The following is a 141,687-nucleotide window of genomic DNA, read 5'->3' on the forward strand; positions in this document are numbered from 1 at the left end:
GTGATTTACAAAAGGGGTCAGCTCCCTGCCAGTAAGAGTTCAAATCTAATTCTTCTTTCTAATTCTTACTGTTATAAAAACTGCTTGAAATAAATAAACCCCTCACAGAACATTGCTGTAGGTACAAATAAACACAGTTACATATACTGTATAATTAAATTATCTAAATAAGTCTAATATTGGTGGCTTTGTCATTGTGGCCTTGCCAACAGCAACAATGAGTTCATAGACGGGGGAGTGTCTGGACACTAGGGCAAGAGAGTGAAGAGGGATGTGTAAATGTCTGTTTATGTGAAGGTTGTTATTTAGGAATCAGCTTCATTAACCAGATAAACATGGAGTAGAGTAAGACAGACTTATGATAAAAACCAAATGCCAGTTCAAATTTTACACAGATTTTACAGCAAAAAAAGCCTCTAGTCGTATTGAAGTCAAAGTTATCAAAAACCAATTCATCACTGTAATGGAGGTTTAAACAATCACCTCAGAACATAACAACAGGTTGAACCTTAGCCCTGCTCTGTATGTTATCCCTGTGTTTTCATAAGGTGTACATTATTCCAACAGTCTTTTGTAAGTGTACATATGTGTCCCTGTTGCCTCATGCATGCTGAGATAGCCTGAAGCATTAGCCTAAATGGGTATAGAAATGTTCTGATGGGCATTATAGCAACCTTCGATAAAGTAAATGTTTACTTTATCACAACATTGTGTGATTTTGTCTGACAGTTTCTGCACCAACTCTCATCACCCTCACCATCATCACCTACGTGCCTCATCATCATCATCATCATCATCATCATCATCATCATCATCATCATCATCATCATCATCATCACTATTATGATGGCCTTCAACAGCACTGAGTCCTGGCTTTTAATCAATACTTCATTTCCCATCCTGCCTGTAATAGGCAGTCCAAGTAACAGAAGTGGGATTGAAGCATATCTTCAAAGACTGGCTCATTTAGACGAGGGGCTCTACAATGACTTTTACGGTCTTTGGATTGCACTGATGGTCATAAACTCTCTCATATTCTTGGTAGGCACTTTTTCAGAAGCCCTGATGGTATAAGTTAATATTGTTATATGAGTTTCAAAACTCTTATAGTCTGTACAAACTGTCCAATTCTCCTCTCGTCCCCCACAGGTGGGCATGGTGCTCAACACAGTTGCACTTTATGTTTTCTGTTTCCGCACCAAGCAAAAGACCACCTCGGTGATCTATACTATCAACTTGGCGGTGACAGACCTCTTGGTGAATCTCTCTCTGCCGACTCGCATCTTGCTCTATTACAGTGGAGGAGCTTGTCTCACCTGCTCCTACCTGCACATCTTCAGCTACTTTGTCAACATGTACTGCAGCATCTTGTTTCTGACCTGCATATGTGTCGACCGATACCTCGCCATCGTGCAGGTAGGTCTAGCCTTTAGTTTGGTAACAGAATTGGTATGGAATGGAAAAACTTGACACATGCTCATCCTGACTTTAAAACCAGAAGAAGCTTAAATCTACAAATTTTCTTTTGTCCTTGCAGGTTGAAGCTTCCCGTCGTTGGAGGAACTCCAGTGTGGCCAAATGTGTGTGTGTCTCTGTCTGGCTGTGTGCCATCGTGGTCACCTACTCCTTCCTTTCTACTGCTTTCCAGCACCCAGGCTGCTGCCTCTCAAAGCTCCTCTTTCTTACCATCACCGAGTTCTTTCTACCCCTCATCATCATTATGGTCTTCACTTTGCGGATTATGTGGGCACTCGCCGACCGCCGCCTGATGCAGCAGAGCAGGTTTAACCAATGTTATGTTACCAACATACATAGACACAAGTAAGGAAGAATATTCTGACACCTTCAGACCGCCTTTAACAGAACTTTTTTTTTTTTTTTTTTTTTTTTTTTACGTATCTAAGCTTTGGATACAAGACCACACCATACCATAGATATAACAATGAAAGGACCGAGATAAAATGACTCACATTTGCAGCATTGAAAGCAATGGAGGCTTACAGGTGATGGTTTTACCTGTATTTCCTCAGGGAGAGGAGAAGGAGGGCTGTCCAGCTCCTGACCACGGTGCTGATCATCTTCACTGTCTGCTTCACACCCTTCCACATCAGACAGGTGAGTGAGATACAGGTGTGACACATTGTTTTAAAACATCATCATGTTAGAATAGGGTTATGTTTTTTTATCATTATGTTTTTGTAGCCTTTAAACCGTCAAGGGTCACAAGAATAAGAAAGAATATACTTCTGTTACACCAAATTATTATTTTTTTCTCTCCCAAAAATCCTTCAAATTAAACAATCCAAGAGAGCATTCTTTGGTTGAGCTGCTCACAACTCATGTCCATAATCTGTGACAACTAGACAATGTTTTGTTTTAAAGTGCTCATATTATGCTTTTTGGCTTTTTCCCTATCCTTTATTGTGCTATATATATTTTTATGTGCATGTTATAGGTTTACAAAGTGAAAAAGCTCACAAAGTCCTCCCCAAAGGGAGTTACCATCTCCAACAGAAAACACTGTTCACAAACTGCTCCAAACAGCTCTATTGTAGTCCAGCCTTTACTTGCATGACAAACGTGCGTCACTTTGTAACACACGTTATAATGCTGGCCTAGCTGCTAGCGTGGCACGCCCTCATACTCTGCTTCTGACTGGCTGGTAGTCCTTACCTAGCTACTGCACTTGTGCAACTCCCAACAAAGATTGAACAGAGGCAAGATGCCTCACTCTGTATCTAAAACAGAGAGCTCAACACACAGGGGGAAAAGAGGAGCTGCAGCCATGTGCAGTACGACAAAAATATGGTGTTTTTTGAAAATTAAACCATGTAAACTTATTCTGGTACAACCTCTAAATACAATTATGAACCTGCAAATGAGCATAATATGAGCACTTTAAGGTTGGGAACTACTGTGTTATCAAGATGAGTAAATGATAATGCAATATTGGTTGCTCCTTTTTTATAAATTTTTGGTTAAATGTAACATGATTGTGTGTGATCTCATAGCTGTGTTGTGTTGCAGGTGGTGGTGTACTTCCACCCTGACATGCCTCATCATGTGATAGCCTACCACTTGACTGTCACTCTCAGCAGTTTGAATAGTTGTATGGATCCTGTCGTCTACTGCTTTGTTACAAATAATTTCCAGGTAAGACTGGAGAATTTTCCCTCCCCACTTTCCTTCATCCCATTCATCCCAACATTCCTCCTCTCTGCCACCTGTCCATCTATCCATCCATCCTTCTATCCAGCCATCATTTGTTCATCCATCACTCATGTATTTGCTTTTTACTCATTGATTCACTGAATAATTTACTGCCCTTTTCATTCCTCAGGCCACCATGAGAAATATTTTTCGCCGTGCAGAGCCTGAGCAGACAAGCGGCGACATCATCAGCATGCAGCACAGCTCCAAGGCCTCAGGGCGGACAGTGAACGCCATCACTGGTAATATGATTATGATGACCAAGATCCCCACTTCACTGCAGAGAGACAATCTGGGGAAGAACCACTCAATGTAAATCCCCTTTCCCATGGGGTAAAGAGAAACTTTGAGTTACTGAGATGTTACATCGCCTGGGGAAAGGTGTCTGATATTTCTGGACTCTGTAACATGCTTATCAGTGATAACAGCATCAGTGTATGATGGCACTGCTCAGGATGAACAGCCAATGCTGTCATTAATAATAATAATAATAATAATAATAATAATAATAAGGACCAACCAATTTAGCTGATTTAGCAAACTAAAAACTTGTATTAACTACTTGAAATAATTCCAACATTGACAAGAGACAAAGTCTGCAACTAAACATTATCATCACACAAGAAACCATCCCACAGCTTTGGACCTGTGACTTTTCAACTGTGAGACAATCTCCCTCTCTGCTAGACCATGTTGCAGCCAAATTCAAACAATACAAGAGAACACAAAGCTGACTTAACATGTATTATTACTTGAATCATACAACTGACAAAATACCACAAAACACATTTGACGTATTCTACATCGTCCACATTTTAATCTTATATGTTGTGTCCAATTGCACTGCCCTAAGTCAAATTATTTTTGAAAACTGAAAAAGTTTCCATTTTTGGTAACAGAGATAGTCTAGATGGGACTGCAAAAGGAACAATGATAGCTGTGACATCTGTTATGCAGAAATCTGAGAACTGGCCAGGAAATAAGTGCTGGTATTACAAAAGAAGATATTGATGACCACCCCGATACCTGCCTGGGACCATTACACTCTTTTCTTTAAAGTGTGGAACATATATTGTCAAACAGACTTGGACTAACTCCTTACTGTTCTGTCTGGTTAAGTATGAACAGGAGGGGATTTAACCAATAGGAACACAATGTAAAACAGACCACACCTGTATCTGATTACATGGAAGGATAGTGATATGTTTTTTGCCCATTACATGGTGACCACTTCAGAAGATCCACTGCAAGAAAATATTTGGGAATGAGAACCACTTTTGTGCAGCAGAGGGCAACATTGCAGTACCTTTCAAAGATCATTACAGTATGAGACCAAAGAAAATGTTATCACTTTAATGGAAACTGCTTGGATGACTGAAAGCAGACACAATGTGAATGTTTGGGCTGTAGGCTAAATAATATTGTTTTTTATTATTGTTTGATATTATGTACTGTTAAGTAAACACTTTGATCAACAATCATCAGAACCTCTCTATGCAGGAACAAATGACATATTACGTAAATTGAAGAAATTGTAGGGGGAATAAAGGTGTGTTCAAGTGAGTCAAATATTTGGCTTTGCCTTATGTGTTGCTGGTGCTTTGGAGTTATTTACTTGTCTCATGTTTATGGGAAATGTAGGCTACAGTATCTCACATTTTAGTTAGGCCACCTCTGTCTGGTGCTACAAATAGTTCTGCCTGGTTAGTCAAAGTTAGACCAGTCTCATAAGTCTTGATTTTATATGATGGAGGAATGAGGTTTTGAAAAGAAAATACAGTTAAATGTTCCATTATTGCAATTTGAAATATAACATGTCTTTTGAAATTATGAATACATTATTATATTGTATACATTATTATAATTGTTATTATTAGTTTTATTTGATCACTATTTGTTATTATTAATTGATGAGTAGGCTAATAATAACTGTAAGTAAACCATTTCCCGTTGTAGCTCGATGACGTCATTTGCGTTCCGTTAGACCACGCCTCGCTTTGTTACTGTGGAAACCTTGGAAACCAATGAGATTGATGAGAGTATTAAATCCTGAACCAGATGGGCACTCAGTTAGCCAGATTGCTAACCCAAACCATGAGTTTGCCTGTCACGTTATCGAAAATTGACATAACGCGAAACTGATTTCACTTTACCTTAGCGGAGTAAAACTTCAGGTATGTTACATCTTTTTGTCTTTAATATACCGTTAACGTTAACTGTTTTTCTCTGTCTTAAGTTAAATTGCTAACGTTAGCTGCCTAACTAATTTATTAGCCAATCTAGCTCGCTAGGTAACATTAACGTTAGCCACAACTAGATAGTCAAACATCAGTGAATGTAAAGTTAACATTAATGTGTCCAGTCAGGTGTTTATCTATCGCCATGTGCATTATCCTCACACGCTAAAATTGCCTCGTTATTACTAACGTAACGTAAGTAGACTGTAGGGCAGGTTGGTAGGTAGCTCAGGTAACGTAGCGATAGGTTAAGTCAGAGTTACCGACCGTTAGCAGAGCTGCCCCCGTGCAAAATGTCCCCTTACTGGTTCAACAAGCCCCTCAAACACACACCTGTCATACTTGTGAAAAACACGCATTTTCAACTCTAACGTTACTTATGTGGAGTTAAAAACTCGTGTAGACTAGCTAGTCACTACACACAGGAACAAGTTACTCTCTGTGAAATCATCACGACAGAAACATTCACAGAAGCGTTTTAACGCTCAGTTGATTTTGTTTAAAAATGTACTTTTATTTAGAATACCTAAAACAGACTAAAAGTCATTTAGGAAATACGACAGAGGCGTGGGGTGTTGTAATAAGGGTTTATTACTTAATGTGGCTTTTGTTCATGCCTCTGATGTCTTTTATAGCCTGCTAGTTTTGTGGTTTAAAGGTTATGGTTACACCTGATGCCACTTTGAATGAAAACCTTTATAGTAATCTCAGATAGTTAAGGTGTGGCAAAATTGCTTCATCTTTTGTTCCTTTATTCTGTTATATGATGCCTATTCCATTTATAAACTTTTTACACAACGTCAGTTGTGTATCACAGTTATATGTTGAGTTTAAATGTATTGCCAGTGTACTTCATTGGGACAGGGCAGCATTTTTCTTAGAAGATGATTTCCTATCATTGGACCCAAACTGCACTGAAAATGTTTTACACATGGGAGCCGTCTAGCATTTGGCCTTGACCAATATGCTTTGTTAGTCTTATCTGTAGAGTACAAACACAAATATAGAAAATAAGTTAAGACAGGGAATGATAACACCAAGGCAATGCTACCACTTGGATTGCATTATATTTTATAGCTTTAGCTTACTGTCTTACTGATGTCTGCTTTTCTGCAGGTTGCTGTGTCACTCAGTCTGTCGTTGCCACGCTTCCATATGCTTTAAACCCCGACTTGCCTGGAAGTGCGCACACACACACACACACACACACACACACACACACACACACACACACACACACACACACACACACACACACACACACACACACACACACACACACACACACACACAGAGAAAGACATTTGTTTGCAGAGCCACACTCTAATCTTACACAATCCAAATACTCCCTGCACACAACCAACCAACACACACTGACCAGCCACAGCTAACGCATTCACAAACCTATTCTAACCCTACTCACAGTTGACCACAAACACAGCTACTGGAGCCGACAACACACATATTGGCACCCCCTTTCTTTCTTTCACCTCTTCTGCTCCTCCCCTCTGCATACCTCTGGAGCTACACAGAACTTATCTGCTTTTCCTGAATTTGGAACACCATCGCTCCCATAACCCTATCTCTCCCATTAATCTCCTGAGCCGTGAAACTGCAACTGGTGACATATCAGCATGATGGCCAGAGGATAAAATGCATGGAATATATTTTTACCACATCAGTTTTTTGGACACATTAATCTCATTATGATGATTCCTGCCTCCTCCCCAATTATTTGCAATTATTTTGCTTTGAACCTGGAAGGTGCTGCAGCAGAGTTTCTCTCTGATTAACCTTTTGGATATCTTTGGCTTATCCTAAACAGTGAGTGATCATTATGAAAACCATGGACATTATGTTCTATTAGCATATAATAACACAGTACAGTGTTGCTTACATATAGGAAATAGTAGCAATAAGTGTTATACATTGGTATATACCAACCATTCAGAAAAATAAAACCCCATTACCAGACAGTAATGGGAAGAGAAGCAGAGGAGAGAGAGGCTTCTGGCCATTCCGAAAGGAGGAAACCCAAGGAAGAAGCAGAAGAGAGTGAGAAGGAGATGGAGGAAGAGGGCAGAAGTATGCAGATCCCTATGTTTCGCTGGGTAATGCACGGGGCAGTGATGTTTGGACGTGAGTTCTGCTACGCAATGGAAACAGCCCTGGTGACGCCAGTGCTGCTGCAGATAGGTAAGGAGACACAATACGTTCACATAGAAACAGACACGCTCTTGCTCTCTATCGCTTAAACACATGTTCTCATGATAATAATAATAAATTTAATTTATATAGCACTTTTCATAGACTCAAAGTCGCTTTACAGGGGAGGTAGAGTACAAAAACTAAACAAAACAAGATTCAGGCACAGATGGAAAGGGAGGGGGGCGTGGGGCTATGGATAAGCAGAGGTGAAGAGATGTCTTGAGGTGGGACTGGAAGATGGTGAGGGACTCAGAGGTGTGGATCTCTTGGGGGAGGGAGTTCCAGAGCCTGGGAGCTGCCCTGGAGAATGCTCTGTCCCTAAAACTGCGCAGGTTGGATTTTTGGATGTGAGGCTCAAGGGAGAGGGTAGAATCAAAGATAACGCCAAGGTTGCGGGCCTGGGGAGATGGGGAGACAATGGTGCCGTTGATGGTGAGAGTGTGGATTTGGAGCCTATGAGGAGGAATTCTGTTTTATCGCTGTTGAGTTTGAGAAAGCTGTGTTGCATCCAGGTTTTAATAGTTGACAGACAGAAGTTGATGTGGGAGAAGGGAGGATTGTGGGGGGATTTGGTGCTGAGGTAGATCTGGGTGTCATCAGCATAGCCGTGGAAGTCCAGGTTGAAGTGCCTGTATCTGACCAAGAAGGAGGATGTAGATGATGAAGAGGAGGGGGCCGAGGACGGAGCCTTGGGGAACACCTTGAGTAACTGTGGCTGTGGTAGAGGTGTGGTTATGGAGAGAGATGAAGTGGGATCTGTTGGATAGGTAGGAGTGGAGCCAGTTGAATGCAGTACCTTCGATACCGAGGTCTTTGAGTCTGGTGAGCAGGATGTTATGGCTCACGGTATCAAAGGCTGCACTCAGGTCGAGGAGAATGAGGATGTTGAGGGAACCGGTGTCAGCAGAGGTAAGGAGGTCGTTGAGGACTTTGAGGAGAGCGGTTTCAGTGCTGTGGAGGGGGCGAAAACCACATTGGAGGGGTTCAAATTGGTTATTGGCATGAAGATGGGTTTGTAGTTGTGCGGTGACTATACGTTCCAGGGTTTTAGACCGAAAGGGGAGGTTGGATATTGGGCGGTAGTTGTTGAGGGAGGAGGGATCCAGACCAGGTTTTTTAAGGATTGGGGTGACAGCGGCAGTTTTGAAGGCAGAGGGAACAGTTCCAAGGGACAGTGAGGAGTTGAAGAGGTTAGTGAGGTAGGGGCATAGGACGGGAGGCAGGACTTCAGGAGTGGAAGTGATGTCACTGTGTCATAGATATCTACACATGAAAAGTCAGCAATCCTGGCACCACTGGAATTAGCATTTTCTAAGTGTTAGCCTACCAGTCCATTTTGTGCACCTTGTTGTGATAGGAATGGGACACAGCCATTAGCAGAACAACTTGTACATAACATATGGGTAAGTGCCACAAGCACACTTTCCAGTCTAAATACACATTCTTCTATTTATTCAGTTTTTAGACCCTTCCCACATGAGGTACACAGTGGTAGTGTAATAGTACTGTACCGTATGATGTTTCAAAGCTGGTGTTTACGCTAGATGTAATGTGTAACACGTTCTGTTTACCCTATCAGGTATTTTAGTGATACATGTGTGTGGCAGTGTTCCCCTGGTTAATGTCAGAAAATGGGCAGACCCACACTGACTCTTTGCCCAAAATTAGCTATCAGCAGTTTTTATTTGTTAATTTCAAGGAGATACCCATCAGTCTGAATTCCAGCTGTAACATCAAGGTAACTGCTGCAACACATTAGACTGTTGTTTCATTAGCCCCACTGGATCTATTGATTTCCCTTGGCTGCACCACTGTGTCATGTAACCTGTCTGCCCAGCAGTAGTTAACTGGGGGCTATCCAGTTAGATGTCAGATTTGCCATCATAGCAGAAATGGAACAAAAGCATTTTCCCCTGGCTAGGTATGGCAAGAATGTCTAACACAGCACATTTTATAGTCTCTCTGTTTTTCTCCCTATTCACAATATTGTGAAAAGATTGTTTTAAAAAACTTTAAAGCAAACCATATTCAGGTTTTTGAAAGCATTTTTTAAGGCATCCAGTTTTGCTTGGTTACTATACCAGTAATCTCTGAAGAATGCTTAGTGAGTGAAATGTATTCCAATCTGAACAACCTCAAATGTGACTGAGCTGTCAGCCACTGCAAAGTACTGTAGCTTTACAACATTGAACTCAAGCAGGTCGGCTGTGCCTTCTTGCAACACAAACCTAGATACTGTGATGAGTGTGTCATAGTAAAGGTAGGCTTAATGGGTGCCCTGTGGAGTTTTCCTTTAAACAAATATAAGTTATGTTGACACAGTGTTACTCACCAAAATACATTGTTTTTTACCTTGACTTCTAACAAATGTATTGCATGCATTTCCGTCCTCAATAAACATTTGCAGAGCTGATTTTTATTTATTTTTTTAAACCTGTGAGTCCCGTTGTTAGCATCAGTGTTGTTTTCCATCCAGCCGTCTTCTCCCCTGCCTTTGCTGGGGCATTGCTGCATGTATTGGCTTATTAGTGCCACCTGTCGATTAGTACAATAGTTGGAAACCATTGGCAGGAATGTGTATCACCCACCTGCACATGTGCTTCCTTGTGCATCCTCATGGATGTGTGTGGATAAAACAAGCATAACTGAGAGCCACTCATTAAAATAATTGCTTCATAGTGCTACTAGAAAAAGTCAAAAAAGGAAGCTTTTTAAGAGCACTATACAGCTATGCTTGTATAAACAATGGAACATAGGAAAACAAAGAAAAAAAAAAGAAGCTTTTCTGCCCAGACTTCACTGTTTTAGTTATTATGGCAAGTCCCGGCATGACAAATATATGAATAGGTTGGCTTATTGATGAGTTTTGTACCAAGATGGCAGGACAAAACAGAGCCCAGTGACTGAGTAATTCATTGCAAAGAACTTTTAAGCTGACTCTCTCCGTCAGTAGTTAGTCAGTGTTAAATACATGGTTTATAATAAAAACACAAGTAAATCAAAGGAAATCCAATGAAAACATTTGGCAGATCTTATCAGAGCTTATTTAACCACGTGGTCAAATGTAATAAGAGAGAGGCACATGTGATGCAAAGCATTATTTCATATCAAGTCTTTCCTAAAATTAGAATTAAAAAATCTGGTTTCACCTCGTCCAACAATAGTATACGTTGACTGGGTTCTGGTTCTTAGTCTTGAATCTACCATCTTGTTTGTGTGTGTTTTCTAGGTCTTCCTGAGCAATATAACAGTTTAACCTGGTTCCTCAGTCCTATCCTGGGTCTCCTCTTCACACCTGTGATTGGCTCAGCCAGTGACCGATGTACTCTGCGATGGGGCCGGAGAAGACCATTCATTCTGGCCCTGTGTGTAGGTGTGTTGCTGGGGGTGGCGCTATTCTTAAATGGCTCATTAATAGGTGAGTAGAAAGTTTCAAAGGAGATCACCAATTACAAATTATAATAACTACTGTTTAACAACAGGAATGGTATGGAGAAATTAAGGTCTCTTGTGGTTTTTTATTTAGTTTCTTTTTGTTCTATATACAGATTCATGTTTGTAATCTTACTTTCACTTTCCTACAAAAATGAGCACTGACTCGATGTTACTGTCTGTACAATAATCTTTGGCTCAATAAAAAAACATTCTGATTAAAAAAAATGACTGAATCAAGAATAACACGACATTTATATGTTGTGTTATTTTGTTAGGCCTTTCTGTTGGTGATAGTCCTAGCAGCCAGCCAATTGGCATCGTCCTCACTATAGTTGGTGTGGTGGTGCTGGATTTCTGTGCCGATGCCTCTGAGGGACCAATCAGAGCTTACCTTCTTGATGTTGCTGACACTGACGAGCAAGATATGGCCCTAAATATTCATGCTTTCTCGGCTGGTAAGACAACATGCATGTATGGACAGACACATAACACACACACACACACACACACTGTCCACATACACCTGTTTAAATATCAGCTATTTAATAACACACATAAGTAGTACAGATATACATCGTCATATACATTGTCGTTCATAAACAAATTAATTCTAACACTTTTCTCAGAATGTGAGTTTTAAAAATGATTCACACACAGTGTAGTTTCAGAAGCTCCTTGTACTTGTCCTTGTTTCTTAGACTTAGCACAATAATTGACTTGTTTCTGTGTATATACCTGTCGCTTCAGGGCTTGGCGGAGCAGTGGGCTACATGCTGGGTGGTCTAGACTGGACTGGCACAGCTCTGGGCCGAGCATTTAAATCACAGGAACAGGTCCTCTTCATGTTTGCAGGCATCATCTTCATTATCTCTGTCACACTGCACATGCTCAGTATCCCTGAGCAACCTTTAGCTCCTTCCAATCAGCTTAAAGTCACAGGAAGTGGGGAGTCTACCAGCCAGTTGTCTTTCAGGGCCGTTGGTCACACTCCATCTTTACTTGATGTGATTGCAGAGGAGGATGCTTCAGCGCGAGCTCCGTCCCGAGAGGGCAACAGATCAGATCCTGAGGAAGGAGAAATGGACTTCCTTGCTGTGGAGCGAGTGCGGAGTAAAAGCGATTCAGTCTTAGCCATGCCAGATGCCACAATTGAGTTGGATTCTGACCTCGACCCAGATGCACAATTTTTCCAGCCAGAGGTGCATGATTTTAAGCCATCAGACCACAGTATTGGGTCTTCGTCTACTTCCGGTGGACCACCCGCCCTTACTGATGGGATGGTGGTCTTAGAGCCTACAAATCCAGCTTGGCCTGAGCTTAGGGGTCCAACAAACTTCCCTCCTTCTCTCCTTCAGATCAGTTCTGGCTTGGAGGACTCACATCTGAAAATACAGGTGAAATCAGCTGCTACGGTGGCAGATATTATTTGTCTTGGCTTGCAATTACATTGCCAGAACAGTGTTAATGTCACGGGTAACTTGTGATTAATAGAATGTGATCATTTTCCATTTTTTCATTAGGCAATATATGGAACTTTTTAGAGACTGAAAACTTCTGTACTGGGTTTAAGATATTTTGTCCCATGTCATGTCTGTGCTTCTCTCCTGTCCCAGCAGGTCAAGGCTGTCAATGGTGACAGTGCTGGCTTGTCCACTTCTGACCACTCTAATGAAATGAAAGGCCATGCCTCCACTAGGCCATGGAGCCGGCCCTCCAACACTTTAGCTTCATCACGACCACACCCACACACCTTCTACAGACAGGTACCATTGTATTTACCAGTTTTTGAATTACTTTCTGTAATAGTAATTTTGCAAATGTGAAAAAGCTGATGTTGGTCTTTTTCTCTTTAGCCCTCCTTCACTTTCTCCTACTATGGACGAGTGGGATCACAGCGCTATCGACTGAGAAGGACCGCACCATCAAGCCCTCGGCCAATTACCACCTCCCAAAGTTTGAATGACCTGAGTAAACTCCAGCGGTGTGCGGACAGGCGGGAGTTGCAGCTGTCAGCTAGCAGTTTGTCATCTGAGGGCTCCAGCAGTGAGGGAGGACCAGACAAGGGTACAACTGTTCGACTGCTCTGGTTATCTATGTTGAAGGTGAAGTAAATTGCAAATGTCTTTAATATTGATGTATTTTTTTTTTAATTCTATTTTATTATTGCACTGCATCACATTTACAACAATTTAAGGACTGCTGTTGCAGATTTTTTTTGGTGGAATTCCTTATTCCTCATGTCAGGTCTTGATTCCTTGTTTCATTTCTGTCTTCTGTAGATGCCTAGGCAGCTGTGGAGATTGTGTGTGTGTCACCTCCTCACATGGTTCTCCATCATAGCTGAAGCTGTGTTTTACACCGATTTTATGGGGCAAGTCATCTACCACGGAGACCCCACGGTACACGCACACACACACACACATACAGTGAGGAAAATAAGTATTTGAACACCCTGCTATTTTGCAAGTTCTCCCACTTGGAAATCATGGAGGGGTCTGAAATTGTCATCGTAGGTGCATGTCCACTTTGAGAGACATAATCTAAAAAAAAAATCCAGAAATCACAATATATGATTTTTTTAACTATTTATTTGTATAATACAGCTGCAAATAAGTATACACACACGCACTTATTGTTTAAAGACAGTTGTGCTAACTGACTGCATTTTGTGGCCTGCTGTCATTATAGATGTAATTTACTTTAATTTGTTAACAATTTTAGGATACCTATTGTCAGCTGGCGGGGACTACAGCTGGAAATTAGCCATAGAGGCTAAAGCTGCTCCTTTTACTGTACAGTTAATTAAGGGGGATTGTCCACGACATTATTAACTAATAAACTAAAGTAAACTACCATGGAGACCACACAGTAGAGGGACACCGACTAATAAACCCAGCATGCTACACAAAGTCATGTATGCTAAATATTTACATGTTTACAAGTCTACGATTACATTGCCAAAATTATTACACTTTTTTCAGGCACCAGCCAATTCCACAGAGCTACTAAACTATCACAGAGGAGTACAGATGGGCTGCTGGGGACTGGTGGTCTATGCTGCTACTGCTGCTGTCTGCTCTGGTAAAACACAAACACTGTTTCCATTTTAATGCCTCCGCGCCAGCCGGAGACACATATGTCTGTCTGCCCAGGTCAACTTCACTGCAAAATCATTATGTTCTACAACAGGGGTTCTCAACCTTTTGCAAGCTGGGCCCCCCCAAAGCTGGTTCATTGCAGTTGGGCCCCCCTCCAATTTCTTGGCAAAATGTCTGATAAACATAGCCTCAAATCCTCGATTTGTGCACGATTGCGGTATTTGGTTTTGAGTGCGTCATTTTTGAGAATCCTGCCTCACACAAATACGCCGACGTGAAAGGGAGGAGAATCTTCAAGGCAACGGCACAGAGTTGAGGGTATTCCGGCATCAATGCTGCCCAGAATGACGAAAGAGGGCAGGAGGTCAGTGGCATAACTAGCCAACACCGGTCCCCTATGCAGGATTATCAAGGCGGCCCCCCCTACTACAGCACGTGATGACGGCGCAGTGTCCACGAGTAGGCTACCATGAATAGGACAGGAGAGGATCATAGAGACACAGCATATAAGAGATGAGATGACTGACAAAATCAGGAGTAGCCTACGCACACCACAACAACAAAAAACACTGGGCAGTCCCTCCAGGATTTCGTGGCCTTTTTTTTGAGATTGTTGCTGCCCAAAATGCCTGATTTCACGGGAGCTTTTGTTGCGATAAAAGTTGTGGTGTCTTTTGTATGTTGCAATGAAGTTGCAGAAGACAGTGAAAGTTGCAAAAAAAGTTGCAATTTTTTTTAATAGTTCTTTAAAAATAGAAAGGAAACTTGTTTAGGGGAGAATAATAATTATTACTATTAATTAATTACTCTGGGCTGAGATGTCCTAGGGAACCTTACCAAAAAGGCTCAGGATGCTGCAAATCTTGGTATAATATGAAAACGGCTGGTGGATTTAAGACAAAAAATGTCACTGTCAGTGGATTGTTGATCTTTACATTGTTAGTTAATTTCCTAAAATGGCCTGGGACTTTAACTTATCCTTGCACTTAAAATAACGAGTGTAGCTGTCCTCAATTTAGGTCATTGTGTCGTCTCATCTGCGTTTTTTTCTGCATCCCGTGTGTGTGTGTGTGTGTGTGTGTGTGTGTGTGTGTGTGTGTGTGTGTGTGTGTGTGTGTGTGTGTGTGTGTGTGTGTGTGTGTGTGTGTGTGTGTGTGTGTGTGTGTGTGTGTGTGTGTGTGTGTGTGTGTGTGTGTGTGTGTGTGTGTGTGTGTGTGTGTGTGTCGCGGGGGAAATGGAGCAGCAGCCCCGCCCGCTGCAGAGAGCAGACAGTATTGAAACAGCGTACATTGATGTTTAAAATGTATACAGGTTGGCAGTAGCCTACAGTCTGAAATGCGTTTTGACGGTCTTTCGCTGTACGTTTTGTTGGTAAATGTGAGATGTTCGAGTCACACACACGATCGTCTTGATAACAGAAACAAGGAAATTAATTTGACCCGTTCTCATTCCCGCTTGGTCAGTGGCTGTTTTCTCATTGCTGACAGGTGCTCAGACGCTGATTGAAATAGAGAGGAGAAGTCGTGTGACGTGCATCAGTGATAAAGTGATGAAGGCTGGGGAACATGTCGCAGTTCCCTCGACTGATGCGGCCATGCCAGAGGTCAAGTTTTTGTGTGAAGGCGTCCACTCTGTCTGCAAGGAGCAAAATCTGAGTTTATATGAGGAGTGGTGTGTGTCTCCTCTCTGCTCCGACTGCAGGCTGGGACTGGTGCGCGAGGCTACTGAGAGACTGACCGCCTGGGAGGGGCTCACGGCAGCACCCGCTGCTCGTTGAGCACAGTAGCTGCAGAGTGATACGTGCTTTCAAGACTCCAAACATCACAAAAGTCTCCAATAACACCAGTAAAAGTCGCTAGATTAGTTTTTGACAAAAAAGTCGCCAGGAGGATGATTTGTTTGTGTGTTATAATAGTCCAACCACTTGCATTTCATCATGGGGGAAATTATTTTTCGGAATTCTTTTATTATTATTTTTTTCTCCCATCCTGTAGCCTACTCGCCCCCACTGCCAAATACACTTCATACCTTTTATTAAATTCATTCTTCGTCTTCTCCCTGTCTTCACTACATGTATTATATGAGTCTGGACAGACATGGATGTAAACTGCAACTTGACTGGTTGGCAGAGGCATACAACCGCAAGGCAGTAATTGTAGTTAGATTTTAATTTAAATCTCTGTATATAATGCTGTATTTACATACAAAAGAAGTGGTCATTGATACAATTTACATTTTTTTCCCTCAATTTTCTAACCTGCTTCACTATGCTGTCTTCAATAATTGATATTTCTCTGCCTCCCTCTTTCCATCTCTCCACTCAGCAATCCTTCAAAAGTACCTCGATAATTTTGATCTGAGCATTAAGATTGTCTACATTGTTGGAACTCTGGGATTCTCAATAGGTCAGTTGCTACAACAGAGTAAACAGCTGACAATAATAGAGTAAAGCACAGTGGATTTGGGAGCAGTTGCATATTGTCTTAATGGGTATGAAGAATAAATGGAAATATAATGTATTTAAACAGCTTTCATCTCTCTAACCTTAGGAACTGCTGTTATGGCAATCTTCCCTAATGTTTATGTTGCCATGGTGATGATCAGTAGCATGGGCATCATCTCCTTGAGTATCTCCTACTGTCCCTATGCATTACTCGGGCAGTACCATGAAATCAAAGAGGTATGTACACAAACAGACAATACACGTATCCATGCACACTGTCCATACCTGGCGACACAAATACCGCATTGGGGGGGCTTAGTCAATGTCCTCATTTAGGATTCTAGTGGCCTGAGGATAGAAGCTCCTCCTCAGCCTCTCTGTGTATCCGACCTCAACAGAGAGAGCTTTTTGCCTGTTGGATTTGGATCTTTAATCAGTCCTTCCAGAAAAATGCAATGTTTTTGATTGTTGCGGGCAAAAATCCTTGATTATGCGGCACATTTTCTTAAAAAATGCGATAGAATATGCAGGATATTTATACAGTTTTATGCGATGAAATTGCGGGAACTTGCAAAAACTGCGGTTTGATGAAAAAGAGAATTAAAAAGTGATTCCCCCAACACCCTGCTTTTTGATGATGTTCACGTCGCGTAATTACGTCACTTCATAATGTTCCCATGGCAACAGGGGAAATGGCTGCTCTTGTGTGAAGTAAATGCAACATTTTTCAACTTTCTGCTAAGATATATGTGACTTTTTTGCAACACAAATGCGGGGATTATGAAATCCTGCAAGCCCCGCATATTTTGCGTGGAAATCTGCAATTTAGGGTGGGCCTGTAATCTGTCATAGTCTTTAGACCTTGCCACATACTCTTGGGGTTGCCCTCCTAGAATTGTAGTTCCACTTTCTTCCCGTAGACCCATTTTGTGTCCTTTACTGCTCTTTTCACATTGTAAGCTGCTGCTTTATAATTCTCTGTTTCCAAACTGCATTCCTAATTTGTAGGCGGCAGTGCGTGTGTTTATGGCATCGCAGATGGTTTTGCTAATTCATGGTTTCTGGTTGTGGAAGCATTTAATTGTAGTTTTGGGTACAGTTGCTTCTGTTGTGTTATAAATTAAATCTCCCACAGTTTCAGTGAATCCATTGATGTAATCAGTGACATAACATGCTTAATATGCGATTCTCCTTTACTGTTCCTCTCCTCAGTACATTCACCACAGTCCAGCAAACACTAGAAGAGGTTTTGGTATTGACTGCGCTATCTTATCCTGCCAGGTGAGCATTGATACTTTTTTCTCTATCAGCTCTAGACTTTTAAGCTTTTGCTATTGATAAAGCAACACCCAAACAGATCACAGTGATTCTTTTTTTTCTTTTTTTTTAACTGATCCAGATAGCATGGTTTAGGCTGAGAGCTAAATTAACTAATGTATTTATTCCAAATTTGTGTCATTTTCAGTTGCCTTCTACTTCTAGGGTTGTTGGTACAAATCTTTATTACAGTGTATACTATTGTGTTGATGTATTCTTTTTTTTCCATTTCCAGGTCTATATCAGCCAGATTCTGGTTGCATCGGCCCTCGGAGCAGTGGTAGACGCAGTTGGCAGTGTGCGTGTCATTCCTGCAGTGGCCTCTGGGGGCGCCTTCCTTGGCTTCCTTACTGCCTGTTTCCTGGTTATTTATCCTGATATGGAGCCCACCAGCTTAGAGAAGGGCTTGGTGGGTTTACCTGGAGATTCAGACCCAAATGGAGGAAGGACCAGTGACCACAGATGAAGATAGTCTAAAGAGGACAGATAATGACTCTGTTGCCTAAGCATTAATTGTTTAGGCTTCTTCTCACTAAGCACAGGCCACAGCTTGTTTCTGAAGAAGGAAAGAGGAAAAACATGGCAGAACAGTTGACTCCCATCTACAGATATCTGGGTGGGATGGATTTGGATGGATAATATATTTTTGGAGTAGAAGACTGATAAGAAGAAACAATCTCAAGTGTTGGGCTGCTATGTTTGTCTTATTGCTACCTCAACCCTAAAAACAAATGGATGGCTAGATGAATGGAAGTAAGCCATTAAAACACAAAGAGACACATAGCAGTAACTTGGCGAGACTGTTGAAGCTAACTGTTGAAGCTTAGACTACTGAAACAAATTTAAGCCTTTATTGCGAAAAACATAAATGGAAAGCACACAGAGCACTTTCTGTCTCACTCCTGAACAGTATTGTCACACTGATGCTGCGTAAAGTGTGATATTTTAATTCACAGAAGCTGCTCTATATACTGCTTAATGGACAATCATAGTGTTGAAAAAGTATGTACCTCTGCATTACATGTAGACTGAATATGTTAATACTTGTTCCTGTCTGTTAATGGAATACCTTGATATTATATTGTTATTTTATAAATGCCAGAACGTTTCCAAACTACAGGTAAAGCCTTCAACGTTTGTTGCAGGCATAACAATTCCTACACTTTTTTTTTTATTCACATTTATGATTTTGGTTACATAACAAGCTAGTGTGCAGTTAGAAGTGCCCTTTTATGATGATTTGATGACTCTTGCCTGTGCTGAAGATGACAAAAATTCTGAAAGAAAGAAACACTTTAAGAAATTAAATCAGCAGCTGTGACAATGTATTTTTGGCACTATGGTTAAGTCTGCGGATAGATTTGTTATCCACATTCCTTTATTCAAATTACAAACCAATTGCAGTGCGAAGTGTTTCTCAATGAAGAAATGAAGATTTTGTGTTGCAACTACTGTAAATATACACTGTGTATCATCTCTCAAATTTGACCTCAAGTAGTGTTGGGCTTCAGTGTGATTTGTATTAGAGGATGGCATTTGTTTTGTTTTCTATTGAAAAAAAGTGTTTTGAAATATACATTCCAAATACAGGTGACATAGTTGAATAGAAATGCTCTGACGTTAAAGGGGATCGCTAGCCTGGATGCCAGCCAAACTTAGCCCCGCCCACAAAATTCGAGGTCACATTCTGACTAGAATCTGAGTAGGACCACGTCAGGCTAGGGGATTGCAGTTTTTGTTTGTACTTTGTATTAGAAGCAAAATTACACTAGCCCACATTAGTTTAGTGTGCCATGCTCATCATTTGACAGCTGTGAAGGACAAATAAGATAAATACCTCCCATACTCCCAGGCTTCAGTTTACATCAGAATAACAAACATGAGAGGTAGCAGAGAGTCTGTGGAGGAGTATTGTGAACATTGAGCAGTATTGTAGGAATTTATTCTAAAATGTGACCGATGACCGGTTTGGCCCTAAAAGGCCAGACTTAATCTGACTCCAATTCTATGGTCACTGAATAGTGTTCGTTTACTGGTAGATCAGAGAAATAGACTCAAGATTCAAAATAAGACTCCAGATTTGTCCAGTTAAAGTTAATAACAAGCTTTAGTGAATGATATTGCAAAATATAATAAATTTGTGCACAAGGATCAGATTACTTCAAGACAAAATAGTCTATCGCTAAAACCTAGCAAACAGAGTTTCCCCCAGCATGTGATGCCGGCTAACCCAGAACCCTCACTCTTTATCCATTCTCTCTGCTTCATCTGTGGTGCTGTTATCAGTTGGACGGCTAACGATATGTAACACATTGTATGAAAACATGACCCTGAGTTCTCTCATTCTCAGCTCAACAGAGACAAGTCGCTATTGTTGGGTCCGAACACTTGTATGTTTTTAATCTCCTACAAACTAAGGAGTTTCCTGAGAGCCAGGTCATTTTCATACTCTGTGCCACAAATCACACTCTTGCAAAACACTGACCATTGTTGCCTCATTCCCCCCCCTGATCAGAGAAGACCTTTTTTTCTCAGTCAATAATCTCATAACCCTGGGAAAAAAGGCAACAAGGTCAGCATCATGAAACCTACAAACCTGTTACTCTTACTCTCCCAAATATATTCTAACAATATGCAAGACAATGTTTAACATACTCCCTTCCACACTTTAACATATTGGCAGTGTCACAAACTGAGTGCAGTATACAAAGTTTAATAAGCTATACAGACCTATGCCAGTCCTAATTGAACAGCATAGTATGTCCTTTTTTCAGTAGAACTCCATCATTCTTGAATATTAGACTTGGTGTAAATGCCCAGAGCAGCCTTAAGTTTCACTAATAAGAGCTTTATTTCTTTAATTGTGGAGGTTTACATGATCTGAAACTGTTTCAGAAACCTGTAATGCTGCATATTGAATAGTAGAGAGGACCGCTTCTATGCAAGGCCGACAGCTGATCTTTGCAAATTTGCAACCATGACCAAGTGAACCTTAAAGAAAAGCACAGGGGCTTCTCAGTTCACTTTCCTCCTTAAAGGATTGTTCAAGCCAGAGTGAAAACAGCACAAGCGTGAAAGGTCTCTATCATTGTTGCGACCTTGAGGATTTACTTTGCTTATGGGAAATACAAACAATTTGTTTTTATGGACCTTGTATCCTGGCAGCTTTGCCATTGCTTTGCCTGTCATGTCAGAAAAGTGTCTTCTATGGTGTGATTGCTTTCACTGAGGACTTAAGGCCTCAAGATTTACACAGCCTGATTCACAAGCACTGGAAAAGGGATCAATCTGTGGATTTTGGCATGATATATTGAAGGGAAAGTGTTGAGAGAACTAATGCAAAATGATAGAAATAAGCACTAATATCCCTGTAAATAATGCAGAGATTCTGCTTGTGTGTGACATGGGCTGTGTGCCATTGTGTTCGTTGGGAATTGTACTAGGTCTGTTTTTTAAAAAGCACCTGTTGACAAGAGGTTAGGGTATATAATATTGTTAGTTTTTTTTAGCTATATATTTTGCTAGTATTATGTTTTCCAAGCAATATGAGGTACTTATTCTTTGTTAATCAAAATAGAACAGTCATGGGATCTGTAGACACGTTAAAACGTTATTTTTCACTTTTCTATCAGAGGACCAGTAAACAGGCAGGTTAACCAAATCCTCTTGTTTTATATAAAGCTTTGATTTCTTTTACATTAACTTATTTTTAGTTCAATGAGTAATTTCACTTTAGCTGGTATAAATGTTTCAGAGATGTTTCCATCTTACAAAGAAGCTTTTCTTGGGGAATAACTAAATTTTTAGTGCCAAACTACTGCAGAAGAAGTGAGGCCTGTTCCAAGAAACAAGAGTTTCTTGGAACAGGCCCCTTGCTGATTGAAATTGTTTTGATTTTATACAAATGTTAAGAATTTAAGAATTATATATTTTATGTTTTGGTTTGAAAGTCAATCACTGGCGTGATTTTGGTTCTTTTTTGCTGCTGCTGGCAGACTTGTACAATGTAAACAAGGTATTTTTGTACCAGTTATTTGAAAAAATGCAATGATTACACCTTCACTTGTGTCTGTGTTTTTATGACAATTCCTCACACATGCTACTGTATTTCAACATGAATACTATGATATGACTATGATAAAGAATGTACATGTTATTTACACACGTTATTTTATTTTGTAGTCTGTCAGTATCTAGTACTCACACAGGTGTCTCCTTAAGGTGAAAACCAAATCAGATCTTTAAGACTCAGTTTGGTTTTATCAGGCGACATCATTTTAAAGTGACTGTCAGTTAATAAGTTCCACATAGCCTAGGCTCCAATATTCTTTGTTAGAGATATTAGCACTCAAGCACTGTATGAGTGTTTAAATGTGAGGCTAACAGCTGCTAAACGCCTATTTTATTCAAATTGAAATAATTTGACTTAACGTGTTAGCCACTAAAGTTTTCAATGCAGACTTTCCAAATTATGCAAGACACTGCAGACCCTAATTCTGATATTAAAAAATGTTTACTTAACAACCAATATCTTGGAGGCTACTGGGTCTTTTATTATTCTATGCTTTGCATGATACCGCATTGTGCTCATTGACATATGATTGTGCTTCCTCAAATCATCAATGCGCATGATAGCTACGTCCACCCAGAGAAACAGGAAGTAGAGTGACAGTAAACATTGGAAAGCGATGAGCTCGTGGCATTTATTCCAACAGGAGTCTGCTTCGCAGTTGGCGTGACTCTAGATTCGGACTGCTGCCATGAATGTGAAGGGGGATGAATAAGAGCCGCGCGGTAGCCTGTGATGAGGTTAGTGACCTGAAAGAGAAGTCTAACTTTTAACAACAGCTTTAAAGACTTTACTTTAAAGTTATATCGTTGACAAGTCACGAGATAGACTGGAAGCATCCTCTCACCTGTACAGCTTGTGACTAAGTATCACGTGTCGCAGCTGCAATAAAACCGTATCAGCTACATTTCGAACTTTAATTTGTGAAACTTTGCTAAATTCTACATTATTTGCAAAACTGTAATGTGCCTCCAAAATGATGTCTTGTAACATGGTGCAGTTACTTTGGATCATTCAGTGATGTTAGCTTGACATATTCGAGTCTAAAGGATTCATTTAGTTTAAAGCTGGATTATATAAACAATGATTTTCTTGTTTATTGACACTGGCCTGTTTTTAACTATATATGCCATACCGTATAACAACTGAAACAGTCACGATCAGTATTTCCTTTACACGTGAGATTCAGATTAGCTTTATTTTCAGCCACATGTAGAAAGTGAAAGAAAGTCATGTGGCTTTGCTCAAAATGTACATGACTAAAAGTGAAAAGTACCCTGTTTGTTACAATATTCTGAATTTGCCTGTGAGCAGACCAAAGGAGTGGCATGTGAAGTTGGAGACATCAGATAGTTGCAATTGCTCTGTCTGCACTACTTTTTTTTTATTTCCATCTAACTGATCCTGAAGGTAAAATATTTTTCAGATCATGTTTCTGTCTGTCAGCTTATGCCACAAATGACCGTTGCCCTTCTTGTCTACTTATTATTTGTGTAAATGCTTGTGTTAGTTTTCCCCACTCCAAACATTTTTTTCCTGTGTTTTTAAGGGCACATTTGTTACAGGCTAAGCAGAATTTCAATGTGTGTTGTTATGGTTTGATGTGGAATGTGCCCTGTTCGTCAAGGATCATATGATTGTATTGATGATTATGATCATGTCACATCCTTGGACCAATAATGGAGAGACAGCAGCAGGTCATGTGGCATGTTCATTTTAATGGGTTATGAGTTCAGTTATGCTGGACATTCCTGCTGATTAGTTATCCTTTAATTTCAAACCAGTGAACTGTGCTACATTGTTGGTGCAATGGTCAAATTTAACCGTAAAATAATTATAAAAACATAATAAATATTTAAGCATACTGTATTTTTCCTATGGAGCCAAAAAAGTGCATTTAAAAAAAAACAAAAGTCTTACGATATTTTTGTGACCTTGCAACAAGTCTGCCTCTGTCAAATGTGCAAGACTATTTAAAGGTGGAATTGATATTAACATTTCATCCATGCTGCTCATTGTGTGTGTGTGTGTGTGTGTGTGTGTGTGTGTGTGTGTGTGTGTGTGTGTGTGTGTGTGTGTGTGTGTGTGTGTGTGTGTGTGTGTGTGTGTGTGTGTGTGTGTGTGTGTGTGTGTGTGTTCCATTGCACACATGAGCCTAATTTTTCCAAGAAGCATGGGAAATGTGATTTACAATAATTTGCTCCTCACTGTAGTGAAGAAAAAAGCAGTATACCATAGACGGAAAAAACTCAGCAAAAATGGGATGTGGAATAATGTGTCTATGCTTCATCACATTATGTGGATGTGTAGTGAAAAATACTAATTAAATGACGAATGACATCCTGTTTCATGTATTTCCTTCACATAGTTTGAATCAGCTTAACTAATTCAGTTGTTTTCCTTTTCTTGTCATATGGATTCCCAGGAACTTCGTGTTGTCACAAACTAGAGATGATAAGCTGATAATCTGCCGGCAACAGTATGTTGTTCCAGAGACCGATTTACACAGCAGTAATCAATATCACAGTGTATTAGATGAAGGAATGTAGACATTGTATGGTAGTAAAAATCATGAAGTACATTCAAAATCCACAAATTACACTGCTCATTTTAGGATTTGGTTTACAAGTTTATCATTAGTTGCCCTCACATCATAGAAAAGATACTGCATTTTGGACAGCATTTATGGGAAAGTAATGCCATTCTTAGTGGTATTAAGCCATGTAGGTGGTTTTGATTTGATTTGTTCAGGTTTTGAGATGTGAAACTTTTGATTCAGGTGCAGATACGGTATATGTGTAAATTGATCCATGTAGTAACTTTTGTTTTTGTTGAGTTTTTCAATACATTCTCTTCACATTTTGAAAATGTATTAATTGCTATTTTTAATCATTTCTTTTCTGTATTAAGGCTTTAGTGCGTAACTTTTTTATATTAATGAACATCCGTTAAATTCAAACCATTGCCGAATGAGTTGCTACAAAGCTAATTAAGACTATCAGCTCCACACAACTCCCTCTGTATTTCTCAGTATGGCTATGTTCAGAAGATTGTGTTGTCCGACGTCTTTCGCGAGCAGAAAATCGAGTGAAGATAATTACCTCTTCTGAAGAGCCCATCATGTTTTTTTTTTTATCTCTCTATGTTCTCCTTGGCTACTAGAAGCTGTGTGGGGGAGGGGTCGGGATGTTGGTTGATCACGGAATGCTCGTATCATGTGGACCCGCCGACAGTTTTGTTGTCATTACTTAGAATTCCTCATGGGGCGACAGAAACTACGCACAATACCTTTAAATGATCTAATGACATGATGAAAACCCCAAGCTGACAAAGCACCGTTTACCTGTATGCATTTAGTCCACCATAATAAACGTCAGTCAAATTGTGATGATTTTTTTTTTTATCTTTACAAGTGCTGTAACTACACAATATAGCTTTAAACAAAGTGAAGACTGGAGACTGTCAGTCCTAGAGAGAAGTGTATATCCTGAATTATACAGTGTTGTGCAACTCCTGTAAGTAACAGTGTGGAAAATATGATAATTGCACCATGTAATTTCTGGTTCAAATAAATTCATAAAACCAAATTAAACTGTAAAAAATGTCTGACTGGGCCTTCAGAAGTTGTTGATGAGAACAGCAGTGGTGATAATGAGCTGGAACGAGCACTCGTGTCATGTGATTTTATTAAGCTGATGTTATGCAGAAAGATGAAGATGAGAAAACTGTAACAACAGTCTGCCTTATTAACACACAAGCCATTTCCATTATCTCTATCTCTTCATGTAGACCTTTCTTTGACTCCTCTCTGACTGACTTCTCTGTCTCTTTTCTGTTACTTTCAGCGGTCTGAGTTAGCACCTTGGCCCCTTTTCTACTGGTCCCACTGGGTCCTGGGCTGGTGTCAGTATGACGGACCATCTGCCTCCTGCTCTGCTGGAAGCCTGTGTGGTAGTAGGAGCATCTAGCGACAAACTTAGGGAGGTCTACCAGGTATTTGCCCCGACACACAGATACGACTGATGTATTTCAGAATGGGTAGTGGTATTGTCATCATAACTTGTGTTGTGCAGCCCCGTACCATTTTGTTGTTTTTATATTATGAGATTAATTTTAGTTTTGCTAGAATTTTCATGATTTCTGAGTATTGTGAATACTGGTAAACCCCATGTTTTATTACCTTTTTCTTAATATATTATGATATATAAACGATCATTTTGGCCATCCTGGTGGCCTAGTGGTTACGTTCCCGGTTGGATTCCGACCAGGAACCTCTGTATCGTGACTGTCAGTATAATAAAAAACAAAATTTGCCCCCAAAAATTGTTTAAAGAAAAATCTAAATATTTTCTGAAGATTCCCATTTACCAAGGGAGAGTGACCAGTGGTCCAAACAACAAAAATAATGCCTTAATAATAATAATAATAATAATGATATAATTCCCTGATGCTAATAATTCAAAAAAGCCATGTCACCCTTTTCAAGTGTTTCAAGATTATGTAATCAGTTATCAGTAATCAGTAATAAGTTTTCCTAGTCTCTTCTATTAAATGAGCCACATGACTGTATGTAGAATACTGTATGTAGAATATGTGTAATGTAGATTAATATAACCTGTATCAAAGCTAATTATAATAAAAAATAGAGGTCCCCCCCCAATCCTTCCCTGCTTATCTCCCACTCAGGCCATTAACAATAATGGAATTCCAGAGCAGCTTCCGTTGGAGCCGGAGGTACTGCATGTCCTGGCCCCTCCCTTCGTTAACAGACCACACACTGAGAGTGAAGCAGTGAGGTCACATGGAAAGAAGCGGCGCACCTTTCTCAGAAAGAAAAGGGAACAACTAGCTCCCAGCCAAGGTCTGTACCTGCTTGGTCTGGTACTTCTATCCACACATGCCACAAAACAGGATTTTGTATTTTTTTTCTTCTTATAAATACAACACATTAATTTGTCCATGGCCTAACTCTACCCATGTTATCATTGGTTATTTGTGTAATTTTGTTTGATATCATTTTAGCAGGCGGAAGAGAAGGTAGTGAAGATGTCAGTGTTACTAAAGACATCGACCTCATGGCTTTACCTCAACTCTGCTTCCCGGGTATTTGATATTCCCTGGCATGCACAGATTTGGTTAAAAAATTGAGATAATTAATTTTTTACATGCATGTTGTTCAGCCATACAGTAGTGCAAAACTGACATATTGTAATTGTAGTGTAGCATGCCTACAGTATGTGTTAAGATGTTTTTATATATATATATATTTTTTCTTGTTTCCAGATGGGCTCCAAGTAACCAATGAACAGAAAGATGAACAATTCCACTTCCTGGTTTTCACTGATGTCTTTGGCAACAAGACTCATGGAGTAGTAATGCAATGTTACCGACCAATACTGGTACACAGTACTCAAATAATACTTCACGCACAACAATTAAACTAAAGCCCAACTATGTTTTACTGCTACAATCAGATATCTAACCTAATGCAGATAAAAACCTATTTAAGATACAATTGTTGGCAACTTAACCAATTAGCATGTGTCAATAAATAGCATGCCCACATTGAAAGATTACAAAACAACATAACTAAAAGCAATTCACCGTTCACTGTGTTTTTACAGGAAGGGACGTCTTTCTTCCAAAATGGACCTGGGTCCTTTAAGTTTTCTAAACTTTTCTCTGCCTACAGTTTCTGTGTCATATCCAAGTATCCATACTTCACTGCACTCAAAGACTGTCTGTCATGGTGAGAAGCAGTGTGCTAAACTTAAACTGCTTAACTAAATTGGTTTAGCTTTACTATAAAAAAACAACACAAACACAATCTCTGTCTCTTTCTGTTTGTTCTACTTTGTTTTTTGTTAGTCTGTTAATCCAGCTAAGAACATGTTGTTTGTCTGACATGGAGGAGATAGTGAAGGAGTTTGCAGCCAAACTGGCACTGGTGCCTGTTCCCCCTCCTGGACAACTACATTTGGTATGTGTGTGTGTATGTGTGTTCACACTCTGTGGTTACTGTGGTCCTTAAAATGTTTACACTCATAGTATCATGAGCCAGGAATTATCAGGTTCATGTTGCGTGCGTGCGCATATATTCATTTTTAGTGTATCCTTTGACCGTGATACAGCCAGATAGAAGAACACAAACTGTAACGACGTGTATGTTTTGCAGATGTTTACCTTGCGTCCTCTGACCATTGTATTACCATCCAGAGAAGACAAAGACCACCCAGCTATAGATTTAGACCTCCATCTCCCTTTCTTCTGCTTCAGGCCACAGCAACTACTACAGGTACCACACACACCTGTTGTGTAGCTGTTGGTGAAACAAGAGAAGGCTCACATTAACTCGGTCTCTGATTGTCTGTCCCCTCCTCTGTAGGTGCTATCTTGTCTCCTGCAGGAGCAGCGGGTGGTGTTATTCTCTGCTGATTGGGCCAGACTCACGCTGGTGGCAGAGAGCTTCTTGCTTTTTCTGCAGGTCAGTTGAACATCTTTGTCTGCATATCTGCAAAGGGCACAGTAGTGTTAAATGTAATTAAAATAACTATGATATCATTAATACTTTGCTCAAATCAAATTAAGTTTTTAAATAAGACTCAAACATTGGTCTTAGAAGCATAGTGCTACGTGGCTTGTGGTTGTTGAAGTGAAGAGTAGGGCAGGACTGCAGTTGGAAACCTTAGGGATAATAGGGACTATCTGTTGATATTCAGGAAAAAGCCCCTTTTGCGTTAACGTTTATCTTTGGATGGTGAAACTGAATGCACATTGTAAAAGAAGTTACAGCACAATACAGAAAATACTGTATTATAATAATGGAGTTTGAAGCCATTACATTCAGTTTGAAATAGTACCTTACTATTGAACATGACAAACTCACATTTATGCAATTTAAGACCAATCTTATGTAGAAAATGTGACTTAATATATCTAATATCTAATACAAGGTGTTCAATCCTTCATCAAGCGATCCGTTATTTAAATTGTTGATCCATTAATTTGTCCATCCACGCCTCCCTGATCTTTTTTCCAGCCTCTGTCGTGGCAGCAGCCATATGTTCCTGTCCTGGCCAGAGGCATGCTGGACTTTCTCATGGCTCCTACTGCCTTCCTCATGGGCTGCCATCTTAGTCATTTTGAAGAGGTTGCGGCTGTGAGTACACGATCCTCCAAATCAGTTAAAACCTCCAATGGGAGTGGAAAATGAAGGGAATAATGGGAATGCTGTGTGGTGATTGTACATTAAACATACAGTGCCAAAATATAAATCTCTGTTTCAGAAATAATGATGAAAAGAGTGAGTGAAAGGACAGAGTTAAGCCTTCTGCTTTAGACTTGGTTGGATTATTAGAGGAATAGGGCTGCCATTGTCTCTGGCCTCAAAGCAGCTTATTCATCTAAATAATGTTAAACTTTAAGAAGGTTATCTACAGCAGGTTTTAGACAGTTTAAGCAAGTTTTGGTCACAGTTCTAAGTGAGTACTTCAATAATAGCATCACGTTTGACTCTTATTTCTTTTTGGTCATGTTCACAAATGTTGACTACATTTTCCTAGATCACATAACTAATGTTTTTGTTAAAATATTGTCATGTATTTGTTTACAAAAGAAGCTGCTCAGTTAATACACAAATAAATAAAATGAGGAAGGGATTGATTTCATTCTTGATCTTCCTCTGTCCAGGAAACCGATGATCTGATCCTAATCAACATTGATAACGGAAGAGTCTCCACTTCTTATTCTGAGACTCTTGACCTACCAGAGTTTCCACCAGCTGCTGCAGACTGCTTCACACAGAGGTGCTCACTGTCAAGAATGATACAACTACTGTAAATTTATAATAGTACTATACAGAAATACAAACAAATAAAAAGTGCCATATGGATTTGGACTTGGACAGTAGATGTGTGACTTTATTGATCCTTTTCTTAAACTTGACAAGAGATATGAATGAGTTTCTATTAGTATCTACAGTATGAGTGTGTTTCTGCAGGTGTCAGTCCCTGCAGATACATTTTGACCTGCATCAGTGCCACCATGCGAGCTGCGCTGACATCAGTGAGCAGCGGGCACAGAGAAGAGCGTGGCAACACAACCTCAACCACAACATCCAGAGGATCACACTGGAACTGATTGTCAACATATTCAGGTTCTGTGTGTGTGTGTTCTTTGTGTATTGAGATCTAATGGGATGGTTCTCCTGAAAATATATATTTTGTTAATGCATACATGTATGTATATAATAGGGATGTCAACAGTCATCTGAACTATGAACATCGAGTGTTTAACAGTGAAGAGTTCTTGAAAACCAGAGAGCCAGCTGAACAGCTGTTTTACAAAAAGGTAAAAACTAACTTGGTAAAGCAGGTAATATTTTTCTGTTATTTTAACTTAGGACTTAGGACCAGGTGCTCATATTCAAATGAACATGGCTGTGTTGCAGGTGTTGGAGACACACATCTTCCATTCCTTCCTCAAGGATCGTCTCAACAGGAAAATGGACAACTTTGCTCGAATGGAACTCAGCACTCGTTCTGAGATGCAGAAGTAAGTTATTAAACCCATCAACTCTCAAACGAACTGATAATATAAAGTTCACCAACACTTCTCTAAACATTATAATCTTCTTGAGGGTAGGATTTATTGCAGGGCTGTTGTATTTGACTGCATTAGTTTAAGCTTAGGGGTCAGTCAGACAGTTAATGTTTATGCCAAACAACTGACAGCATTTTGGAGTGGTGAGGTACCAAATAAAAAATAAAAGTACCCCTATAATGCATTGTTTCTGTCATGTGTCGTCTAGGATGAAGGCCATGGTTAAGGTCCCACGCAGACCCACCGTGCAGGAGATTCAAGCCCGGAGTAAGAGCTCTATTACAGAGAGCAAGCTGAGTAAGAGACTGGGGATGAGCCTCCCTAACCTCAGAGACGACCAAACTATCAGTTTCCAAAGAAACACACAGCTGACCAGGATCATCTTGTCTGACCCCGGTGAGACTGCAACAGAGGCACAAACTGTCAGGATATACTGTCGACAAAGTAGCTGGAAAAGATTAAATGTTTCTTTGTTTCTCTCCCCTTCTTGCCTTTCGCCCCCTCCTCCCAACATGTTCTCCGTGCGCTCCCTACCTCTTTGTCTCCTAGTGCTGAGAACTCCTCCTAAGCCGCCAAACGTGTTTAAGCTCCCAGAGTTTCCAGCCTCTCTGTCCTTCAACTCTGTCCAAAATTATTACAGTGAGCTGATCCAGCAGCTTGGCAAAGCCATCTTCTCGGTCCAAAATGAGAACTCCACTCTGCTGGCCAGGTATTCTGCTTTTATTATTCATTAGGCTCCTCTCCTCTCATTCCTGTCATTTTAATTTGTACAATCAAGTGTTTAAGAACGTTACACTGTTGGTCTGTCAGCATTTCTTGTTTATTATGTTCACTCTCAGTTGTTAATCTTCTTTATTCCACTAAAAAAACGTTGTTACTCCCAAGACTTGAGGCTTGATTACAATAATTTCCCCCCTGCAGATTCTACTACTTGCGTGGTTTCATCAACACATTGTGTTGGCGGCGACTGGACGCTCTAGGTGATTTCCAGAACCTCTACAAGACGGACACCGCCATCTTCCCCACACAGCTGGTCACATGGCTCGTGGACACACTGCACCGAGACGAGAGGCAGCAAGCTGACAAACGACCTGAACTCAGGAGACTAATGCTCAAGGCCAGTCAGTTTACGCAACCATTATTCCCATCTTGTAGACGTGGTGGTTTGAGGGAGAAACTCCAGTCTGCCTTTGTTGGTGAAAAAGTAGTGATGATACATGTGATCTTGTCTTTGTTCTCCTTTTATTAGGTGAAGACAGAGAATGAGAAGCTGTTGGTGCAGCCTGATGACCACGTTAAAAAGTTTGCGCTTCCCCGAAAGCATCTGCTTCAGGAAGAGTTTGTGCGTTGCGTTCAGGAGTGCGGGATTGTTCAGGATGTAGCAACCATACACCGATTATTTGACGCTCTTACTGATGGTAAGTGAGGACAGGCAGGCTTGTGTGTGGTTTAGAGATCTCTTTTGACATTTAATATTTTTATGAATTGTATAGAACCTTGCAATATCAAACCTCAGACTTACAAATGCCGTATTTTGCAACCAGCAGTGTGAGTCAAGGCGCATTGCTAAAAATTGTGTACCATCACTGGTGCTGATTCAAGATCCAAATTGACGGGGAAAGATTAGTAAATCTTGAAGGCATTTTTTGGAATCCTCTGATTAGATGTGCTCTGAGCCGACGTGTTGGACACACACGTGATTATACAGTAATTATTTTCTCCGCCAACATTAAATCATTTTTAATTGATTACATCACTTGTTGTGATTGTTGAATCAAGCCAGTTAGATGATCTGTTGCACTTCTTTAATGCTCTGTAAGGCTGTACAGCATGTTTTTGTTGATTTCTTTAGATGAATAATAAACCTCCTTTACAATATGCATATAAGTACACTGATTTGCTTTGGTGTTGCAACAAAACAATTATCATCTTTCTAATGCGTAGGTATAATTTATTGTTTTCAGTCAGCCACATCATGAGATATTAGATAAGGCAGTCTTTGAAGCCATGTGAATTCAGACGGTCATTTAGTAACACATGAACGATAATATGCACTATTCAGAGCTAACTGAGGTTGAATGTGGAAATAACTTCTGATCTGATTGAATCTGATTGTGCGAGTGGGAAGGTTTTCAGCTGTATTTGCATGTTTTTTTCCCCCCACTCAATGTGTCACCGTGTCTTTGTCTTGTATATGTTTGCATGTCTGCTTGCACCTGATTGTCTGTCTATGTCTATGTCTCTGTCTCTGTCTCTCTCTCTGTCTCTGTCCCTGTCCCAGGCCAGCTGAAGCAGGTGGACCCTGAACTCTTCAAAGTCTTCTACACCTTCTGGAAGGAGACGGAAGCCGAGGCACAAGACGTCAACTTGCCCCCTGAGGTCATCGACCATCTTGACAATAGTGAATGTGTCTACAAATTGTCATCTTGTGTCAAGACCTCCCATGGGGTTGGTAAAATTGCCATGACACAGAAACGTCTGTTCTTGCTCACTGTGGGACGACAGAGCTTCCTGGAAATCACAAAGTTCAGAGACATACAGGTCAAGTGTGTATTAATCCCCTTTCTCTGAAGTAATGTTAGCTGTACTGTTGTTTCAATAAATGACTCCCCCATATTTGTGCAGAACGTGAAGATTGCCTCAGCTCCCTTTCTACTTGTGCGTATTCCTTCCCTTCGTATCGAGACCTCTGGTAGGCTTGAGGTGTTTGAGGCCAATCTGAAGACCGAGACGGAACTCTGGAACCTTGTGGTGAAAGAAATGTGGGCCGGGCGCAAGATGGCCGACCAGCATAAGGTACAACAAACGCTGACGGCATACCACTGGAACAATAAACTCTCCATTTTCAAACACTTCACTATCTAGCAAGACAACACTGTTTTGGCCCAATGTGCACATTTACAGGTCAAAGTGTGACCTCACCATTACTTTTCCATATGACCTAATATGACCACTACAGCAGTGATTTAGTTACTTTTTTTGACTACACAAGTCACTTTTCAATGTGTTTGTTAAATATTTCTTTAACATGGTTTATTTATTGTGTCTTTAGGACCCTCAGTACATGACTCAGGCTCTGACCAACGTCCTGTTAATGGATGCTGTCATGGGCTGCCTGCAGACACAAAGGTCCGTCATTGCTGCCTCAAAGCTGGCCTACTTTGATAAGATCAAACATGAAGGTCTGGGCTCATCCTTGTGCTGTTTCTTGATCTTTTTTTTTCTTACTTTACACAAATAAATTCTATCATTTTTCTGAATCAAAATCGGAGTCGCCATCAGAACTGTGTCTGATCAAACTAATGATTCACTTAGACTAACTAATGATGATTAATTAGTGTATTGATCATTTGGTCTATAAAATGGCAGAAAATAGGGCAGAATATCACATCTATAAGCCCAAGGTTGCTACAGTCCAAAGCTCAAAGATATTCAGTTTACTATCTCACAAAGAAACGCATCAAATCCTCACTGTTGAGAAGCTGGAACTAGAAAATATTTTGCATTTTTGCTAAGTAAATGACTTAGATAATTAATTGAATTATCACAATAGTTGCTGTATAATTTTATGTGGAACAACTAATTGATTAATCAACTAACTGTTTTAGCTCTAATTCTTGTTTCTCTCTCTCTCTCTCTCTCTCTCTCTCTCTCTCTCTCTCTCTCTCTCTCTCTCTCTCTCTCTCTCTCTACTGTGCCTCTCTTTATAGCCTTCTCCAATCACCTTCTCTGTCATATACATTCATTCATTGTGTTTGTCTCTGACCAGTACCCATGATGGTGCCTGAAACTACCTCAGAGACTCTAAAACACAAGATCAACCCATCACTGGACCTGGCTGAACCTCAGACTGTACATGTGCTGCTTTACACACCAGGTACCGTGCGCAACACTGTGTTGATTATCTGTTCATTCAGATAAACAAGACCTATGAAGTGATCGATATGGCTGACGCATGCTGTGATATAGTGTGTATTAATTTGTAATCAAAGTCCCTGCCAATAAGTATGGTGATGCAAATGTATTTAAGTGTCAACTAACTAATTATTATCTTGCCTATGTATTTCTTGTCACTGCCACTCAAGACGTCTATGAATTCTGTGGACCACCCTGCTGCACAATCTGTTTTTTACTGCATACCGTCACCTCTCACAATTCACTGGTCCTCTTGTCTCTTTCTCACTTACTTCAGGTCAGTTGACTTGCAATGACTCAGAGGGTGAGATGAACCCGAAACTGTGGGTGGCTCTCAGTGGGGGCAAAGTGGTTGTGTTTGATGCAGCCAGCTGGTCCATGCTGCAGGACTGCGTCCAGGTCGGAGAGTCGCAGCTGGTATATATTTACTTAAAGAGGAACTCCACCAACTTTACACATCACTGTCCATCATGTGCCTGACTAAGTTATAGTAGTGCAATGATACATTGGTGGAGTACTCTTTTAGACTTAATGTATTTAAACTTTATATAGTAAATCCAACATAAAGCCACTATGTGTAGAATTTATGTGGAAAAAAAAAGAGACATTTTCAACTCCTCTGTTCAAATCTGCCACATTGTCTTTGTTGATGCTACTACAGGAGGCTGCAAAGTTAGAAATGTTGTAATTCGGCACATAGTGGCTTTAATACAATTGTATTTAAACATAATGTTTCGGTGAAACTACAGTAAGTATTAGGATTTAAATGAATGATTTCAAAATTCTTTACACTAATACAATTAGTTATATCTCTTTGTGCAGATGTTTGTTACAGTTTTGCTGTTGAAGAAGTTATTGTAACCTCCATAGTTAATGGAAACAGGTGCACACACTTACATCTATATGGCGTATTTATAGAGATACAATACAGTAATATTATTATACTGTTTTTGAGACTTAGTTAGTCCGCCTTTTTCTAAGGGAAGTGAAACTGAGATGTCACATCTTCGTCTATGTAGAACTGCATGCTGGGATTGGTCCAAGAGCAGGTGTGGATTGGCTCTCAGGACTCTGTAATCTACATCATAGACACTCACAGCATGTCCTGCAACAAACAGCTGACTGAGCACAGACATGAAGTGACTGGACTTACAGTGGACTCCAGGGATCAACACAACAGGTGGAGACATGATTTTCTTTCGTCGAGTTGTCAGTTTTATCAGGTTAAACATTACAAGCAGTTTTATAAAGGGGAGTCTAAATGTGTAAATGGAAAAGTGTTTTAATCATTCTTTTTAAATTAAAAGCTTTACTCAAACTGCCTTTCCCAGTCAGCAGACATACTCCTGCAGCTGTGATGGGACGATTCTGCAGTGGGACTCGGCCAGTCTCAAAGTGAAGCGACAGCACCACCTCAGCTGTGACCGTCTCTCCTCCATACAGATCTATGATGGTGCGCTGTGGTGCTGTAAGTGCACACATTTCCCTGCACTTTCTGCTCCTTAACACTTTCTTTCACACACTACAGTAGCATTTATTGCACTCCACTGAAAACTTCTTTGCTGCTCCCTGGCTGAATGTACCTGATTCTGTGTCTGTCAACGTGGCTGTTGATTTTCTTTTTTTACTGTTGCAGTTATCCTCATTTTATAGTGTAAACTGCATGGCAACTATAAGACCTACATTCCTCTCTGAACATGCCTGAACTCGACCAATTGCGGCTTGATGAAAAGTATCTGTGTATGTGCAGGTTGTAGTGACAGCATTGTGCAACTGAAAAAGAGTGGGACGCCACAAAGAAGAATGGCACTTCCTGATGACATACGGAGCATGCCCAGTAGCTTCAGCAGCTTTATCGTCATCCCAGAGGTGACATTGCTATCCTAATATGTTCATCAATTAATGCCATTTAGTGGTTTAGCAAGTCAGTCATTCAGTCTGCTTTTCAATCAGCAATTCAAGCATGTCAGTCAATTAGGAAATGAAACATTTATGATAGCCAGCAACAAACAAATTTATATAGAGAAGATAAAAGAAATTCTGGCACCTAGACAGTGATAATGAAGCTGTCGCAGGTAGTCAACGCAACTTCTGAAACTGAGAGATTCAGGCATTTACTGACAAACTTCAATATGCTGATACAACCATATTATAATTGATTTGCATAAAATCATAAAAACTCGCTGGCTACAGATGAAATGCTTTTTTGTCACTGTTCTACATTATCAAAATGTTTGCACATGCTAACTTCCTCGTGTTTGTGTGTCTGTTCCAGCGAGGTCAGTTGTGGACGGGCTGTGCAGACTCAGGGGAGCTGTGTCTCTGGCACACTAACAGCCACAGACGGCCCTTTAAGAGAATCTCCCTGCCAGGCACTTCAGGAGTCACCTGTATGATTCGAGTCAAGGACCAGGTGAGCTATGATACACGTCACATTCTGTTAATGTGTGTTGAACACTTCCTTTTTTTTGTGGTTCATGGGAACACAAAGCTGCCGTTGCTTATTGAGGAAGTAAAGTGGATTCACATTAGCAATGATTAATTTGTTTGGTGCATATATGTTCAAGTGAAAATATATTTTTTTAAGTATAACAAACATGCACATTGGAAAGTATCCCTCTATTAGGCAAGTGCTCATGAATTTTAAGGTAAGTTGTGTAACTCAAACAGCATTTTTTGTCTGCGTCTGTCTTACGGACTCCTCTTTTTCCCCTCTTCAATCATCAGTTATCACTTATCACTGCTTTTAAGTGTCTTATGTATCCCTGTATGGTGTCCTTGAGTGCAGAAAAAGGCGCCTTTAAATAAAATGTATTATTATTATTATCACCTGCTACTTTTCCTCCTCCCAGATCTGGGTGGGCTGTCGTGGCCGGAGCGGTGTCGGAGGTCAGTGCGGCGGTCAGCTGAGAAGTCAGGTGTTGGTTGTGGACGCAGAGAGCCACGCTGTGGCTAAGGAGCTGCAGGCCCATTCAGACTGCATCCAGACGCTCTGCTCTGCTGAGGACCGCTACGTCCTGAGTGGCTCTGCACGCCACGATGGCAAGATCGCCATCTGGAAAGTCGAGTAGAGAACAGAGATGGAGAAAGCAAAAGTAAAGCAAGAGAGAAGAAGTAGCAAAAAGGCACTTATGAGTTAATACACAAGACCTGATAAATGTTTACACTTTGGGTATTTGACTGTGATAACAAGATCTTCCTGTGGGAGGTTGAGCAGAGCAAGAGTGGAGACAGGAGGACAAAATGATAAAGAGTGAAAATGAATAGAGGTGCAGAGGAAAGTTCTTTTCTTTCTCTTTGTGGAGTATCTTTTTGTAGATACATTTCAATGGTAATTGAGTTTGTCTGCTGGTGGCTAAAACAAAATGGTAAAAGCAGCCTTTAAAAATGTAATTTTGAGACTTTAATGGATAAGAGAGCCCTTAAACCAAATATATACTGTATGTGACAGAGCAAAGCAGATCATTAACTTATTGTCATTTGTGTTTCTTTCTAAAACATTGATAATGAATGACATGTTCATGTATTATCATGTACTGCTGTGTGGAAGCCTATGTGCAGTCCTGCTCTAGTTTGCTTACTTGTCCAGACAGATGCAGCCTCCTGTTTCACAGCCTATTTTAGAAAATGATTGTGACATGATTCAATGAATAGATTGTGAATTCCATGTTCTTGAAGAGATCAAATGCAAACTACAACTCTACAACAAGTAAAGATACAACCTTCAAAACACACACGGCAATATAGAATATACAAAAATCAAGTTGCTACTAATGTTATTGATTTGAGGTTATCATCAGTCTTCAAGTTCTTTATTAGTACAAATAAAATGCAGCCACAGTCAAAGAGCTGGAAGACAACAAATCTGTGTGATTTATTCATTGATGACTTTCAGTAATTATTACCTTTTTACTCATGTAGGCATTTTACTTATTTGTATTATTTACTTATTCTTGAATATTAATAAAATCATAATAATACACTAGTTTAACATATAAATACATGCATCACAAAGTTTGCAGCATGATGATGCTTTCATGAATATGAATGGATGGATGGATAGATGGATAGATGATAGAGCCTCTCTGGTCTCAGTAGTATAATTCCTGATCCCACCAGCCTGAGATAAAAGCCAAAGATTAATGAATACTGAATATTTGCAGACATGTTAATGATGATTGATAAAATGATGTTGAATGGTTCAAAGGAAGGATAAAGATTCATGGCTTACTTCCTGGATATCTTCTGACTCCTAGCTTCCTGATCTCATCATAGACAAAGATTAAAATACCATATGGAACCGGAACAAACCACCACTGGACTCTGGAGAGAAAACAGCATGTAGCATTAGAGCACAGGCTACATTATTGTAGTGGGAAATGACGTTCTACCTGCGGGCTCCATATTCATGATGTTTCAATTAAAATTTGTATTCTCAATTCATAACACACAGACTACTTTTTTCCTTCTAATCCAGTCTGAGCTTTGATTGCAGATGGTCACCACTGTGTGCCTTTACCTGATAGGCATGAAATTGAAGATATTGGGCATTCCAGGGCAGTAACAAAGCAGGTTACCCAGAAGGAGCTGGAAGACTATGGCAGAAACCAGGACACGGTTCCTGCACACAAATAAACACAATGAAATAACCAAATGCCCAATTTCCCACACAAACTATTCATAAATCACAAACTAAGCTATACTCAGTTTGTATATAGTTCCCCCAATTAGTTTTAATGATGTAACTACAAGACTAGCAACAATAATAATGCATGAACACACTAGAGTTGGAATAATGGCAGGTTTTCCTGTTCTTCCCATTCTTCCAATAACTGTGTGAATGGAAAATAAGCTTTGGACATATAAATAATAAATAATAATATAATAATAATAAATGTTAACATGATACAGACAGAATTAACCCTGTAAATGTTAATGTTAATAACTTTGGTTATTAAGATACATAATGCCGAGCGATGCATGTTTTGGATGGGTCTTTACTGACCTGAAGAAGCCTTGCTGGAACACAGACAGACGACGAGTTTTCCTGATCAGCACATCTGAGATCTGACAGATCTCTATGCTGACGAAAAATACAGTGTAGCACGTATACTCCTGGTACAACCTCTGACTGAAGGTCTGTAAGCAGAGGAAATAAGGGAGTTATTTGGTTACTTTGCTGATAAAAATACAGATATTCCTTGAACCAACCACTTTCAGTTGGATTAACACGTGAGACGAAAAATGTGTCGAGCGGTAGGAAGTCTGTACTAACCCATTCTTGTCCATAGCTGTCCTGTACGTCTTGAAGATGAACGTTCTCCCACTGAGAACGCAGGCCAACACACAAGAGTGGATACCAGCCCTCCTGCGCCATGGCTGTGAAATAATCTGTAAAACCTGCAAAAGACTGGATGGCTCCTGGAAAAAAAAGAAAGAAGGGGAAACAAGAAGTGAAAAACGGGTCAATATTATATAAAGAATGTATACAGAGAGCACAGTAGCTCAGCCTCATCCATAGGGATTCTGAGTGCACTCTTGTTACAGGTATTGTCTTATCTGCTTCATTGTACAAGGGTGTAACAGTGGAAGACGTGCCTAGCAAAGTCTGTTAGCGGGCTATACATGTATTCATAGGGCTGGAGATACATTCAGGTAACCTTTAGGTTTGTCTGTTGTATTCAGTTTAATGCAACTGGGGTTAAGAAACAGTATACATGTTTTGTTCAACGCACACACACACACACACACACACACACACACACACACACACACACACACACACACACACACACACACACACACACACACACACACACACACACACACACACACACACACACACACACTCACCTATCTGGAAGTATGAGTACACAGCCAGGGCTTCGTTTACCAGACGATGCTGACGAGGGTTTCTGGGCTTCAGGTGCATGATGTCACTCTCTGCTTTCTCATAAGCCAAAGAGACAGAGGGGAACTACAGAAGAGACAGAAATAAAAAGCAATATATCACTGTACAGCAGATAGAGGAGCGAGGAAGATTATGATGCTAATTTACTATTAAAGTCACCAAATCACTCTCTGTAAAGGATAAGGCCGATGTGTGGTGATTCAATATCAACCACAATGTACGGGTCACAGTGAAACAAATAGACACAATCATCTTTGATGAAAATAAATAGCCAGTGTAATGACTATAATTGAGAAAAGAACTGGTACTAATGACATAATTACTCACAATGTCAGTGGCCAGTTCGATAAAGAGAATAGTGATGCAGCCCAGAGGAAGAGGCACGCTGACGGTGATGTAGATCAGATATGGAGTCAGCTCAGGAATGTTCTTGGTTAGTGTGTAGGCGATAGACTTCTTCAGGTTGTCAAAGATAAGACGGCCTACACACAAACACAATAATTTTTCAGTAATTTTTTTCACTTTTATATGTCCTTTACTGTATTAGTATAGCCTGGATGCCAGCCGAATTTAGCCCCGCCCACAAAATTCGAGGTCGGGTAGAATCTGAGTATGACCACGTCAGGCTAGTATTAGTAACCACCAAGATAACAATGTGTTAACAAAAAAAAAAAAAAAAAAAAAAAAGCGCTCTTGAGTTTTAGGGGCTGGTAGGCCTACTGTATGGCAATCTCACTTTAGATTTATTGATAATATTTAAAATAACAGACAAGATAGGGAAAACATGAACCTCATGAACAGAGGAAGGGTACGACCATACGACCACCATCACACGTTCGGAGATCCAGTTTTTCGGTCAAGTGATGAAAAGCGAGCCGTCTCCCAGACTGTGAACCTTGAGTTTTAAGATTGTTTTGTCAAAACACACAGACTTTCGTTTCTTTTGAGTCTCACCTTGCTCTACTCCAGTGACAATAGAAGCAAAGTTGTCGTCCAAAAGGATCATGTCTGCAGCGTTCTTGGCAGCGTCTGACCCGGCGATCCCCATGGCGACACCAATATCAGCCTTCTTAAGAGCCGGAGAGTCGTTCACACCATCACCTGTCACGGCGACGATGGAGCCCTGGAGGTGTGGGGGGTGGGGGTGGGGGGGGACGATGAAAGATGAAAACATCAGACACAAGCCTGAAAACATAATCTGATCATTCAAGCTGGATATGAATACATGCAAACCAATCTCTTTTTTTTCTGCTGCTTCCTAATAAACAATCCTCCCAGGGGACCACTTTGAAACAAAATGTTAGCTTCATAGTGTCTGTCCTTGATAACCTTAAAATTATATGTATAGGAAACTTGCTTTGGAGGCATTTTGTTTTTTAAATTATGAAATAAATGTCACTCAATCATCACAAGATTAAGAGGGCACAGGTAGTAAAGTGAGAGGTTTGTGAGAGATGTTTTTGTGTGTATTTACCAGACGTTGACAACTCTCCACAATAATCAGTTTCTGCTGAGGGGATGTTCTTGCAAACACCATCTCAGGATGGTTTCGCAGTGCGTCATCTAGCTCCTCACTGCTCATGTCTTTCAGCTGACCACCACTGATCACACAAGCACGGGCGTCCCTGTACACACACACAACACAGTGACGGACAGAGTTACATTACATCCAAATAGACAAAGGCACGAGCTTGCATTCAGACACAACAGTCCAGTGAATCTGTATAAGACGATGTAGTTCTGCATTGTAGTCACACCATAAGAAATACACATTATACTGGATAGACCCTCAGATCCTTGATTTGTAACAGAGATGAGCACTGTGGACAGCAGATATGCAAATACCTCTTGTTGACTTGTTCGACAGGTATGCGTTTCCTCTGCGCTATATCTTCCACTGTTTCACTGCCTTCTGAGATAATACCAACGTTAGCTGCTATTGCCCTTGCTGTAATTGGATGGTCCCCAGTCACCATGACAACCTAAAGTCACAAGTTATACAAAAAAAAAGTTATGAGACAGGGAGCTATACATAAATTCTCAATGTGAAAACGCAGTCTCTTGCAAGCATTTAAAAAAAAAATCTAAAACAGCCCAAACAAGCCGTTTACATGTATGTGGGACAATGTAAACACACCCTGATACCAGCAGTACGACATTTCATCACTGCGTCAGGTACAGTGGCTCTTGGGGGGTCAATCATTGAGATGAGACCAGCAAAGCACAGTCCTGACGTGGTGAAATTCATCTCATCAGGGTCAAATGGATAGCCACGAGGAAACTCCTTCTCATTCAGATAGATATGACAGAAACCTGGAAGTGGGAGAAAAAAAGGAACAGCAGATAGTTAATTCTCATTGTGTATCGCAGAAGATGTCTATGTACTAATTAATGTGTTATTAGCTAAAAAACTAAATGGTAACATTTGCTTGCAACAACTTAAAGAAGAAGAAAGTTTTTTTTCAATATACTGTAAGCAAAAGGGAAATGATAGTTTTGGGAAAACATCAAGGTCATAAGAAGTACTCCCTAACCCAGTACTCTCTCTCCCAGTCCTCCCAGGTCCATATAAGCTGTTTGAAAGGCTTCACTCCATTGCTCATCCAGAGGCAGCTCCTGGCCTTTAATCAAAATGGTGGAGCAGCGCTCTAAGATACGTTCTGGTGCTCCCTTCATCACCAACAGGTAGCGTAGGTCCAGAGGATCCTCCAGTTCATGGACAGACAGCTGGAGAAGAGAGGGGTGGTTGATAGAAGCTGAATCAAATAAACCAGAGCTCTTAGATCCACCGTGAATCACAGGATTATAGTACAGTAGTATCACATTATCAAAGTAGGAAATTCAGATGATAGCATTCAATATTTAAAAAATATATATATTTTGCCCACTTATCTGGTTTACAGTGTAGTAATTGATCAAAATGGTACAAAGCCCTGCTCTCACCTGAAACTTGTTGGTGGAGTTGAAGGGCACCTCCACCACTTTCTTGAAGCGATTCCGGTAGTCCATGACGTTCCCCACAGTGAGCTCGGTGAACTTCAGCAGAGCAGTCTCTGATGCATCTCCTACCACCAGCCTCTGTATGAGATGGTGAAAGTGAGATCCAAAGAGACAAAAAGGAACAAATCTTTTCATCAAGATGTGACATTTTGCCAGCTCAAATGGATGGAGACGACAAATGCTGAACTTGTACCTTGGGAATAGGAACACCTTCCTGATCCGGTCTGAATGTAGCTCTGTTACACAGGGAAGCCACTCTCGCCACTGAACGCCATGTTTCTGATGACTGATCAAAACTCTGGCCTGGAAACCACACAATAAAAGAATACTCAAATATAAAATAACATGAAGCAACCTTTTAAAAAAACGTAACAGTGTAAATAGCCATCCACAAGTTAGCTTATTATAGCCTGTATTGATTTTAACAATAACAATAACTTTTTTTCATGTGTATACCTGACTGATCTTCAGTGGTATCAGCAGCGTGGATGTGGTTGTCAAACCAAAGGTGAGCTACGGTCATCCTGTTCTGGGTCAGGGTACCAGTCTTATCAGAACAGATCACTGAAGTGGAGCCTAAACACACACAGTTTAAAGGTTAAACGCATATATGCTGCAATAACTTAATAGGGACCAAACCTTTATGTCCCTGAACTCAACAAAACTGTCAGGAACAGGATGTTTCTGGTGTTCAGACAAACTGACCTAATGTCTCCACAGCCTCCAGGTTCTTCACAACGCAGTTCTTCCTGGCAAGTCGTTTAGCAGTCAGTGACAGACATACCTGTTAACAAAGACACAGGCTGTTACAGACTTAATACAGGTTAATATAGAGCCTCCAGCACATGCGATGAACTAAAACATCCACGCTCATTTTGCAAACTATTTACTAATACACAGGATGTGATTTTGCATTGGTGCCATCATCCTAAATGAGCATTCATACAGGGAAACTAGACAGTAATTTACATTTGTGGCAGTGACTCACAGTAACCGTAGCAAGTAGCCCCTCTGGCACATAAGCCACCACGATGGCCATGAAGAAGATCATGGCTTCCAGGAAGGCATAGCCGATGAACATGGCAACCACAAAGAAGGTAAACCCAAAAAAGATTGCGAGACCGGCGATGATGTCAACAAAATGTTCGATTTCTATGGCGATGGGTGTCTTTTCGTTCCCGACGCCGCTCGCCAAGCTGGCAATCCGACCAATGATAGTACGATCACCTGTGTTAATGATTATACCAGTAGCTACACCTGGAGAGAAGAGAAGAGAAGAGAAGAGAAGAGAAGAGAAGAGAAGAGAAGAGAAGAGAAGAGAAGAGAAGAGAAGAGAAGAGAAGAGAAGAGAAGAGAGCTTATTCGTAAATTCACCAACAAACAAATACTTAAACTAATAAATGATATCTAGTCCAGGCTATCTATATGCATGTACAGTGTGTACTGTTTACTGTACCTTCCAGACAGGTTGTGGAGAAGAAAGCAATGTTTTTGGTCTCCAGTGGATTCTCATGAGTACATTCTGGAGTCTTGCTTTGTGGTTCAGACTCGCCTGTCAAGGACGAGTTGTCCACCTGGCACACAAAGTATATTCACAAAAGGTTCATTACATGTCCACATGATAACATGGGGTAGGAAGGGAGGATGTCTAATTGGGCCACACATTTAGTCTTTCAGTGTCTTTTATGTATTCAAAAACATTACACCAACTGGCCTCATATGCTGTTGAACACTATGTAAAATTCTAGGTACATTACACTGGCTGGCCTACTGAGGATGCTATAATAAACCCTTGTGTTGTCCTCGGGTCAAATTTTACCCGTTTTCAAAGTTTTTTATATCAGAAATATGGGTTTCTTAACAACCAAATTGCCCCAAAATAACTTGGATGCATGCATGTACATTGTATCGAACCCATACAACATATGCATCCATTTTCTTCGCAGATAAGATTAATGATTACTTCCATTGCAATTTGGTTGTTTTATTTAATTTCATGGCATTTAAAAATTTTTTTTAAAATGGTTTCAAAACAGCATCCTGACCAAACTTTGACATAAACCAGTCTGTGATTCACTCAACATTCTCTGATCTTAACTATTTGATTAGTCAAAATAATTCATAATATCTGCTTTTTTTCAAACTCAAAAATGTATTGACCATGAATTTTTTTTAAAAGCGTTGAAAAGAGGGACAAAAACATTTAACAAAGCGCCAATGACAATCCTGGAATGACAAGTTCATGGACAAGGGTGAAGACAACACAAGGGTTAAAGTTGTATTTTAGTTACCAGTAATCCTACTTTGACTAAATGTAGACATTTGAAGAAAATATAATGATTTATTTTGTGGACTCAATAAACATGTCAAAGTCTGAACTTCAACTTGCACCATGACACATTTCATTAGTCCAAATGTATGTATGGATATTCAGTATATGTGTGTGATCTACCTTGCAGGCCTGACCACTGATGATGCGAATGTCAGCAGGGACTCTGTCTCCTCCTTTGATCTCCACCAAATCCCCCACTACCAACTGGTGGGCGTTGATCTGGTTTTTCTGGCCGTCACGGATCACAATGGCTTGCTATTTTTGGAGATTTGAGAATAAAAATAGCAAAGATGAAAGGAGATGAACAACATGAAGAAAGACACAGAGTGAGAGAGGGAAACAAGAGAGGAAAGAAAAATAAAAAAGGGCCTCATTTTCATTGGTTATGGGCGAATTACCTGTGGCACCAGATTCTTGAAGCTGGCAATGATGTTGGTACTCTTGAATTCTTGGTAGTAACCAAAACAGCCAGTCACCACGACGACAGAAATTAGGGTGATGGCCAAGTACAGCTGGAGTGAGAAAGAAGATGTAACCATATAAACAGGCAGCTAGCAATTACAAATTGCAGTCCTCCCTTTCTTTATCCTCTCTGATCCCTCCTACTCAAACCAAGCCACATAAGCCATAGATTCAGTCTTTCTCAATTTTATTTTCAAATGTGCACTAAAGGAGAAAAAACTCTCAATGGAAATATAACTCACATTGTCAAAGGCGGTGACATTCCCTCTCGCAACTTCAATTCCAAAGGCGATGAAGCAGATGACAGCTGCGACCCACATCAGACACTGCAGCCCTCCAGCCAGCTGCCTTGCAAACTTCACGTACTCCGGAGTTCCTTTGGGAGGCTTCAGTTCATTAGGACCGTCTCTCTCCAAGACTTGACTGGCAAAGGTGGAGGTCAAACCCTGTGGATGGAGAACAGAAAAGAAGGATTAAATAAATGAGTATGGTGGGAAAAAGACACTACAAAAAAATGAACCTGAACCTAAAGGACCTAGAGAGGGGAAAAAAGTGTGTGTTAGATATGGGTGAAGAGAAAAGGTAATTAAGCGCATAAAATAAAGGAGAATGAAGTGAAAAAACAGACATAAAGAAAGAAAGTCTTACCTTGGTAACACTAGTGTTGTACCTCATTTCTAGTTCTTCAATTGTAATCTCGTGGTCGTCCTGCAGGAGGAGACAGATCGCATTCACATTCAGTCAGAGCAAGCCAAACTTTTAAAGGGCAGTTCAGAGTGAATCAAGGTGATTCATTCATAACTGGTTATTATAAGTGGACAGAGAAAAACCATAGACAGTGCATTACTGCATATTCTGAGTACTGTGCAGCCATGAGGCTTCTGTCTTTACTTACTATATCCATTTCTTTCTTCATGCCCTCCAGTTTCTCCTTCTTCTTCATCTTTTTCTTTTTCTTGTCCATATCTCCATCCATCTCAAACATGTTGTAGGTGTCCTAAATGCAGAAAATTGACATGCATATATTTATGCAGGCAACGTACCTATTTTGCTTTTTCTCTTTAAAAAAAAAAAAGATTATTTATTTTGGGCATGCTTAGGCCTTTATTTGTTAGGACAATTTAGACATGAAAGGGGAGAGAGTGGGGGAATGACATGCAGAAAAAAGGGCAGCAGGTTGGAACCGAACCAGCAGCAGCTGCCCCAAGGAATGAGCCTCTGTCTATGGGTGAGTGCTCTACCAGGTGAGCTAACCAGACACCCCCTTTTGGCTTGGAACTCTAGATGATATGTGTATCAAATGTAGTACTTTCATATATCTGATCTATATTATATGATCTTCAAAGTACTCTTAGGTCATTATTTGTGAATATGTGACCAACAGCTCATTGAATTAAAATATTTGCATGCTCATTTGCATTAAATACATTTGCATACACATTTGGCAAACAAAACAGACTGGAGTTCCCTATGTCCATGCCAGTCTAAGAAAATGCATTCTGAAATAAAATGAAAGAAAAGAAAAGATAAACAAAAAGGCAGATTAAAAGTAATAGTAATGTAAGTAAGGTCTGATCAAGGGTTTTGAATAAAGTGTACTACCTAAGAGCCCAACTAATGCTAAACAAGGTGAATGGTCATCAGCTAATCTGCTGGGTGGGTCGCCTACCTTTTTACTCATGGTTGCAGGTTTGTAAGGGGACTGCTCTCCTAAATCAATGGAGGTCCAGACCACTCGATCCTTCTTCTTGGTCCCCGAAATTTTGGCTGTCAGTTACAGTCCAGTCCCAAACACACACTTTGTTTCTCCCTCTCCCTCTCTCTCTCTTACACTCACCTACACACACACACACACACACACACACAATGGTTAGAAACAGGACAGATTTTCTGGAGAAACCTTTTACACATGACAACTCCCCTTTTTATACACACATGCGCACAAACTTGCTTTGGACAAATCCACACACATTTTTGTTTAAACACGCACTTTAATACGACTACCTGCGTAAAACAATGTCACCCCTAGGCAGGTCACACACACACACACACACACACACACAAATACACTCATATCACAAGCTAGGCTGGTATCTCTTATCTCCTCTCTGCACGTTTCTTTTCCTGATTAACTGACGTGAGTAAAGAGCAGAGGAACAGTGAAGGTTAATACAGACCAATGTCATTCCTACTAGTGTGCCTGACATTGCACTGCATCAATTAATAAATGCTGCACTACACAACTATTACTAGTCTACTATTGGCCTTGAGTCATCCTGGAGGTTGAAATTGAATTGGTTGCATTGATATAGTAAGCATTCATCTTTTCTGCTTCCATATGCGCAATATGTACTAAGACGGGAGAAAAAGTTGTTTTTTTTTAATCGTGCATAATCCACAGCCTGACAGGCGTCAGTGATGCCCTGCAGCACCACAAACCCAAAACCAAAGGGAGAAGACATCAGGCTGCAGCTGGAGTTAATCATTACTCACACCTGATGCCAATTCTAGCTCATCAGCAGTGCTACAACAGGTAGCACCAACCACAGAGGTAAGTTAATGGTGTCAGCATGTCCACTTTAGGTTTTTTCTTCCTCCTCCCCCTCCTGCAGGCTAAGTGGCACATGTCTGGCTATGTGTTTATTCTGAAGACCACACACTCACTCACACAGTGTTAACCAAATTTGATTAATACACTCCTCCCTGGAGGTCCTTTTTTGTCATTTTGTCAACAGACTGTAATTTAGAGTAACTTTTGCTTATGGGGCTTTTGGATAACAGACAATGTTTTATTAATGACACAAAAATCCCCACAAAATAAAATGACCTAAATGATTATTCAAGAATATCAAGAACACAATTGTTGAGTGACATTAAAGCCCAGCACTGTTCTAGGCTGATGAGGGTCATTATAGCAGATAGGCGTCAGCAGGCCTCTCTACCATGCTCTCTAAATATCCGGAACTACAAAGGACCACTACATTTGTAGAGGTTAAAAAAGGCACACTATTGTAGATACAGTTGCAGATAGTGACTCTATCATAAAATATATTTAATCTGTAATATTGCCTTTACAAGATATGTCCCACACATCCAGCCAACTACTTTCAACTCAGTAAGGCAAATCACTCCACAACATGGGAACATAACTCCTATTTAAAAAATGCATTATTTTGACTCCTATAATATTGTACTATCCTGTATTAAAGAGAAGTGAGTAAAAATGGAGGTCACCCTGACTGCTCAGAACATGTTGCATGCTGGGTAAATAAGAGCCAGGTAAGATAAGATGTGTTTATGAGAGTCAATATCGTTCTGTACTGTAACGTTATGCTGTAGAGTGACAGTGGCTGAGTAATCAAGCAACGTCATCGGCCCAATTTTATCAGCTCTAATTACACATTACTGGGGACAGGCGCGTTAGGAGGGAGAGAATAGAGGGGATGATGGGGTAACATACTGTAAGAGTGAGAGACAGGCACAGATAGAGGATTATGGAAGTGCAATATTAAAAAGCTGGAGAGACCATTTAAAACATTTATTTTAATGTTTTGCTCACATGGTGCATATTTTTAAATAAATGTGTGTTTAATTTAATAACATTAAAGAAAATGGGGGGTAACAGCAATTTTTTTCAACCAGGGCCTTTGCAATTCAGCCATGTCTTATTGGGGTCTGAACGAAATTATCAAGGAACTACTTCAAACCTGGGCAAGTAAAACTAATACTATATCTATATAGTATTTGTATTATACATGTATACTATATAGGGCTGCAGCTATCGATTATTTTAGTAATCAAGTATTCTACCGATTATTCTGTCGATTAATCGGATAAGAATTACTATATTTTATTGAAGAGCACTAATATACATACATACATACATACACATATATATATATACAGTATATATATATATATATATATATATATATATATAATTACGTTTGAACTGTTTCCAAACTTTGGACACTTTCTGTTGTTTTCTCCAGTCTGTCTCTTTTCTTATGCTCTTTCTTCATTTTGTAATCAGTCTTCATGCCATTAGGCTCGTTCGAGATGAGCCAGGTCTGCGCGGAATCGATCACCGGCGATTGGCGCCCAATGCATGCCGGTTAAGGCCGGGACACACAGGGCCGATAATCGTCTGTTGGACAGTCTGGCGAGGTCAGTGACTCGAGTCTGTTCGGTGTGTCCCACGCCGTCGTCAGTCTGGGGGGCTGTCGGCGTTCATTTTGGCCGACCTGACATGTTCAGTCGGAGGCAGGGCAGTTGGGACTCACCCGGAAATGGCAAAAATCTGACGAAAATCTTTTAAACTGACCTTTGTTGAGCTGAAATGAAGACAGATTCAGGAACTGCATGGCCAATTCCCGCCTAAAATGTTTTCAGAAACATGTTTCAGTGAACTATTTTAGTACAATATGAGATTGTATTCTGAACGGCCGCCATGACAGTCTGGCTTTGAATTTCCGGAGAAAACAAACCCATGTGGCGCGTTCGTCCAATCAGCTGCCGGTTTTCATTTCTTGGGCAACAATACAGAGTAGTGCCGCCTGCTGCTATGGAGACGTATTACGTTTCTCAAGTCGGTGTCGCCTCAGTGTGTCCCGAGGCAGTTTTTTGGACCTCGGTGACCCGACTGATCATCTCTACAGGCTTTTCTGTCGATGGCCGTCTGGCTGGTGTGTCCCGGCCTTTAGATTTGTGTCCGACTTGATCCCGCTCTGACGTCATGCACACGTGGGCAACGATAATCTCACAACATCAAGGCGGCCGCAGTTTTTAGAGCCAGGCGCCGCAGTTGCTTTCCACCGACTGCAAGACCCAGGCGGAACCAGGGCATGCTGGGAAACGCCTGCCTCTCAACTGATCTAACAGCTGATTGGTTCAGAATCGACTCACCATGATGACGTTTTATATAAACTTTTTATTGATTTTGAATTGAGGGATTTTAACTGTGATTTGTCTGATTTAACCCTTGTGTTTTCTTCCCATCAACCTTGAAAAAAAACACTTATTTTTCGACGTTTCTAATGCCTTTTTTTCACAGTTTGTTTTTGCTTTTTCCAACATTTTAAATTGTTAAATTTTTCTTCTGCACATTTGCAGCGCTTATTTCTACGTCCCATATTTTCTGATTTAAAACAAAAATTGAAAATGAGTCAATTTGACACAAAGTCAACACAAAGCTTATTCTGTACAGAACACATGTTGTGTGACTGATAGTTATGTCTAGAAGTCATGGAGACTAAATCTGTTCAGATTATGGATCATTTACAGTGTGCTGTTAATTAAAATCAGCAACAGATCGCATGTAGAGCATTTTGAGAGCTACTCTGTAATAATAAAAACAACTGGAGACTGTGTACAAGCTGATATAGGTCTGATAACATTTTATTAAATCGGAATCATAGACAGTGTTTCTGTCACTTCCTGTTCAGCCTGAAGGCTGCTTGAAACGGCTGGAAAACTGTCCGACTTGAGAGCGGATTTTTGTCACCGCCCCCGGCTGCTGCCGCCTGCTGTCGTCCACTTAACACTTGCAGGCGAGGCGCAGTTCATCTCGAACGAGCCAGCGGCGTCTGCCCGGTGTGCGACAGTATTAATCCTCCGTGCGGAAGGCAGAAACACCGTGAGCGATACAACGTTGGTAACAACAACAGCATCGAGGATTTTTAGTAATCGAATTATTCGAGTTACTCGAGGAATCGTTTCAGCCCTACTTTATAGTTAGTTTTAATTAAGGTGTTATAATATTTTGCCAATTACATTTATATCACGAAATATTAGAAACTACATAACAGACTGCATTATTTTACCTAACGTTAGCTACGTTTAAGAAATGAGAGTAAAATTATTATCCAAACTTTGCTAATGTTAATGTTGAGTGCCCCGACACCTAATTACACCAGAGCTGTCACGCCAGTTGTGACAGTAAACGGAGCTAACGCTACTTACCCAACCGTAGCATAATATTAGAAAATCACATTTTAGTTGTGACTTTGCTTGTTTGTAGTACAATTTATTTGGAATGAGTCGAACATTTCTTGCCAATCACAGCTGCATCCGCGGGTCATGTGATACTACTCCTTGACGTCATTTTCTTGCGACTACAGACAGCTCCATGTGAACAGCTTTCACCAAAGTTATAGTTAATTACGGGTAAGTCATGTATCCGTATGATAGCTAAGGGTGTTATACATTCTGTCTGCATTCTGCCTTTGCAAATAAAGCTCAGTCTTATGAGGTGAGACGAAATGAAGCTACCGGTCAGCGGCGTTTCTTCCTTTTCGCGACAAGGTCAGGATTTAACGTTACATGACAGGAGGAACGTCCACTCTGGCTGCACGTTCAAATGGCATTTATAATGCGAGGGATGTCGTTTTCAGTCAAAGTTACATATAGCTAATCTCAACCCAGCTACATTATTGTCATTGTGTACCTCGAATAAGTGTCTGTGTTATGGCCCGGGTTATACAATTCCCCTCGTTGGAACTCTAACGTTGTATCTATCAAAACCGTATGTATACTGTAAAAAATAATATATACAGTCATTGATCAAAACTGACCAGTGGAAGTTGGTTTGGTCAACATGAAGATGGATATTTGACAGTATGTAATTGTTGCTAAATTTAATTGAGCAAATGAAGGATCAGCTCATTGTTGACATGTTTCTTTAACTCGTTAACCCTTCCTTTTAACCACACTTGTTGCTAAAATGTCCACTGCCTCCTTAGGTTGTGTGTGGGATGGTGACGCCAGCTGCTGAATTGTGAGAAGCCTTTTCTCTCCTCTCCTTTCCTTCCTGTGGCCACTGTCTTGTCTCTCCGACCCAATGGCCGGCCGCCTCTTGGGCAGATATGCCCGTCTGCTCTTCAGAGCCTCCTTCCAGACTCCCGCTGCTGCCTGCCTGCCCCCCCCTATGGCTGGGTCTGCAGAGGTGCAGAGGACTCAGGGCTGGCCACGGGTCACAGAAAGGTTAATGTGCGAGGGAAGGACAATTTCCAAAGAAAACACCTTTCCAAATATGCCTACACGCACCCAGCTGGACGAGTTGATGGAAAAGGCAGCAGTGCCAGAGGACATCCTGCTGGCCTGGGCAGAGCATGGACGGAATGGTAATCAAGCTGCTAATGCACTGATGAAGTGGACTCAGTTGGTCCTAAGGACGAAGGGCAAGTTTAAGGGACAAAAACCTGAACTGATGATGGATTCAAGGCTACTGGATATGATGGATACTGTATCTCAGCAGGTAAGGAAGCCATTTACAGAGGTGGACTGGCACTATCATGGTAACTGACATCTTATTCAAGCACTTGTGTTTGTTGTTAAGATTAATTACCAATTTCTGTTTGTGGTTTTCTTCCAGGTGTCTGCAGTGTGGAATGGCAATCTAGTGTCTGTCTTGCAAGCCTTCTGGATTATGGGTGTGCCATCTACTCATTCAGTACTCAATTCTGTCCAGACTGAGGTCCTGTGGCGAGTCCGCAGGCTAACCTACAAGCAGCTGGGCTTCCTGGCAGATTGGGGAGCAGGCAGGAAAGGACAGCAAGATGTGGCAATAGTGAATGCTGCAATAAAACAGCTGGAACTGCGCTGGACTGAAATCGCTGATGCTAAAACTGTCAGTGCACTGATATCCAATGGACAACGCATGTCGCCTACCTTGATAGACCGACTTGAAGACAAGGTATTAGAGTTAAAAACATCTGTCATCATTTAACACAGTGTTAATGGCTCAGTTAAACATGTTAACCTTGCCTTAAACTCACTGTTTACACAGCACTATGCCAAGTTGGTAGGAAACAGAATATTAATTGCTGTCTATAAAAGGGAATTTTAATGCAATGTTGTAAGATCATTGAAAGGTGAAATCACCTGTGTTTAATAGTATAAAATGGTAGCATATAACTAAAAACTTAGTGTCATTTACTCAATTACTGATGAGTATGCAGGTTAGAATATATATGAAGTCTGGAGAGCCCAGTGTGTAAAAACAGTGGCCGCTCTATGTCTTGGAAGATGAGCAAGTCCGAAAACTGTACACCTATGAACAACATATAATGAATCTACCCTAAACCTATGAGAGCACCTGTGGATGGAGGTGTGACAATTATCCCATGATCCCAAACCATAGTATAATACTTTTATCTGTCTATATTGCAGGCTTTGGAGCTTGCAGAGGGATTTTCAGCAGAAGAGATCCGCAAAGTCTGTTTATCTTTGGCAGCTCAGAGCCGCAGATCTGTCCCGCTGCTCAGAGGTCTGTCCTACCACCTTCTTCAGAAGCCATCTTCAGAGTTCACCACTCCACTAATACTGGACATGGCTTTTGCATACGGTAATAACACTGTTGTTACTGATCCAGTAACATTGAGATTATGCATAAACCAAATGAACATAGAGTATATCCACGTCTTGATTGCCCCATCTGTCATTTTGTCTTTTGCTTTTGTCTTGCCTTCTAGACCTGATATAACGATGTTTTAAGGAATAGCTTTAATAGGGAATTACTTTTTGAATTGAGACAGCAGCTAAAGTTAAAATCAGGTAGCGAAATGGAAGCTAGTTGAGAGAAAGTTTCATGCCTGAAATCATTAAAGACCATAGACAAAACTCCCATCATTCAACACGGAAAATGTAAGTTTTAATGTCCGAACAACTGGTTTGTTAATGATTAGTTAAACCTGAATATTGTACGCTCTATACTGAGCTAGTAGCAAACATTGTCATGGGAAAGAGCTTAATGTCTAGTGCAATCTGATAAGTTTAATGCACTGTCTGCTCAGTAACATACTTTATAATGCTAACCGTAACAACTTTGTCTTTGCCTGTCTGTAGGGAAGTTAAATTTCCACCATTCTCAGGTATTTCAGCGAATGGCCTCGGAGTTGTTACCCAGAGTCCCTGAGCTCATTTCTGCTGATGTCACACGCTGTGCTAAATCACTGGGCTTCCTCAAATGGCTCCACATCCCTCTCTTTGAGGCCTTTGCTGAGGTCAGTCATACACCTAAGACAAACTGTAATTCACATTATTTTGAAAAGTGCTCAATCTCTAATCTCTTAACTCTCTGTAATTTCTTTTTTTTACCAGCACTACACAGCAAACAGTGAGAAGTACAGTAGCCTTCAGCTCTGTAATCTGCTCATGACTTTTGCCAGACTTAACTTCCAGCCCAGCAATGGAGAAGATTTCTATAGCAAGGTACTAATGATATTAAAGGCTGTCTGTTCGGTTGAATGCACATGGTTGCTTCTACTTCCTACCTTAAATGTATTCACTTGTCATTTGTGTAAAGGTTCACTCTGTGCTGGAGCACTCTCTCTCAGGCCTGGAGCCCTTCTTGCAGACAGATGTGGTTTGGGCTCTGTGTGTGCTGCAGCAGGCCAAGCCCCACTACCTCATCCCCCTCACACAACAGAGTCACGTTACCAAACTGTCAGGTAAGACACATAGCTTCTATACTTTCATGTTTTTGATAATAGTGGTATTATAAATATGCAGGTATATATGTATTAATACAGTTAAGCTCACACATGTTATGACATACACATACTGTCAAACCACCGGCTCCTCTAAACTACAGTAGGAGAGGCTGGTGGAAGTGGTTCATGCACTCCCCAAGTGTCTTCCCTAACTTAACAACACCAGTACAGCGAATCAGTCCATGGCAACTTTATCAACTGTAAAATTGTACATTAACAAATATTCCACCAAGCACAATAAACAAATCTAGTGGATAGTTCTGAAAAAAGTATTTTAGTTAATAGTTAAGTTATTAGTTATTCAATGTCATCACTTATCATCATTTATCAAATTTGACTTGTTCCAGCTTCTTAAATTGAAGGATGTGCGGCTTTTCTCTATTTGATATCAATGTAAGTTGAATGTCTTTAGACTACACGGTGTTAATCAGACAAAACAGGAGGTCACCTTGGGCTCTGCAAACATGTGATGAGCATTTGTCACTCATTCTTTTGTGTGCAGATTAAATTATTAATTAGGAAGATAATGCATACAGCTCAAGAAAAATATGTTATATATTCTGTGCATACTATTATAATTTATTATTTTAAAAACAGCAAATTAGAGAGATTATACAGATTATGATTTAATTATTAGTGATGAGTCATGTCATCATAAGGTATTAAGCCAAAGAGAATTGGTATTTTGTTTGGGACCATAGAAATGATACGACTCATTTACATATATTTTAACATCCTTAAAAAATGCTGTACAAAGCTGACTGCAAAAATACCATTCTGGCTCAGTAGATGGCAGTGCAGCACCAGTAGATTTCTGGTTAGACATGCACATTGTCTCACAGATATGAAGCATTGCATTGATTACTAAAACAGTCTTGAAGTGAAAAAAATAAGCACTAATGTTAGCAGGCTGGCAGCACTCATTCGATTTCTGGTGTGTTTTCTGTCTGTAGAGGGCAGTTCAGCTCGAGTGGAGAACTACCAGCTGAAGCTCCTTCACATTGCTGCTACACTCCACTTAGAGCATCCGGGCTCCTCAGAAACTCCATCCTCCCCGAATTCCCTGTCTGTCCCGGCCAGCAGTTCCCCCCTCTCCCCTCTGCAGAGCAGTCTAAGAGGGGCTATACAGAGTTTGGTGGGTGGGAGGACAGAGGCCCTTCGCACTGGAGTTGACACTGTTTATGGATGGACTATTGGTAAGGGTAGCTTATATATATATATATATATATATATATATATATATATATATATATATATATATATATATATATATATATATATATATATATATATATACATATATATATATATATATATATATATATATATATATATATATATACATATACATATACACACACACTTTGAGATCACATAACATGCCACGCTGTCGGTTGCTTTTATTCCTTGAGTTTTACAAGACTTTTACACTGAGAGCAACATTTACCGCATCTCTCTGTAAAGGTGAAGGAGTGTTCTGTTGTGTCAGTCAGTCAGAGAGCTTTTTTACAACACACTTGTCCTTCTCTAATCAGATGGTGAACTGGTAGTGGATTGTGACAACAAGCCAATTGACATGTTGATGCTGAAAGCCCCTCATCTTCCCAGTGGAGGAGGAGACCAGGCTTTACCTGTAGGGGCACAGCGGTGAGTCATAGTGGAATATTTTCTCCCTTTGAATGTTGCATCTGATTTTCTTTTGCTCTAGCTGTTTGATGATTTGCTCTGTGTTTCACATCTCCATCTGTTTTAGGCTTGCTTTCTTGGCTTGGGAATTTCCAAACTTTTGCTCAAAGAGTAAAGACCTTCTGGGGCGGTTTGCAATGATGAAGCGACATCTCCAGTTGGCTGGCTTCATAACAGTGGAGGTAGGGAGAGGCAAGGGAATGGGATAATCCATCTTTGTGGCAGTGTTTGTGACTGTGGTTTAGTTATTTCAAAGTAAAAGTTTTTTTTTTTTTTTTTTTTTTTAAAAACAGTGATCAAATACTTTTCTCTATCTCTGCAGATAGGGTGTACTGAGCTATTTGTTCTTCAGATCAGTTTTCATCCTCACACACTCACTAATTGCAGAATGAATAAAATATATATATATATATATATATATATATATATATATTCAATGTTGGCTGTGATGGAGATTAATATTTCAATGGACAGAGGCAGAGAAGCAGCACTACTGCTGCTGTATCTCACAGTAAAATGCAAACAATAGACCCAATACTTCAGTAGAGCTGAGAGTCAGATGGGTTCTGCTGCAGCCTCTGGTATAAATAGAGCTCCTGCTGCAGCTCTGTCTCATCTAGGCCAATCCAAGCTCATCTAGGGCACTCTCCTTAGCCAATAGTAGCATTGCTTGCCTCTCAGGTTTGGATTGCTGCAGGATGTGTTAACTGAGCAACTATGTCTACCTGAGAGTGAAAACCAGCATTGTGAATATATGACTATAAAATTAGTTTTACACGTGCGTTCTCTTAAGCACTAACTGATAATTAAAAGGTACTTGCTCAGTATCTCAGAAATGTTTTCAAATCCATCCTTTTTGTCCTCTTTCAGGTACCATATTATGAGTGGCTGGAGCTAAAGACAGACTGGCAAAAATTGGCATACTTGAAGGATAAAATGGGGAAGGCTGTGGCCGAGGACATGGCCAAGTGAACCGATCAGTCTTGAGCAAATCTGCAAACTCAGCTGAATCAGAGCTTTCCCAACCAAATGGGACCACGGGGAGTACACACGCACACCCACGTTCACACTCCGAACGGAGCAGCATTGCAGAAAAGCTCTCTCATACTTTGCCACAGAAAAAAAAAATCATATTTTAACTCTGGTTCCCTTGGCAACGTGTGGGGCTTTCCCTGTTTCCATGGTGATGACGAGCAAGAGTTTTGGAGCTAGAGAGAAAGACGGAAATAAACACAACAGTGAATCTTTCTGTAGAAATGAAATAAGTCTTTGCATCTGCGAGTGACATGTCAAAACAGAAGCACCCAGGCCATTTGTATAATTTTGGCCAGAACGTTAATGCGGCTTAATATTATCATGTGAATTGATTGAAATAACTTAATTATCTCTGTGAATGTGTCGTCTTGTAAAGAAATAAATTGTTTTATTTCCATTTTTTACTTGTTCTGTCTTTTAATTCCCACAAGATTGACTATGTGCCTTGTAGGATTCAGATTCAGGATGTTGGGGCATCTGTGTGATGTGCACGTTTTCTCAGGGCGCATCAAGTCAGGGGCTTGTTGCAGTCAATTGTATTTGGTGAAAAATGTAGACCGAATATGCTTCATTTCACATCTGACAGTTAGTGGCACACCTCTCTGGCATAGTGGTGTGTGTGAGTGTATCAGTATTATTAGCAAACATTTTTTGGAGCAGGGTTGAGTCTTCTGACAGCTTTGCTAACAACATTTTTTTATTTTGTTTATCCAGTGCTTAGGTCATTTGACATGAAATAAGATGCATTAAAATCAATAAATGCAGCAGGTTTTGGTTGTGGATAAATGTGTACATGTGTATCTGTGTTTCATACTGAATCAATATTTAAAAAAAAAAAAACATTCTTGTGAAGCAACAGCAGGGGTAAAACTCACAGATGAAAGCTGACCCCTAAAACTGGTCCACAACATCACAAGCAGCAGAAGCACTCTGACATCAGAGGCTGTTAAATGGCAGAGGGAAGAAGACTGACAAATGCAAGCCAGGGCAGAGGAAAGAAAAGGAGTTCAACTAGAGAGGGAGCCAAAGAATAATACAAAGACACAGTGGCCAATGAGGTTACAAGAAAGGACAAACGAAACGAAAATCAATTGTTACTCTAATTGTTGATAAACCGTCACGTGATCTAGGGCCATGATGCCTACCTCATTCTTCCCGATATTGAAGATTAATGGATCAATTGATGGACTGATGACAAAGAGCCCAGCTAGCACTTCCAGTATTGAACCCCTTGGTCGTAGTATCTCCTGTCTGATGGGATAGCAGGTGCAGCCAGTCTCCTTCTCAATAAAGCAATGAAGCTGTATTGCTACTCAATACATCAAATAAACAGTATTTTAATATGAAACAGACAGTATTGGTAAAACATATTGTTCCTGCTCTGATTTTGACTGATACCTGAGAAATGCTGCAGTGAACAGGAGACCTGCAGATGATAATTTAAGTAGAGATCTCACTAACTTCTTTTAAGCTGTAAGTCTATCAGCAGCTATATTTGTTAAGGTCAACCGTGTTGCACGGAGGCTATTAGACATTATCCATTAAAGCAGCACTTCTGCTGAGCTGGCTTGTTATCATGGGAACTTTTAGGTTGCCATGGAAACTACCACTGCTGATCATTTGCCTCAGTGCTGCCACCCCCTCTCTCTCTTTCTATCTATTTAACCCTCACTGTATATTTATAAAAGTAGAGTAAAGACAGGAGATGAAGCAATAGTGCTGGAGAGGTGTGGTTAAGATGGAGAGCAGAAACAGATGCTATAGCTTGCCCTCGGGGGAAAATGTCTCCTTGTTGATTCCTTGGAGATGCAATCAGAGCAGGAGGCAGATGGTATAATTAGCAGTATACTTGTAGGTTTTGTTTCAGCCCTTTTAATTGTCTGTGCTTTCTGTTTCTCCTTGCCTCTGTTGGTTTTGTTTTCTTTGAATCCAACTCCTTTGCTCAATTTCTCCATTTTCCTCTTGTTTTTGCAGTACTGGTCCTTTCCTTCAAGGTTGAGGGCAGCACTGAGAGAGCAGTGGAAATCTGCTGACATCATCCCACAAGATCCAGTCATAGCTTGGCTGAAAGAGGAGGAGGGGCAGAGAAGAGGGAGCGAGATACAGGGTGGAAGGATGGGAGAGAGGAAGGGAGGAAAGAAGGAATTGGGGAGAGGATACTGCAGCTCTCTCTCAGAACCTACACACACACACACACACACACACACACACACACACACACACACACACACACACACACACACACACACACACATTCAGATCATGAGGCTCTAAAACACACGCCCACAACAACAGCATCACTGTGCTGCACCACAGAGAGAGAGACCAGTGTATACTCCCATCTCTCACTCTCACTCTTTCTCTCTCTGTCTGTCTGTCTCATTCTGTCTCAAACACAAACATACACACACACACACACACACACACACACACACACACACACACACACACACACACACACACACACACTTAGACACGTGCTGCAGGGAAGAACTGAGTGTTGGGTCGCTGAGCATTCAGGTCCCCCCTCCCCTTCTTCTTTCTCCCTCTCCACTGTCACTCTCACTCTCTCACTCCCTCTCCCTGTTCACCTTGTCTGTTCCGGCTGTGTGGTTTATTGTTGCGTCAGAGCTAAAGAGAGCCAGCAAGAAGCATGCCAGGGGAGAGCTCTCACAGAACTGTCCCCACCGACAAGCATCCTGAGCATGGAGCTGAGGAGACAGGGCTCCCTGGACCAGGTAGGACATCTGGGGTTGGGGATGGAGAAGGGAGAATGAGGTAATTAAACAGGTAGATGCGATCGAACACAGACAAGGACATATTTCGAGGAGAGCGGATGAGGGAATTGCAGAGCAATTAGATAGTGTTAAATAGATTGGGGCGAGGAGGGGAGAGTTAGCAGGATAAAAAGCATATGGCACATATAGACTGGACTAGTGAACGTGTAAGAGACTGTTAGGTAAATACTATCTGCTTGAAACTGCTTGGGTCATTTCTGTCTGTCTGTTGACATATGCAGTCTGATTAAGCTGTGATACAGCTGCATGTTAACCTCCTTACTTAACCGCATGTTGTCTCCCCTTCCAGCTCCCAGCTATTAGCAGCCTCCACCCCAGAACTGTCAACTCCCAGTCCAGCTCAAATCCCTATTAACAAACATTCTCTTGTCTAAATGACTTCAAAAAGCTTTGTGTAATTGTCCTCCCTCCAGCCACCATACCCATCTTCCCCTACCGTAACCTCCTCACCCCATATCCCTCATCCAGCTGCCCCATCTTTAACCCTGGCGCCACCCCATCTGCATCCACATCTCCCCAGCAATTTTGCAATCTGTAAGCGTAGAGTGGCTCCTCCCTTCCCCCAACCTCAGCAGGAACATGACACAGCAGCATGGCAGCACTCTGTAGGAACACACAAACCACACAAGCACAAGAGCTTTTGTCATAAATCTATTGCTCACATTGCTGCTGTGTATCGGACGTTGTGAAATTATGAAATAAGTAAAATGAGAATAGGGAGAGAGAGATAGGATAATGTTGTGTCAGTGCAGATGAGAGATTGGGAGGGTCAAGATTGTGTCACCTTATTTACAGCCAGGCAATAATGGTAAGAGTGAGAGTGTCGTCATTGGAACAAAGTCTTGTGACTACTGTGTCATTTACAGTTATTGCACATAATAGGCTATAGCTAGCTAGCTAGCGAGTAGAGTATACTGTAGTAAACGTCTGACAGTCATGATGGATAACCTTAATCGCTATTACAGAAACGCCCTGCCTCCTCTCTGCTGGAAGTAGTTTACAGTGGTTTGCTATTTTGGAAATGTTCCTGCTCTAACTTTATCATTGCCCTGATCTGTTCATTGGCTTGGAATTATTTTAAGCCTTCTTGGCCTGAATCTTGGGAGGGGAGGGAGGAAAGCGAATTGCAACTTGTATTTTGGTACATACTTGATGAAAAAAAGAGAGGTTAGAGGCTTGATTATGACTAAAGAGGGGGTTTCTTATGTAGAGAGACAAAGAAGCATATGAGACTATTAGGGTGTCTCTGCTGCAAGGCTTTATCAGAGCAGTAGATGAAATAGAGACTCCCCTTGGGGCTGACAGGCCAGCGCTGCAGCCTCTGTGACGCAGCTCCAGTCTGCACAGCTTGCTGTGGCCTGCTCATCCTACGGCAAGCCAGGTACTCGATTTCACTGCCTTCTCCCAGAGAAGACTTGCAGGCCGGGCCAAGGAGGGGAAGAGAGGCAGACATCTACAGACTGTTAGTGAATCTGCAGCTAAGAGACGGAGACTGCCAGCATAAATAATACATGTCACTGGCTTATTTAGCAGCCTAGCAAAACAGAAGCTCCAACAATGTACAGTTCTTACATTTGATTCTAATGCCAATATACAGTATTTCTTAATGTGTTCAAAGTAGTTGTTGTTTTGCTTGATTTTCTATAAGTCAGATATATATTAAACATTGTTTCTTGTTTGCCTGTGCATATTGCTACTGAAGCTAGGCCTGGCCTTTTTATTAGACAATGCAGGAGGAAATAATGAACTGCTGTGAGACTGGGTTCACATGTAAGTGTAGAGCAGGAGTTGGCTTTTGTACGTGCTTAACTGTGCATCTTTCCGATTAGTGGCAGGTTTTAGTCTCTGACAAATGACTCAGCACGCACGCAAACACACCAAAAGCTTGTAATTGGGGCAGCAATCAGGCAAGGCTGCTAAGTGCTGATGATTGCATCTGCCACCACCACAGGCAGGGCAGGAGAGCAGCAAGGGAGGAGATATACTATGTGCAGAAAAAAAAAGAACATGGAGGCGAGAGAGTCAAAAAGTGAAACAAGGAGAATAGCTTTATATAATACAAAAAGGGTTTATAGAGTAATTTTGAGGAAATGAGACAAAGGAAGGGCTATAGAATGAGTGAATTAGTAAGTGATATCTGGAGCTAAGCCACTTGTGTGTTATAATGGCCTATCAGCATGTGGACTAAGGTCACCATGGCAATGGCCCAGTTAAAGCAAATTAAGGTTCTGTTCCCTCCATGTGTGCTATTGAAAAAGAGGCTTATAGTGCATCTTTCATAGATATTTCAGTAAATGTATACTTTTGTGTTATGGTAATCAATCTGACATAACAAAATCGTTAAAGATAAGCAGTTGGAGCTTTTTTTTCTGTCATTTCATCTCAGTGATTTCTCCATTCCTTATGACAGTTATGAAGATGATAGAATGGCCTAGAAGGCCAAGAGGACAGAGAACACCATAATTCAATGACTTGAGTTTGTTTGCCTCTGGATAATTGTGCAATTGTGCATGTTGATACAGAAAGAGAAAGAGAGACAGAGAAACTTGGAGATGTAAAATAAGATATTGTAGTGTAGAAGCATTGTTTTTCATGTTTTGAGTCTAACCTTATGGTGGAACACTACAGGCAGGTTTAATAGCTTTAAAAAAAAAACATCCAAAACAGCCTATTCATATCTTTCTATGTTTTTCATTCTTGGTGATTTCTTTGCTCTCCAAAGCCATCTGCACACAGAGCTGAGGGATATTTGGATAATCTACTGACTGGCATTTTGGTGATATTTTTGGAGCTCTCTCTGAATGTGTGGGAGAAGAAAAGTTCAACTGAAGAGATTAAAAAGTATATTCTTGTACAAGCAAGGAGGCGTAGCCTTCCACATTATGTCTAGTATTGTGTTTCTGAGATAATTCAGTCGGCGAGAGATTGATCTCACTTCTTTGTTAATTCCTTACTACAGTTAAAATTTACCATAAATATACCAAAGTAGACAGTTTCCTTAATTTAAAAGTTTGAAGCAACTGCTCCTTCCTTTTATTTAAACTGTTGTTTTACATCCCCCCCACCTCTGTTTTTCAGACATGACTAGACACCAGTCTACTGACTCCACCCCTAGTGACAGTGGCTCCTCCCCTAGTGACAGTGGTTCTAGCCCTTCGCCCAGTACTCCTCAGAAGCTACTCCCAGCATGCACCTCTCCATTTGGACCACGGATATTTCATGCAACACCTAGCTCCTCTGGTACTCCACGACCTCAACCTGAAGGCTCTGACCATCGCAACAACACACAGAGACTGTCTGGAAAGTTAGGTGGTCATGGACCTTGTGGCCGCCATGTCCCTGTTAAGATGGAGAGAATCAAGGTGTGTGTTTTGTATGTTGGATGTTTGCAATTTTACAGAAGATATGCCACCAGACACATTTTATTGGTATGCTGATATGAACTTTATTATGTATGTATAATTTGTTTTCCCAGGTCCTGACTGGTTCTGAGGTTGAGAGTGACTATCAAGAGCCACAAACCATTGACACAAGGGTGGTGATGGGTCAAGAGACACTGCTCAAAACAACAGAGATCCAGAAAAGAAAACCCATGGTTGAGCCAAGTGGTCAGGCTATCCCTTTGCCAGCTATTCCAAGCTTTTCAGGTCCTCAGTCACAAGCAAAAGAGACCCAGTTGGAAACCAGCAAAGAGGAAAACCAAGCCCAAATCCCTCAAAAACAGCAGGATCAGCAAAAAGACCCTGTGCAGCCCCCAATCACACTCCCTTCCCCTTTTCAGAACCCCCTATTTCCTTCTTCTTTCTCCGCAGAGCCAATCAGAACAGATGACAATTTGAAAGACAGCCAGGAAGAGGGTCAAAAACTTTCTCAAGACGAAGTGCCTTCCCTTTCTTTTTCTGAGCTTGTCTGTCCAGTTGCTTTGTCCTTCTCTGAGCCAGCCTATGCTGTTGACCCACTACGAGTGGGTGTGCCCTCATCTCTTGACCCTGACCTATACTATACTGCTCCTTCCACCCCAATCAAGATGGCCTCCCGTTCTTTGCACCTTAAACATCATTCATATCCTGGTTCTCCAGTCTGCCCACTCTCCCCAAGCTCTCCCTCAGATAGCGAGGACCTCTGTTCCCCTCTCACCTCTCCCTCTGGCTCTTATATCACAGCAGAGGGAGGCAGCTGGACCTCCTCTTACACATCTTCAACCTCCCCCTCCACTTCTCCTAACCTGCTCCTCACAGAAGAAGCACAGGAGGCCCCTGCTTGCTTTGTGGGCTCCTTATCGGAGATTGGAGATGAAGTTGCGGAGGAAAAGGGACGAGCATGTCCAGAACGGGAGGAGGAAAAGGCAGGAGGCTTCTGCCTGTACCGTCCTGATGATTTTGTCATGAATTCACGGATGGGTATAACAGGGACAGTGATCCTTGAGGAGGAAGAGGCTCCAAAAGAGGAAGAGATTAAGATTTCCAGAGAAAGTTGTCGTCCTTGCTGGGTGACTGACAATACATCTCCTTTAAGGAGCAGTAGCAGCCGTAGCACTGACTCCCAGGAAGAGGGGGGAGAGTCTGAAAGCTCACTCTGCCCACTGGAAGAGACTAGTGCAGGGAGAGCAGGGTACTCCAGGGCCTTGCAGACAGGCCTGAAACTTCATCTGGAGGCATGTGTATCAGAGGAACATTATGGACAGATGGATGATCACCCAGAACTACCCTCCACTGCCTTGACTCCTGACACAGAGAGCATGACCATGGCCTCATCTAGCCTTAGCCCTGACTCACCTGTCAGCCCCCTGGATGCCTTCTGTCCTGGAGCCTTTGGTATGTTCGGACCCAGTTCTTTCATGCTCTCCCAGGCAGCCTGTGCTGATGATATACCAGTGGAGGAAATGATGATCCCTGCCTCTCTCATCTCCTTTCCCCTCCACACCAGCCTTATCTTTAAGGCTGATTCAATGGAAATCACCCTCTTCCCCACAGAGGATGAGAATGATATCGGAGAAGGTAATGACATCAATGAAGGGAAGGATGTTAATGCTTATGCAGCAGGAGAGGAGGAGGCAGATGTCGAAGATGACGATGATGATGAAGAAGAGGATGATGATGATGATGATGATGATGATTATGATTATGATGACGATGGTGATGGCAATGCTAATGGCTCTGCTGACGGTGGTGACAATGATAAAAATAATGAAGATGATGATGGTGAAGAGCATGATGAGGCAGGTGAGGAAGCTAAGGTAGAAGTTAAAGTGGTAGAAGAGGAGGAAGAAGAAGAGCAAGAAGAGGCTGATGAGAAGTGTGATCACAAAGCAGTGCAGGATCCTACAGAGGAGGACAGCTCAGCATCCTTCCTTCATTCACTTTCAGAGACATCTATCAATGAGGGGTTGGATGAAGCCTTCTGTTTCCAAGACGATACAGATGACTCATTAGATTCTGCCTCCTATAATGGGGAGGAAGATGAACGTCTATACAGCACTGAGAGGCATGCACAATCAATAGAACCCACACCAATGGATGCACTTGATCTAACTGAAGTCCAAACAGAACCTGAACAGGGGCCTACCACTGGAACAGGTCAAACTGAACCTTCGCACACACAACTGACAACAGACAAAGTTGTGGATCCCCCCAAAATGACCTGTCTTTCTGAATCCATTGCTCTGGATAAACCTACACCCCTGGATGAACCTGAACTGGAATCTACCAGTGGAATAGATCAGACAAAACCTTTGCACATGCACATGAGCACAGACAAACCAGTGGATCACCAGACACCATTCGGTCCTTCAGAAGCTATTTCTTGTCAACCAGAGTTCTCCAGCAACGTGGACGAAAGTGGGAGTGAAAGTGAGATGATGGATATCTCTGGTTCTTCCAACCCTCTTGAGCACCCTAAAGACAGCTCTCATGTGAACCCTTCCACCACTACTGTTGTCATTTATGTTCCACCTGACCCTGCTGCTGAGTTCCACAACTCTCCTCCTTCTGCCGCTTCTGCACAGGAGATGGCAGACCTTAACAGTTCAGTTCTTCCAGAAGAATTGGCTGAGGAAAATCCCGAGATGAAAGATGATGATTTGCAAGAGAGCAATGATTATTCAGGCGGGGACTCCCCAGAAAAACCAGAAAGAGACTCTTTCAAATTGCTCATCAAGCCTCGTCATTATCAGCCAGAAAGCCACAGGGCTGTAGGAGCAAGTAGACTTGTATTATCAAAGTTTTTCTCCAATAAATCAGATGTGCCTGGAGGGGCAGAGGACACATGTAGGACAAGTATTCACAGGGAGTCTGACATTGAGCTTGACCAAAGGAATGGGAATACTTCAGCTGAGTCTATGAGTGTGGAGTGTAGAAGCGTTGATTCTGCCACCAATGACTTGAATAAAGGTGTTCTTCTTCTCTCCTGCCCCAAAGAACCTAGTCCCAACCCCAGTAATATCCCTGTTTCTGCCTCTCCAGAGGTCATCTCAGAACTTGCTGACAATCTGGCCCTGACCCCTGGTGACTCTGCCCAGGAGAACCTGAGAGAAAACACCCTGAGTACTGATGAAGGGGTGCTGGGAGCTGTTGGATCCCCACACTATCCCCTTGCCATCTCGCCCAAAAGGGAAAACTCAGAAACAGACAGCAGGGGCGGGAGCAGGGAGATGCGTCCTGGAGCTGGGGCGTGGTGTGATGACAGAATGGAGCTGGGGTTCGGTCTAGGATTAGGATCAGGGGCTGGGTTTGGTGTGTGGGGAGCAGGGGAGTACCTCTCCCTGTCTCTGGGGAAGAGGTATGAGAGTCTGCTCATGTGTGACACAGAGGGCCAAAGCACACAGACGGCTGTGGAAGTGTGTGAAAATTATGACAACGTTCTGGGTTCTGTTCTGGATGAGGAAGACAACAACAGTCTGTGTGGAAAGAGGGACCAGATGGCGGATGAAGAATTAGTAGGAGAGGGAACTTCTGAGTCCAACTTGGCTAGCTGGAAGTCCATTGAGGAGATCTCAGAAGCAGGCGGAGGGGAGGATGGAAGCTCCAGATTTCCGGAGGATGATGTCAGTAATCTAAATCCAGACAATGATGGAGATAACACGCACACACAAATACAAGACACTTGGAAGAATTCTAACAATAACAATGACTCTGCCTTTGACTCCTTGGAAGTAGCCATGTGTGAAAGTCTGAATGCTCTATCAGAGGAAGTGCGACCCCAGAGTGTGAGTGTCAGTGTTAGAGAGTCTGTGTCTAATATTCCACTTGAGGAGATGCCACCTCAGGTTTCTGACACAATTCCAGATGAAGGGGAACAAAAAGACAGCTCCATAAACCAGGCATCAGACACAACACAGGCACCATCCTCAAAGGAAGATGCCTGTAGCATCTCAGTGCCATTAGTTGAAACTCACATGAACAAAGCTGTAACAAACCAGCATCTCAGTTCACCAGATAAAGCCAAGTCAAGATGTCATACTAGACCAGAGTGTCAGACAATCACTCCAGAGAGTAATACAGCATTTTCTTTGCTACACGGATCATTTGGTTCCTTTACTCCTAAATGTAAATCTAACGAAACCAGACCAAGTAGAGCTTGGCAAGACAAGATGGAAAATACGGGTTCCCAGTCAGAACCAGAGATGGTGAAGCCTCCGACTGAAGGCCAAAGAAAAGTTGATGTCAGTCCTGTGACTGACAGACTTGTTGATGAACCAAAGACTACAGATGCCTTTCGAGGACAGCAATGTGTTGTTAGTAACTCAGGGGTAAAAGACGAGGAAGAAAAAGCAGAAGAGAAAGCAAAAAAGAGAGGTGAGGAAAAGGACAGGAAGAACAAAAAGGAAAGAAAAACCTCTCCTGCACAGAATGTCCCAGAGCACTTTCCGTGTCACACCCCTAAAGGGGAACTTTGCACAGAAAAAACAATTGCTGCTAAGAAAGGGAGGAGAGGGAAGCAGAACAAACACAGGGCATCCCAGAAAGGCAATCATGGTGACTCTAGCCCTGAATCTGTTGATGATCCAAAGAAACCCTCTGTTCCATTAAATACCACAGCAGATGGATGGTCAAAAGGGGACACAGACAGTTCTAAAACTAAGACAGGCCAAAAGGCAAACAACAAAGCTTCATCGTCGGACTGTCAACAGAAAACGTCTGGGACAAACAAAGATGAGTTTGGTTCACAGATACAGGGGGATAACAGTCCCAGTCCTGAGGTCAAAATTCCTATCCATGGACTCTGCAAATCTACCACACATACCACAGACAACCTCAATGTTGTCTTAGCAATTAACCAAGAATTACGTCAGGAACAGGAAGTGCTTGATAACAGACCCCTGTCTGATAGTCAGAGAGGAATCACAGTGGATATTAATGATAACAACATAGATGCTGGCCAAATCCCACCTACCCATGATACCTTATCATACTCTGTGACTCCACTGTCTTCCTCGCCATCACCTGTTTCCTCTTCCTCCCCTCTACCATGTTCCTTAACAGAGCCAGAGGATGATCTTCCCACACCTGTGCAGGAATCCCAACCTGTCCCCTCAGCCCAGCAACAGCCTTCACAGTCCATGTGCCACACCACCCCACCGCTTTGCTCTACCTCCCCCCAGAAACAAGAAGCCCTTGATCCCCAATTTCTTCCTCACAACAACCTCCAAGAGGTCACTGTTGTCCTTTCTGCATCAACTACTTCTACCACAAGTGTCTCTTCGCCCTCATTCTCCACTGCCATGGTGTTAAGCCTGTCCCAGCCTACCCAGGAGTCAACTTCACCAGTGTCTGAGACTCTCGATTCAGCAGGTGTTCCAGACTCTATTTTCCATCCCCAGTCTCAGCCTAATCTCAACATCCAGCCTCACAAACAAATCAAGCAAGGTTGCACATGGACCACACAAGACAGGTGCAGAGGTGAGTATAAAAATGATGGCTTGTTAGATTGATAGCACAGTGCAATACATACTGAGGAATCCTTTATCCTCTTTGTTACAGTCAGTTCTGGTAACAATAAAAGGGTGCTTTGCAAATTGGGATTGTTATCAAAAAAGAAAAACAGTCACTATATTTCCCTGGTTTGTTGGTTTGAAGCAATACAAAATAAGCAGAATGTTTGTTAAAACAAAGTCAAATGAGAGCTACCTAATACAAATATGATCTATTTGCTGTTTGCCCTGTAAGATCCCAGTTTGGCTAAGGAGGAGACAGACAGTGAGGATGATGGTGGAATGCCTCGACGTGGTCACAGATCCCAGGCCAGAGGAGTGGCAGGAAACCGGAATGGAGCTATGCAGAGAGAGTCTTGTCCATCCAATCAGCGGGAAATACAGCCTTTCTCTGCCCACCAAATACCCGACAGACAGTCAGGCTGTCCAATCAACCACAGCCACAAGATTGCAGAAGAGATCGACCTTTCTTTCCAAAACAATTGTGAGTTGTTTCTGACCTCCTATGCAACATTTATTTTTCTATGCTTTCAAGACATACACACAAGACATACATTCTCTGCATGGTATAGTTGACTTTTTGATTTATGGATGAAGAGTGCGTTGCCAATAATGTTATGTAATTAGGAGGAGGACAATGTTATTATAATATAAAAATCACATGGTATGGAGATATAATGAAATGAATTCTCCATAGCCTAATTAAATTCCCTGATGTTGATTAAATGACCTTTGGGAATTAAAAAAAATGAATGCTCATCAGCATAGCACTAATGAGTCACTAATGCCCTTATTACTTCTACTATGGAGATTATTTCTATGGCCATAGAATATGGTATCCTTCACTTACATGTACTTGAATGTGTGTTGGATATGTTCTTGTGTAGGTTCCATATTAGCTTCCTGTAATGAGTCTGAGAGTGAGGGGTCAGTGCCTGAGCTAGAGGAGTCAGAGCCACTGAGACCATCAGAGCCCCAGGTGAGACTGTTCATGCTACTTTTTGGAAACCATTTTTTTCTCTTTTTCCCTGTACAGAGTTACCTATATATTTTTTAACCTCTTTTGTAACAAGTATTTTCTAATATTATTTCATAACATGTAACATTGGGATTGAAACTTGTTTTTTCAAGATCCCGACACAATGATTTTGAAATCAGGAGGAAACTGCTTAAATACTGAAAACTTGAATGCATGTTATGGGGAGAGCTTGATGCTACAATTAAAGCTGAGAAGAACATAAAACATGATTTGTCCTTCTGTATATAAGGAGTCATGGTATATAAGCTAATTTTTGCACTTCCCAGATATTACCTGATATTGCCCAACCAGCTTTATATTTTCAGTCATCTTCTTTTTTTAGCCATGGGAGGTCATGCTAGTTATGATACATTTGTATTTTTTTGTATTTTAAACAAATTGCTCTTACTGTTGTTGCTATGAACATAAAATGCATTGCTTCCTGTGTGTGCAAGAGAAAGCAAAATTGTTTACAAGATGAGTCACTTTTGGTGATATTATTAAAATTGACAGATGGCAAATTAGCACATTAGCGAAACTACTTTATGAAAATGTCCTAGATTTTAGAAGTAATTAATATATGTTTTTTTTCCTACAGTCTGTCTCCTTTGCAGATGAAGGGCTAAACAGACCAAAACAGAGCCGCAGTGAGAAGAAGGCCCGCAAGGTCTGACTACTGGCTGTATAAAAGTATTTTAATATATCAAGTGGAGTGTATATTACACCAGTGTTTCATTTGTGTTATTTTCTCTTTCACTCTCTCTGCTGCTGTATGTGTATTAAAGGCCATGTCTAAACTTGGTCTAAAGCCAGTCCATGGTGTGACCAGAATTACCATTAGGAAGTCCAAGAGTATCTTGTTTGTCATCAGCAGACCAGATGTGTTCAAAAGCCCAGCATCTGACATTTACATTGTATTTGGAGAGGCAAAGGTAAGTCTTTCTTTCTCTTTCTTTCTTAGATATTCAAGCTTCAGTTCATGTATTGTATTGTCTCTCAACCTCTCCTCTCCTCTCCTCTCCTCTCCTCTCCTCTCCTCTCCTCTCCCTCCTCTCCTCTCCTCTCCTCTCCTCTCCTCTCTCAGATTGAGGACCTATCTCAGCAGGCTCACAAAGCAGCTGCAGAGAAATTCAAGGTGCCTGTAACCTCTTCTCCCTTGGCCCCACCTGTCCCACCCAGCCTCACCATCAAGGAAGAGAGTGAAGAGGAGGAAGAAGAGGTACTTTCGGTCTAAACTGTTGTTTCTGAACACCTATCAAATTATTAATGTCAGTACAGTATGTTGTAGCGTTCTATAATCTTTTATTCTGTTGTTAACTATCTCTCTCTCTCTCTCTCTCTCTCTCTCTCTCTCACTTTCTATACATCAGGTGGATGAGGGAGGTCTTGAGCAGAGGGATATCGAGCTGGTGATGGCTCAGGCCAATGTGTCACGAGCCAAGGCAGTCCGAGCACTGAAACACAACAAGAATGACATTGTGAATGCTATCATGGTGAGGAGGAAGGAGGGGGAAGGAGGTAGTGAAAGAGGAAGCGTGAGAGGGTAGAGGGAGGGCAGATGGTGAACAAAATAATGAGTCATAGCCAGTGAGCGGGGAGTGCATTGGGGGGGGTAAAGAACAAAGAGCAGAGGACAAATGACAAGTAGAGTTTCTCCTCAGTAACTAAGCAACCTCTACTGTTCTGTAGGTCATCAATGCAATTTGATGCCCACTAGGTGGCGGCAACAACTCACACTGAGATAACTGAGTTGCCTAAGTGACGCAGTTGCTTTTTTTGGGGGTGGAAAGCAAGATGAAACTGTCTTAATATTAATGGCGAAGGTTGGCTAAGTAAAAACAGAGCATCTCATTCTGATTATCCCAGAGAATTGTATTTTTTTCTAAGCAGTGTGGCATATAGAGTGTCTTCTTTTCATTAGTAGTGAAGACCGTTTTGTATTCTAATTTAATGAAGGAAAATCAGCTTTGTTTTCAACTCAGTTTTATTTAATTATAATGATTCATATTTAATTTTTACCAACTGTACCATTCTTCTTTGAATCTCTTTTCTCTTTTTGTCTTCTTCTGTCTTTCTCTCCCTTTTCCACATAGGAGCTGACCATGTGAGTGGTGAGGACGATATGACTCCTGACCCCCTCCTCCAGCCTATACAGTCTAAACGCCACTGACTCTTCTGTATCGCTGCTACTGTATGTTGCATCCCTAATATCTGCTAAATAAAGTTTGTTCCTGCGTGGGCTGGGGCTGCATTGTAAGATTGCTTTTACTGAAAAGATAGCAGATGGCTTGTAACTTGTTTTAACATTAGGAGCAGCACAGTCCTTCACATTTTGCAAACTCACAAGGCCTATTAAAACTTTTTTCCTAAAGTAAAATCTATCAATTCATTGTCAATTGTAACAACATAGTCTAAGCTATTGTTTTATTGATGCTGGTGTTAGGGGTTAATAGCCCTATATTTTTAAGTGTGAGCAAATGAAGAACACACAAAAGGTCTTCACATGAAAAAAATCATTTATATTGTTAAAACATTTTCTCATTGGGCTTTTAATGTGAAAGGGGTTATATCATCATGTTGTTCATGTGTGGCAGATGCCAATGGCTGGGTGGATTCTGAAATAGGCAAGACAAAAACAAAAACATGAAAATGTAATGGCTTTTTAAAGGAAGCATTGCAAGAATACCGCATTGTAATATTACCATTACATATAATTGCTTTACATGTAATGTTTTTGCAGAAGCAGCCTGCAGATATTAAAGGAATACTTTGCACTGCTAAATCGTTTTTGGACCCAGAAGATTTATGTAAGTCTCACAATTATTCAGACCCTTTAATACCAACCTCAGAAAAAAGCTCATTAATCAGTGTTTACATATTACAACTGCTTACATTGTCTAAAATGTTCCTATATTAATCATACTCCATAAAGTTACACTTTGCCAGCCCAATGTGCCAGACTCACATGTGCTATCACCTTTTTTTAAGTTTAAGTGAATGTGTCATGAAATTAAACTCTCATTTTGTTCAGTTTCTTACTCTCTTATAATATTACACAATACAGATGACACAAGTGTACCCAGACAGATGCCAACTGCATTTCTGACCATCTATCAACTTTATTGTAGAAAACTGATTAGAGTACAAAACATACCTAGGACTGCAGGGTTGGCTTTGACAAGTAGTTGCAATAACACAAACACATACCACACATGCTGAGTCATCAGCTTTGAATTACAAGCAATGACTCCACGTGTAAATGCATAAAGCCTGTCCCTTTGAATAACTTAACAAATACGGATGTGAGGCGATGATGTATTTCAGTGTGTAAAAATAAAAAAACATTGACATTAATGAATGAAATACTGTCAGAGGCAATGTAAATGACCATCAAAATCAAGATTAAACAATCCAAATGGTTACTGAAAATGTTTTGTTAGCAATGTCAGACAGTAGTGCTTTCTTCATTCTGAACACTGTATCAAACACAGGCCTTTTTTCAAATGACAAACAGGACTGGAAGCCTGAGTGCATTTCATCTTTAAAAAAAAATCTATACAAGATAGTATGGATCTCTACTAGGCAAGATGTGGTGCTCTCCTGAGTATCCTTCATCCTTCAGTGCAGGCAGACAACTTCAAACTCTCCTGGAAAATGGAATAAATGCCTTTGGGCTTGAGTCAAGTGTTGGGGATCGAGACATCGTTAGGTGGTGGATTTAGCTGGGAGGACGTTGTTTTCAAAGTGTCCCTGGTTAGTGATATTTCCAGCGGGGAAGTATCTGGCCACCACGAAGGATGAACCGTCTGATGCAGTAGCCTTACCAACACCCAACTTATTACTGCTCTTCCACACCATTGCCGTGAAATGACCTAGGTGGTGAGTTAAATGAGACAAAAATATAAAGAAATTAAAGGCAGAAAAATCTGTGGAAAAAAAACAAGACTGTTAGGACATGGTTGAAGCTGAGTGCAGTTCCTCTAAATATTTACAGACAAAGGAATCTTAATTCCTGTCTCACTCATCAGTCCTAAACCAACCTGTACTCTTTCTTATTTTCTTTCTCTATCAGGCAACTTTATATGAATCAATGTGAATCATTGTGATGTGTCCTAGGAGTGATCAGCTTCATGTGTGATTAAGTTACACAAACTTATGCACACTAGAGTCTGGGGCTATGGGAAACTATCTGGAGGTATTAGGTCAGACTTGAAATGACATGGAGGCTGAGAAGTGATACAGAGGACCTTGATTTCCCCCATGGCTGGTCACTGACTCAGACAGTCACACACTGACTGAGGTGTGATATCAGCAGGGGAATAACAACAACCTTGCCCATGCCTGGGTAAACATGATCAACCAAGACAGAGAAACTGACAATGTGCAAACAGAAAATGACAAAGAGAAACAGAGCAAGAAATAAATACATAGAGATAAATGCATTGGGAAAGAAACACAAGGAGAGATGAGACAAGACAATAAGACATGAAAACATATGAGAAGGGTTAGATATAATGTGTAAGGGCAAAGATGAAGATTTTAGGTTTACATAATACTGATGTTTAATTTAATGTTTGCACATTTAGGTTAAACTAAAAAAAGGTTTGAAAGAATATTCAGTTTTCCCATGGTGTTCAATGTGATGAGCAATGTTGTTCTAATTTCAGGGCTTCTACGAATGATTCTTTTCAGTATTGATTGATCCATTGATTATTACCCTGATTAATTGATACATTTCTTATATATTAACTGTCAAAAAATAGTTTATAATGCCAATCACAATTTCCCAAAGCCAAAGTTGACATATTCAAATTGCTTGTTTTATTCAACCACCAGTCCAAAACCCAAACATATTCACTTTTACACACATTTTTCATTTAAATTGCTAATTATTAATAATTATCAATGCATCGACTAATGCTCTCAGTTTTTTTAATTTTTCTAAATTATATTATTGATTGTTATATACTGTATATTTATATCGGAACATTTTGAATGATTACTTGATGATTACTAATGACACCAACTGAATATGAAAGAAATTAGGAGAGACACTCTTGTTTATCAGTGTTTTTAGCCCCTAAAAACACTAGGATTAGGCAATGGTTATGGTTATGGTTAAGGTTAGGGTTAGGTGCCTTGAAGTCAACGGTCGCAGCGCTGCCTGGAAGGAGACATTGCGGGCTTAAAACACCATCGAGCAACACTCTTGTGTGTAAATCTCACCAGTGCCAGAGGAGAATCCAGGACGGTTGAAGTTGTACTGTTTCACTTCATCATACCAGCGGTCTGTAACATCCTTTCCTGCACGGGACAAAGTGTAACCTCTACTTCAAGGACAATCAAATTGGTCTTGTGTCGTACATATTGATCAGAATGACAGCAATATAAGAAGAATTCCCCCTGGAGCTACAAATCTCTTTTGGGGCACATGTTGTTTACAATGCTGCACTTTTTCTCACCCAGTGCTGCACTGTTGGAGATGTTTTATGAATCACACCGTCCTGCGCTGACATATTTCTGCTGTGACTCATGGTGTCTGAGCTCTCAAACACAGAGCCAAGTGGAGGGGAAATACATCCCAGCTGTTCACTTTCAGGGTAGGACAATCTGCTTTAAGCCCCATAGACTAAACTATTGTATGGATGTGTATCTCAAGAGGTAGACAAAGAGTGTATGAGTATATATACTGTAGGTACCTGATTGGTCATAGGAGGCCCACGCCAGGTTCTCTCCACAGCTCCCTCTACTGGACTCCACGCTGTGTTTCAGGATCCGTGTGCTGGCCAGACTTTCAGCATAACTGTGGATAGAGACAAAGAAAGTTGTGGATAGCACTGCTGAAATTGCTTTGAATCCTGCAACAAAATCCACTCCTGCACGCAAAGATTTCCACTGTGAGTGGCATACTTCAAAGCTCTTTACTTCTCTAGATTTAGGCTTCCCAGAAGCCTTAAGGCTTTGTGTTTTTAAAAGCACTGTGCTGTCCTCCACCCCCCAAGATAAACAATGTCAAATCCTTACCTCAAAAGGTTTAATCTAGTGCAAATATGCAAAACAGGCACAGAAACTAATTCCTCTGAATTGCTTTTGGTAATTGTGTTGATATTGACAAAAGTGTACATGCTAAGCTATAGGTTTTATCAACACAGTGTTGATTTAGTGACAGTATTTACTCAAATTTACAATCTGGGGTGTTACTACAAGGAAAAGGTTCAACACCTGGTAAATTATTCACCATGTCTCTATTTAAAATATGGTGTGGATAAACCACAGATGTTAAATGCCACAGGTGTTCCTCACCACAAGAGTAATAATGCTTTTTGGATGAAAAGACAAACTCTTCAATTACAAGTCCAGTGAGCTTTTGTTACTGATTTTGTTGGCTTAGGTTCTAAATCCTAACTTTATTTATAAATGTGCTAATGATCCTCGAGACACGCAGCTCTGAATAAACGAATGATGGCTTTAAATGAACAGGGGTGAAACCGATAGCATAATTTTGTTAAGTGCCTTTAAAAACGCCAGCTGACACAGAGGGAGAGGTAAAAGCACCATTAATCATGTTCCAATGAACTGTGCTGCACTTTAAATGGTAGATTATCTGCAAACTCAAATATTTACCATCATAGATATTACACAGCAAATACAGTACTTAAAAGTAGACTGTACACTGTATTATTCAAGTTAAGCAACTGAGGAATAAAGTTTTTTTTTTTATCATAACAGTAAACTTTGTTTAGCAAATCAATGTTACTGTTGATACTGCACCATCAGCATGCTTGAGGAAATGGACTGAAAGTCTATTATCCAAGACAGTTAGTTGCCTATTTCCTTCCTGACAGCACTGATCAAGTTTTCATTTACTCAGAACAAGAAATTGTAAACACAACCGCTAATCACAATAAAAACAAACCAAGACCCTTGATATCTTATTATATTTTGTTGTTATTTCATTTGACAGGTTAGGCCGAAGCTGTCACTGTTATCCAGAGCATTTTGACAATGACTGGTATGCTTGGTCCTTGTTTATTAGGTTTCTAATTTAATCGGTGTGTGCATTAACCCACCGGGTAGCCTCTCTGCTCAACTTGCTGCTTAGCTTCATTGGAGGAGCCTGGTGCTTCCTCCTGAACTCATTATGGCACTGCAGCACCTCCTCGGAAAACTGCTTTGAGGCTGATAGACAGAGAGGAGAGAGGCAGGAAGGGTTAGGCAGCCAGAGAGAGAGAAATCTGACAAAGGACACGTGATGATGCAACATGAAGATCCGTGCATGGCTGCAGAATACAAACTCGAGCTGAAGTGTGAGTTCACCACCTGAAGACTGACTGACCTCAGACAGTGAGTATTACTCGATGACAGATGATGGAGAGGAAAACGTCATCCACATCACCCCCCTCTCTGCCCGGTGCCTATCACTCACTGGGCTTTTCATAAGTAGCCTACCACAATCTCTTGAGTGCTTACACAATAGGCACATTGAAATAGCCACACACAAACAATACAAATACCAATGCTGCCTAACAGAGAGCATCCACTCAGCATGCTGCAATATGAATCTTAACTAATGATCAGTAAAATCTATTTTAAAATTTCATTGAAAGGAAAATAATTTAGTCTTTTCTTTTGCAAGTTTGCATTGCCTTGTCCTACTTTTCAAAGATAGCAAAGCCACAATCACACACAGTAAACAAGCAAGTTCTTACTCCAGCCAAATGGATACAATAAGAGTTAATATTCTCAGGGTGCAGTTTCCACTTACCTGACTTCCCCATGGTGCTGACACAGGAAGCCTTCAGTAAGATCAGAAACACTCTTAGCACTGAACGAAAGCAGCCTCTCCCCTGTCTTGTTTTTTTGCTCCTCCTCTCTTTTTCTCTGTTGCTTGCTCCCCCTCTCTTTCTTCCTTTACTACTGTCTATCTAATGCTGATGCTTTGAAACAACTGCCAATGGCGTTATTTCGGGGGCCTTTCCTTCAATTGCTGTCTCATTCCACCTTGAACAAACAGCAGCAAACTTCCCCTTTAGCTATGTATCTGGTTGGAAAGATCCTTTCGTAACATGCTTCTTCCTCAAGTTCTGTTTCACTTAATTTAACTAAACCTGCAGAGTACACACCCACTCCTTGTCTTTACATTCCCACAAATGAGAGGGGAGCCCCTGCAGACGTTGGTGACATCATCTCTGTGAGACACATGCCCATATATGGCTATGAGATTCTTGTAACTCAGTAGCCATCATGTTACTCCTAGTAACTGTAACTGGGACAGTGGCTATATTCTCATACTCCACACTGTAATGATGCATCGTTGTGCTGTGCGACAGAAGACAATAGCAAACTTTGAGATAGGCCACACAGTGTATACTGTACTGTACATGATGCTCACTTTTTCAAAACATCTTTTCACTTTTACTAATGCTGATATTGTCAAGGTGCTTCAACATTGTCTTCAGAAACTTCTGTATCAATAAGTTACCCCCAACACACCAAAATTGTAAATTAGTGATCCCTTAACCTCCACCCTGGATAAAAAAAAAAGCAATGAGTGAACAATTCCCCTACGGCAGTTGACACACAGGGAGAGGCAGAATCATCATCCATCATGCTGCAGAACAGGTTTCTACTATTGGTTTTGTCTGCATGAAGTATGCTTTCCTCTGCGCTTTAATTGTATTTCCGAACTGGGATATTTATTATTTCAACGACAAAAAAGACACCTGTTTTAACAAAGGCAGGACTGGTGTGTAACAGAACCTCAAAATGGATTACCTCATATTTTACTGCGCATCTCATAACTCAGCTTTTGAAATTGTGTCTCCACTTTTTTGTACAGGCTACAGCTTGTATAAAGAATGTATGAAAAATGAAATTGTACTTTGTCCTTTTTTACACCCTTGAAATCAATAAGACATCATTGTGTCAGCACCAAAGTGTAATGTGTAACAGTAGAATGCTGAGGCTTGATTGCTAATCTCCCAGTTGTGAATGTGAGTTTATCAAAACTTTTTTTAGGCTTGAATAATAATAAAAAAATAATAATAAAATAAATCAAAGTTAATAAACACACACACTACAGTCACTTTGGTCAAGACTGAAATATCTCAACAACTATGACATGGAATGTCGTGACATTGTGTACAGGGATCCATGATCACCAGGGGAGGTATCCTACTTACTGTAGTGATCCCTTGACTTTTCTTCTAGGAGCCATCATATCGTCAAAACCTCAATACCCTGGTTTACTGTAACTTTACCACATCATCACATTTCCATCATCCTCAGCTGTACTTTGCATGCTTAATGGCGCCCTCAAGGGGTGGCCATGGCCACCCTGGTACAATTGCTGCCCCTGAGCAATTTCCTAAACAGAAGTGGTCACCATCCAATCGCTGATAAATGCAATTCTTCATTTATTTGAAATCTCCAAATGTCAAATGTTTGTGATACCAAATCACATTAAGGTCTTAGTGTCTTATTGTGGTATTTTGGAGGGATTCCTAAACATTTTTTTTAAATCAATTTTGAAGTGGTCAGACATGGTCAAATATTGCAGCAAATCTGTGTAATAAATGGATTTAACCCAAAAATAAAAATAAAAACTCTTCAGGTTCCCAGCTTTCAGATAATGTATACCACTTCTATGTGTCATCAATTCACGCTGTGAATACCATCTATATAATTCCAAAGACAGCTTTGTAAATGAGTCATGTTAAGTTATTAAGCTGCCAGTTGGCAGTATACTTGTCAGCTTTAAAAGAGGTCTAACAATCATCATTTTTACTTGTGATTTCTTGAGTCTTCATAAGGCCACTTAAAAAAATCCTACAGATAAGTCAGATAATCACTGTCTGAACTGCTGATGCATCATTGCACCACAACTCCACAGTTTAGCAAGAAGGACAATTCTAAAACAAATATGATGCTATAAGGAGAAAAACACTGTGGTCACAAGTAGATATTCACACTGACTGAAGACTATAGTGTGACAACTAATTATTTCTAGTTATTGGTGAGCAGTCCAAACATAACCAGATATTTTGAGACATCATGTTAGTCATCATCCCATGTAGCCAACAGTGTATAGTACATACATTTCCTGAACATAATGTATTCAAACATGATAACTATATTAGTAGCATTTCCTGTCTACAGTACTGCGGTAATTAACAGCTCAAAAGTAGCTCTCCCTTCTTTTCATCTGCTTTTTAAAAAATGTGTATGTGCTTATTTATGTATCATCATCAAAAATATAACATGAGGTACCACTGATTTTAATCCACACAATTTTAAAAGAAACAAACATAATGAGATACAATTATTTTTTGTAACAGGATTAATGTTTTGCATTGTGAGGTGTTTCAGTTATCGTCTGTTATCCTTTTATGTGTAATTATTGAAAATGCCACAAGGTGGGACTGTTAGCAAAGACACTGAACAAGGACGTAGTTGGACCATTATTCACACTAAGTGCAACTAATGACATCTCAGTTTCATAATATGAGTGGACATGATGGGATTCGTGTGAAAAGTCAAGCCACTTCATTTCTTATTAGCTAAATAGTGCTATCTTAACAAATTAATTCCTTCTTGATTCCTCCTACCATCTGCATAGTGATGGGACTGGACAGCTGGAAGAAGACATTTACATAGTGGTCTCGAGACACTGAGACTTTACAGCCATACATCTTAATTCATACTAATTGAGATAGCTGTGGAGTGTGTGTCTGTGTGTATCTGCAGTGTGAATGTGTGTATTTGAGTGTGTGCACGTGCACATGCAGTAGGAGGGATGGTGATGTGATTTATAGAGAGTGAACCCCTTTTAGAGGGACAGTACAGACATCGATCCATGCAGATATTACATCATTTATCTCTGCACATTGGCTATGTCTGCTGTACTTATTGCTTGGCTCCCCTCCCTGTCAGCTGCAACATCGGTCCTTCACTTCTCCTCTCCTCCCCATCACTTTACCTTTGTCTCTCATCCCCTCCTTACCTTCCTTCCAATTTGTAATTTTCATTTTTTTCCTTACCTGAAGCCCCTGATGAAAATATTCCATCAGATCCCTTATAAAAAGAAAGAAACACCAAATTATTTCTGTGCCAGATATAATTCTCCACTCCTGTCATGACTGAAATGGATGTGGATTTATGGCAACAGAAATGTGAAATAACTCTAACTGGGGCTGTAAGTGCACTTTGTTGCATATAATTCCTCTTTAGCGGTCCCAGGAGGAAGGTGAGGACTTTTTAATAACTCCCTCCATTCACCTCCATCCTCATTAAGAGGTCTAGTTGAGTAAAAATGTAGAGATCTACTTGGGGGGGGGAGTGTTGAGAGGATTGATCTCAACTGAGAGAAAGAGGAGTGAGGGGGCTGTACTTTTCCGAAGGAGTTGTTGAAAGCTTCCTCTCCAGAGCTCTGCTCCAGAATTTGACACATCAAGAAGCCTTTTATGGTGTTATTAGTGTAACTGTTCCACCGAGGACAAATGATTCTGTGGGTTAAGAGGAGTTAATCACCTGCCAATCAAACCTCATCAAGCCGCCTCTACGGATGAGGCTCTATACAAATCTCATCATATTGACGGAGCCTTCAATTAAGCAGATACAGACAAGGAGACACAGGCAGAGAGGAGAGAGTGACAGGGTGAGCAGAGGGCAAGCTGGTAGGGTAGGAAAGGAAGGAAGACAGAGATAGAGGGAGACAGAGACAGTAAGCAGAGTTGGACGACTCCTGTCTGACACCAAGCAGCAGACACGTAATGTCTTAAAAGGCCATCACAGTCAATAAAGTTCCTAATGTGCTTAAAGCAATTACTGTGTCCGGAGAGGAGCAGAGTGCATGCAGGATATTAACCTCAGTAACCCGCTCTATCTGGTCCATAATTAAATTATCCTCACATACTCATTCTAATACAGACACACACACACACACACACACACACACACATACACATACACACACACACACATTCATGCTAGCATACAGTACATTGATGCATGTTCATGTGTTGAACCGTATCCCTACCTGACAAGAGAAGAAAAAAACAAGAATAAAAGTGAAAGTAAAAGATAGATGATGATTTGGGATTTCAGGTCTGCGCAGTAACAAGTTTGATGTTTTGATTGCTGTTATATTTTTATAACATACTGTAGGTTTCCATGCATCCATTTGAGGACAAATGACCAACTCTCTGACAGTGTCAATGGTTTCTCCTTCTCTCGATAAGAATTCTTGGTAACAATTCATTTCAAGGGTTCCATAGTTTGCTATGTTCTGGGGAAAATTGAGAAAGTGTTCAACTGGTCTTTAGAGAGTCAAGCAATTCAATCAATCAATTCAGCGTAGATAGGTATAATTACATTTCCAGTGAATGTACTGTATGTATTTAGCATTTCTTTCAAGAAAATTACTCTTGAAATAAGCAGGTCAACATATTCAAATCTACCAGCCACTTGCAACTCAACTCTCAACTCTTTTTCCTTTCTGCATTACTGTACTGTATGTATATTCAAATTAAAATAGCTGTGTCCAAGTAGTGTAGCTAATAAGCTCTTCAAGTTGATTTAATGCTGTTTAATAGTTGTCATACAAAAGGCTATTTGCAGAGCCAGAGAGAAATCTTGACACTATGGACCCTAATTATTGCTTCTGAAAATAGCTAACCACCCTTAAGCATGGGCCCTCGGTGGAGCTTTCCTCAGCATCTGGGACGACTTTTGTGGTTGGACTGGGCAGCAAGCTAATTTAGTATTTGTTGATGGTGCCTTTTTGGCTTATTTTGCTGTTGTGTGTTTGCATTGTTAAGTCATATTTTTTTACCTTTAGGGCCAACATATAACAAAGCTATCTGTTAAATAAGAATTGTGAGCATGGTTGTGCTTATGATGTGTGTGTGTGTGTGTGTGTGTGTGTGTGTGTGTGTGTGTGTGTGCGTTTCTCTAGGTGTGCATTTTTTACCATGCTGAGGAGGTCTTCATTGCTCTGGCGAGATGACACAGGAGGATAGGCTGTGGAAAAAAAGGTGTTAGCCCATCAGCAGATTGTCAAGCACACTCTCTCACACACACATTTCCAATGTGCATACACACACAAGAATAAAATACAGCCATCGACTACTGACTAATTTAGAGCTGGAGATAGGAAAGGTATTGTTTGCCAATGGTTACCGCCAGTCTGTTGCATCCACCAGCATGCATGCATATTCAAAAATGCATTATGCACATGGATATACCCTCAAGTAAGCTTTGTCACGTGAACAACAATTTGTCACCCTGTTGTGTTTAAGATGTCATGATGAACAAAGTGTGAACATTATGAACTGGGTTAGTGCACTGAATTTAATCAAATCAACTACTGCAAACCCAGCAGGAATTACAGCTTAAACCACATTACAGCAAGTAAGCAAATTTGGAAAATTCTTACATATGTCCTTGAGGCAGGCCTATTTGAATATCACATGTTAATGAATATTTAATGATGATAGTGGTAACCTCTCAAGCAGACTTGATTTTCAAACATGCGTCACTGCACATTTATAGAAATATCTCAGCACGTTAACTGGAAGACAATTATGATTTGAGTCATGTGAAACTGTATCTATGCTTCACTCTGCTGAGCGCTGTAAAGCGACAGCCTCCTCATGGCACTGAAAAAAAAATAAGTAGAAAAAGTTGTTGCATTAACAGCTTGCTGATGCCATTTACACAGTAATTGCAATCATCTCTGGGAGGATGTGATCTTCAGCACTATCATGCCACCTTTAACAAATATAAAGACTTCAGAGGCCTCTGATGATTGGAGTTAATAACACCTGGCTATTGCAGCTTGATTTCTTTCTGCCTTATTAGGCAATTTTCTACAAAGATGTATTCTATACATGACTCCAATAAAGCAGCTAGGATGCTGTATAGATGGATGAATGTGAATTCAACATGCTGTGAATGGCAACATTGTATGGTCTAAATGAAGGACACAGACAGTATTCAAATGTAAATGTATGGTTTCCACAGGAAAATCACACAGCTCCTGTATGTCCTTTGGTGTAAGTGTGTATTAATGAGGACAATGAAGTTACAGAGCAAACTGAAAATGAGGCTCGCCCCTCAATGATCTCTCAAGGATAAATAAACGTTGAATGATTGCAGTGCAAGCACAAAAGAGCAGCAATTGAATCAAATTATTATTAATTTTGTTTGTCTTGAGTAGTGGTTGCTTTAATTTCAGTGAGGGATAAAGCCACCAGATATCTGTACTGCTAATATTCATTTTATCTGCTCACACTGTGTGTTCTCTCTCTTTTTGTGGTCATGGATCATAGAAGGCCAGGGAGAGCAAACAAAAAAAACTAATATGAAGCGAAAATGCATGACTATAGCCTTGGGGAGTAGAAGGACAGCATGGTAGGGACAGTGTGTGTGTGTGTGTGTGTGTGTGTGTGTGTGTGTGTGTGTGTGTGTGTGTGTGTGTGTGTGTGTGTGTGTATGTGTGTATACATCTGTGAGAGACATAAAGAAAATACAATTTCTCTCAGAGCCAAAATGAGGTTAGGGAATTGGATAGAACACTTTCGTTCCCCCCCAATGAAAATGCCTCTCTCATATTTGCAGGAGGACATATGGGGTGTGATGCAAAGCCATCAGATGACGACAGGGGAAAAGGAATGCTTGCGAGCTGGAAGAGTTGACAAGGAAGAAAAAAGCAACCTGAAACCGAGGAAAGGGGGAATCAGTTGGGGAGATTGCTTGGGAAACCTTGGGCTGATACCACTGTAAACTTTAATGAAGAAACTTCCTGAGTCCCACCTATGGGGGGCTGAGTGCCAGTGTTACAACCATCTAAACAAAACACTGAGATTCTGTCAAAACGCTGATGGGCTGCACAGCATGTTCGTGGAGCACAATATGCAGTGTCCACCTCACCTCACTCCATCACTGTGAATGTGCTGATACACTTACGCTCGCACATGTGTAGACACAGCCACACAGCACACACACCATTACACTTGCACACACACAGTTACAGAAACACACACACACACACACACACACACACACACACACACACACACACACACACACACACACACACACACACACACACACACACACACACAAGACAAGGTGGTAGACAGTCGGTGTGGAGATAGATGGGGGAGGTAAATAGGGGTGTCATGGCACTGTGATGGAATGAGGCAGGGGAGAATTCATCCTGTGTTTCCTCTAGCCTCTGTCCCCTTGCTGACAGCATCCTGAAATAGGGCCCACTGTGTCTGTATATATACAAACCTGTGTGTGTGTGTGTGTGTGTGTGTGTGTGTGTGTGTGTGTGTGTGTGAATGTGTGTGTGTGTGTGAGAGAGTTTTTTTTAACTTCTGTGTGTGTTTCTCCCTCTGTGTGTTGTGTATGTCCTCAGCTGTGGGAGCGGGATGAAAGCGGCGAATGTGGAGAAAGATGGAGATAACACCAGGAAGGATGAGAGAGGATGGGAGAGATAGAGAAAGAGAGAGAGAGAGAAAGAGAGAGAGCCCTGTGGGGAAAATTAAACATCCTTCCTTCGTTTCGTTTTTTATGTTCAGGTCTGGTTTGAACTGGAATCCCACTGGGCCGGTGGTCAGTAAAGTCTTATTAGATCCTGCTGAGCATCTGTCTATGTTCTGTACAAGTTGGCAACACCTGGGGGTAATCGTTTAAATATTGTTGCTGCTAAATGTACAAGAGACATAGCTGTAAATATGATCGCTATATACTGTGTGTTTTCCCATTTCTGGCACCAGTGGGACAGGTTTGGGTCATTTGAATGGTGTCTTTGTTTAGAAACGAAAGAAAAAAAATGTAAAACAGAAAACATCCTTTGGGTGTGGGAGAATTTTTCTATGGTGGCAATGCCACATAAATGCAAATCTACCTTCAGCTACTTTTTAACTAGGACTTTAAAATATTGATTTAATTCTGCTCAGTTTTACCAATACTATTAAAATGTCACAATCAGGCAGTAGACGGAAATTCACTTTGTTTTCTCTCTCCCACCTTTTTGGACCAAGACTAACTGTTGTGTTAAATTATTTTTTGTTTGGCAGATACAACACTGCTCTCTTGGGACATACATACCAAAACATGCCATCAATATGGCAGAAAAAAGGCTTTAAAGAAGCAGTAAAAACAAAACCCTGGCTTTAGGCAATGCTTTGGGAATGACTGAGAGATCATTTTGTTCTGCATATTTTAAAACATATAAATATAGATTGTGTGTGCTTTGTCAACAGGTGTACACAATTATGGTAGGTTTGTGTCTCTAGCGCTGAGCATTGTTTAGTAACCTTTTGTTTAGTGATTGGCCTCCCTAACCCAAGTTGACCTGCTGGTTTTAAGAGGCATGCTTGTAATTTTGCTGCTGTGCACCTTGTGAAATAAAATGTGCCTTTCACTCTGTTGGTGGAGCTCTGTGTGCTGTCATTTAGAAAACAAAGGATTTCAAATCTAGCCATCTGTGAAGTAGTGTTGAGCAAGGCAGTATACTTATCTTAGTTCCACAGTACCTTCCTCTTTTCATTTTCAACTCTCTGTTTCTTACATTCTGTTTTTCTTCTCCTCTCTTTCTGGCTCTGTCTGTCTGCCTTTGTCTTCTGCAGTCTCTCCCTCTTTCTCTCCCAAGGGATAAAGACCCTCCCAGTCCTCAGCTCACTGAAGCCTGTGTGGAGTAATTAGAATTAAAGTATTAGAGTCAAAAAGGAGGATTTTAGTCTGATTATGATGAAGGAAAAACTATAATCCAAATACTCCCTTGTGGGGTTTTCTAATTTCAGTGCAATCCACTCTTTTAAACACAATACACTAAAAAGACCAAACGTTATTTGCTGTTACCTGTTTAAAGCTGTGAACATGAGTGTGCAAGTGTTTGTTGTTAGTCGTGCGTGGACATGTATAGAATGCTGTTTACAAGTGTGTCTGTATTGGGTTGTGTGGGTGTAAGGGAATGGGCCTCATCTAACTGCCTTACTCTTCGCGATGAAGCTGACTTTTCATATTGATTAAAAATGAATGTCACACATACCCTGCCACTTTTTTCCCTCCTCGCTCCTCCTAGCTCTCTCCTCCCATCTCATTCTCTACGACCCCCTCTCTTTCTGAACATATTTCATCAAAGGCCTCCTCACAGGTAACAGTCACCCTGATCTCATTAACTACTGTTAAGCGCAGAAGACTTGAAAGAACACACTGTCTCAAACACGCGCGCACACACACACACACACACACACACACACACACACACACACACTGCTTGTATAACTCTAACGGTTGCATAGGACAAGAGTATCAAAGACAGAAACCTTTCAGAAGGCTCATGTATAATTCTTAAACTGAGGATAGTTATAACAATCTAATGATTTCAGGCTACTGCACGAGCACTGAGATAGGCTTTTATAATGGCTCTGTGTGCGTGGAGCCTATGTGTGTGTGTTATACCCCCTCTCACTCAGTCTCTGTCCTGTTAGTAGCCGTATTAACCTGGGGTCTCTCCGCTCTCCCGATCACTGTAACCCCATTAACTCTCATTAAGTCTCATTACTACCCTCGTGAGGATCGTTACCGCTGGCTTTATCTAATTTCCTAAACACCACAGTATGCAGGATGTCTGCTTGGTGCAACACAAGTTTTGTCAGTAATTGTGAGTCGTTATGCGTTTCATTGGAGGTGGGACCAGGTGTGAATGGTGTTTTGCCAGTCAACGAATGACAGTAATTGAGCAATCCACTGCCTCCGAAAGACGAAAAGGCAGCCCACACTGCCAGGAAACTGTTTTTAAGGCCTGAAGGGCTGTGTGGAAAATCTACCAGAGAAGGGGGCACTGGACTGACACGCTGACAGAGTCAACTATAATTATACATGACTGTCAGAGTGAAATATTCAGCAATGTGTGGTCATGGGGATGAATTATATATTCACTACCATCAGGACTTCTGTTCCAGAGTGAGATTTGATGTTGTAAGGGCCAAGAGGGAGTGGGATCTCGAGTAAAATGGAGAGAAAAAAAAACACAGAAAAAAGGAGTGAATGGAGTGATTAAAGACGAGAAGGGAGGGCAGATTAGGTTAGACATGGATGAAGTGAAGTTTTACTTCTACAGCTCACTGAAGTCTGTGATATCCCTGGGTGCATGGAAGATTATGCCAGACAGGCACTGCTGACTTATTTTCCTGTATGCATTCAATAGTTTTAGTTAATATTTTCTTTCTGGTCATTTCTGGTCACATACAGATGACACACTAAAATATCATGATTTGTTCACATCCTCCATGCAAATATTCTGATCTAAGCATGCTGCTTCCAGTTAATTTAGTTCTCGTTTTAGTGTGTTTGGCAAGAGATGTTTTTTATGAAATATAAAAATAATTAAAATTCTAATGCAATTTCAGTTGCAATTACAAGTTGTAATTGTTTTCAGCAGGTATAGTGTAATACAAAGAGTAAATGCTAAATGACATATATGGAGCACAGCCTGCAAAGATTATTCAGGTAGACAATTCAAGATGCTGCCACACTCACGTGTTACACACTCTACTAGTGCTGCATTTTGGGTATCTATGCTTTACTGGAGTAATTATTTTACAGCAGACTTCTTACTTCTACTCCTTACATTTTCACGCAATTATCTTTACTTTCTACTCCTTACATTTTAAAAATAGCCTCGTTACTGCTATTTCAGTTTGGCTTGTTTTCATTCCCGCTTGTCATCGTTCAAAAACACACACACAAAATTTTTTTTATTGTGGTTGGATGAGAAGTATAAACATATAACATTCCGACACCCTATTGGTTTGTGCACCTGCACAGACCCGGTGCTGATACAGCATCAGTGCCTTAACGACCGGTGCCTTTTTAGGTGCCACTTAAATGCCTGCGCTTCTCTCTGATGCTCTGAAAACAGATGTTAGAGGGAACTGAAACATCACTGCACGGGAAGCTAACACTACATTTGGCAGCAGGTAACATTAGCCTACCATTAGCTAGCAGCTGAAGTAAACACGGTTAAAATGCTGACAGCCAAACGGTGTAAAAGCGTGTCTGTATTTCACTGTAAAGGATTGTAACACCAGACTGTAGCTGCTGTTGTCTGAAAAACAACAGAGTCACCCTGAAATAAGTTATTGTTATAAGTTATTGTTATTACATTTTTTAATAAATCATTTAAATTTGACCCTGTGGCCTTAGTAATACACAAGCCGTTCTTTTTTTTTTAGATAAACTTTTTATTGTTTTATATTTTTGAACATACAGAACAGACAAATACAATTGAACAAGGTACTCCTTTTTTTGTGGAGGTGGGGTAGTGCACTATAGGCCTAAGCCTATAGCTAAGCTTTTGTCCTTAATGGCATTTTTTCCCGGTTACGCTTGATTAACAAAGAAAAATCATTAGATAGAAAATGATCTGAAAGTGTTGCAGTTTAATGTAAATCTGGCAGGTCAGTGTTGTTTATGAGTTGTGGTGTGGGGTTTTAGTTATAATAACTGACCCAGAGTTCCTTGCCCTCTGAAGCCAAGTTCAAAGATCAATCAGTAACAGCCCAAGAACAGAGCTCGACCTCAGAGAGCACAAGCGCTGCATTCAAGTACTCGTGAGCAACACGGCAAACAATCATACTTACTGATAGTAATACCCCGCTTACTTCAAACCATTGGAGGAAAAAAATTCAGAAATCTATCATGGGAATAACCGGATTCCATCGCTCATGCTGAGAAGCTGACTGGAACAAAAAAATAAATTCTTCCAAATCTTTGCAGAGAGTGATGAGGTCAGAGCCATGGCTCAAAATATCAACTCTGCAGATAGAGTATTTGAGAAGACTGACATTCAGCAAGAACAGCTAAAACCTCATTCATTTTTACCCATTATATTTTTAATTTTGAGGTAAGGCTATAGTTTTTGTAGTGCATTATTTTGTATTTCAAGTTATTGTTTAAAGGTCTTTTACACCGACACAGGTGTTTCCAATTACTCTTTTGCTGGTTGGGCCTCTAGCTGAGGTTGAGTGATGCAATAGAGTTGAAAAGTTGAAGGTATCACTTTGCAAGTGTTTTCAAAATTTCAAAAAATTGTGTCTTCAGTGTTAATTAAAAAACATGGGACTTTTTTGAACAATGTAACAATCAAATAGGTTTACGTTATGACCACCAGTTGGAATTATTTCAGTTCCAGTTTTTGAAAAATTATGTTTTGTTCATCATTTTGGCTTGGCGGACAGGTTGAGATACAATACCTGGAGAGATTTTGGCTAATCCAAGCTGTACAAATTACCCAACTGCCAGTCACATAACAATGTATATTGGGAAAATTAATGGGAATTTTGCTTTTAGGCGCCCAAAATAGCTCCTTCCATTTCTTTGCAACTTTTTTAGATTTACGTGATGTCAAACTATGTGTATATAATACACCACAATATTTTAGTTTTTGTGGACAGAATTGTCAGTGTCAACTGTGTACACTAAATGGTGTAAAATAAATACACACAATATCCTGTCTCAATTCTTGTGGCTTCCTGTAGTATTGCATATATCAGTGTTACCACATAACTACTGCTCGCTCATTAGAGCCCCTATAAAGCTTAGACCATGTCCTGATGCTACTCTGAATTGTAAGAGACAAAAATAGAGTCAGGAGGATGTGTGTGTGTGTGAGAAAGAGAGAAAATGAGATTGTGCGGTTGAGTGTGTGTGTGTGTGTGTGTGTGTGTGTGTGTGTGAGTGTGTGTGTATGTGTGTAAAGTGTGTTACAAAGAAAGATTGGATCTGACCCATTAACTTTACAGGCCACTCATTGAGCACAAGTGCAGCAGGGGTCAGTAGGGAGATTTCACTGTAAATCTCCATAAGGATCACAATGATGGTTTTGAGAGAGAGAGAGAGAGAGAGAGAGAGAGAGAGAGAGAGAGAGAGAGAGAGAGAGAGAGAGAGAGAGAGAGAGAGAGAGAGGAGGAGGAGGAAAAGCACAGCTTGTCCCTGACTCTGTCCAAAGCCAAGATAAGTTTTACTAAGGATATCATCTACTGCCAACCAGCCAGCTGGACTTTATTTTCTTCTGTTACTCATTTAAACGCTCTACAAAACAAAAAAAGGGCTTTGACAGCTTAGCCATTTTCTGAGCAAATGATGAGTATATGTGGTTTGTTTTTCAGCCGGGCCCACTCAGGTTTCTGCCTTAAGAAAAGCTGTTTTTAGATGTGGCCTTTTCAGGCTGTGTCAGGTCATGGCCCGCAAACCCAAAACATAACCTCAAAAGAATAGCTCATACGAGGACACTTTGTGCCTCAAGGAAATAATAACGGCAGATGTGTGGTGTGGAGGAGGTGAAGTGAGAAGACAGAAAAGTCAATGTACCAAACATCCTGCCTCACCAGGACGTTTCTCCGTTCCTTTTCTGCCCTGCGGCACAATAGATCCTTGGCTTGGTCACACCTCAGATCCAGCTACCTCTACCCCCCAAAATTGCTGGTGTACTGTGCAACCATTCTCTAGCAGGACTTCTAACACACATCCCCCATCTCCATGCCATCCCCCTCTTTCATTTTGACATCAAATCACACTCTGCAACAAATCTTTCCACTGTATGTAGTTAATAATTCATCCCCCCCTGACCATGCTATTCACTGAATAATCGCTTCAGTTATTCATGTATCTGATAATCCATTACCTGGGGAGCATCTGCTCTGATAACCCCACCATTTTAGAAAACCTACATCACTTATTCCTTCTCTTCAGCTCTCTAGGGTCTAAATTCCACCATAGCCAAATAGCACATAACCCTACACTTTACCAAACACAACACTGCATTCAAAAAAATCAATCATTTTGATTATAGTACAATTATCTAGAAAGGAGGATGTTACTGTATCAGTGAGCCTCATTTCATGCATCAGCATTCATTAGCATAGACTTGTGGCTCTAATGCACACTCCATTTTGCTTAGACAATCAGATATTGCGCAGTGTGAAGCCAATCATGGTAATGGCTCCGGCCTGGGAATACTAGACGGTCCAATCATCACCCTTGCCTGGGAGTGCCTTTATTCAGACTTGACATTTGATATGCGATTGCTGCTTCCGTTCAGTTTTGTTTACATCATCAGAAAACCACCCACACTGTTCGAGGCTATGATTGTTTGTCGTGTTGCTCACGAGTACTTAAATGCAGCTCTTGTGCTCTTTGAGGTCGAGCTCTGTTCTTGGGCTGTTACTGATTGATCTTTGAACTTGGCTTCAGAGGGCAAGGAACTCTGGGTCATTTATTATAACTAAAACCCCACACCACAACTCATAAACAACACTGACCTGCCAGATTTACATTAACAATTTCAGATCACTTTCTATCAGACATTTTTTTGTTCTAATTTATGGATGCAAAAACAAATGATTTTTCTTTGTTAATCAAGCGTGAACCCCCCCCCATTTCATGAGAATCACTTTAATTTAGGCTTCAGGATCGTGTAGGAGAAAGACTAAGAAAGTGATTGTTTACCAAACAGCATGATTCTCAGGCTAATTACCACAAACACACACACACACACACACACACACACACACACACACACACACACACACACTGGCTACATAGCGAAGCAACAGAGCAGAGGGAGTAATTACAGTGGTAGGACAGGTCACTAGGCCTGTGGTTCACCTCGACCCTGAACACTAAAGCTATTCTGGACCTCTGGGAAAATATAAAAGGCTGCACTCAGAGGCCAACTTCAGTTACCAGGCTAAAAATATGAATTACTCATAGGGCCAGCACAATATTACACTGTAATTGGTGGGTTTGCCTGTTCCCATGAATCAGCAAGCGCCTCTACTGACCACCATATCAGTAACTGATTATAAGGATTGTGTTCTTTCACTCCAAGTGTATGGCAAATAACCTCCTGCTAATACAAAGAATTTGTGTTTTTTGTTTTGCACACATGTCAAAGTCATTATGCGCTTGGTAGGGCATGTGGATTTTATGGTCGTATAATAAGATCATGCAGGGGAAGAGAGGAGGGGCTTAGGAGCATTCCAGCACATTGTCTTTGCATATCGGGACCTAGACTCGGCCCAGATAGTGTGTTTGTAGAAAGCCCAGAGTTACTGCTTCCCTGTTGTAATAGTTAAACAGTCAGATAATCATATTCTTGTCTGAACTGCAATTAGGACACTGGTTAATTTTTTTTTTTTTTTTTTTTATTATATTTTAAACATATACATTATACACATTATAATTGTCTTGGAGCAGCTGAGATTAGAATCTGCCTCACACTGTGACAAATGAATTGCAACATTCACTTACTAACTTTCTCTATTTGTTTCATAATGTTTGTAGTCAACACAGTGATTTAGTAAAACTAGGAAAACCCATGTCAATATTTTGGCACACTATAATGAATGATGAGAATGATCCCAGAAGAAGGCCTTGCTTGAAACTTTGCCACAAAACTTTCTGGCAAAAACACGCAGAGACATAGGCTGACACCCGTGCCAGCAGAGACACACATACCTCCCACCTTTTGCCATGGAGTTTCCCAGTTTAGACAACTTCCCCCTGAGCCATGGGAGGGGATGGGCCAATACAAAAACTGACTCAAGCCAGAAAATATGTCAGTCTAAAGAGCAATGAGTTAGAAGAGCAGACACGTGGACTTGAGGGGCAGACAGTTGATTTGCTGACACTTTTTTCCACAAGCATCCAGAAGAGCTGTTACTTTGAAGACTACTATTTTGTTACATTTGCCTTGAATCTGGACACATTACACGTTTTGACAGAAAAGACGGTGCAGTGTTTTGTTCTGTCAAATCCACAGGAGATATAATTTCTGTTTGTGTCGGACTATGGCCATGTCGGCTGACAGACTGAGCAGCGTGTCAAAGGAGGTGAAGCCAGAGAGTGTGTCGCTGTATCCTCTGGGCACAGCAGCTGCCCCTGAGCAGGAGCTGCTGTGTATCTTTGGGACGGGAGACTTAGGGCGCTCTCTGGGCCAGCGTCTGCTTCATTCTGGCTACAAGGTGGTGTACGGCAGCCGCAGACCTCACAGCTGTGGCCCCTTGCCTCAGGGAGCTCAGGTACAACACACTGCATGACGTCATCTTCTCAAACTCTGGAATTTTGTTTGGTGATTGTTGCTGATTTCAGAATGTGTGTTGCATGATGGTCCTGAACGAAAAGAAATAACTTTGTAGATAGAAGTGCATTGATAGTGCTGGGGGGAAAAGAAACAGTTGTTATCAGGCTTGGAAAATTGACTGAGCTAAACAAGGTCACTGATAATTTGCGTGTTCATGTGTGTCTGCACATGTTGCTGGGTTTTGTTTTCATCTGTCATGCAATATGTACTTGACTAGTGAACTATCACTGAACACGCCAAGCCTGTTATAAGTGAATGTGTTGCTACATGTAATGGCCATGCATGACAATAGCGTTTGTGTGTTTTGCAGGCAATGAGCCACGAGGCAGCAGCCCAATCAGCCAGTCTGGTCTTTCTTTGTATTCACAGAGAACACTATGACTTCCTGGAAAAACTTGCACCTCAACTCCAGGGAAAGGTACATTGTTGCACAGTCAGAATCCGTTGTGTAATATAGCAGTTGGTTCATTTCTAACTTTTTATCCACTCTGCTGATTTCATTGATTGGAAGGTGCTGGTGGACGTCAGCAACAACCTCAAGAAGAATCTATACCCAGAGGCCAATGCTGAGTGTCTGCAGAGGTAAGAGGAAACCAGGCAATAATATAATTACCTAAAATATTGGGCGATTTCATGGATCATGTGGTTCGAATCACCAACAACTGGTGGAACATGAAGCGAAACAGTTTGTTGTTTGTCGTCCAGGCTGATCCCTGGAGCTCATGTGGTGAAGGCTTTCAACACCTTGTCTGCGTGGGCCCTGCAGAATGGACCCTCAGATGCCAATAGACAGGTAATAAATGTGTTAGTGATGTTCTGTTTTCAATCAAATATGTATTTTGAAGTGTATTTGACACTTGCTAAAATTTAAAAAGTACCAACTTTTCTTCTACTGCTATTTAGGAATGCACCTTTTTTTTCTAATGGTGACATGTCTCATTTTAGAATTAAACTATTCAGCACTGCTTGTTAAATTATTTGCCTGCTGCAGAACTACAAGCATTTTACAATTCCCTGATGTGTTCGCACAGTGGGGCGTTGACCAACAAGTTAAAAATAATAGTCTCTTTCAGAAAGGAAAGCATTTCAGTCCAAACTTAACTCATTTTGAAGTTCTGATCAAACCAAATCCAAGTAAAAGAAGCCAAATCTGAGGAGTCAGCCTCGTGTCTTTGCTGTGAATGCCATCTCTGATGTATCCTTGAATCAATTAACTCCACAGTGTCTCTTAGATCTAAGCTCTCTATCACATGCTTTGCTCTCTCGCTCTGTTCTGCAAAGCTGCAGCATATGTGGGGTTTTCTGTTTTATTTTGATCTGATTGTGCAATCCCAGAGGATGGTAAAAAACACACAGGAATGTGTGTTGTGGGGGGTGTGTGTTTATGTATGTGTTGGTGTATTTTGAGCACAATCAGCAACATCACTAGGAGTTGACTGAGCACTGTTTTACCTGCTTTCTTCAACTAAATTAAGTATTGCATATAGAAAGACACAGGCATCTCCAGGTACTTTTATGTTCAATCCCCCTGGAGTCTACCATCCTTTTATCATTGTGTGTCCAAATGCATAAACATAAATGCATAAATATGAAATAATGTAGACATATACTCCTCACATGGGGCATTTCGATTGCTTTGAAAACTATTGGTGTTGTCATGTTTCCATGCTCCAGGTGTACCTGTGTGGAAACGGTGCTGAGGCAAAGCAGGCAGTAGCAGAGGTGGCCACCAAACTTGGCTTTGCTGCTTTGGATAAAGGTTCTCTGTCAGCAGCCAAAGAGCTGGAGGACTTCCCACTACAGCTGTTCCCAGAATGGAGGATGCCGCTATGCGTGGCTGTCGGCCTCACTGCCTTCATATTTGTCTATGTAGTCATTAGAGATGTTGTCTATTCGTATGTTGAACAGGGGAAAGACAACTCCTTTAGAATCATGGTGTCCCTGGCCAACAAGGTGAAGACTGTTTAGTGTTTCTAAAAATGTAGCATTTGTTTTCTCTTTTAAAGTAACTAACATGGATCTGGGGTGTGTTTTCCTCACAGTAACCACTTCTGTGTTCACTGCTAACCTTCTTGCAGGTGTTTCCCATTGTGTCTCTCATCATGTTGTCTCTGTGTTACCTGCCTGGTGTCATAGCTGGCTTCATTCAGCTCTACAGAGGCACCAAGTACAGGTCCGACATTAAAACAGGATAGATTGATATTGAGTGTCTGCAGAGACAATTTCCGGTATATTTCAAATATTGTATCCTGCAAGTCAAAGTATGTTTGTTTCAGGCGTTTTCCTGACTGGTTGGATCGCTGGATGCTGTGCAGGAAACAGCTGGGACTGGTAGCACTTGGCTTTGCTTTTCTACATATGGTCTACACTCTCATCATCCCCATAAGGTATGTAACAGGTGCCCTATACTCCTTCAAAAATGTATTTTAGTAATTTTAACTACAGTCAATTCAGCCGGTTTATTAGGAACACCTAGCTTAAACTGTAAAAACAGCCCAGCAATAAATCATTCCTTCATGAAAATATAAATACATATAAATATACTTTATGTACATTTTAGACACTGCGGTTTGTGCTGAGATCTAATATATAGTCAACCCTGATTGATATATATTGAGTTACAGGGCTGTTGCATTTTATTTTATCATAGGTTTCCCAAATCTGGCAACTGAGTGTGTACTGTAACAATACAAAAATAGGGTAATTATATAGCATTATAATTGTTAGACCCCACAGAGATTAAAAGCATACTGTATGTAACCAGAAAATTCTGAGAATTTGCCTTCAGTTTCATAGAAATGCCTAAATAATCTTACAGGGACTCCTTTTATAGAAAAGTGCATTATTAGAAGAAAGAAAGACAGAAAATTCACAGTCAAAAAAACTGGAAGTCACACTGAAAAGAGTTGTCAAACTCTTTGCAGAGTGTAGCTAGGTGGTTGCTAAGGTGTTTGTAATGGTTGAAAGGATTTTGGTTGGCCGTTGTTAAAAATAACCATGAATATATATGAACATTTATGCTAGCATTTTCAGCCACATCTCACAGTCCTCCTCAGTGGATGGACGATGTTGTCACAGAGGTAACTCAGTTGTCCCGTGACCTGAAGAGTGGAACAACAGTCATGTGATAAAAGGATGTTCAGAGTTGTTGCTACTGCTGCTGCAGGTCATACTCCCACCCGCAACCTCAGATCCACAGATACCAACCTCCTTTCCCCTCTCACCCGCCCCAAGCACCAAACTTGGGGGGACAGGGCTTTTTCTGTTGCTGTCCACTCCCTCTGGAACACCTCAGACTTTCCACATCACTTGCTAACTTCAAAACCACACTTCAAAACCCATCTGTTGTCTAAAGCTGCTTTTAACCTGTAACCAACTTAGCTGTTTCTATTTGTTTGTATCCTGTTTCTATGTTGTTTTGCTGCAGCTCATTCATATTTATTTGAAATTTTAGTTTAGCTGTTATTGATGTTTTTTTTACTGATCTTGCTATTGTTTTTCTTTGTTTTTACCCTGTAACGTGCCTTTGAGTAACTTTTATTTAAAAAAAAAAATGTATTATTATTATTATTATTATTGTTATTATTATTATTTTTATTACTGTAGATATGTAAAAGAATAAGGCCAGATGTTTTTTTTTATCTAAACAGTTTTATAATTTTCTTCCCTAGATATTATGTGAGATTCCGGCTTTCTGCAAAAACCATCTCACAGGTAAGACAAACGTGCAGCTGGAAAATAAACTAAATAATAAGCCAAATAATAAGAATTAAAAGTACTGCCTTCATATACAACTTTAGAGATGTCTTTGCATAATGCTGTACTGTTTCAGTACAGAAACTGTTTATACATATCTCTCTGTCTTGTGTACTGTCACTTTAAGATCAGGGAGAACCAAACTTCAGTGTTTGACACCACCATGGCCTGGCGTTCAGACTCTTACTACTCTATGGGGATTCTGGGATTTGGCCTGTTTCTCCTGTTGGGAATAACCTCTCTCCCATCTGTCAGCAACGCTCTCAGCTGGAGGGAGTTCAGCTTCATACAGGTACAGACGTTGTGCATCCCGTCAAAATCTGCATCCTGTTTACATAGTGAAACACTGGTAGTCACAACTGAAGGAATGTGGAGTTTCCAGTGGTGCTGGCTCTATGGTCTCCCAAGAAAACTTTCCAACATCTTAACCACATATTTGTGCCTTTGTGTCTTTTTACGGGAAATATTAAATAACAGATTGAAACCTTTGCTGGAAACCTAAAATGACAAAGGTTTGTTTGTATTCCGATCATGTCTTCAGAAACTTAATCAGCCCACAAACTAAGAAAGTACGTGTGTATGTATATTCTTTGCACTTAAATGCTATACCATTAAAAAAAAAGAGAAGAAAGACCAACAGATTTGGCACTCGTAGCACACAACAAGGAAACTGAATGGCAGGCAAACACATTGTCAGTCATTTTAGAGCCATTTTTTATAAAATATTTTGATTAGTAAGCTTCTGATAAAATGAATAGAAATAAGCTCTTTGGGAAATATAATTTAGGACAACTGATTATCTCACCTCTACGCTGTGGCCTTGAAAAGCTGCAAATGACAACCAGATTGATGATTTAGTTAACACAGAGATACATGCTCACAATATTAAATAGGCTCAGTTGGTATCCACTCACAAGGTGCCCACTGGAAGTATTTTAAAGTGCTTTATGAAATGTTCTGCCACGACAGTATTGCATCTGTTTATGCTCTAGGCTCCCGAGGTTCAGTTAGTGTGGACATTTACAGAGAACCTACTGGACCTTTAAAGTGTTTGAATACTGGCAGAAAAACTGTTTACAACGATATTCACATCATGCCCATTAGCCAAGTTTTAAGCTATGACTCATAAGAACAGTTCTGTGCTTTAGCCCAGATGGAAAACAGTTACGGGGGCCAGGCAGATGTTTCCAACTTCCTGTTGGAAGTAATCTGTTGAAAGTGTGTTGGTGGTATTTCCATCCTTCCCTCGATAAATCTTTCGCTGTGATTGTTTTTACTCTGCAGCCACAAATATTTACCTTTTTTCCACCACTTTGACCAATCGAAATTTAAATCGGTCTCACTAAAGGGAACAAACTCATTCATAAATGTAACTGGGTCATGTCAAGCTCATTTTCTCATTCCACACCCTCCTCCCCTTTACTCCAGCCCAAATTAGAGCAGTGCTTTAAATGTTAAGTTATTCATCACATGTAATTTGGGGGGCATACATTATTCTTCGCCACAGTCTTTAGGTTCAGTTCATGTCTACGGAATGGATCTACATGCCTGTAAATTTGCAAGTGTGTATGGTGTATGCACATTCCCTATCTACAGTAGTTGAATTATCACTATGTGCATACAGTACTGTATGTGTGTGTGTGTGTGTGTGTGTGTAAGTAGATGATGTATAGGTTAAAGCTTGTCTCTGTAAAGGTCAGTCTATCACTTACTGAGCCTATTACACAGTAATTAGTTCTGTGTTTATTAGTGCAAGTGTAACTATGTGAATCTGTGAATGTCTTACTGTTTTTTTTTCTCTTCCAGTCCAAGCTGGGATACCTGACAGTGTTCTTCTGTACCCTTCACACCTACCTGTACGGCTGGGCCGGGTTCCTTCGTTCCTACAAATGGCACATGCCTCCGGCCTACATGCTCGCTCTGGTGTTGCCTTCTGTGTTGATAGTGCTCAAGCTCCTGCTCCTCCTGCCCTGTGTGGACCGCAGCCTCACCCGCATTCGACAGGGCTGGGAGAGGACTGATACGCAGGACGGCAGTGAGAAACCACTGCTAACATAGAGACTATGACAGACACAAAAACAATGGTATGCACTGAAAAAGGCCAACACAAAGACACCACAGTGACTTGCCTTCTAAGAGCTCTATTATCAGATAACCCCAGCTCATTGTTTTGGACGTCACAGATCCAATTTACACGTATTGTTCTGCTCTCTATTGTCAACATAGTCAACAAAGGCAATTGATTGAAACTCCTTTTAGTCTCTCTTTGTGTAATCATCTTGGAATTGTTCCATTTTTTAAACATAGTATATGATACAATGTGTATGCTTTTATCAGTTATACAAATACCTTAGAGCATTAATCTCAAAGTAGGGTCCAGGGACCCCCAGTGGTCTGTGGCACTCTGCCAGGGGGTCCTTGAAAGGTTTTCAGATTAATTCTAAATTAATTTAAATCACCATGACACTTTCTTTCTTTTTACAAAAAGCTTCATAGCTCAACGAACTGATTTATAATACAAATTATAAAAATCAAGATTTATAATAGTTAATAGATTACGCACCAAACTAACAAATCTATAACTCGTATAATCTGCAAATATGTTTAAAGGAACACGCCGATTTATTGGGAATTTAGCTTATTCACCGTAACCCCCAGAGTTAGACAAGTCGATGCATACCCTTCTCATCTCCGTGCGTGCTGTAACGCTGTCTGACGGCTCCAGCATTAGCTTAGCCTAGCACAGATCCTGCAGGTAACTGGTTCCAACTAGCCTACTGCTCCCAATTGTGACAAAAGTGACAAAATAACACCAACAAGTTCCTATTTACATGTTGTGATTTGTAGAGTCACAGCATGTACAAAAAACAACGTAACATGAGACACAGCCGTCTTCTAACAGTAAACAAACTGGGAACTATATTCTCAGACAGGCTTGCTGCGAGCATATCACTCCGCCCATGAACCATTCACCTGCATGTTCTGTGCTGGCCTGATGCCGCTGGAGCCGTCAGACAGCATTACAGATCGCATGGAGATGAGAAGGATATGTATTGACTTGTCTAACTCTGGGGGTTATGGAGAATAAGCTAAATTCCCAATAAGTCAGCGTGTTTCTTTAATACATGTCTAATACATATCTATTACATTTTTGTGTGTTTTTTTTTACATAACTAAGACTGTAGAAGTGTAAAAAAATAGGCTTTGTCAAATTATTCCAAGGGATAGACAGAGACAGAATATTCTCTATCTTGTAAGGGGTCCTTGGTTCTAAAAAAGATTGAGAACCTCTGCCTTAGAGAATCATAGACACATGCATTAAAGCAGCCGTATAGGATTTTAACACTAGAGTTGAATCATTTCACAATGATCATGTACATCCAGTATTGTTAGAGAGTCTAACTCTGAGGCAGGCAACTCTGTTGTAATTCCCTTAACATCAACAGCAAGAGTTTGACTTTCATTTTTATACACACTTACTCATCAACCTGCATCTACATGGCGGCTTTTGTTTAATCAATTCACTTTGTATCCTTTTCTGTAAATTAAGATTTTTGGATCTTTTGTTCGTCCTTATTAATGATGCTACATGTCAAGTGTAACCACTGTTCAATACATTTCATTGTGACTGAACAGTGTTGCCTTTACTCTCTTTCTCCTTACCATGTCTTTAATCTTGTCTGAAAGTTCAGTCAAACTGAGAGAGGTTTTTCCTGCTGAGTTGAGTGTGCTCTGTCTAGTCGTCCTGGTCTGATCCCTCTCCAGGGTTCATCCCTCCGGCTGATCTGATGCCGTTCTCCAGGAAACATTCGCTCTGAGTTGCGGGCTTCTACCCAGCCACTACTGGATCTCATCACATCAGTGGATAGAGGAGCATGCAGACTCCTCCATCACTGAAGTCCTCTGCAGGGAGGATATGATATTTGGATGTGACAGTACAGATAGGGCCTTGATGTTGTGCTGCAGCGAGTAATTTAAGTTGATCATTAAGGGAGTGAAGAAAGCAGCACTGATAACTGGTAGTTGTTAGTGACACGTGATTAAGCATTAAACTTGGATAAGTGGGCATGCACACTTGCAGTATGTTGTCACATACTGTACATGAATGCATTCAGAACATACTGTAGGGCACAAACACACACCTGTAGTGTAGGAAGACGAAGGAGGGAAAGAAAGGGAAACATGAGACAAACAAAATTATTCATCACATGATTTTAATTACCTTAAAACAAACAATCAAAATTGGAGAGGCTGGATTTGTTCTAGTAGAACAAAGTGGTCTGGGATTGCCTCCACGTGGCTCTTAAAGACCATTTCCCAACTCATCAAGTACCAACACTTTGTCACGGCCCTCGGCGTCTGATACCAATGCACAAGGCTCTCATGGACAGACCGCTTATGAAAACAAAGAACAGAGAAGCTTGGATTACAACACACACAAAGGGAGTGTGACTTAATTCTATGCTCAGGACGCCATTACTCCACTAAGCTATAGTGGCACATAGCAAATAAATGTTGCACAAAAAGTAAGGAAATTTGTGTTTGGTAGATTATTTCTCTGTGGTAACAATGCTTTTTGGCAATAAATCTTATACCTTTGGAAAGCCTGTTTAGTTCCCTTTCAAATGGTGCCCCATTTGTAAGGAACATGCAATTGTGGGATGAGCAGCAGCGCTGAGTATGTAGGTTGTGCCCATGAAAAATTTGCCAAATCTTCTCTGCCAATGCCAAACGGCTTATTCTGCCATTGACTCGTTTGGTGTTTGGTGGATTGCATGATTGAAGTTTGAAGAAACAAGACATATTGGCAATTGAACAATGTATTCATTTCATAAACAGGAGCCTCACTAGCGTGTGGAAGAACCATACACAGCCACAACAGCCTGGTACCTCCTCCTCATGCTGGTCACCAGCCTGGTCACACACGGCTGTGGGATGGCATCCCATTCTTCAACCAGCAGTCCTGACCTCAACCCCTTTGAACACTTGTGGGATCAGCTTGGGCGTGCAGTTTGTGCCAGAGTGACCAACACAACCACGTTGGCTGAGTTGTACCAAATGCTGGTTGAAGAATGGGATGCCATCCCGCAGCAGTGTGTGACCAGGCTTCCACAGAGAAATAATCTACCAAACACAAATTTCCTTACTTTTTGTGCTAAGTTTAGTTGTTTTCTGCTATATTATTTTTTGAATTTACAGCCCCTTTAAGTAAATGTTTAAACAGAGAACCAGTTGCAATAAACACTATATGCAACATATTGTACAGTGTTAAGTCAATGATTTTAGTTTGAGGTGACAATTTCACTATTTGCAAACTTTGCCTCACACCCTGTTACCAATAAATTAAAACCTGAACTGCTTCAACAGAAGAGTGGGCTGGACTGGCTTTAGCCAAAAGAGGCCCACCAGCCAGACCGCCACTTTCACCAGTAGCCTCACAAGAGGATGTTGTGGTTTTTTTAGTGATATTTCACTTTAGGATTTTTCACTTTGAGTAGCAGGACAACATTTAGTGCAACTCCTGTCGTTTTTGATAATTTCTCAATACTGTAATTAGGACAGACAGAGGGGAGGGAGAGAGGAGAGACAGAAGAGCTATCTAGGAGCACCAGGCTTAACAGAGTAACCCTTTCACAAGATTCTTACTCAGAAACAACACCAGAAAGGATACAGAAATACAATGTAAAGAAATTTTAATAAGGAAGCACCAAGTTTAGCCTATAATTTATAATCTTATTCCTTGTTGCACACAGAATACTGAACAACTTCAAGGTAAGATCGTGGCATGATTTGCACAGCAAAATAGAGACATTTGAATTTAAATTGACTGTAATTGAATGCAATTTTTGTAATTTTTTTTTCTGCCTGGCAAATAACTGTACATTAATCTTTAGTCTATTACAAAGCCATCAATCAGCATTTCTATGTTTGCATATAAACACAAAGTTTTGCAATGTATTAATAGCATGCTTAACTTATAAACAGGGCAATTATGTAAAATATCTTTACCTAAATTACCAATGTCTCTATAGTTTTACTGCTAAATACTATTTAATCTAAGGAATCTCTAGATTTAAAACATATATTCTACAATATTAATGCTATTTATCTGCAATCTCTACAGGAGCAGGATTCCCTTGGTGGAGGATTTGACATTAATCAGTCTTTCGTTGACATGATGTCTGATGTCCACATGTGGGACTCCACCCTCTCCCCCTGTGGCCTAGTCCACACGGACACGGGTATTTTTATAACCGTGACTTTTTTTACGTGGTTCGGCCTTCCGTCCACACGAAAACGCAGTTTCAGGGCACTGTAACCGAACATTTTTGAAAACTCCGGCCAGGGTGAGCATTTTCAGAAACGCCAGTTACAGTGTTGACGTGTGGACATTATAACCGGGTTTTTTGCCTTGCAACGTCAGAGTGTGCGCCGTTATCCTCTGTGTTTGACGTCATATTGTGCGCCGCTAACTGCTTTGTTGATGTTTGTTGACGATTCTTTGCAATGGCTTGACAGCGTGTTTTTGCGTTTTCATGTGGACGGAGATTTATTTTAAACCGAGCATGTGTGGACGGGTTTTTTTTTTTTTAAACGGAGGAGAAAAAACTCCGGTTATAAAAATACCCGTGTCCGTGTCGACTAGGCCTGTGAGAACCAGAGCTACCTGGATGATCTATTGGCTTCACTCCAGGGAATGTGCTCAACTGGAGGGCGCTGGAGGTCCAGATTACAGACAAAGTGTTGACAGAAGATAAATAAATGACCTGGTATTAAACTTTTGAAACAAAGCCATCACTGTCTGCAAAATCTCTTTTTCTGTAATGTAAAAGATATATTTGAGCGTGGCAACATTTTGTCTTAATTATAAGGTATTTTATCTCCTTCTCTTCTCTTTTTCACCTATGGGTGTCTTTCCAGCTCTGTTCTAATAATGTTTTGTAACACTAAGGGTTGAAAATCCATCCACTGGTTATGCATTGCCACTGCATACTGCACAAAAAAAGACCCAAAATATGTTAAAGGGAGAGAACAGGTAGGTCATTGATGATGTTGTAGTGCAAATTAATTAATATGAAGTGAACACAAAAAGCTTTTATGATACGTGTTATGTGTGAGAGAGTGTTCAACCTTTAATCTCAGCGTTGCAGATTAATTGTTGTGTACAGATTAATAAAGAGTGCAAAATTGTCACATTTAGGCTTCAATTGGGCTTCATAAAGCACTTCATAATAATGTGCATCTGCTATAAAGAACAATGGTGATTTCAACATAGAATGACCTTTCACTTCAAATTCTGTTGATTCACTGGAAAGTATTGTGTGGGGTAAAACGCCTTTGGACGTGACAGGAATCTGATGCCAAAGAAATATAGAAGTAGATAAAGGAAGGAAACACAGATTAGCACAGATAGAAATAGAGAAGCAGTGAGGGTACAAAAGTCATTATCCTATTCACTGCTGAGCACAACATTCAGGGACGGACACAGATTTCAAATTAAGACCTACACATGCAAAACTGCAAAATATAGGAATTTTAAGTGATAGTATTATAAGTATTTTTTGTTTAAACATTTTTGTATTGTTAATTGTAGCAGTCCAAGGTAAATAAGAGTCAATATATTTTTAGTCTTTAGCACACAGAGTATTAGTAAGTGTTTGATTCATTGGATCCAAAAGAAAGATCTTATCCCAAAGAATGTTTTTCATGGTGTCTTTTTGTCTTTGTATTAGATGGCATTTTTGCTGCTGTTGCTGACACTGACAGCATGTGCTGCAAGTCCTCAAGGTAAACAACATTTTTATTTTACAAAGGGAATACCAAATGGAAATGTAAGAGTTTGTCAGAGTCTGTTGCCATTTACCTTTTTAAATGTACTTTTCCTAACAAACTTGTTATACAATACTCCTATAAGCACAATACAAGGAAAATATAACATTTTGCAATATATCAATATAGCAAACTTATAAATAGGGAAATTATGTAAAATAGCTTTACCTACTGTAAATTAACAATGTTATCTATAGGCATATCTATTGTCTGTCAAAATAATTGTATTCTTTTCCATTCTCACACTCTTGTATAATTTTCAGCTAACATGTTTCTACACAATTACAAGGACAACTAGTAACTAATCTAACATGTCAACAATAAAGTAAACTACAGAGTATTTTGTTTTAATATCAAACGTGGATGTTTGTGGGATTTCATAACTGAATGTGAATTTGTTTAACTTGGGACATTTTCTTGACTTGACAGTCAAAAAACTAGTGCTCATTCCCCTTTCAATCAGGAACTAATCACTCAATTTAAAGAAGAAAATGACCTACACGTGAATTTGTGCAAAAAAAAAATAGATACTGGACAAAACAATAAGCAAAACAAAATGCTAAATGAAGACTCACAAAGGCTTTTATTGACCATTGACCATCTCTCTTTGTAAAGGATCCATAGTTGACATCCTAGCAAGTTTTTCCTCCCTCAAAAGGTTTATTATAATCTTAAATTATGGCATGTGGAGCAATGCTTATATGTGTGTCAATAGTCAATAGTCAGCAGTTCATATGGTGCTGTATGTTCCTAATTAAAAAAATAAATAAAAATAACAGTGATGTGTATAATGTAGTTAGTCAACTGTTAGCTTCAGCTAATGGTTATGTGATCATCTATGATAAAAAAACTAAAATCATATTTTTTACCTTACAGATCTGTCAGGTAAAATGTTCACCTTTCCCCAAGAAACCAACACAGCTCGTGTGATTCTGACACCATCACCAATACAGGAATTGAGGGCTGTAACCGTCTGTCACAAGTAACACTAAATGTGCAAAATGCATAAAACAATTCACTGTATCTGACTGTGAAAAGTATATGCATAATAAAGTCTTTGTAATGCCTACAGGTCCTTTACAGACCTCAAACGAGACCACGCCCTTTTCTCTTTGGCCACACAAACTTATACCAATGCCTTCATGATTCAATGGGACGAAACAAAGAAGGAAGTGCAGCCCCATATCGGGGATAAAAAGACAGAATATAGAGGGCAGGACTACAAACCGAACATGTGGCACTCCGTTTGTACTACATGGGACTCTGCGTCTGGACTGGTGCAGCTGTGGTTTGATGGACAGCCTTCAATGAGGAAATATGTCAGCTTTGGAGCAATCAGAGGATCCCCCATCATTATCTTAGGACAGGTACAGTTGTATTAATAAGCATCATGGTCTTGACTGTCTGTCTAGTGTATAGATTTCAATACAAAAATTGTACTATTTAACTTTTAGTTACTGTATCTCAAACCTCTGCAATCTACAGGAGCAGGATACCCATGGTGGGGGGTTTGACCTGAAGCAGTGTTTCGTTGGCATGATGTCTGATGTCCACATGTGGGACTACACCCTCTCCCCGTGTGAGATGCAGAAGTATGTGGATGATCTAAACTTCACTCCAGGGAATGTGCTCAACTGGAGGGCGATGGAGTTTCAGATTATAGACAGAGTGCTGATAGAAGATAAACTAATGACCTGTCACTAAAATTTAAAACAATACTATCTATATATTAGAAAGGCAGACATCCCATTTTCTGCACTTTTATGTTCAATGTAAAATATGTTACCAATGTCAGTATGCTATGTTAAATCATTGTTTGTAAAAAGACCTTTACTGATTTATCTTAATACAACAATTACATGAAAGAGTTATTGTGGTCTGATAATTTTACCTGTCCGTACCATGAAGAGATTAACCTGACTCCGCCAGATGGATTGCTTCGCATTTGCTCAGCATATCCATCTGGGAACTTTCCGTTGGAGAACATTTGGGAAGGGGCAGAAATACTGGTTAGCTGATTGGATGAACCATCTGTCTATCACCTATATTGGTGATAGATGGGCCAAATCAACCAATCAGATCCACGAAGCATATGAAAATACAAACACAAGCCTGCCCCTGCTGCTGCAGGCAAAGCATAGCTCGTTAGCTCAGCATGCAAGCAACATGTCGGTAAAGGATATTTGCCGTTTGTGTAACGAGAATCTAGGAATAAAAGGCACCATTTCAGGTTCCCGGACCATATTCCAAAAGAAGGATCCAAGAGAGAAAAAAAGCATTAGCGAGCGGCTAACCGAATTAGGGCTACCGCTGTCTGAAAATATGGTTAGCTGATTGGATAAACCATCTGTCTATCACCACCTAACCCACCTCAAAACTAACGCTGATTGGCCCGGTCGGTTGGCTAACGGCTCCAAATTTTCTCTATCCCAAGATGCCAGACTGATCTGAGAGTGGAAAACTGGAGCTCGCGAGATCAGGACGGTCTCACGAGGCTATGAAGAGATGTCTTCTTAACATGACTGTGCCTCATTCTGTGCAAAGATCCATTCCAAGGTTGAGCTCAAGCTACAATGAGACTTCTGGCATGCAAAATCCAAACCTTTAGCTTATTGTAAGGACATTTTTCTTTAAATGTCTGTATTAGATTACTTATGTCTTTGGCAATAATGTAGCTTTAAAATAAAAATGAGAAGTGCAAAAGTCAGTGGATTTCTTTGCAGTATTTTCCATGTTATTATAGCAGCATGCAGAGATACATACACTGTTAAAACTGTTACTTAAATATAACTTAAAAGAATTCAGTTTAACCATTGTCAAAATAGAAAGCATTTTAACCACAAATACCTAATTAAGTTACATTTAAAAGAAAAATTTTAAAATTTGATTTAAATCAAATCCTGCACTTATTTTTTTTAATGTTGACAAATTCTTTATGTCTGTTTTAAAAGTGCAATTTACTTCAGATAATTTAGCATTGACATACATTTACCAAAGAAAAGAGGTATTTGATTCTAGCATTTATTCAACAGCTATTAAATCCAGTCATGGCAAAACTAAATGGAAATAAATTACATGTTTGCTGACGAGCTTATAAAAGAAGTGTAGTAGAGCTCCTCCACAGTACAGAAACCTTTCTGTGAATAAACCGTAATCTTGAAGGGACACATTTGACCATTTTAAACATCACAGCTTAACAGTCAATGCATCATTTGACATCATGGTTTTAAATTGTCTGATTTTCCTTACAAACTTAATAGTTTACATACTAGAACATGTGACCTCAGCTTACCAACTGCAGTTTGGTACAATATCTTCAGTGTCTTTCAGTGAGTACATCGGTTAAATCATTTTAAAATAACTAGCATTTTAAATTAGTTTTGGACCCAGTGCAGAGTCCCACAAAGTGCTTGAAAGGCCTTCAGGTACAACTCAGGAATACACTCATCAGGCCCAGAAAAATGTAACGTCCTTGAACAGAAAAAACAAAACAGTCTTCAGTACAAAGCCAACACATTTAACTACGTTTTTGAGCCTTATGAACTTGGAAGTTGGTTTTGGATGCAGTGTATCAAGTCCCACAAAAAGTCTTTGAAATACCTCATAAGTTCTCAAACTTCACATGGATACTGGAGATTCAGCACACATGTCACCCTGAGTACAAAGCAGCAAGCTCTGGCTAGATTGCAGACATTTGTGAGCCCTGGGTTTCTGTTTTGATGATGATGCCCACTGCATCTGGTTCATGGCAAGCATAGAACGTCATACAGTGCATTTCCAGTTCCTCTTGCACACTGCTCTCTGCAGTTCCCTATATGACAGACAAACAGAATACCGAAATTAAGAAACTGTCTCATTGATTGTCATTTAAATCAATATTAAAATGTTAGTCATATTTTGAACTAAAGACAGCCAATATTTTTTTACTTTGACTTAAACTTGACTTAAGCATTAAACTTGGATAAGTGGGCATGCACACTTCCTGTATGTTCTCACATACTGTACATGAATGTATTCAGAACACAGGGCACAAACACACACCTGTAGTTTAAGAAGACGAAGGAGGGAAAGAAAGGGAAACATGAGCCTAACAAAATTATTCATCACATGGTTTTAATCACCTTAAAACAAACAAAATTGGAGAGGCTGGATTTTTTTCTAGTAAAACAAAGTGTCACGGGGGCTGCAAGGCTGGGACCCAAATGCAGAGGAGACGGAGCAGTGTATAGTTCAAAGATTTAATCACGCCAAGGATACCACAAAAAGTGTCCTGCAGAAACAGACAAGATCTCTCCAAAAATACAGAGGATACACAAGACCAGGAACAAGGAACAAACTGGAACACTGACAAACCAGCAAAGAACAGAATCCAAGCCAGAACGAGAACAGCAAACAGAACATAACATAATGATCCCACAAGACACAAAGGAAACACAGAGACTAAATACAGAGGGTAATGAGGAAACATGGGACGGGTGACACTAGGGCTGGGGACCAGGTGAAACACATCAGACAATCACAAGGGCGGGAAAACCAAAAGACAGGAGGTAAAACCAGACAAGACTATGGAAAAAAGACAGACTTCCAAATAAAACAGGAAATGGTTAAACCAACAGAAAACATGAAGCCAACTAAACAAAGAAACTTGACACAGGGACTAGACGTGACACAAAGTGGTCTGGGATTGCCTCCACGTGGCTCTTAAAGACCATTCCCCAACTCATCAAGTACCAACACTTTGTCATGGTCCTCGGCGTCTGATACCGATGCACAAGGCTCTCATGGACAGAGCGCTTATGAAAACAAAGAACAGAGAAGCTTGGATTACAACACACACAGAGGGAGTGTGACTTCATTCCATGCTCAGGATGCCATTACTCCACTAAGCTATAGTGGCACATAGCAAATAGTTGTTTTCTGCTATATTATTGTTTTGAATTCACAGCCCCTTTAAGTAATTTTTTCAACAGAGAACCAGTTGCTATAAACTGTATATGCAACGTATTGTACAGTGTTAAGTCAAGGCTTTTAGTATGATGTGTTATTTTTGGACAATTTCACTATTTGTGAACTTTGCCTCACACTCTGTTACCACTAAATTAAAACCTGAACTGCTTCAACAGAAGAGTGGGCTGGCTTTAGCCAAAAGAGGCCCACCAGCCAGGCCGCCACTTTTGCCAGCTGCCTCACAAGAGGATGTTGTGGTTCTTTAGTGATACAAAATCTACTGTAGTCAGCTATATGAGTCAAAGCTGTTCCCCTCAGAGAACACATCCAGAGGGCCAAACAGGAAACATCCTCACACAGAATCAGCCTCACAGCTTGTCTTCCATTTTCGGAATCATTTAAGATCTATATTTTACAAATGGGATTTGTTGGATTTTTCACTTTGAGTAGCAGGACAACATTTAGTGCAACTCCTGTCATTTTTGGTAATTTCTCAATACATTGTAGCCCATGGATCGTTCCCCAATTTTTAGATATATTCTAAAAATGCAATTATAAGTTCATTTATCTATATAATATACTGTAAGTAGTTGTCTGTAGCTCTTATTTTGAGCTTTTTACTAGTAACCACACAGCACCACAAAGAAAAAAACAACACAACTTGATATTTCAACATCAGTGTGAATTCTGTTGAATCAGAACAGAAATGATGGGATAACCCTTTCACAAGATCCTTACTCAGAAACAGCACCAAAAAGGATACAGAAATACATTGTAAAGATATTTTAATAAGGAAGCACCAAGTTTAGCCTATAATTTATAATCTTATTCCTTGTTACACACAGAATCCTGAACGACTTCAAGGTAAGATCAAGGCATGATTTGCACAGCAAAATAGAGACATTTAAATTGACTGTAATTGAATGCAAACTTTGTTTTTCTCTTTTCTGCCTGGCAAATAACAGTACATTAATATTTAGTCTATTACAAAGCCATCCATCAGCATTTCTATGTTGGCATAGAAACACAAAGTTTTGCAATGTATTAATAGCATGCTTAACTTATAAACAGGGCAATTATGTAAAATAGCTTTAGCTAAATTACCAATGTTTGTAGTTTTACTGCTAAATACTATTTAATCTATGGAATCTCTAGATTTAAAACATATATTCTACAATATTAATGCTATTTATCTGCAATCTCTACAGGAGCAGGATTCCCATGGTGGAGGATTTGACATTAATCAGTCTTTTGTTGACATGATGTCTGATGTCCACATGTGAGACTCCACCCTCTCCCCCTGTGAGAACCAGAGCTACCTGGATGATCTATTGGCTTCACTCCAGGGAATGTGCTCAACTGGAGGGCGCTGGAGGTCCAGATTACAGACAAAGTGTTGACAGAAGATAAATAAATGACCTGGTATTAAACTTTTAAAACAAAGCCATCAGTGTCTGCAAAATCAAAATCTGTTTTTCTGTGATGTAAAAGATATTTGAGCGTGGCAACATTTTGTCTTAATTATAAAGTATTTTATCTCCTTCTCTTCTCTTTTTCATCTATGGGTGTCTTTCCAGCTCTGTTCTAATAATAATGTTTTGTAACACTAAAGGGCTGAAAATCCATCCACTGGTTCTGCATTGCCACTGCATACTGCACAAAAAAAAAAAAAATGTTAAAGGGAGAGAACAGGTAGGTCATTGATGATGTTGTAGTGCAAATTAATTAATATGAAGTGAACACAAAAAGCTTTTATGATACGTGTTATGTGTGAGAGAGTGTTCAACCTTTAATCTCAGCATTGCAGATTAATTGTTGTGTACAGATTAATAAAGAGTGCAAAATTGTCACATTTAGGCTTCAATTGGGCTTCATAAAGCACTTCATAATAATGTGCATTTGCTATAAAGAACAATGGTGATTTCAACATAGAATGACCTTTCACTTCAAATTCTGTTGATTCACTGGAAAGTATTGTGTGGGGTAAAACGCCTTTGGACGTGACAGGAATCTGATGCCAAAGAAATATAGAAGTAGATAAAGGAAGGAAACACAGATTAGCACAGATAGAAATAGAGAAGCAGTGAGGGTACAAAAGTCATTATCCTATTCACTGCTGAGCACAACATTCAGGGACGGACACAGATTTCAAAGTAAGACCTACACATGCAAAACTGCAAAATATAGGAATTTAAAGTGATTGTATTATATGTACTTTTTAAAAAACGTTTTCACCTGTATTGTTTATTGTAGCAGGGTAAATAAGAGTCAATATATTTTGAGTCTTTAGCACACAGAGTATTAGTAAGTGTTGGATTCATTGGATCCAAAAGAAAGATCTTATCCCAAAGAATGTTTTTCATGGTGTCTTTTTGTCTTTGTAGATGCCATTTTTGTTGCTGTTGGTGACACTGACAGCATGTGCTGCAAGTCCTCAAGGTAAACAACATTTTTATTTTACAAAGGGAATACCAAATGGAAATGTAGGAGTTTGTCGGAGTCTGTTGCCATTTACCTTTACATTTATTTTTCCTAACGAACATGTCATGCAATACTCCTATAGGCACAATACTCTTCACAAGGCACAAGGAAAATATAACATTTTGCAATATATCAATATAGCAAACTTATAAATAGGGAAATTATGTAAAATATCTTTACCTACTGTAAATTAACAATGTTATCTATAGGCATATCTATTGTCTGTCAAAATAATTGTATTCTTTTCCATTTTCACACTCTTGTATAATTTTCAGCTAACATGTTTCTACACAATTACAAGGACAACTAGTAACTAATCTAACATGTCAACAATAAAGTAAACTACAGAGTATTTTGTTTTAATATCAAACGTGGATGTTTGTGGGATTTCATAACTGAATGTGAATTTGTTTAACTTGGGACATTTTCTTGACTTGACAGTCAAAAAACTAGTGCTCATTCCCCTTTCAATCAGGAACTAATCACTCAATTTAAAGAAGAAAATGACCTACACATGAATTTGTGCAAAACAAATAGATACTGGACAAAACAATAAGCAAACCAAAATGCTAAGTGAAGAATCACAAAGGCTTTCTTGACCATAAATTGTGTCTCTCTTTGTAAAGGATCCATAGTTGACATCCTAGCAAGTTTTTCCTCCCTCAAAAGGTTTATTATAATCTTAAATTATGGCATGTGGAGCAATGCTTATATGTGTGACAATAGTCAATAGTCAGCGGTTCATATGGTGCTGTATGTTCCTAATTTTAGAAAAATATAACACTGATGTGTATAATGTAGTTAGTTAACTGTTAGCTTCAGCTAATGGTTATGTGATAATCTATGATAAAAAAAATGCTATAACAATCCCCCCCTCCCCTCCTCTTACAGATCTGTCAGGTAAAATGTTCACCTTTCCCCAAGAAACCAACACAGCTCGTGTGATTCTGACACCATCACCAATACAGGAATTGAGTGCCTTAACCATCTGTCACAGGTAACACTAAATGTGCAAAATGCATAAAACAATTCACTGTATCTCTGACTGTGAAAAGTATATGCATAATAAAGTCTTTGTAATGCCTACAGGTCCTTTACAGACCTCAAACGAGACCACGCCCTTTTCTCTTTGGCCACACAATCTAATTCCAATGCCTTACTGATTTTCTGGGACGAAACCAACAAGGAGATCGAGCCCCATATCAGGGATAAAAAGACAGAATATAGAGGGCAGGACTACAAACCGAACATGTGGCACTCCGTTTGTACCACATGGGACTCTGCGTCTGGACTGGTGCAGCTGTGGTTTGATGGACAACCTTCGATTAGGAAATATGTCAGCTCTGGAGCAATCAGAGGATCCACCATGATTATCTTAGGACAGGTACAGTTGTATTAATAAGCATCATAGTTAATGGTGTTAACTATGATGCTAACATAGTTACTGTGTGTCTAGTGTATAGATTTCAATACTAATATTGTACTATTTAACTTTTAGTTACTGTATCTCAAACCTCTGCAATCTACAGGAGCAGGATACCCATGGTGGGGGGTTTGACCTGAAGCAGTCTTTCGTTGGCATGATGTCTGATGTCCACATGTGGGACTACATCCTCTCCCCGTGTGAGATGCAGAAGTATGTGGATGATCTAAACTTCACTTCAGGGAATGTGCTCAACTGGAGTGCGATGGAATTCCAGATTATAGACAGAGTGCTGATTGAAGATAAACTAATGACCTGTCACTAAAATTTAAAACAATACTATCTATATATTAGAAAGACAGAAATCACATTTTCTGCACTGTTATGTTCAATGTAAAGTATAAGTTACCAATGTCAGTATGCTATGTTAAATCATTGTTTGCAAAAGGACCTTTACTGATTTATGTTAATACAATAATTACATGAAAGAGTTATTGTGGTCTGATTATTTTACCTGTCCGTACCATGAAGACATCTCTTCTTAACATGACTGTGCTGTAGAAGATGGGGAAAATATCGGCAGTTCTCATTCTGTGTAAAGATCCATTCCAAGGTTGAGCTCAAGCTACAATGAGACTTCTGGCATGCAAAATCCAAACCTTTAGCTTATTGTAAGGACACTTTTCTTTAAATGGTTGTATTAGATTACTTATGTCTTTGGCAATAATGTATCTTTAAAATAAAAATGAGAAGTGCAAAAGTCAGTGGATTTCAAGCACAGTATTTTATGTTATTATAGCAGCATGCAGAGATACATAGTTCTTCAATCAGTGCCAGCCTATAAAGAATATAGGATATATCATCTTTACCCAGATATTTACCCCATCTAACACTTTGTCTGGGGTTGGCCGACAACATATTTTCTGTATGGCTCATTCTTGCTGCCCAAATACTATTTTCAAACTAAAATTGAAAGGTGGTTAAGTTGCTCCATGCCTGCTGATTGTGTAAGTAGCTTTTTAAAGTGTTAGACAACTTCATACATCTGTTCAGTGGATCTGTCAGCTTGTTTTCAAGGTCCTCTGCCCCCTACTGGCCAACATTTAATAAATGCAGCTTTGACTGAGTTTGTATGTTTCTATGAATTGCAGTGATCTTGGCACTGCTCTTTTTTAAACACTGAAATAAATACTATATTCATTCAATGGGACAGCACTACTCCCCTATATGTGAATGGGCCTATACTTAGAGTATTGGCAGAGAGCTAAAGTTTCTTCATGTTTCATCATTCCTCCGAATTCTTTGATAGTATATCACACACTCACACATGGACTTTTGATTGTTCATGAGAGTCATTCTGTGCAGACAGATGCTGCCAGTCTCTCAATCAGTAAAACTACGGATAAAACTTTATAATAATGGTACATGAATCATCATGAATTCACGCATGACTTCATGCATGAAAAAGCATGAAATCATTCATGTAGTATTTCATGAACTATCAATAATGTACAAGGATTAATAGTATCTCATGCATGACTTAATGCAGTAAAAATACGTTAATGCATCAATTAAGGTATTTCAATCATCATGATTTCTGATTTATTGATGATTTTCATGTTTCTTTCATTTGTAAATCTGTAGTTAAAGTGACAGGCTAAAAAAGTGTAGTGTTGTAATGATTAAGTAAACATTACTTCTGTATTACTTCACCATGTTTGTGGGCCTTCAAATAAAGTGGTGACCTGGTCTGATTTATGGTGGCATGCAGCAATCATATTTGTGACCCCTCAAATGAAAATTTTTTGTCATGTGTACAGACACTTAGAAGTTAGTAAAAAGTCAAATTCATAAATATCCTACTTGGGTGAGCATTGTTCTCAGGCTCTACTGTTTAAGTGCCTTATATTGTTGTGAATAAAGCAACTGTAACATGCATCTGCAGTATACTGTATTTTGTGTAAATGTACTGTAGTGACCTAAGTATCATTTTGCCAATCCACTCCTTAAATTCTTAATACATCAAATGTTATGCCAACTCCAGGGAAAAATGAGTTTGCAATTAACTATTAACATGATTCTTTTAACAAGTCTGTGAACTGTAAAAGGGTGGAGTGTTGGTTGATCATGGTAGTTGAAATCAACTTGGCCCGGTGCTCTCATACTATAACACCCCTTCTGATAAAGAGTTTCCTTATTCTCCCATGTGCATTGTTTGTTTTCAGCTCATGACTGACTGACAACAAGGACACAGCTAGCCTGGCTCTATTTAGAATGTAACAAGACAAAGTATACAGTCATGCTAGCGGTTCTGTGAGGCTGTTCTTTGGCACAGTGGTGCTTAGTGATAAATGCTAATGTCACCATGCTCACTTGATCACAATGCTAACATGCTGATGCTACGCAGGCACAATGTTTACCATGTTTCCCTATGAAATTTTGCACAAACATTTATGGTGTCTAGACGATGCATTCCATAACTTGACCTGACTTACTTGCCTACTGTAGTGCCACCAGCAGGTTCAAATTTGTGTTGTTGATTGAAATAATATGGATAGATTGCCATGAAATCTGGCACAGACAGTCCCAACAAGATGATTTGTAATCTTTAGGTTCCATTATCAGTGGTCTCCTCTGGCAGTAAAGCTTTATCTCACTTTATCCCACTTCCTCGTACAAGAAGGACAGACGGCTCATGTGGACTTCTACACTAATTTATTTAGCACATTTATTCATCATATTTCTTTTGCATTTCACATCCTCAATATAACCATCTGTAGGCTTATATACCATAGTGTAGATTATTCATATCTTTATACATGTATATTACTGATATATTCTATATATTTTCTTTGTAACGGCTTGGTCTTATCTTGCTTGTTTGTCTATTTTGATAAGTGTAATATGCCTTATAAGACAGTTTAGGAGCCTTCAGTTAATATTCTACATTTGCAAATTACTGGAATCTTAAGCCATAAATTGCGTACAAGGAAGAAGACAAGACAAAAACAAACAGCTAATAACGGCAACAAGGAAGCAGCCAAAGTATTAAACATCCAATCCCATACACTGGTGCAAACAAGATTCTGACACAGGATTCGAGGTAAGATCAAGGCATGATATGCATAGCAAAATACAGGAATTTAACATGGCCTAGGAAACAGTAAACTTATTTGCAGTCTATGACACACTAGTAGTGAATGTATTATTGTTGTTATTGTTGTTCCATTTGTCTTTGTATTAGATGGCGTTGTTTCTTCTAATGGTGATGCTGACAGCATGTGCTGCTGCTCCTCAAGGTAAAAAAATACCTTAATAATTTAACAAAAGGGAATGTCAAAATGAAACATCACAAGAAATATAGAGGTGTATCTGGCTTACAGAAGCTTGTCTTCTTTTGATTTCTGCCTTTATGCTCACTCTTTTTGGTTATGTACAAGTTCCTTTTTTCCTCATCTAATAGGATGAAACAAATATAAGCTTTATAGTAACAGCAACAATTGGGCGAAACAGGTCGAATGTATAAGTAAATTACCAATTTTAATCATTATAGGCATACGTCTACTATCTTTGTCATTCATTTAAAGATTACAATACAGAAAAAAATATAATCTCAAATATCTATCAAGCCAATTGGTCAATTTGCAGCCTTATTTTCATCAACAAGTTGGCAGATAAGTAAACAAGTCAAAGGGGCAGCGAGGGACAGGGACAGTGAACTGGGTGGGGCACCCAGCTCAGATTATTTTTTTGTGAGAAGTGATAAATGTCTCGCGAGGAACACGACAGGGCAGACAGTAGCTGTGGGTAGGTACTGTTGCAGAGGGCAAAGTTCAGCTTAGCTGCGTTAGCAGTGGTGTGGCTCTACAGATGGCAAAGTATCCAATAAATTCAACATGCTCCAGAGTTAATCACAATTAATCTAGTGATTGGATTTTTATCTTCATCTTATGTCCTATGTCAAAACATCTGAATCCACTGAATATATATTTTGGCTATTGTGTAATTAATTTGTTTATTATATAATTTACTTTTCACATACGTATTTTGAATGTCAATTTTTCTTTTTCTTTTTTTTTTAAAGATTTGTCAGGTAAAATGTTCACCTTTCCTCAAGAAACTAACTCAGCTCATGTGAGGCTGACAACATCAAGACAAGTTCTGAGAGCTGTAACCGTCTGTCTCAGGTAGTGCTGATGATGCAAAATGATTCATACATTCATCCCACTGTATCTCTGACAGTAAAAATAATCATGTATGATAATGTCTTTATAATTCCTACAGGGCCTTTACAGACCTCCGTAGAGATCATAGCCTTTTCTCTTTGGCCACACCTGCTTTTGACAATGAATTGCTGATTTTCAACGGTGTTTCAAACAATAAGTATGCTTATTGGATCAGGAATAAAAATGCAGACTTTATAGGGCAGGACTACAAAGTGAACACGTGGCAATCAATTTGTTCCACATGGGACTCTGTGTCTGGACTGGGCCAGCTGTGGTTAGATGGAAAGCCCTCAAGTAGGAAGTTCATCAACTCTGGATCCAACATCAGCGGGCCCATTATAATTGTTTTAGGACAGGTACAGTTTTTAAGCATTTTTCTCGGAGAGTTAGATGAGAAGATCAATACCAGTCTTGAGTCTGTACGGTAAATATGTAGCGAGAGTCAGCAGCCCGGTAGCTTAGCACAAAGACTGAAAGCTCTCCAAAGGTAACATACTCAGCCTATCAGCATCTCTAAAGCTCAGTAATTATCACCTTATTTATTGTTTGTTTGTTCTATAAAAAAATGTAATTGTAAAAACATTTCCCTGTTTTAAGGAGGATTGTGTGCTGGACTACAAAGCCAGGAGCAGTAACTTCTTTTGTTTTCTGGCAACTGCGCATAACTCCCCATACAGTACATAAAACCAGCCAATTGTTTTAGTTATGGTCTTTTTTATTGAATTTTAGTATAGAGTAAGCATTATTTTGTATGTTACTTTCGACAACAAATAAATGAAATTGTATACGTACAGAGTCGGGCTAGCGGTTTCCCCCTGATTCCAGTCTTTGTGCTATGCTAAGCTAATTGACTGCTGGGTCCAGATCCATATTAAGGGCCGTCTTACATACAAATAGATTGGTAATAATCTTCTCACGTAACTCTCGACAGCTAAGTGAATAAGTGTATTTCCGCAAATGTCATATTCCATATTTGCTGTACGTGTTCAAACAATACATCAGAAAGAACATAGCATTATACAATATAGCTGATATCTCAAATGTCTGCAAATTCTCAGGATCAGGATACACATGGTGGAGGCTTTGATATTAATCAGTCTTTCGTTGGTATGATCTCTGATGTCCACCTTTGGGACCACATCCTTTCCCCCTGTGAGATCCAGAACTACATGCATCATCTAAACTTCGCACCAGGGAATGTGCTCAACTGGAGGGCGCTGGAGTTCCAGACCACAGGAAGAGTGCTGATAGAAGACAAACAAGAGATTAAGACCTGTTATTAAACTTTTGAAAAGTGAAAAAACAGGTTAAAAAAATCTGAATCAAAATAAAAAAAATATTGATAGATAAATGAAAAAAAATAATTGCATATTTCTTTGCATTTTTTAATGATTGTTTTTCTGTTTTTTGTATCTTTTTTATTATCTTTTGCTTTTTTTGTTTGTCGGATCAATGAACAACTAAAATTATTTCTTTTACTTTTCTAAAGAGTGTTTTTTTTTCTGTTGCCAGAATTAATTGTTTAATGTGTTCACTTGCATACATTAGATGAAACAATCAATAATTGCATCAGAGCTAACTATCTTAAGTTAATTCATGACTTGTCACTGAACCAAAGCTTGTGATATTACCGTAAATCCAGCTGAAGATGAAAATAAGATTGTATTGCGGAATTTCTGTAAATCATTTTTCCAAAGATATTACTTTTATAGATAATGTGTGTTCTTCGGTATATGTTGTGAGTACTGTATATTGCTTGTCTCCTCTTTTGATACATGGCTACACCTTCTGTATAATTTCACATATCTCCAAATAGTCTTATTTGTGACTAGTTGTATTTGAGGCAAGATCAAACCAGTTTTTTTGTAAAGTTTACATTTTTTTTATTGTGTTTAATTACTCGTTAGTTCAATAATACATTTTACATCATGAAAACACTTCACTTACTTTGTTTTTGAAACAATTAAATAAACGCATTTACTGTGGCAGCTTAACTTATTGCTACAAAAAGCAAAAGCTATTCTCTAAGTGGTTATCTTAAAAGAAATAGGCCAAGAATTAGATGAAAAGATCGCTACCACTTTAATGTGTGTGTGGCAAATATAAAGCTGCAGCCAGTTCAATCAGGAGAGATTTCATTTAAGAGTGAAATAAGTTTAGTGAACATGGTGCAAAATAGGTTGATATGTTAGCATCTTTGGCGATTAGACTCCATCGCAATGTTAAATTATAAGGGGTATAGAGGCCGTGGATATATAGGAATATCCCTCTGATGGAGTCTAGACACTGGGGGAGGTGATGAAGGGATAAAGAGAGCCTGGAGATCTGGTGGATGGTGATGTGAATTGGGGCTTCTGATGGAGGAACCCTGGGTGCTTGGAATGATGAGAACTGGAGGTGAATAGGGTGGAAGAGGGTTGCATTGATTTTGCCTGAAATTAGCTTAGCATGACTGGAAAAGAGGGGAAGCAGCTAGCCTCTAAAGATCATACTGTACATACAGTACATTATATCTGGTTTGTTCTTCTCTTGGCCAGCCACTTCGATTCTTCTATCTAGCTAGCTTGTTTCACAGCGTATCTGTAGGTTGCTATATCTTACTTCTTTCCCAGGGCAATTGACACACACACACACAGCAGGAAATAGGCTAAATCAACAGCAGTTATTTAGTAATAGGAGAATAATACAATGCGAGAGGTTGAAAGAGATTGCAGATTGTGTGTGCAGATAATGCTGTTAGATGCTAGATAGCAGAATGCCTCAGACTAAATGTTCTGCTTTGGGCAAAAAGGGTGCTGCATATTTTTCTTATAGCACCAAACTCAGTCATGGCAACAGCTGCTCCATCCTCCTCCTATGCATCTTGATCATCTGATTAATTTCTTTGTTGCACATGCTTCTCCCGCGGCCTTTCCCAATTCCCAAATTTGTACCTCCTTGACTCCTCGATCCACAATTCTCAGGCTTGTGACCCTTGAATCATTCTCATTGGCCATGTTGAAGGATGTCCCATTTCCTAAAATGCACATCAAGGAGCGAGGAGGCTCCCCGGAGGAGCTATAACCAAGGATACACCGATGTATCCTCTGCGGAAGTCTTTTCACCCGTGGCATGTAAATAAAGAAGTGTGGCAAGGAGAGAGAGAGAGAGAGAGAGAGAGAGAGAGAGAGAGAGAGAGAGAGAAAGAGAGGAAATGAAGAAGAGAGAGAGGGAAAAGGGGAGAGAAAGAGCGGTAAAAGAGTGATGACTTAATGCAAGAACAATACGTTAATTAATGCATCAATTAAGGTATTTCAAACATGATGATTTCTGATTTATTAATGATGTGGCAGGCTAAAGAAAGTGATTGTAGTGTTGTAATCATGATTAACTAAATATTACTTCTTTATTACTTCACCATGTTTGTGGGCCTTCAAATAAAGTACTGACCATCTTTAAAATTTATAAATAAGATATGATTAATGGTGGCCTATGTAGCAATCATCTTTGTGACCCCTCAAATAAATAAAAAAATGTCAAGACATTTCTGGTGCTCAGACACTTAGAAGTTAGTAAAAAGTCTAATTCATACATATCCTACTTGGGTGAGCATTGTTCTTGACAGCCGTTTGCTGCATGTCGTTCCCCCCCCCTCTCCCTTTTCACATCTTCAGCTGTCCTATATAATAAAGGTCTAAAAAATGGCACATTTTGCAGTCCCGTCTCATGTCCGTCATTCTGACAAATACATAATTGAATTATACTCAGCACATCATAGAAGGCAGAGGTGCCCTGGAAATGTTAGGCCCCTTGATAACAGCTCAACAGGCCTTGATGCAACACATTTCTTTTAATCTCTTGCATGTTTCTCAGGCCCAATCCAGCTCTGGGTCCCCGAGGTGCTACAAGAGCTCTACTTTGTACATCTGTCTACTTTAGCCTATAGACAATCATGAAGTTAGCCCATAAAGATATATGTATTGGTTGGGTTGCTGCATCAGTGTCTTCAAGAGAATAATTTTCACTGGGGATGGGGGTGGGAGCATTCTTACATGCATGCCTTGATTTTATTGTTTCAGATAGATTTTTATTTTTTTATCTTGAATCCTAAAACAAATAACAAAGTAGCCAAACTATGAATAAGTGTATAAACATGTTTTTCAGAAATAAAATGGAATTTAGATAAATATTGGGAATTCTTTTTAATGAATCATTTATTTTGCATCTTCTATTTCACAAACACCTCTTCTAATTTTCTCGATAAGATTTAGAAGTTTTTTTTTTGAGTTTCAGATTGTTTTTCATAGACACCTATATATCTATGATTTTTTTTTTCATTGTGCATTAATAATAGAAAAACAGTTGATACATTGTACAATGTCCATTTGTTGTACAGTAGCATTTACTTTATGATTCAATGGTTTATATCAGAACCGATGTGACTAGGAAAGTTGCCTGGATCTTAAGAGTCCTAGCCTGTAACTGCATATTCCTCCTCATCTTGTGGCTTATTCACCCTACATTTTATGACTCCACTGCATTTTTGTTCTTTCTCCTAAGCCTTTTATATCAAAATGGTTTTATTCATGAATGCTCAGTATGACTGTACTTCTCCTTTAAATAAGCAACACAGGAAACCTCACTAATTTCTGTAGCTGAACGACTGCTGTACATGTACTCAACAATATAAATAGCAAATAGATCAGACATAGTAAGTACAAGAACTGTGAGCTCTTTGAGAGACATGCATGCTATTGAAAATGTTTAAAATGAGTCATTGTTGCTCTCAAGGATCCGTTTCCTCATTTAAGCAGTTTGAAGATGCCCTCTCACTGACCTTGTAGACATGACCTTATGGTTTGCGCTGATCTTGTTGTACCTGATCTATGTTCTGTTTTCTCACAGCATGCTGCCGTAAAATTTGGAAAAAGGGACTACATAATGGGTCTGCAGGTTTGATAAACTGGGTAGTGACTTTATCAGTCATCAAGATGTGGGCTGGATTGTTTGATTCAGTAGCAAGATAACCAGTCTTTATTCGTTTTCTGAGTTGCTTGACCAAGTTTTCTTCTCTGAATGAATTGCAGCATTTGCTCCAACTATATGGCATTAGTGATGCTGCAGGCTGCTTGCAAACATCCAGGGACTTCCACAATAAATTAGGCTGCACGCTGTAGCAGTAACACTACTCACCTTAAACGCCTCTCTTTTGACTTTCCTGCTGATTCAATTAAGCATTTGTGCTGCGTGAGAACTCAGAAAAAGCCCCTTGTGGTATGCTAGCTGTTCACTGATGTAATGGAGGGTAACTTTACCTCAACAGATTGAGAGTTTGGGCATGTTGTAAAGGTTCAATTCACCGGACAATGAGGTACACTGTCGTTTGGGATGCCATTTGCCCCCCTCATGTCCTGGGCCACGGTGCATGTGCCCCATGCTGTGCTGAGTTATACAGTCTTAAGTGCAATCCTGAAGCGTTACAGAGTTGGGTTTTCTGATCCGCAAGAAAAAACAGTCATGATTTACCATGTGGGTAAAGACTTTTATTTAATCTATTTCAGGTAACAAGAAATGTTCTCTGAACCTGCAGAGCTCACAGAAAAACAGAAAAAATGTAATTCAAAACTCCATTCAACAATGGATGAAATGGTAAAAAGCCTTTTTCAGAGTAATGCATCCTTTCAAAACAGTGTATTTAGGTTTTTATAAATGTTTACAAGTAAACAGTTTGCAATGCACTTTTTTGTGAACATTGAATACATGCACTGTTGGAACACTATTGAGACAAGATAAAACATCAAGACAAAACCAAATCGATTAAGTTTCTATTGTTTTCAGCTTTACTTGGCAGAAAAAGTTGCATTAATACAATGATAGATATATTCAATGTTCAAAATGTATTTCTACAACCATCATAAGAAGTAAGATGTAACATTTCATACATCTAAGCAAAAGACTTGTATGATTAACATACATCTTGATTTATTAGAATTTTATTAGATTTTCTTTAACTTCACAAACATACAGCACTTAGACAAGACCTACCCTATATATATATATATATATACCCTTCTATACCTACCCGGTAAAGCGACTTTGAGTTTGTGAAAAGCGCTATATAAATTCAATTTATTATTATTATTATTAAGACATGTCAAGTTACAAAAGTAAATGTGCAAAAACTCAAGCTGTGTCCAAACTTTAATATAGCACAGTGCAGTATGTTATTTTATCATATACCTTTCAATACATACAGGTGTACATTTCATAGATCAATCCTGGGTAACCTTTAAATTAAATGCAGTCCATGATGCAGTCCATAATTTCAGCTGTTTATTTTTTACCATATAGAATTTAGCCTTCATGGCTGGACAAACAGAATCGTATTATGGGTTCTTGCCTAGGTGTGTGAAATTAAACACAATTGGAAAGTGTGTTTCACAGCTTACATCTTAATTCTTTCCCACACACACACACACACACACACACACACACACACACACACACACACACACAGCAGGAAATATGCTAAAATCAACAGCTTTTCTTTGGTAATAGGAGAATAATACAATGTGAGAGGGTGTAACAGATTGCAGATTGTGTGTGCAGATAATGCTGTTAGATGCTAGATAACAGGATGCCTCTGACTAAATGTTCTGCTTTGGGCAAAAAAGGCGCTGCATAATTCTCTTGCAGTACCAGACTCTGTCATGGGGACAGCTGCTCCATCCTCCTCCCTTCCCTCCTCTGCATCTCGATCATCTGATTAATGTTGTACATACTAACATTGTGTTGTTCCACACCTGCCATTCTGCACCAGCCATCACTATTGACTTTGCCACCTCTGGTCATCACCTGATCAAGTCACCTGCCTATCCAGCTGCCCATTTATCTGCTATTAGTTTACAGTATATTGAGGGTAGCTCATAGACAGTCTTCCCCAAACTGTCTATGTTGCCTTTGTTCTACAGCCTACATTCTGCTCTGATGACTATTAACTACCTGCTTTAGCTCTCTGTAACACTATTTTTAAAACACTGTTTTTGTAACATGTTTTTCCTCCTGAGTCTGCGTGTGTGTGTGTGCCTCGACTCTGCATGGGGTAATATAATTAGCTTAACCTTACTCTTCTTTACACTGTGTATGTGTATATTTTAGCATAGTACCCATGTTTGCATGCCCTTAGTAAGAGGCAGGCAGGTTTGGGCAGCGAGTTTTTTGTGTTAGAAAACGGCGAGATCAACAACATCCTGAAAGGAGTGCAACCTCAGGGATACAATCGCACAACATGAAGTGAGAGGAGAAAGGAAAGCGGGAACTATTGCCTATGTTTATCAAAACAATGGAGGTCAGCGGGGGATATCAATCTATTTTTTACCACATACTGTGAAAAAGATACAGCACAAACGTGAAATCTGCTTTTTTTTTCAAAGCTCAAAGGACATTAAAAACATTTAATCCACAGAGACCCATCCATTTGCCTGGAATAAACTATACTTTTTTGTTTTGTTTGGCTATTGCAAAATTAAGACTAGGCAGTGTCCATTGATCAAAGGACACAATCACACACAAATTGAGCATGGACAAAATTATCTTTAGAGAATCACTCATTCTACATACCAAACTGAATATGTTGAGATGTTTTCCAAACGGATGACATTTTAGAAAAGGAATAGCTATTATTGGATAATGAAAACATAGAATATTGTAAATCCTTTGACCACTTTATGGCTATTTACATATCACAAATATTATGTACAGTTTTAAGGTTTTTTCCCCTCAAAATTATGACTGAATCAAAGTCAGAGTTCACAGGTCGGTGGCCTTCCTCATCTCCTCCCTCGGCTGGGTCCTCTCCCAGCCTTGTCGAATGTGGGTTAGGGTCCGATCCACGCAGGGGAGAAGGACCAGCGCCTTCAGCACCAGCACCACAGAAGGCACAAACAGGCAGATCATGTAGCCAGGAGGAGTGTACCATTTCTAGGTAGAGGGACGAAGAAATTTGTTCCAACCGTAAATGTAGCAATGTGACGTGCATATGAAAAGGGTCAGGTGGCCCAGCTTAGACTGAGAAAATAACATAAAATTTAAATGTTAAAAGAATAGTGAGATATTTTAGGAAATTATTGGCTTTCTTGTTAAGAGTTATACAGCAAGATCGATACCAGTCTTGTGTTTGTATGGTAAATATACAGTTAGGGCCAGCAACCGGCTAGCTTAGGTTAGCACAAAGGAAAAAGGTGGACAGCTGTGTGGTCTCTGGCCTAAGTTACCACACTTGACCAACAAATAGTGTAGTACATACTGTATATATTGCATGATACAAATCTGGCTTTTTTCCCCTATAGAAAAAAATGTTTTAGTTAAGTTTTTTTTCGATTGCTAAATACCAGTGGGCACAACTGGAGCTACATGTGCAAAACTCTAACTACAGTCTGCACAGCAGCAGTTCCTGTGAACCAAAAGCCTTTTTTGGAAATAAAGAAACACCAAATACGAATGAAACAGTTATACATTGTATCGTTTGAGATTAACAGTGATTAGGTAAAAGATACCAATATGTCCAGGTAAAATGTCTGAGGTTACATACACAGTTGTGAAAATGTGAAAAACACTTCCATTTCTATAGTAAAACTGCGCACTTACTGTTTTTCATAAAGTAATGGAGGTGTAAACAATGGAAACACCACATTCATTTGTATTTATAGATTATGTCGGTTCTTTGCAAGAGAAGACATCCAATTTGTTAATAAAAAGAACTTCGGACTATTATGTACCTTTAGTTTGTAACATTCCCAGTAATTATGTAAATTACTACAGACAACATATATACAGTGGGGGAAATAAGTATTTGACCCCTTGCTGATTTTGCAGGTTTGCCCACTTACAAAGAATGCAAAAATCTACAATTTTAATCATATGTACATTCTAACAGTGAAAGACAGAATCCCAAAGAAAATTCCAGAAAATCACATCATATGAATTTATTAAAATTGATAACCATCTGATGAGGAAAAACAAGTATTTGACCCCCTGGACAAACAGCATGTTAATATTTTGTAGAATATGTAGAGTATATATAGGTACGCAAACTGAGGATTTTCATTCATTCTTGTTTACCTCAAAACTTGTATAAAATAAAAAGGAAAGAAAATAGTTTCACTTTTTTCTTATAGAAAATATTGATCAGTGTAAAGTCACTAAAATGATACAAACTGCATTATGAAGATGAAAAGTTTGTATTTCCTGTATTGGTGTTTGATGCTAGTGTTTTTACTCTCAGTGTGTTCTGAGTGACAGTGTGTGTGTTATCTCAGTGAGGATTGTTCATAGTGTTTGGCTGCACTGAGCCTGTTTTGAGACGTGTTAAGAGTTGTGTTGCTTGGAATGAGTTTTGCAGGTGGTGTGAACTGTTTAGCTCAGGTGACTGTTGGTAATGCTGACTGTAGTTAGAGTTTTCACATGTGGCTTCAGTTCTGACCAGTGTCGTTTAGCAATCAAAAAAAAACTGTAAAACTGCTGGGGGGCAAGGTGGAGGGTGGGGGTGTGGCCTTGACCAACTACCGCTTTGCTCGTTTGAAAGCCATGATGTCTCTCTCTCATGGGTGGGCCAAATTCTCTGGGTGGGCAAAGCAGAGAAAGGGGAGGTAATCTTTCCCCTTACGACGTCATAAGGAGCAAGATTCCACATCGGCCCATCTGAGCTTTCATTTTCTCAAAGGCAGAGCAGGATACCCAGGGTTTGGTTTACACCTATCGCTATTTCTAGCCACTGGGGGACCATAGGCAGGCTGGGGGAACTCATATTAATGTTAAAAAACCTCATAAAGTGAAATTTTCATGCCATGGGACCTTTAAGTCTCATTCCCTATCTGAGGTCTACCTATGGACCTGACCTTTACACAAATGGACCTGTGGCCTGTATCAGCAATCTCCTCCCTGAGGATTATACCAGGTATCATAATTCTATTTAATGAATAACTTAACATTTAAGATCCTGGGCTAAAGTCAGCCAGGCTTTCACTCTATGTGCCTGTGTTAGGCAGTTAGTTAACTAGGCTCCGGGGATATGACTGCCAGTGACATATTGCTTTTACAACACTTTAATAACTCTCATGAAAACTTGGAAACTCAGAATATAGATTATCACGACCCGAAAAGACCAGTTCTACTGATAGTACGCACATGACTGATGACATCAAGCACCCATGCCCACACTCTAACACATGGGTGCTACACATTAGTGGTGTTAGAGAGCAGTCCCCACCCCCCCTCCCCCCAAATGCGCTTTGAGTGTCTATGATAAAGCGCTATATAAATGTAATAAATAATAACATGCACATAAACTGTTGATTGTTGACTGTAGATTTCTAAATGCGCTCTTACCTGAATGAAACTGAACTCTCTCCAGCTGAGAGAGCCTCCCACAGGGCAGGGCAGGGATCCCAGCACAAAGAAAGAGTCTTGGCCCCATGCTTCTGTGTTGGGTGGTTTAATTGTTTTTCATCTAAGGAAGACGGAGAGAAAGTACTGTACGTTTTAAGCCATGCTTTTCTATGTATAGAATTGTAGAAACACTGCAAGGTTTCAACCAGCCTGCTTTACTTCATCCACCACAAGCTAGATGAGTTTGTGTCTGACAGCATAACGAAGATAAGTCATGAATGTATAGATGACATATGGAGAAAAGCAAAGCCCAGTGCAATCAGACCCATCTGCTTCCTGCACAGCATCCAGCGGTCCAGCCAATCAGGGAAGTGCCTGGAACGTGCAAAAGTGAGCTAGGCTTTCAAAAATGAGACACATTTTTACAACAAAATGCACAGGTAGTGGACATTTGTATCCTGGTTTGATGTCGGACCTGTACTTGGTGCCTCTGCAGAGCTGAACACAGCTATGACACAATGGGAAACACCTGAAAGATTGGGGTTGTGGGGGTGAACACAGAACACAACCTTTGAAGGGAACACAAAATACCATCTATAGAGGACACTAAACCAGAGGGGGACATGTCTTCACCTTGTTGGCCAGGGACACCATGATTCTGAAGGAGATGTCTTTCCTCTGTTCAACAAACACATAGACAAGATCTCTAATAAGGAGATAGAAGAAGAAGAAGGTAGTGAGGCCGACGGCCACGTGTAGCGGTAGCCTCCATTCTGGGAACAGCTTCAGGGGGAAGTCCTCCAGCTCTCTGGCTGCTGACAGAGACTATTTATCCAGAACAGTGAGGCCCAGCTTGTTGGCCACCTCTGCTACTGCCTGCTTTGCTTCTGCACTGTTCACACACAGGTACACTTGGAGCATGGAGGTGTGGGTTATATTTAAAATGGGCAGCAGTATAAATATTTTTGTTATTGTCAAGAAATACCATGAAATGACCAAAACCAACAATGAGTTAGTCCATCTCTCATTACTTTCCAACTTCGGTTCCTGCTAAAGACATGAATCTATAAAAAACGTCACAATAAATAAATAAAATCCTCAAAAAGCTGGGCACTGTAGTAATTTGTAGAGTAATTTGCTTGGGATACACTCATTGTAGGTTTTGTTATTTTAATGGGACTTGGAATAATAGAGAGTATTGCCAGACTTTTCTTTATGACCAGTATTAACCATTAGTAAAATAGTTCCTACTAATGCATTGTAGGTAAATACTTTAGTACTATAGTTTTAGTTACCTGGAAAGTACTGTTTAAAATATTAATCAGAAAAGTTTAAGCATAGGCCTAAAGTGCATCTTACTATATATTTATCTCCAATTACACAGTCTATCAGTCAGTCATTTCAAAAAGCAAATGCATCTTGTCTTCAAAATTGCCTCAGAAAAACAATACAAACATAAATATTTTCCTCCTCAGCTCAGCTTTTGTTTTTTAGTTGCTAATAATTACTCAAGATTATTGTTAGATGACTCACCAGCCCTGTTTGGAATATCTAGTGCATGACTGCAGGGTGTACATCTACAGTGTCTGTCTACAGAATTACCCGTCTTTTGTTGCTCTTCACTGTGCTGTTCCAGTAATTTTGAGCTGAAGCCCCTGGAAGTGTATGACTATGTAAAGATGCATGCATACTATATATACATGTGCTGCTCAATATGTAATCCCATTTCTAGATCTTCACCATGCTGAAGGTTATTACCACACTCACAGCTTTGTGATAAGAAGATTAAGTTGTTTGTAAATGGGAGGGGGGAGGAGGGGACATCATACAAAGGGAGAGAGATAGAGAGCGCTAGAGAGAGAGAGAGAGAGAGAGAGAGAGAGAGAGAGAGAGAGAGAGAGAGAGAGCAGTTTGACAGGCATATACTGTAGTGGAGTCAGTAGGACTGAGCAGTTTTCCCCCAGGTGTGTGTATAAGTGGACCGGGCAGCCAGCCATGTCTCCCTACATTACTGCACCAGTAACAGCAGGGGACGGCCGACAGACTAAATCTCCATCTGAATGTAAATGTGACAGAGCCACAGCCCCACTGTGGATCTAATCAAATAGCTGGCCAAGAAATAGCACACATTTATAAGCATGTGCATATGGGTATATACTGTACCTGCACGTGCACTGATAAAGACACACACATTGAAATACTCCTGTTCTCTCACAGCTACCTGTTTTCAAAGAAAATAGAGCACTGGAGTGGTATCTGTTTGTGTGTGTGTGTGTGTGTGTGTGTGTGTGTGTGTGTGTGTGTGTGTGTGTGTGTGTTGTGTATGGGGAGGTTGTGTTGAGGATTCGAGGCAGATTCAGGTTTGGTCTCCAGAGGTTCCAACATCATGTTTGTATTTCTCTTTGTAGCTGTGTTACGGAAGCTGCAATAAACAGTGGTCTTCCTACTTTGTAACATCATTAAGTGTTCAAGTTTGTTTGTTTGTGTATACAAGCACAGCACTGTTCTTGCGTTCTCTTGCATTGTTATGTAAAGATGGCAAGATCAATCATCTCCATCAACACAATTGAAATAAATTTCTTTCCTAGATTTTGAGTTGTGTATGGTGAGGCATTCATCTTCTATTATTAAAAAAGTCTGAGAGCCACTTATCCCATTGTATTCCAGGAAATGTTGAAAGCAGTTATTGTGGCCTCGTTTGAAGTCAAACATGTCTCATCAGGAAAAGATCAAGTTGGTAATCTCCCCTTCTGTTACTGCTCTGTGTTCGTATCTTTACTCCAGTCAACCAAAGCCTTCCTTAAGGCTCGTAAGCTTCCTGGCTCTGTTTAGCCTTGATCCCACTGACATCTTTCAACAGATTCCTTACTTCCACTCATCTCTCACCTGTTTTCCTGCCAGAAGTCCATTCTGCAGGGCCCAGGCAGACAGTGTGTTAAGGCCTTTCACCACAGCAGCTCCAGGGACCAGCCTGAGGAACACACAGCAAGGACTTTAACTGCTATTGTTTCTACAAATACACAGACAGGAAAGGAAGGGCCTTTAAAAAGAATCCAACCGTTTCCACTTCAACTGAATAGACACACAGCAGGCCATCCTGCCAAGGGAGCTGCAACCCGGCACTTTTTTTTTTTTTTTTTTTTTTTTGATTCAGAGCGTTTTGATGTCTCATGCTCTAAGTGTTTTTTTAAAAGCACTTATTCCAAAAAGACATCACGTCTTTGAAAAAAAAAATGGCACCTACTGTTGCAAAATGATTGTTGACATTAAACCTAGATCTGTCTGCAGAAAAGTTGGCTCCAATTTCTTTTAGATTATGACAAGAATAAAGCATTACATGATGGATGGAAGCGTTTAAATGCACAATATACTTATGGATGAGACATCTTTCATTTCTTCTCCACACTTTCAGTAGCCTAGAAATCTGGACGCACCCTAGCGGCAGCAAATTTAATTTGCAGCCAGGGGTGTCGAGCCACTCTCCATTGGCTTGCGAGCTGGAAAAACAAAACTCTGGTCAGGCCAATCACATCGTGTATAGAGTCGGTGGGCGGGCTTATGCTGCTGTTGCTGGGAACAGCGGTGTTCTGGAAGACTTGGAGTTAAGCTTTTCTTTGAGAAAAGAACAAAGAACGGCACTGAAATTATTCTTTAAAAAGGAGTTTTGCCAACTGGATATGGAAAAAGTTTAATCTATCAACTAGCTTCGCTACCTTCTTTGTTGCTCTGCCTGGTTGTAGCGCTATCCTATTACGTGCAGAGGGAATTTGAAAGACAACCGTTTATCCCGCCCCTCAGATTGAGCTCTGTCAATGGTGAGTTCCTTGGCTTGTCAGGCTACACTTTCACAGGAGTCTGTCAGCATTGACTTCTGGGTACATGTCTTTCTTTGGGTTGTTACTGAGGCCCACCAGCACTTTGTAATCAATCCACCAGCATTCACAGAGGGGAGGAAACAAAAGAAAAAATAAATTCAATCAATTAAATTAACTGCTGACTGTTCTACTGTCAGTAATTTCAAATATAACGATTTTTTGGTTCTGATCTGATTTTCATTTCCTAAAACTTTATTTATTTTCCAGTTCAAATATGCTTATCTGATTTCTATTTGCATATCTTATTCTTTTGAATTTCTCCACCTCTAATTCATAGATTTTTGTAGTGATGAACTTAAATCTTAATTTTTGCATGTAAAGCACATCTTTGTCTGGAAATTTGCCGTTTATATGGCTATGTGTAATATTTTTTTTGATCATATTAAGTTGTAGCTTGAGCTACATTCTTTGTCTTTAACCTTTTCATTCTGCCTTCAAGATATATATCAGGTATCACAAATAGAAGTGAAAGCAGTTGTACAACCGTTTGAAGTGAAAACAGTGTGAAGCTTGTGCTACAGGAAAATTTGTTTAGTTATTTTATGTTTAACAGTAACGGCCCTAACACTAAAAGATGCTAAGGCAATACTGTATGTCACAACACGGTAAATCCAGAAGAGTTGCTGAGGAATAAGTAAAAAATAAATTTGGAATTAAATGGGCATGAATTAATAGCTAACAAGTTTCAATAACTCTGAATTATGGAATATAATGTGGCTAATGATAACTTACTCGAGAACAAATACAATGTTAGTTCCTCCCTGTGAATCTGCATTCTGATCACTTACTTCAGTCGTTCCAAAATTGGGGAGTCCGAACCCCTCCAAGGGGTCTTGAGATAATTTAGAGGCAAAACATACTTCCCCATACACAAAATAAGTTATTTTTACGGACTAGTCGTGGCTTGTTTCTTGTAAAAAACAGTATACTTGAACCTCTAAACGCCTCTAAAAAATATTTAAATGAAACAGTCTGAGAGAAAATGATTATTCTTTGGTGAAACTTTTCAAAAGTCAAAGTTTCAAGGGGCACTTTGTGTCCCCTCAAATAAAGTAGTGCATCACTAAAATAGTAACTGATATTATGCACATAACAATGCAGAACCGGTTAATCATTGTTTGCATCCAACTCATCACCTGATTCAGAGATACTTAGCAGGAGCAATATATTGATTGTCAATATGTACTGTAGATTCACAGATTTGGAAGAACTTAAAAATATATTAAATATGTTATTATGATTTGGTAAGCTATAAGCTGTTTTTGACTTATACTATAGTCATTGATTTAGTAACAGGAACTACCTTTTACAGTTTTTTTTCGATTGCTATATGACAGTGGTCACAACTGAAGCCCATATATATATATATATATATATATATCCCTATACATATACAGTATGTGTTCACTACCAAGTCTAAAACAAGACACCTGCTTAGTCTTTCATCTGAAATTGCAATCAGCAGTGTTTGAAATGCATCAGGCTGAATCCATTCTGTTTTGAATGGTTAGTTAACAGTTTTGACAGCAGTGTGTTAGCATTTGAACAAAGTGCTGTAAATTAAGTGTTGTGCAGGTTGTGGTTGAAGGAATGGGATAACTATGTAGACTTTTGAAAACTGTGTTCAAGCAATGAAAAACTAACTAGAGTTTGGTCCACAGACTGCTGTGCAGGCTGTAGTAAGAGTTTTGCACAAGTGGCTCCAGTTGTGTCCACTCGTTTAGCAATTGAAAGAAACTGTAATTTGCTATCTGTAATTAACTAATACTTCCTGATTCGTTCTACTAGTAACTACAAAGGAGTGTGTGCTATAGATTATAAAATCAAACCTTAATTCACCTATCCTTCAAGATGTGATGCCATTGTCTCCAGGAATTCATAGTGTTCTCTGTGAACACAAATAAAGATCAGGCTGGCTGAATGGGTCGCTGCTGCGTGGTTCATCACCTGTACAAAACACACAAATCAGGACATTAAGACAAATGTTTGAGCTTCATCCAGTAGGCTGCACACATTGCGACAGACTAAAAGTGCTATGTTGTGCCGCGTGTTGTACCTGAGCTCCCTGAGGCAAGGGGCCACAGCTGTGAGGTCTGCGGCTGCCATACACCACCTTGTAGCCAGACTGGGGCAGCTGCTGTGCCCAGAGGATGCACCGAAACACTCTCTAGCTTCATCATTTCTGACATACCATTCCCCACTGTCTTGTTCACACTCTGAGTCTGGATGGTCAGTGTTCCCTGCTGTGTAGTTATATTGCTGTGGAATCTGACCTGTACACTGCCTCTCCTTCTTTGAGTGTGCACAACAACATGGAATTTGTAACCCCTTTCTGTCCGCCATAAGAGTAGGTCTGTGTGTGTGTGTGTGTGTGTGTGTGTGTGTGTGTGTTTGTTTATTACAATCAACACATGAAATCACATGTATCAAGTCATATGTCACTGTGAGTCCTCACACATTACAGAGAGATTATTACACAGGATTATAAACTGTAAATCAGTTATCTGTGCTCTAACCTTAAGATTACTTTTTTTTTAACATGTTATTGCTTCTTAGAAACATAGACCACTTTATCTACATCAGCCAGAATTTGACTTTAACATTTGTCAGAAAATAAATATTCTGCTGCTTTCCAGTGCTGCCTCATTCTATTTCTTGTGTTTCCAGACTAGAAATGATGCCTTGTGGGAGATCCTGGCCCATAGATTCATTATCATTTCAAAACCCACTGTTCCAACCAAACGACTGGGAGGAGAGTTTGTGCAAATTTAGTGTTCATGTCCCCGTGGCTAAAACATCTGCAATGTTGTGACACGAACAGACCCAACAGAGCAGAAATGAAGCTTGGCACATATGTAAGTGTTTTGTGTGGGGCTGCTTTACTTTGTATGGCTTGCTTGCAAGTGTTGTTGGTGTATGTGTGTGTACCCATGCATGTTTGTGTGTGTGTGTGTGTGTGTGTGTGTGTGTGTGTGTGTGTGTGTGTGTGTGTGTGTGTGTGTGTGTGTGTGCTGAAATGGGTCAGGATGATCAGAGCTGAATAGAGTCTCAGCTGTGATCGACAGCACCTGGGGATTTGGCTCTGCAGACAGGGTGACTACCTGGCTGTAGAAATGACACACAGCATCACATCAACTTTACTGACTATTTGCACAAAAATACGCTCCTCACCATAAACGCAGCCTCATTGAAATCACAATGTGCATATAGATAGCCGGTGATATTTATGGCAGACAAGCAGCACGTTACCTCAGGAGCTTTTACAGTCAAGTCCATAACTAAAGCATTAATGTCTACCTTGGGGGATGTCGCAGCAAAATGAGAAATCATTTTATGCCTAACCTTTAAGGCATCCATTCACTTGTAGCGCTGTTGGAATAGACCTGATAGCAGATCCACTCCGATGACTCATTTACTCGCTCTGCCTCTGGGACATCTCTTTTCTTCTCCTCTTCCTTCTCTATTTGCCCAAAAGTCTCTCTCTCTATCTCTCTCTCTGCCTTTCTTTCTTTCTCTCTTTTGCTCTTGAAGTAAAGGAAAAAATCCTGCACTCTGATCTTGGTATATCATCACCTTTTATTTACCAAAACCAACGTTTCGGTCCCTCTGGACCTTCATCAAGAGTATCTCAAATAACAAACAAAAACGGGTTTAAATTCATTTCTCCCCTCCCAGTCTGTGTCTCCAGGGGTGGGACAATAGACAATCACTTCTCAATCGGAGCGTCTTTTAGTCAAGACAAGACGTGTCATTTTGCACTCCTACGGGCAAACACCATCTCAATTAAATTGCAATACCGCATAAATGAATTACATACATCAGGAATACACAGTGACTCAAAAAAGTTTTGACTTGTTACCCCTAAATATTTAGATTCACATATATATATATATATATATATATATATATATATATATATATATATATATATACACCCATTCCGTTGTCACTGCTATCATATATATCCATTTCTTTTCTACATGCTCATATTCGTTTGAATATTCAGACACAAATAGATTAGCCTACATAATCTGGAGAGACGGAATGGGAGGGGAGAAATGTATTCAAACCTGTTTTTGTTTGTTATTTGAGATACTCTTGATGAAGGTAAATACAACATTTAAATATTACTACCTCATGTTGTTATGGCAAACATGTTAGGAAACACATTGAGTAGGCGCGCAGCAATATTTGCACTCATTTGAAGTAATGTAAACCCCAAATTCTCTGTTGACCCCTTTCACATCACACATAGTCAGTTGATCAGTTGTTAATACAGAAAAGAAAAACAGCTATAAGGATTAGAACTTTAATTGTGACCAATACACATCAAACCCTAAACGTGGCCATAATTTTCAACCAAACAAACTGACTGGTGGAGCTTTTTGGGGTTGGTGCACTGGGACAAGGCATTGCTTGATGGGCTACATTCAGAAGAAAACCTTTACCAGTCCTTCCCTGCTTGACAGGCTGTCCCTAATCAGTTATGTGGCAAGAAAAAAACACTCTCATGGACACACACTTAGACACACTCTCAAGACCTGAGTCCTTGAAGGTTTCCACAGAAGTCCAGAGAGGATTTGAAAGCATGTGAGTGTTTTGTGCTTATCCGAAAACATCTTGCGACATTTAACAGTGATTTGCTCTGGGACATGTTTACATCAAACACATGCTGAACCGCCATTTTATAAATGTCAGGGTGGAGTTGCAGTGTTACAGCTCACATGAAAAACTGATCTTAAATTGTGTCAGTGTTGTGTTGGATCAGCCAGCAGTGCATTACTGAAAGAACATGCAAAGCTGCAACAGCGAACATCACAAATATATTCTGCAAGTTTAACGGACAAAACATATTTGCAACTCCCACTGACAACACTGCACTGCATGCACTGCATGCAAGAATGACCTGCTGTGGTGCTTATGTTCAATTCCCGAGGGGGATTATTTGGACGTTTCCAGCTGTCAGAAGGCACGCAGAATATTATAAAGCACAGTTATCAAAGACAGTTTTGAGTTACAGTGTGCATATTGTATGTATTTCTATGCTGCTACAAAGGACAAGGAAAAGCCAGCAGGAGAGATGAGTTCTGTTGGATTTCTGTTATATGATGGCTACTACTGTAATGCATTAGGTATGAGGTTCAGATTGAGGTTCTGTTTTAGCTCATGGTTTTGAAGTTATTTAAAATAGCAGACAGCAAGAGAGGTAGGAAGGCACAGAGAAAGATACAGTATATACAATGAGACAAAGACAGAAACAGAGAGAGAATAGCAGAGAGAGTGGGACACAGAAAGAGAGACAAAAGAAGAGATGCAACTTAGGAAAGCTGAAATTGTGCCTCAGTAGAACAAAGATGCTTGAGTTTCCCACAAGTATTCCCAGAAATATTCTATAAATATTCCATTATCAGCTTTCCAGACAGACACGCCTGGGATGTTCAATATGAACCAGAATAGGTTTAAGGAGAATCAGAAACCGTTGGATGAAAGTGTAACCTATTTCTGCAGATGTTTGCCTGTGATGAAATTGCTGCTTTAGGGCTGATGAGATAAATGAATAGTTTAATAGGCACATATGTGCACATGTGTTTCAGAATGTTCTGGGATTTGTTATGTTTCTGTGAGTTTCCGTGTGTGTCATTGTGTATGCTTGGTGTAAAGCAACTTTTTGTGTGTGTAAGTTTATACTCATTGTTACATTATCGCCATCTCCACAGCCTGCCTTCATACCACATAGAAACATTTCCTCACTCAGAGAGCCTCATCCTCTATCTCGGCTTTAACAGGATGAGCATTGACTGCATGTTTGAAGTTCAGAATCTTATCTGGCAAGCCAAGCGGCAAAAATCAGAGGCTGGGAGGAGCTGCATGAAACTGCAGATTTAGAGATTTTCCTCTTTCGTCCGACACACATTGCTGCTGAATTATGTGGCCTTGCTTATTTCAGAATCCAGCCTTTTCAATAACACAGGGGACTGTGACGCTTTGAAAATATCTCCACAAAGACGATGCTTGCATGGGATTGTCATATCCTCTCCTTGGAAAGCAAGCTTTGACAACCTTTTTTGCCTCATCTAACTTCTTCCTTCTCCCCTTCCACTCTACGTCACTCTTTGTGTGATCTAAGATAGATGAAACTGAACAGAACCATTTTGGTTGCCATGCTGTGAGAGTTCAGATGGAAATCTCTGATGTATCTGTGTCATTCTATATAATCATATCTTTGACGAACAGCTGTGGTCTGCAAATAGCATGCATCCACACAGCTCCTCCCTCGTGGCTGCAGGGAAATCAGCAGCCCATTATAAGGCTGAAATAGGCCTAAAGAATTTCTCGCCTCATCTCCTCAGCCTTACCTCCAGTCAAGTGAAAGAGCTGACAAGGTAGGAAAAAGCTGACACAGAAGTCTAATTCTATAAGGATGAAAACCTCATACTCATCAGAGGTGCAATTTCCTTGCTCTGTATTTTTATAGCATGGAGGTTGAGGGAAGAAAAGAGCGGGCTAGGCAGCATGCAATTTGCACAAATGTAATGAGCAGTAGTGATTAATGGTGATTAAGTAAATTGTTGTTTCTATGTACATTTTCACACCAAATCTATAGCTAACAAGGAGAAAAAAATTCTAACAAGGGAGGATGCCATTTGTTCTCATTCCCCTTCAAATTGCCTTCTGGGATACAATGCAACAATGAGGTGACTTACAAACACCCATGATTGGTGAAAAATAATTACGAGCCTCTAGCAGGCCTGTTGGATCAGTAGCATGGTTACTAAGTTTAATTGAGACCTTGTCTGTCGTGTCAGTCTAGCTGTCTCTCTGCCTGCCTGTCCTATATCTGCTTACTGTTTAGTCTGATATTCCCAGACTGGATTTAAATTGCCTTCACACCCACATCACAGAAGGTACAGCATATAATCCCGTAATAACAGCCTCACTGTTCTCTCTCTTTATACTGTATTAGAGCTGTATTAAGATACTGCTTATGCAAAAAAAGATATCATGCTGCTGTTTGTTCATTCATTAAAAGTATTCAAATTGGGAAACACAGGGTCGATTTTATTGTGAAGATGCCACAGCAGGGCTCGACAGTAGTGCTAAAGCTATGAGCTTAAAGACACAAAACAAACTAGCACTGGTCACTTCTTTTGTCGGAAAAACAACACAGATGTGACTAAAGGTTGTGTTTACTTCAAACTGGTAAACCTTGTGGTGCATTCATAGTTATTGTAAAAAGATTTCAAAAATGTATCCGATCCGTGATTCAAAACCTTCATCCGATCCGTGAGTTTTGTTATCCGTTGCACCGCTATTTGAGAGGGATGGGAAATTATTTCTCATTGTTTCATTATTACATTTTGTGTCATATATATATAGTTACATATGAAATTAGTTGCTCCAAATATAGGCAGTTTAAAACACGGCAACC

At 40.1% G+C, this 141,687-nt stretch overlaps 11 protein-coding genes and 1 pseudogene across 19 annotated transcripts; 9 read left to right on the top strand and 3 right to left on the bottom strand.

The window, feature by feature from the left end:
* The first annotated feature begins 846 nt into the window (after positions 1–846).
* Positions 847–3,526, top strand: gpr20 (G protein-coupled receptor 20). Its single transcript, XM_028580778.1, has 6 exons — positions 847–1,041; positions 1,150–1,416; positions 1,538–1,782; positions 2,031–2,115; positions 3,028–3,153; positions 3,341–3,526. The coding sequence occupies exons 1-6, from the start codon at positions 847–849 to the stop codon at positions 3,524–3,526; spliced, it is 1,104 nt and encodes a 367-aa protein (XP_028436579.1).
* A 1,731-nt stretch (positions 3,527–5,257) lies between these two features.
* slc45a4b (solute carrier family 45 member 4b) lies at positions 5,258–22,010 on the top strand. 5 transcript variants are annotated; one of them, XM_028580208.1, is made up of 14 exons: positions 5,258–5,384; positions 6,564–7,271; positions 7,421–7,643; positions 10,885–11,073; positions 11,366–11,545; positions 11,838–12,484; positions 12,704–12,853; positions 12,944–13,192; positions 13,370–13,489; positions 14,072–14,171; positions 16,513–16,593; positions 16,738–16,868; positions 17,844–17,912; positions 18,184–22,010. In XM_028580208.1, the coding sequence occupies exons 3-14, from the start codon at positions 7,427–7,429 to the stop codon at positions 18,412–18,414; spliced, it is 2,364 nt and encodes a 787-aa protein (XP_028436009.1). In that variant the 5' UTR covers positions 5,258–5,384; positions 6,564–7,271; positions 7,421–7,426; the 3' UTR covers positions 18,415–22,010. The 5 variants fall into 5 exon arrangements, with proteins under 5 accessions (XP_028436009.1, XP_028436011.1, XP_028436010.1 ...); XM_028580210.1 differs by having other exon boundaries at positions 6,564–7,643; positions 12,707–12,853; XM_028580209.1 differs by lacking the exon at positions 6,564–7,271.
* Positions 22,011–22,588: 578 nt separating this feature from the next.
* On the top strand, positions 22,589–38,275 carry LOC114556884 (DENN domain-containing protein 3). 3 transcript variants are annotated; one of them, XM_028579989.1, is made up of 28 exons: positions 22,589–22,757; positions 25,863–26,010; positions 26,704–26,878; positions 27,040–27,120; positions 27,301–27,416; positions 27,642–27,766; positions 27,886–27,997; positions 28,193–28,312; positions 28,403–28,501; positions 29,057–29,176; positions 29,707–29,822; positions 30,017–30,172; positions 30,270–30,366; positions 30,467–30,570; positions 30,827–31,014; positions 31,168–31,327; positions 31,540–31,735; positions 31,868–32,036; positions 32,900–33,159; positions 33,244–33,414; positions 33,671–33,800; positions 34,388–34,495; positions 34,811–34,950; positions 35,553–35,713; positions 35,865–36,001; positions 36,284–36,402; positions 36,809–36,946; positions 37,386–38,275. In XM_028579989.1, the coding sequence occupies exons 2-28, from the start codon at positions 25,927–25,929 to the stop codon at positions 37,602–37,604; spliced, it is 3,801 nt and encodes a 1,266-aa protein (XP_028435790.1). In that variant the 5' UTR covers positions 22,589–22,757; positions 25,863–25,926; the 3' UTR covers positions 37,605–38,275. The 3 variants fall into 3 exon arrangements, with proteins under 3 accessions (XP_028435790.1, XP_028435791.1, XP_028435792.1); XM_028579990.1 differs by having other exon boundaries at positions 27,043–27,120; XM_028579991.1 differs by lacking the exons at positions 22,589–22,757; positions 25,863–26,010; positions 26,704–26,878; positions 27,040–27,120 and having other exon boundaries at positions 27,344–27,416; positions 27,710–27,766.
* A 109-nt stretch (positions 38,276–38,384) lies between these two features.
* Positions 38,385–52,372, bottom strand: LOC114556886 (potassium-transporting ATPase alpha chain 1). The gene is made up of 25 exons (XM_028579992.1): positions 52,200–52,372; positions 47,908–48,075; positions 47,134–47,235; positions 46,887–46,946; positions 46,481–46,684; positions 46,175–46,288; positions 45,897–46,031; positions 44,901–45,018; positions 44,433–44,701; positions 44,150–44,228; positions 43,901–44,020; positions 43,638–43,747; positions 43,388–43,522; positions 42,979–43,171; positions 42,582–42,757; positions 42,290–42,426; positions 41,919–42,069; positions 41,399–41,567; positions 40,772–40,926; positions 40,387–40,510; positions 39,809–39,954; positions 39,539–39,672; positions 39,053–39,154; positions 38,765–38,856; positions 38,385–38,653 (listed from the first exon to the last, which is right to left on the bottom strand). Exons 2-25 carry the CDS (start codon positions 47,917–47,919, stop codon positions 38,625–38,627), a joined length of 3,066 nt encoding a protein of 1,021 aa, XP_028435793.1. The 5' UTR covers positions 47,920–48,075; positions 52,200–52,372; the 3' UTR covers positions 38,385–38,624.
* Positions 51,783–58,850, top strand: tbrg4 (transforming growth factor beta regulator 4). 3 transcript variants are annotated; one of them, XM_028579993.1, is made up of 11 exons: positions 51,783–52,403; positions 52,979–53,493; positions 53,611–53,931; positions 54,408–54,582; positions 55,083–55,240; positions 55,338–55,448; positions 55,543–55,687; positions 56,683–56,925; positions 57,265–57,376; positions 57,483–57,597; positions 58,286–58,850. In XM_028579993.1, the coding sequence occupies exons 2-11, from the start codon at positions 53,077–53,079 to the stop codon at positions 58,385–58,387; spliced, it is 1,899 nt and encodes a 632-aa protein (XP_028435794.1). In that variant the 5' UTR covers positions 51,783–52,403; positions 52,979–53,076; the 3' UTR covers positions 58,388–58,850. The 3 variants fall into 3 exon arrangements, with proteins under 3 accessions (XP_028435794.1, XP_028435796.1, XP_028435795.1); XM_028579995.1 differs by having other exon boundaries at positions 52,402–52,488; XM_028579994.1 differs by lacking the exon at positions 51,783–52,403 and adding an exon at positions 52,458–52,541.
* A 2,017-nt stretch (positions 58,851–60,867) lies between these two features.
* nacad (NAC alpha domain containing) lies at positions 60,868–74,229 on the top strand. The gene is made up of 10 exons (XM_028579636.1): positions 60,868–61,188; positions 64,327–64,610; positions 64,724–70,145; positions 70,413–70,661; positions 71,065–71,156; positions 71,794–71,862; positions 71,981–72,127; positions 72,280–72,414; positions 72,566–72,688; positions 73,289–74,229. The coding sequence occupies exons 1-10, from the start codon at positions 61,104–61,106 to the stop codon at positions 73,301–73,303; spliced, it is 6,621 nt and encodes a 2,206-aa protein (XP_028435437.1). The 5' UTR covers positions 60,868–61,103; the 3' UTR covers positions 73,304–74,229.
* Positions 73,978–79,353, bottom strand: glipr2l (GLI pathogenesis-related 2, like). The gene is made up of 5 exons (XM_028579637.1): positions 78,961–79,353; positions 78,266–78,374; positions 76,895–76,998; positions 76,422–76,499; positions 73,978–75,067 (listed from the first exon to the last, which is right to left on the bottom strand). Exons 1-5 carry the CDS (start codon positions 78,971–78,973, stop codon positions 74,901–74,903), a joined length of 471 nt encoding a protein of 156 aa, XP_028435438.1. The 5' UTR covers positions 78,974–79,353; the 3' UTR covers positions 73,978–74,900.
* Positions 79,354–94,824: 15,471 nt separating this feature from the next.
* On the top strand, positions 94,825–101,754 carry steap4 (STEAP family member 4). The gene is made up of 10 exons (XM_028580421.1): positions 94,825–95,293; positions 95,666–95,773; positions 95,867–95,937; positions 96,061–96,148; positions 97,030–97,308; positions 97,434–97,528; positions 97,632–97,742; positions 99,027–99,069; positions 99,239–99,403; positions 100,918–101,754. The coding sequence occupies exons 1-10, from the start codon at positions 95,063–95,065 to the stop codon at positions 101,167–101,169; spliced, it is 1,443 nt and encodes a 480-aa protein (XP_028436222.1). The 5' UTR covers positions 94,825–95,062; the 3' UTR covers positions 101,170–101,754.
* A 4,763-nt stretch (positions 101,755–106,517) lies between these two features.
* On the top strand, positions 106,518–108,902 carry LOC114557086 (C-reactive protein). The gene is made up of 5 exons (XM_028580364.1): positions 106,518–106,714; positions 106,845–106,899; positions 107,818–107,923; positions 108,014–108,308; positions 108,427–108,902. The coding sequence occupies exons 2-5, from the start codon at positions 106,845–106,847 to the stop codon at positions 108,643–108,645; spliced, it is 675 nt and encodes a 224-aa protein (XP_028436165.1). The 5' UTR covers positions 106,518–106,714; the 3' UTR covers positions 108,646–108,902.
* A 5,030-nt stretch (positions 108,903–113,932) lies between these two features.
* Positions 113,933–116,919, top strand: LOC114557085 (mucosal pentraxin). Its single transcript, XM_028580363.1, has 5 exons — positions 113,933–114,041; positions 114,273–114,327; positions 115,261–115,366; positions 115,459–115,753; positions 115,899–116,919. The coding sequence occupies exons 2-5, from the start codon at positions 114,273–114,275 to the stop codon at positions 116,115–116,117; spliced, it is 675 nt and encodes a 224-aa protein (XP_028436164.1). The 5' UTR covers positions 113,933–114,041; the 3' UTR covers positions 116,118–116,919.
* A 2,117-nt stretch (positions 116,920–119,036) lies between these two features.
* Positions 119,037–121,301, top strand: LOC114557742 (C-reactive protein). The gene is made up of 4 exons (XM_028581387.1): positions 119,037–119,091; positions 119,877–119,979; positions 120,077–120,374; positions 121,077–121,301. The coding sequence occupies exons 1-4, from the start codon at positions 119,037–119,039 to the stop codon at positions 121,299–121,301; spliced, it is 681 nt and encodes a 226-aa protein (XP_028437188.1).
* Positions 121,302–127,806: 6,505 nt separating this feature from the next.
* LOC114557349 (metalloreductase STEAP4-like) overlaps positions 127,807–141,687 on the bottom strand; it is a 23,066-nt pseudogene continuing 9,185 nt past the window's right edge.

This window comes from Perca flavescens, chromosome 6 (assembly GCF_004354835.1).
Source record: "Perca flavescens isolate YP-PL-M2 chromosome 6, PFLA_1.0, whole genome shotgun sequence".
In the NCBI taxonomy this organism is placed as follows: Eukaryota; Metazoa; Chordata; class Actinopteri; order Perciformes; family Percidae; genus Perca; species Perca flavescens.

What these genes read in the sequence shown, in the direction of transcription:
- nacad (XM_028579636.1), top strand. Translation starts at nt 61,104, where the DNA reads ATGCCAGGGGAGAGCTCTCACAGAACTGTCCCCACCGACAAGCATCCT. An exon ending in TTAAGATGGAGAGAATCAAG is followed by an intron (nt 64,611 to 64,723) that starts GTGTGTGTTTTG and finishes TTGTTTTCCCAG; the next exon opens with GTCCTGACTGGTTCTGAGGT. An exon ending in TGAGACCATCAGAGCCCCAG is followed by an intron (nt 71,157 to 71,793) that starts GTGAGACTGTTC and finishes TTTTTCCTACAG; the next exon opens with TCTGTCTCCTTTGCAGATGA.
- LOC114557085 (XM_028580363.1), top strand. Translation starts at nt 114,273, where the DNA reads ATGCCATTTTTGTTGCTGTTGGTGACACTGACAGCATGTGCTGCAAGT. An exon ending in ATGTGCTGCAAGTCCTCAAG is followed by an intron (nt 114,328 to 115,260) that starts GTAAACAACATT and finishes CTCCTCTTACAG; the next exon opens with ATCTGTCAGGTAAAATGTTC. An exon ending in GCCTTAACCATCTGTCACAG is followed by an intron (nt 115,367 to 115,458) that starts GTAACACTAAAT and finishes TAATGCCTACAG; the next exon opens with GTCCTTTACAGACCTCAAAC.
- gpr20 (XM_028580778.1), top strand. Translation starts at nt 847, where the DNA reads ATGGCCTTCAACAGCACTGAGTCCTGGCTTTTAATCAATACTTCATTT. An exon ending in GATACCTCGCCATCGTGCAG is followed by an intron (nt 1,417 to 1,537) that starts GTAGGTCTAGCC and finishes TTGTCCTTGCAG; the next exon opens with GTTGAAGCTTCCCGTCGTTG. An exon ending in CACCCTTCCACATCAGACAG is followed by an intron (nt 2,116 to 3,027) that starts GTGAGTGAGATA and finishes GTTGTGTTGCAG; the next exon opens with GTGGTGGTGTACTTCCACCC.
- tbrg4 (XM_028579993.1), top strand. Translation starts at nt 53,077, where the DNA reads ATGGCCGGCCGCCTCTTGGGCAGATATGCCCGTCTGCTCTTCAGAGCC. An exon ending in TAGACCGACTTGAAGACAAG is followed by an intron (nt 53,932 to 54,407) that starts GTATTAGAGTTA and finishes TCTATATTGCAG; the next exon opens with GCTTTGGAGCTTGCAGAGGG. An exon ending in TCACGTTACCAAACTGTCAG is followed by an intron (nt 55,688 to 56,682) that starts GTAAGACACATA and finishes TTCTGTCTGTAG; the next exon opens with AGGGCAGTTCAGCTCGAGTG.
- LOC114556884 (XM_028579989.1), top strand. Translation starts at nt 25,927, where the DNA reads ATGACGGACCATCTGCCTCCTGCTCTGCTGGAAGCCTGTGTGGTAGTA. An exon ending in AACTTAGGGAGGTCTACCAG is followed by an intron (nt 26,011 to 26,703) that starts GTATTTGCCCCG and finishes TCTCCCACTCAG; the next exon opens with GCCATTAACAATAATGGAAT. An exon ending in ATTTGACGCTCTTACTGATG is followed by an intron (nt 32,037 to 32,899) that starts GTAAGTGAGGAC and finishes TCCCTGTCCCAG; the next exon opens with GCCAGCTGAAGCAGGTGGAC.
- LOC114556886 (XM_028579992.1), bottom strand. An exon ending in TGAAGAAAGAAATGGATATA is followed by an intron (nt 46,947 to 47,133) that starts GTAAGTAAAGAC and finishes CTCCTCCTGCAG; the next exon opens with GACGACCACGAGATTACAAT. An exon ending in TGGAGAGTTGTCAACGTCTG is followed by an intron (nt 41,568 to 41,918) that starts GTAAATACACAC and finishes CCACACCTCCAG; the next exon opens with GGCTCCATCGTCGCCGTGAC.
- LOC114557086 (XM_028580364.1), top strand. Translation starts at nt 106,845, where the DNA reads ATGGCATTTTTGCTGCTGTTGCTGACACTGACAGCATGTGCTGCAAGT. An exon ending in GCTGTAACCGTCTGTCACAA is followed by an intron (nt 107,924 to 108,013) that starts GTAACACTAAAT and finishes TAATGCCTACAG; the next exon opens with GTCCTTTACAGACCTCAAAC. An exon ending in CCATCATTATCTTAGGACAG is followed by an intron (nt 108,309 to 108,426) that starts GTACAGTTGTAT and finishes TGCAATCTACAG; the next exon opens with GAGCAGGATACCCATGGTGG.
- LOC114557742 (XM_028581387.1), top strand. Translation starts at nt 119,037, where the DNA reads ATGGCGTTGTTTCTTCTAATGGTGATGCTGACAGCATGTGCTGCTGCT. An exon ending in GCTGTAACCGTCTGTCTCAG is followed by an intron (nt 119,980 to 120,076) that starts GTAGTGCTGATG and finishes TAATTCCTACAG; the next exon opens with GGCCTTTACAGACCTCCGTA. An exon ending in TTATAATTGTTTTAGGACAG is followed by an intron (nt 120,375 to 121,076) that starts GTACAGTTTTTA and finishes GCAAATTCTCAG; the next exon opens with GATCAGGATACACATGGTGG.
- glipr2l (XM_028579637.1), bottom strand. An exon ending in GGCCTCCTATGACCAATCAG is followed by an intron (nt 76,500 to 76,894) that starts GTACCTACAGTA and finishes TGTCCCGTGCAG; the next exon opens with GAAAGGATGTTACAGACCGC. An exon ending in TGGATTCTCCTCTGGCACTG is followed by an intron (nt 75,068 to 76,421) that starts GTGAGATTTACA and finishes CTCACCACCTAG; the next exon opens with GTCATTTCACGGCAATGGTG.
- slc45a4b (XM_028580208.1), top strand. Translation starts at nt 7,427, where the DNA reads ATGGGAAGAGAAGCAGAGGAGAGAGAGGCTTCTGGCCATTCCGAAAGG. An exon ending in TACTGCTGCTGTCTGCTCTG is followed by an intron (nt 14,172 to 16,512) that starts GTAAAACACAAA and finishes CTCTCCACTCAG; the next exon opens with CAATCCTTCAAAAGTACCTC. An exon ending in AGTACCATGAAATCAAAGAG is followed by an intron (nt 16,869 to 17,843) that starts GTATGTACACAA and finishes TCCTCTCCTCAG; the next exon opens with TACATTCACCACAGTCCAGC.
- steap4 (XM_028580421.1), top strand. Translation starts at nt 95,063, where the DNA reads ATGGCCATGTCGGCTGACAGACTGAGCAGCGTGTCAAAGGAGGTGAAG. An exon ending in CACCTCAACTCCAGGGAAAG is followed by an intron (nt 95,774 to 95,866) that starts GTACATTGTTGC and finishes ATTGATTGGAAG; the next exon opens with GTGCTGGTGGACGTCAGCAA. An exon ending in GGGAGTTCAGCTTCATACAG is followed by an intron (nt 99,404 to 100,917) that starts GTACAGACGTTG and finishes TTTCTCTTCCAG; the next exon opens with TCCAAGCTGGGATACCTGAC.